The sequence below is a fragment of the Electrophorus electricus genome, chromosome 2, assembly GCF_013358815.1.
Source record: "Electrophorus electricus isolate fEleEle1 chromosome 2, fEleEle1.pri, whole genome shotgun sequence".
Taxonomy (NCBI): Eukaryota; Metazoa; Chordata; class Actinopteri; order Gymnotiformes; family Gymnotidae; genus Electrophorus; species Electrophorus electricus.
The window spans coordinates 17,939,628-18,083,806 of record NC_049536.1 but is presented as its reverse complement, the minus strand read 5'-3'; the positions used below and the strand labels follow the sequence as shown (position 1 = coordinate 18,083,806).

The window sequence follows — 144,179 nt, the reverse complement described above, 5'->3', positions numbered from 1 at the left end:
TATTGCACACACAATGAAGCAGCTTTGTATCTTGTGGGAAACTGTAAATCTCACAAAGCTCGAGCAGTATGCTGTACATGCTGAGAAACTGCTGAAGGGCAAGGGAAAAGCAAAAGAATGAGAATCGGCAAAAAGATCTGTACATAGCCACCCTCATGATGTTCCAAGCTACACATTCACATGAGGGAGGAAGAAGAAGAGGCAATGGATGAGGAAGAGGAAGAGGGGGAATGGAGGATATGAGTCAGGCTGACAGAGATGGGCCTGTTTCACTTGTGGGAGCTTTGGACACTTTGCTAAAAACTGTCCCAAGGAGGAGGAAGAAGACAGCCCAGTCTCCATACAAGATCAAGCAGAGTGATGGGCAGAGGATGGCCCTCCACTGGGAGCAGGGAATGTAACACACAACACCAGCAAAATCAGTTAGCTCACATTAGTCAGGATACATAACATACCACAAAGCACACACATGCAGAGCAGAAAGACGAGCCCCAAATGCCCAAACAAGGAAAGGTTGATGACAATGAAGAAGTTAAACTGTCAGAAAATGCTTGTATACCCTATAACCAACTACTGTGTATTCCATGAACTATTGATGGGGAGTTGTTCAAATTTTTAGTAAACACTCTCTGTTCCTCGTGCCGTCTCCCTGCTCCTGCTGGAGAACATCACATATGTTGACACAGAGGTGGCTCAAGTACAACATGGTTTTTCTAGACATGCCAAACATCACAGTTAAGAGATGTACAGTGCTTAACCCTGCTACATTACATGACAGAGGACATTAGGGAACCTCATGAATGTATCTCATTAACTAACCACTAATGCTTTCCCTGGATCGATCTGAAGGATGAACACCTCCTGAACCCTGATTTGATTATGTATGTAGATTGGTCAGCATCCAGAGATCAGACACTATGAAAAACAATGTGGGCTATGTGGTGGTCACAGATCACGAGGTACTGAAAGCAGCACCTCTCCCATAACATCTCTCTGCACAAGCACTCAGCTCCATGCATTAATAGAAGCATGTAAAATAGCTAAGAATCACTCAGACACCATATACACTGGCAGCAGGTATGCCTTCGGTGGAACTCACAACTTTGACAGCATCTGGAAATTTCTCACAAGCTGAGGCACTCCAATAGCCCATCATCAACTCATATATGACCTCCTGGATGCCATCCAACTGTCCAAAGCAATTGCAGTATGTAAATGTTCAGCTCATACTAATGAATCTGATCCAGTCTCTCTAGGTAACACACGAACAGTTGCAGCAGCCAAGAACGCAGCACTAATGAAGAACGAACTAACTGTTTCTTGCCCACAGCTTGTGACCCCTCCCTTACACCTAACAGAACTCCAAGCCAGAGCCACAATGGACGGGAAAGCGCTCTAGAGGAAGTCTGGATGTATCCTCAAAGAAGGGGTGTGGGCATGTGCGCAAGGGGCGTCCGTGCTTACCCAAATGCATGTTTCCATTCTTCGCTAAGTTGACGGATGGTAAAGCACGTGTCAAATGGGGGAGAAGTCAACCAAAGAAAAAGTAAACAAAAAAATGGTTCAGTAAGGGTTTTTCTAATTGCTCTCAAACTTTTTAAACAATGTGTTATTTGCGCACAACACAACGCAGGACGAGGTTTTAAAGTGGAACAGGCAGCACACCCTATACCAGCCATTTGATCATTTACAAATGGACTTTATAGAACTGACACCTAGTGAGGGAAAGAAATATTGTCTGGTAATAGTCAATAGGTTCTCCAAATGGATCAAGTTTTTCCCAACAGCAAAGCAAGACTCTGATGCTGTTGTAAAACACTTCTGAGAGATATAATTCCAAGATGGGGTATATCTAGTAAGATATCTAGTAACAATGGTAGACCCTTTGTAAGCGAAGCATTGAAAATGGTGGGAAAATTCCTGGGAATAGATCTAAAACAGCATTGTGCTTACCATCCAGCTAGTGCAGGGGTAGTAGAGAGGGAAAATGGCACCTTGAAGAATAAATTGAGCAAGGCATGTGCAGAAACGGGGCTAGGATGGACTAAGGTCCTCCCTGTAGTACTCATGCAAATGAGACTACAGATTAGACCAAAACACAGGCTATGCCCATTTGAAATTTCATTCGGACGACCACCCAACACTGGAAACCTTGCATATCTGACCCACCCATGTGTGATGATGCTATACTGAACTATTGCGCAACCCTGTCCTGTGCTGTTGAATCTATTCACAAGCAGGTGAAAGCAGCCCTACCGGCTCCAGCAACAGGACCCCTGTAACGAATGCACACAAATAGAAGAAGATCCTGTTGCAGAGGTTTTATTTTAGCAACCAAATTAATACGCATAGTCAGACAGGTAAGCATGGTAGGGTCAGTCCAGGGTCGATGCATGGGGTAGCGTTCAGGAGGTGTCCGAGGGTCAGGCAGGACATGAGGTCTAGAAAGCAGGCAGCAGTTAATAACCGAGAAAACACACAGGATGAGGAAACGTTCGGTATGCCACATAGGAGCAATACTTCACGACTAGTATTCGGGGAGAAGAAGCTTATAAATGGGTAGGTAATGATGGAAATGGGAATCAGGTGTGTGCTAGAATTCCAGGGAATCAGATCGGAGGTGTGTGCGAGTGGGAGTGGCTGTGCGGGGCTGAGGGTTGTTCCTGGGGTTCGTAACAACCCCTACATGACCTGAAACCCAGGAACTGGTTGGCAATCTGAGATTTCCGAAGAATGAGGTAGAACAAGCCTAGGTGGACTGGACCATTTCAAGTAATACTTACTACACACACAGCAGTGAAGAAAGCAGGAAGAACCACGTGGGTCCATGCCAGTCACTACATGAGAGTCCCTGAAATAGCGGAACAACCCAAATCAGAAGAACCAAATCAGCCAGACCAATAGATAAGGTGTACCTGTTAATAACAACCCGTGGGTACCACTAAGCCCCGGTGAGGTGGAAAGAGTGCAGATTGGGAATACCCGCACTCTGAGCACCAACAAAGGTCAAGAAGGACAAGGTTCTACCCTAAATGGACTACACTTAAGATCTGACATTTTGTGAAATAGGACCTAGTGTCCAGACACATTTCCATTGATAAATATTACAAACAAATAACTATGACATCCCCACAACATCTGATAATTCTGCTTGCCTCCTTGCTGTACTTGATAAGCCAAAGGGGAGTGGTGAGCAGATTTTACACTCGTTAAAATATAGCAGGTGACCTGCGGGGTCCCGATAATAAAAAAATAGTTGTATTAAAGTGGGAGAAACAGGACTGTTCACATATGGGTATAGTGAGGTGCAGGTCAGTGAGAAAGAAGAAAATACCAACGAGGTAAATTGGACAAATCCGAGGATGACTGATTCAGGCATATATTGGTGCTGTGTTGAATGAACTGGCAGAGATTATTGCACAGAGGTGACATTGATAGTGACCCCAGAGTCATCCCCAGATCCTGAGGCATTGACTGATGAGGATGATCCTCAGAAACATGATGAAAATTAAGATGAAATAAGGGCCAAAGCATTATCAGTTATAGTCCCAGAACACACCCATAGCAGCCCAAGACATGCTGTATCACAATGTCATGGCAATATGGCCTGCGCTTTGGCAGTACTGCAGAAGGAGGCATCACCATTTACTGCAGAATGCCCCTCTGGCAACTAACCGTTCCGCACCTGAGTCATTGATGAATCTCATCGCCTACGGCCATCAGATAAGGCATAATTAGACTGTTAATGATCCAGTACATGTTACAACAAAAGACAATCACTACAGCCTTACTTCGATTATCGAGCATATGAAACAAAAATTCAAACACCAAGAGTCACTGAAGAAACAGACTTTGCCTGGCTTCGTAGCATCTTCAGTGGAATGGAGGTCCTTGCATATTTTTGCTGATTAGGCAGTGCATCACCAGGTCAATAAAAGGTATGGTAGGAGATGGTTACCAGCTAGTCAAGATTGGTCCAGAGGACATTCCAGACTGGCCACCCCATCCAAAGGAAGACTACAATCCACCCTTCACTGACATCCCTGATTAAAAACTCCCAATCACTCTGTAAAACAGAATCTATAAATTCCATTTATAGATGCATGAATGTAGTGCATTTCAGTCTTTCCAGCTTGCCATTACACAGAGGCCCTGTCCATCACATAAACAGCCTTAGCCTTTTTCAATGTACAGTTTATGACAGGATAAGTTGAATCAGACTAAAGTCTTATCACTGATGTGAATTTTTGTACTCTTTTTTTCCTGTTAGATGTTTATCTTAAAATGATAAAAGGGGGTAAATGTGGAAGAAATGTATATATATATATAATACGTCAAATATGCAGAGACTGATTTTAACATACTATCTTAATCTGTGAATTGTGTTTGAATGTGCCAGTAAGTGGAAACTGTTTGCAAAACTTGACCCCACACCCTGAAACTGTCTGCAGGTGTTTCTTGTCTTCTCTCCTAGATAACAGAACAAGAGTGTTACTGATAGTGAAGCTACATGTTACTAGATAAGTCTAAACCAGTTAGAACCAGGCTCTCTATCTTTCTAAGGGGTGCCTCACTCACACTGGGCAGAGTGCACTCTCATCATTCTCCTGATGCTTTCACCTCTTCTCTTCTGCTAATTAAATCTTCTTTGACCATGTAAGGACAACTCTGACTCTTTATTAGAGATTACCATGACACTCAGATTACAACATCATTGCAAAAAATACCTAAATCATTCATATTAGCAATAATCAGACCACATCAAAAAATCTAACCCATGTCAGCTGTCAAACTACAGGCCAATCTCAAACCTTCCATTTATTTCCAAGATCCTAGAAAAAGCTGTAGCTCAGCAGTTAAGATTGTACCAGAATTAGAACCAGAGTCATGAGGTCTCACTCAGGGCACAAGCCTCATCATAGTGTAGAGACAGCACTGATTAAAGTAGTTAATGGCCTGTTGTTGGCTTCTGACCAGGATTATGTATCTTTGCTTATATTGCTTGATCTGAGTGAAGCATTTGACACTATAGATCACAACATTTTACTAGATAGACTCGAAAATGTTGTTGGGATTACCCCTTTCCTGGTTTAAATATTATCTAGCTGGTCACTACCAGTTTAACATAAATGGGGACTATTCAGCATACATCAGCATAAGTCCTCGCTCTCTCAAAGGTCTCCCAATCACATCTTCTCTAACAATTATAGATTTTGGAGTCATTCTGGATCCCAGTCTCTTGTTCAAAGCTCATGTAAATAATATTTCTAAGACTACCTTTCTCCACCTCAGGGACATTGCAAAGATTAGGAACATACTCTCCTCACATGATGCAGAAAAGCTAGTCCATGCACTGATCACTTTAAGATTGTGTTAGAATCTGGTTCAAAGTGACTAGTCCTTCAGGTTTCATCTCCTCCAACTTACCCTATGACCCCTGTCCTCTGTAGCTGGCTCAATCCAGGTAAGTCAAGAGACACTGACACCAAGGTAGTGAATCAAGAGAGCTCCACTTTATTGAGGAAAGCACAGAGTATATATGTGTCCTATATCTACTATCTAAATCTACAGGATGATGGGGAAAAGTGAGGCATGTTCTAAGGGTCTACGTAGAAAGGAAAGAGACAAGGTTAGTAAAGATTAGATGTTCTCTGCATGAACGAGCCACGAGCTGTTCCTGTGCCTGCCATGAGCCACTCCTGTGCTTAGAGAGAGACGGAGAGAGAGAAAGAGAAAGGGAGGGGTAAAGGAGACAAGAAGAGGGAGCAGATGACCTCGGGCGACCAGGTCTCAGTCAAGCTGCCATGTCATGGCTGATAGGCAGAGACCTTGCATTGGGTGCCTGAAGACAGAAAGGCTCCAGTATCTAACATGCCCCCTTTGATTCCAAAGGAATCACATATCAGTATATAGACCTTTCTCATACGCAGGCACCAAGGCAACATTAGCATGATTAATCACAGAGGTAGAAATGTGAGTTATGAAAGAAGACAGCAGTGACAATAAGCAGGATCTACAAACAAGAATCAACACAATAATCAGGAGTATGGGAAAACATATGTTTATGAGCCAAGATCCCCAAGGGCCGTCAAGGTCAGTTAACCAACTGAACCAAGAATAATCGGCGGGTGGAGGCTCAGCAATAGCTGTCGTCATGTGTGAAATGATGTCAGTAATGTTGTTATAGTAACTAGGGATGTCAAAGCAACACATTTCATTAATGACCTTGCAGATGCCTCCCTCCTTTGCCAAGAGGAGCTCTAGGGTTAGGCGGTTCTGCAAGACAACGGTACAGATCTTATCTACCTCATCATTGAGCAATGCCAGGGCGTTTTCAGTCCTATTGGCTCAATTAAGTACCTGCTATGCCAAACCATTAATTTTATTAAGGATAATACCTTGGTATTATCTTCTTGGCTAAGATTTTAACCACAGTCTGGGCGTCTTCCTTAGAACAAAGAAACAACAGTCCACTTGAAAAACCTGTCTACAATCACGAGCAGGTACTTCAACTGACCACAAGGTGGCATGTGCATAAAGTCTATCTGTAGACATTGAAAGGGATATTCAGGAGCCGGCAAGGCATTATGTCTGGTTTGTGTTTTACCCTGGTTACTTCTAGAACAGGTTAATGCCATTAATCAGCTCCTCCTCAGTAAACCTGTGCTTTAAACAATGCATCAGAGTGGTCCTGAAATCAGGTCCTGTTAATTGAGCATATTTGGTGCATCCCTTTAAAGCATCCACAAATACATGAACATTAATTGGATCAGGTAAACTGTCACAAATATTTTTAATATCAGTCATGCTAGGAGGCATAATTCTACACAGTTTCTCACCCAACATCATGAATGGAGCAGAACCGTTCACAGGGGGCTGGAGCCATGCCCCGAAGTCTTGCTCTGCTGTAGAGAGGCGAGATTAGGATAGAGGGCTTACTTGTGGGCTTGTCGTCTGCTCCTCCTCCAGAAGCCCCCCTCTCAGCTTACTGATTAAGCTCAGACGTGTCTGTGGCATTTGGCACAGAAACATCTGCCCAAGCAGGAGCCTGTCTTATCAGTGCATGCTTCACAAGTGGAGGAGGGGATCCTTTCAGCTGTGTGGCAGCAAAAACAGCTATTTCAGGCCCAGGTGTCTTATTGGATTTTATCCCATGCGCCTTGTCCGACACCGGCTTGGCCTTACTCCAGGCCTGCCAAGAATTCTTCATATACTGAAAATCCCAGCTAGGGTCCCCATATCCCTCATAAACAAACATAGTACTGAGCACTATAAACTCCCTTTGAAACAAGCCTGTACGTGGATAGAGTTTAAACCCAGCACATTCAATCCAACTAGCCAGACAATCAATGTACAGATCACAATGTGAGCTCAAACCACACTGAAACATCCAATCCTTCGATGTTTCCCCCTTTTTGGGTTTTACTAATACCGGAACCCATGGGTCACCCAGCAAAATTACAACCAGTATACAGCTATACAAAGAGTGCACAAATAGATACAGATAGGTATTGCATTTCATTAAGTCTCAGGCAGGATAACAAATCTTTACAGAATGTACACAAAATTCAGCTCGTGCCAATAGATGAGACTTCTTCCACCTTTTCAACAGGCAGGATAACAAATACAAAATTCAGCTTGGGCCAATAGACAAGACTTCTTCCACCTTTTCAACAGGCAGGATTACAACCAGTATACAGCTATACAAAGACCGCACAAATAGATACAGATAGGTATTGCGTTTCATTAAGTCTCGGGCAGGATAACAAATCTTTACAGAGTGTACACAAAATTCAGCTCGTGCCAATAGATGAGACTTCCTCCACCTTTTCAACAGGCAGGATAACAAATACAAAATTCAACATTCAGCTCATTCTAACGGATGAGACTTCTTCCACTTTATTTGAGATAAAAATGCACCTAAACTAAATTTAAGCACAGAGATACTGAGCAGGAAGAAGACACATTAAATATTAGGGTGTCACTTACCTGCACAGTGTCCCACTTCTAACTCAGACTGTTAGAAACTGGTTCAAAGTGACCAGTCCTTCAGGTTCGATCTCCTCCAAATTACCCTATGCCCTCTATCCTCTGTAGCCGGATCAATCCGGGGAAGTCAAGTGACAATCAAAAGAGTTCCACTTTATTAAGAAAAGCACAGAGTATATATGTGTCCTATATCTACTATCTAAATCTACAGGATGATGAGGAAAAGTGAGGCATGTTCTAAGGGTCTACGTAGAAAGGAAAGAGACAAGGTTAGTAAAGATTAGATGTTCTCTGCATGAACGAGCCACGAGCTGTTCCTGTGCCTGCCATGAGCCACTCCTGTGCTTAGAGAGAGATGGAGAGAGAGAAAGAGAAAGGGAGGGGTAAAGGAGACAAGAAGAGGGAGCAGATCAAGCTGCCATGTCATGGCTGATAGGCAGAGATCTTGTGTTGGGTGCCTGAAGACAGAAAGGCTCCAGTAGCTAACAGATTGGACTACAATCTGGCTGTTCCATTGAGTGCCTAAAGAAGCTCAATTAGTTCAAAATGCAGCAGCCAGAGTTTTTACTATAACTAGAAAATTTGATCACATAACTCCTATCGTAGCTACTTTACATTGGCTCCCAGTAAAATTTCATAGTGATTATAAATTACTTCTAATAACCTACAAAGCACTGTATGGTCTTGTTCCACAGTACCCTAGAGAACTTCTAGTGCATTACAACCCACCACGTCTGCTTAAACCGAAAGGTGCAGGCTCTTTACTACTACCAAGAATAAGAAAATCTACCTCAGGGGGCAGATCCTTTTCCTATAAAGCTCACACACTGTGGAATAATCTTGCTCTAAATGTTCAAAATTCAGACACAGTCTCAATATTTAAGGCTAGGCTGAAAACCTATCTGTACACTCAGGCATTTCATTAACTACTTCTCATCTTCCCAGAGCTATGGTAAACTAGAATGTTATCACTTCACCTTTCTTTTGTCACTCAAGTATGTTGACTGAGAGCAACAGCTTGCTAAAGTCACAGTGGTAGCTCAGTGTTTAAGGTACTTGATTTGTAATTGGAAGGTTGCTGGTTCAAACCCTTCTGTTGGGCCCCTGAGCAAACCTCAATTGCTGAAGTTGTAATCAGTCATAATTGTAAGTTTCTTTGGATAAAAGTCGGCTAAATGTAAAATGTTCCAGGATGCCCTAATGTCTGTGGTTCCTTCTGGCTGTAATCTTTTAACTATGCTGCCAGAGCCCAATTTTGCACATTATAGTTCCCTAATTTACACACCCTCATACTTGGACATGCCTAGTAATGTCTTTCTGCTGACACCTACCCCCGATGTCATGATGTTACTGAGCCTCAACCTAACCTCAGCTGCCATGGCTACTACCAGCACCCCCTGATGTCCCCTGCTGTAGCCCACTATACCTCCACCCCAGCCAAATAGTTCTCTGTTGACCTTAATGGACGTTCTCAAGCGGGATGGGACATGCACACACCATCGGAACCAGACTAGGACTAGTCCAGAACTGGACTAGACATTAATTGCTCATTTTTCATTTTATTATTCTTTATTAATTTTCTCTTTCACTACTGAGTCTACTCCTTATTGCCTATATTGTTGTGTCTGTTTTCAGTCAGAGGAAGATGGGCCCTGCTTTGAGTCTTGGTTCCTCTCAAGGTTTCTTCCTCATGCTCTAGGGAGTTTTTCCTTGCCACTGTTGCCTTTGGCTTGCTCAGTGGGGGCTTGGACTTGGACATTTGTAAAGTTGCTTTGTGACAACATCTGTTGTAAAAAGCACTACATAAATAAATCTGACTTGACTGGTCTTGATTAAACCTGATTTGTACCACTAGATGTCAGCCTGAGGCTTACAGAAGTTTAGAATAAGGAGGTGCTTCACGGAGAGTTATGAAAGATGCTCTGGTGAGAAGAAAAGTAGTGAAGTAGCATTAGAATATTCTTCACATTCAAGGGCTTTTCTTTCTTCAATCCCTTTAAAATTGTAACTACTGGGGGAATGCTTCCAAACAGAAAACCAGAAGACCCAAGGTAGGGTTGGAGCTGCCAGTCTCAGGGTTGCCAAGCCAATGCATTACCAGCACACCACAGAGGGCGCTCAACAGGAAAATCTGAGCCTGTCAGGGGTGAGCAGATTAACATGCTCAAGATAGATCAGTAAAAGGAATGCTAAAACTGACCAGGAGTTGGTTTTCCCAGCTAAAAGAGGAAGCAGGCTAGGGAATAAAAGCAAGAAAAATGAAAGCCAGAGGAATCAGAAGGGCTGGGCAACTCTGATAAGGACTTGAGAGAACTCACAGAGGAAGAAGACATGACAGTTAGGAAATCTCTACCCAAAATACTAGCCTTGTTTTTTTTTTTCCAGAACACTGAACAAAGACAGGACAGCCGGTGAGTTGCTCTTACATAACCAGGAGGACAGGTGTGGCTAATTGCTCCTGATTACCTTGTAACCACTGGTGACCAAAGGAAGCCTGTCAGATGGCCCAGACCTGGGCTGGGCTGTTACAGCCTCATATGTTTGTGGGAAATGTCTAGAGAAGAAATACACTCAAAATACAATGTTTGCCATCTGTATTATGCTTGTGAAAGTATTTTTCATGGAAAAATGTAACCTTAACCCTAACCTCCATGGTCATTTATCAGTCCTATTCCACTCTTTTGAAACAGATTCCATTGTATTTGAAGACATGTGCAGCATTCCTGAGTCTAATGAATGAGCTTTTCCATGCATATTTTGTTTTAATAAACTGGTGACATAGGCCTTTTTTTTACCATTTAACATTGTTACAAGTCATTCCTAAGTTTGGTTAATGAATCTCCCAATGCCTTCTTACAGTTCAGAACTAAAAGAAAATAGTTGCAAATAGCTTCCAACAGCTTGTTTAACAAAAGATGAATTAAGTATATTTCTTGCAGGATATGTGACATTCACATCACATTCACTGCTAGTTTAATGTTTAGAAAACATTACATGGTTACATGGTTTCACAGTGTGCTTATAAAACATTGCTTGGCTTAAAAAAACAAAGGCATTTGAGTTATAAGGGTAGACTGTCATGTAAGATTTTATTTAAAATTTGACAGTAAACTCCAGAAAATTGAGCTAAATAATCATTATACATTTGCTAAATGGTCACAATGAGAGATTACTTGTTTAAAAAGTATGACACAACAAAGTACCACTTACATATGAATGAACTAGCTATCTGAGAAAAAAATATCCCTGAGACTGGAATATACTGTTTACTAATTACAATTATGTCTCTGTCTTTGTTTTGACTATCACGTTGATCTTACACCTGGACTAGTAACCATAATGACACATTTAAATTATGTAACAACACTTCTGTGAAACATTAACTATTTGGCCTTTTATAAACTCTGTAGCTGGATATCAGGTTAAGTAGCATGCCCTTTAACCGGACTGATCAGCCCCAAATGGTCAACATCAGCCAGTTCCTTCACAGGTGGCTGGGCCTACCAAAGAGCCTCAGTAGCAATGCCCCTTATGGGTGCTCCAATAAGCAGCAGATTCCTTTCACTGGCTGGACAGAGGACGGCAAAGGACAATTTACCTGAGCTAGAGAGATGTTACTTTATATAGACTTAACTGACACTAGAGTATCCTCTGAAGACATCACAGTTAGAACTGAGAGGAAGTGGTGGGTACAGCATGCAGTCAGATGGAAGCAAGGAGAAATGACATCCTTATAGTCTCCATAGCAGCTGTACAAGCTGGGCTTGGTAGCTTCAGAAACATTGTTAAAATAATCCTGGGGAAAAGAGAAACATTGGGTGATTCTGGAAGAGAACCATGCAGATTTGAAAAAAAAAACAAAAAAAAAAAACATGCTAGCAGGACAGTGAACATGTGTAGGCAGGGGACCTGGGACTGGGACCATACAACTTCCCATAAGGTTACCTGATCAGAGATTTGAAAGTCTCAAGCTCCTGATCCAGTCTGTATATGATGCCCTCCCAAGCCCATCTAACCTACATTGCTGGGATCTAGCCAACACTCCAGCATGCCCACTATGCCTGATAAGACCTGCTACCTGGAAGAATCAAGAAAGGGGAGATATTGGTAGTGCCATGATCCTGTGCTGAAGGCGTAAGCTGACACATCTACACAGAAATTCAATAATGCAAGAATCAACACCCAGTTTTGCCTTTGGCATGGCAGCAGAAAAAAAACTCAGCACAGCACATGGCTTCCACTGGAATGCTAAACACAGCTCATGAGTGGCAGCTGAAGTTTCTGGAACAATAGTAACAATGACTCTGAGGTCAAATATAATTCTGTTGGAAGTCTCAGTTCACTGGAAAGGATGGATAGAGAGAAGGCACACAAGCATCAGAAGAAAAAATACCCTATGAAATCAAATGTAACACACACTACAAATGAGAAATCTGTTGAACATATGTTGCTGTAAACTATAGGCATCAGAATAAGCAGCTGAACTGAACTCATGGCGTGCAGTAATGCACACCCCAATTTTGAGACATATTTTCAAGATTATAAAGATTTCAAAGTTATAAAAAGTAAGGTTTGTTATTAATTTTATATATTTATATTTATTTTGGCCACATGCAGGTGCAGTTGTTAGATAATCAATGTAGGATATCAAGCTAGCTAGCTGGTCTGGCTCATTGGTCACTTAATTGCAAGGTAAATATTATTAACTATAAGATGTCCAGTAAGATACCTTTGGCAAGACCTCTGAATATTCTGACATTGTGCTAATCACAAAGTGATCACTAATTCCAATGTGTTGCTTGTGGCTTATGTTACATGTACATTATTTAGCCAATATGAAAAACCTCAGCTTAAACGTAACACACAAACTAAGTAGGACAGACCCAGATCAAACAAAAACGGCTGTTTATTATGGGTTTTTTTTCATACTAAATTTAAAAATATTTTCAGGTTTTTTACCCATTATATTTTCATCTATATGTATGGCATTTAGCAGACATGTCTACTTAGATGTAAATATAAATGTAAACAAATAGTTTAGAACCAATCACATTCACATATCATTAAGTAGCCTATAAAAGGCCTATGGAAAATCTGTACCAAGGAAAGAGGAGCCCCTCTGTGTTGGCAGACTATTACTGGACACTGAAGAGGGATGTTTCTGGGTCCAAATATTCATGAAATACATACACCTGTACAATTTTATGTGTAATAGCAGGCTTATATATGAATAAGTAATATGTAAATTTCACTTAATAACCATACCTGAGAGAGACATCTAAAGAACTATGAGATCTGCATATATATATATATATATATATATATATATATATATATATATATATATATATATATATATATATATATATATATATATATATATATATATAGCAGGGGAATCAGATCTAACAAGATCAACAGGAGGATTAATGGAGCTGGAATGCGAAAGCATAGCAGCAGGTATGATGTGAGAAGAAGATGTGACAGTTTCATTGACATCCCATTTTAGCTTATTTTTATTTACATTTACATTTCTCGTGTTTCTCAAATATAGTCACCTCTTTTAGACTTTACAATTTTTACAGTATCAGTGATACATTACCTCACAAGGAGTCAAAGGTGAAACATTTATCTGGGTTTATATTCATTATGAGTTATTATTTCAATCAGCTTCAACTTTGTTATTGTCAAATCTTTTTTCTAACATTTATAATCAGAAAGAAAAGCAATTATTAAATTAAACTAACAATATAAAATTTATTCAATGAAACTAACAATATAACAATTGTTATGTAGCAAAAAAACTACATATATGTCAGGTTAAATAGCTAATAATGATAAGAAGATCATGAAGATCAAGAAGCTTTATTTATGTAACAGTCTATTATATATTGTATGCACAAGATTTACCAAGTATGTTACAGAGTAGAAATAAAATGAAATGAAATACATTAAGATAAAAATAAACAAATACTAAAGCAAAAAAAATGTAAAAATAAAATGAATACATTTAGATGCTAATATATGTCTTAATCCTCCTAGATCACCAGCAACCCTCAGGTCAGTAGTAGTGAATTTTGAAGCTGAGTGCCATACTAAGTAGTCAGGTAGTAAGTAAGACCTGTATGTTACTGTAGGCAGTTCTGAAAGCTTTTGGGAGAGTAAGTCTAATAATTTACTGACATTAATCGGGGCAAGACCATGTAGGCATTTAAAGGTCAATGATATTAATTAGTTCTTATGGATTTAAATATGTAATTAAAAACCTCTACTAGTTTGCACTCTTTGTATATATCTTTTTATAGTCGTGATACACAAGGCAAAAATGATAACTAAATGGCTCAGTGAACAAAACATTGAAATTTTGGGTCCATGGCCAGGAAACCCCCCAGATCTCAATTCCATTGAGAACCTGTGGTCAACCCTCAAAAAGAGGCTGGACAAACAAAAACACAGAAACTGTGATCAACTCCAAGCACTGATTAGGTAAGAAGCTGATATCCAGCATGCCAAGGCAAATTGCAGAAGTATTAAAACAGAAGACAACACTGTAAATATTAAGTCTTTGCTTAAACTGGATGTATTTGTCAATAAAAAGTTTAAAAAAAAAACAAAAAACGTATGAAATGCTTAGAATTTGGCCATGTCTGTACTCTCAGCACTGTGTATGTATGTCATACATGTATGCATGTATCTTTCACCTTGGGTCCAGGGGAGAAGTAATTTAATCTCACTGTGCACTACAACTTTTATATGGCAGCGATGACAATAAAGATTTAGTTGAGTTGACTTTACTTTCGATGTTGAACACAGTTCCAGAGTTTAAGAGCTATACCAAAGAACTTCATTTCACCAACTGAGTCTCTTGTGTTCCTGGGAATTAACAGCAGTTCAACCTTAGCTGCGCAAAATGGTTGTGAACCGGTTATAACATCTTACTACTCTTTCTGTGAATGTGAAGTGGCATAAGATCATAGCTAACCTGTATTCATAAACAGTGCAGACAACAGAGCTTCTTCACTATGGGTTCATTTGCCTGTTTTCACTATTCAAACCCACAGACATTAAGCCTCAGATGCTGTACTGCCAGTCAAATTGTGTTGTAGTGTCAGTCAGTTTGTGTTTTACTGCCAGTCAGGTTGTGTTGTACTGCCAGTCAGGTCATGTTTTGTACTGCCAGTATAGTCATGAAGCTTTACTGTATGTCATACATACTTGGACGTATTTAGCAATAAAAAGAAAGAAAAAAGAAAAAAAAGTTTCATATTAGTACATTGGGTTATATCTCTGTCACACTGGTTTATATCTCTGTCAACAAGCTACAGGTGTTTTAGCAACAGCAACTCTGCTGACTCTGGATGACGCCAGAGTGAGCTTATAAACATTCCCTTGCACTCCAGCAATCCATGAAAAATGCCATGGATTTCTAAAATAAAGGTTCTAAATTAAGAGTCCTAAAATCTAAATATACACATCAGGTCAGGGATAGACCCCACTGTTCCTGGGGATTTACTGCCCCACATCTATGGCTCCCACTCAAATCTAAAACATACACCCTGCTGCTGAACATGGTAATGCACTGTAGGAAGCAGGGCTGGCCACTGATGACTACTAAAGCATGCTGTTCAGTCATAATTCTGAATAATTCCATCATGTTTTTTGACTACCAACACATACACCTGGCAGCCATACCCTGGTTTATTTGTTCTTTTTTTTGCTTAATGGGTGTGAGTGAACATGACAAATATAATACTATGTAATAAGATTATAAATGGATGGAAGGTAGTGATGGAAATTAGCATGCCAACAGGTCTCTTTAAAGACCTATTCTTTATGACCAGTCTTAAAATATGTGTGTGTGTGTGTGTGTGTGTGTGTGTGTGTGTGTGTGTGTGTGTGTGTGTGTGTGCGCATGGGGGTTCCCTAAGATATAATTAGTCCACAATTGGCCAGTGCTGTGTCAATTCTATGATCAGGTTACAACTGCTCCTTAATGCTTTAATTGATGGCTGGCCATCTCTCTCTTTGTCTCCAGGACTCTCTATATCTTTGTGTTTCTGTCTCTAGGTTGGTACCTATACACCGAAATATAATTCTGTGTATTTTGTGTATTTACTTGTCTGTCTGTCTGTGTGCCTTGTTTTCTTTTTCTCTGTCTATCGGATGGTGTGGTTATTTTCCATTGTCTTGATTGGTTCGATCATGACCTCAGCAGCACGAGACTGTGCTGACTTGTAACAATGGAGCTTCAGTGAGACAGCTCCTTCAGTTTCTCTCCCACTTCATAGAGCATTTTCTCCATTGTACTCCGTGTTATACACGTGCATACATATGTGTGTTTGCGCACAAATATTGGACTTCTAGGTGTGTATATTAGTATGTCTATGCAGGCTTTGCTAAGAGTGTGAAAGTGTGTGTGTATACAAAGAAATAAGATAAACTTGCCTCCTTCAGCAATCATGTGATTTCCAGGCCACTGTTCTGGAGAGGTGAAGAACTGTGCAGTTTGTTGTGTCCTGCTGTAAACCCCTAATTCAAACTGTGAACCCTTGATTCAAACTGCATATTGTCTTATAATACAGGGGGAGGGAGCTAAATGAAATAATATTTAGCACTCTTATTGTTCTACTTGGAAAGTAACAAATAAAAGGTCAACAACAGTTAATTTATCTGAGTTAATTTAAATCTGAGTTAATCTGAATTAATTTAATTTTGCCCCAAAGGAGATTATTCATAAAAGCAGCAAATGTTTGCCCCTCCCCCCAAAATGTGATCTTTTGATGCTGTTTGTTTGTGTTTGTGTGTGTAGGTGTGTGTGGGTGTGTGTGTGTGTGTGTGTGTGTGTGTGTGTGTGTGTGTGAGAGAGAGAGAGAGAGAGAGAGAGAGAGAGAGAGTGTTCAGAAGGAGTTAAATATATAGATAAATAAAGTGACAAGGACATTAGAGGAAGGATAGTGAGGTAGATGCACACAAAGGATGGGCCAGTTGATATCTATATACAGTATTTTATCCATTACAGTCTAGATTTGCTAGTGCCTCCTGTCTCAGTTTAACAGGGACAGATTCATTCTTCATAAGCAGTAATAAATAATACTGCATATGCCGCATCTTTAGTTCTTGTTTTTCTTGAATAATAATTCAATAAGTTGAATAATCTATAATTAATCATAATTACTTATTTTTATGAAAGTAGCTCTTACATTTAAAGTATTAATACATACAACTGTTAATGTTAATGTTAGTGTTAGTGTTAGTGTTAGTGTTAATGGAGTGTTTTGGTTTTTCTCTCGGACTATCTTCTGTTTGGTTAAGGTAGGCTCTGAGTTTAATTAAATTTGCTTTAAATTCTGTTAAGTTCAAGGCTTCTTGTCTGGACCTAGTTGCTTGTTTGCTGTTAGGTGTGAATTGGGTGGCGGACATAACACTTACTAAACTGCTAAATTAGGAAGAGTCCTAAGCCCTCTGACACCTGTAAAAGGCTTTTGCTCTGCTTTTCATCTAGTTCCTCACCTACACTGAAACCAGAGCTCTCAAACTCATCTAAGTGTATCAGTCGTCATGTCACTCACTTGCAACAGTCAAACTTATAGGGCCTTTATTCAGTATATGCCAAACTCCAGTTGACTACACCACCCTCAAATAATTGAAGAGGGAAACCTATTGCATCTACTAGTACACCATATACAGGATGTCTACCCACAGAGGTTTACTGCTGGCAGTAGATTGGTGGACAGCAGAAACTGATGCACCAATAATTTATTAATTCACATAAGAAATATAGTTAATACATCATTTAATGACATCAAGTAAATTACATTCACATCAACAACTAAAGTTTTCATTAATCACTGGCAACATAGAAAATTCATCCGGGATAGTATAGTTAAGGGCTACATAACCTGGAACTACTAGTCATTGGTGTACAATACAACACACCGACCATTCTGACCCAGCTAACAGGAATCAGTGCATATAAAAAAAAATCACAACACACTCCTGATGTGAGCAACCCAAAATGAAACAAAATAAAAATTAAATCCCACACTATAAATAAGGCGCACATCAAAATCAAAACAAGAATACAGTTACTATTCCACCAGTTTTTCTCCCACAGTCGCAATGCGTAGCATTAACCCCCGTTCCCAACACCCCACCCCCCCCCCCACTGTCGAGCGCCGCTGACAAAACCTAAACAGCAATAGTGATGCCGATAAACACAAATTAAATACAGTTAAAATGTAACATAATTCCATCCGTACAGGAAGAAAAACAAACAAAAAATAAACAAAACAAAACTGGAGAGGGGAAAATACAGTGGCTTGCTCTGCTGCACGATAGGCTCAACCCTGTAAAACACCACAATTAACATTAAAACAGGATACAATTAACCCAAACCCATGACATTGCCTACCCCTTCACGTATGTTACCTACTCTGCTACAGTCTACTGGTCTTCAACTCTTCAACTGAAGCTAAACAAGCAGGCACATATATGAATAGAGTGCTTCAAAACCAATGCTGGATTTAATAACTCTGCCATTTGAATGTGCTTACCACCAACTGCGACTCAAATTTCAGGAGCGAAATATCCTAGATTCCCAACATAATGTCCGTTATAACTTTAAAGACATAATTACTCTCATGCTAACATGGAAGCATTAAAATGCAAATTGTTATAAACAACATCATATACTTACATTAAAACCCAGCACTGGACAAATCTCTAGTGCCGCAAAACGTCTACAGCCTCAGCCCGTTTGAAAAGTTAAAATCCAGGAATTAAAATGTGGGGCATCGCAAACTAACCAAAGGACATACACCTCTATTTTTCCAAATGACAACAAATGCAAGTTAAATAGTTCTTGTGAGATTCCTAATCATGTAGAGGTGGTAACCTTAAAGGGACCCAGCATACCAAAAGGAATTCAATGTATACAGGTCCTATTTGTCACATAAGTATATATTTTTTTCAGATACTTTCTCAGACTTTCATCACATACATTGACAAATCTAAACATCTTTCCGATCTGAAATGTGTCTCTCAATTCCTGTCTACATATCCCACAAATCTCTTAGACACTACCATCGTCTTGGATGCAACTTCAACAACCTCATTTACTCCCAAAATTCAGTACAATCTCAGACCATGGTGGCACGATGAATTGCCAGTTGGCTGTCCAGAAGGCTGACTTCATCTTAGCCCTAGAATCGCTACACTCACTAGACTTCCTGGATCTAACAGAGCCCCCTGAGAACTCTGCAAATCCGGCTGCCCTATCCTCTGCCTTTTCACCCATTTTTCCTCTCTGCTCTTTCGGTCTCTACTTTTGAATTCCATGCTATTGTGGTGTCTTTTCCCACCAAACTTCACATCATCCACCACCTTCCAGTTTCCCTAGATAACTTCATTGATGAGCTTGATATCCTCTTGAGTTAATTCCCTATTGAAGGAAACCCACTCAGTCTCCTTGGTAACTTCAACCTTACTTCTGTGTTCTTTCACTGTTGTCATCATTTGACCTCACCCTCAGCTCGTCTCCGCCGACTGATTTTCACCCTGACCACCACAGCATTGGACATTGCAGTTACCCTCCTCCACCTCTCACACCATCACTTTCTGTACTTCTCTCTCTCCCTCCCTACTCTTTCTATCCACACCTCTCCCACATCATCTTCTTCCTTCCATCACAATCTGTGCTCCCTCACTCCCTCTTCGCTTACTTCTACTATATCCTTCGTCACCCTGACTCTCTTTCTTCTCTCTCTCTGGCTACAGTTACTCATACTTTCCTTTTTACACTCTCCTAAACAGTTAATCTTCTGTGCCCTCTCTCTTCCAGACCTGCAAGATCTCCCCCGTCTGCCCCCTGGCTGACAAAAAGCTAGTCAGAGACTTCATCACATCTTCACTGCCAGCCTCCATGGCCCCACAGCAGTTTGCATACCACCACAACCGCTCCACTGATGATGCAATTGCACATCTGCTCCACACCACACTGACACACCTAGACGAAGGGAGGGGTAATTATGTTAAAATGCTGTTTGTCGACTACAGTTCAGCATTTAACACTATCATCTACTCCCTACTCACTACTAAGTTGGAGGATCTAGGACTGCATTCATCCCTGTGTGACTGGATCTCCAACTTCCTAACAGACAGACCACAATCAGTACGGGTGGGCAACTGTGCCTCATCCACCCTCACCCTCAGCACTGGAGCTCCTCAGGGTTGTGTCCTAAGCCCCCTGCTCTACTCACTGTACACCTATGACTGCACAGCCACTTCCAGCTCCACCATCACTGTCAAGTTTGCTGACGACACCACTGTCATGGGCCTGATCTCGGACAACAATGAGAGGGCCTACCTGGAGTAGATTAAACACCTGGAAAACTGGTGCCAGGAAAATAATCTCCTCCTAAACGTCAGTGAGACAAAGGAGCTGATCGTGGATTGCAGCAAGAAGCAGGAGCGGCACTACCAACCTGTGAGGATCAGTGGAACCACGGTGGAGAGAGTAGATAGTTTCAGGTACCTTGGTGTTCACATCCAGACAAGTACTCCAAAGGGTAGTGCGTTCAGCAGAGCGCATCACTCACACGGAACTTCCTGACCTGCAGACCATCTACTACAAGCGGTGCCAGACCAAGGCCAGGAGGATTGTGAAGGACCTCACCCATCCCAACAATAGGCTCATCTCTCTGTTGAGGTCAGGGAAGCACTTTCGCTCCCTGAAGACCAAGACAGAGAGACTGAAGAAGAGCTTCTTCCCACAGGCCATTCGGTCCCTGAATCAGGGAAACTGATAAACTGTGGGGACCACCACCACCATGTAACATAACTGTGTGTATATATATATATATATATATATATATATATATATATATATATATATATATATATATATATATATATATATATATATATATTCAATTACCACCATGTAACAAAAAACTGTAACTATGTCATTTTACAAAATGGATCTGTACCTTGTGTACATACATATATATGCAACTATATACATTGTACATTGTGTATATAAACATAATATACATATATTGTACATACATTGTTAATGTAATTTTGTACATATATAGAATAATATATTTCTCTATGCACCCCTGTTTTCTTTTTCCTCAGTTTGGACAGCGCACTCTCAACCATTTCACTGCAAGTTATATTGTGACAAATAAACCAAACTTGAAACTTGAACTTGAACTTGCTTCCTTTAATCTCTGTCATCAACAACTCCTTATTACTGGACATGTACCAACTGCGTTCAAGATGGCCAGGGTAGTACCAATGTTAAAGAAGGCCACACTTGACAGCTCAAAAACATAAGCAATTACAAACTGGTATCACGTCTATTTTTCGTCTCAAAAGTTTTTGAATAAGCAGTTTACAATCTATTATCTATTTTCTTCACCCAGAACCTGCTCCACAATCCCCAATCAGTCTGGTTACAAACCAGCACATTCAACAGAAATGGCAGTGACAGAGAAATGTCATGCTGTCAAAGATGCCAAACTGACTTGATTCTTCTAGATCATTCAGCAGCCTTTGTCACAGTAAACTATAACATCCTTCTTGCTGTTTTCTCCAGCCTCGGTGTGACTTTTTCTACATGGAAATGGTTTCAGTCCTGTCTGGAGAGTCAGTCCTATCAGGTAACATGGTGAGGATCCAATCTATGTACCCTCTCTTTCACTGTCCCCCAAGAATCAGTGTTAGGCCTGCTACTCTTCTCGTTGTATACTCGCTCTCTTGGTGATATAATAGCTTCTCATGGCTTGTCCTACCAGCACTATGCTACAACACTCAATTAATTCTTTCCCTCCCACCTTCTGACACTCAGATTTCCAGGTGTATCTCAGCATGCTTTACTGACATTGCCGCATGGATGACAGCCCATCACTTAAAGCGCCAGTAAAACCAAGCTTCTGTACATCCCAGGAACTCCCAATCCTTACCATGACAGTTTCCTTCAAGAACTCACTGGTATCACCATCTGAAGCTCCTCATAACATACAAAGGATTCATCCCTTTCTATCACAGGAAGCTACTCAGGTGCTTGTGCAGGCTCTTGTCATCTCAAAGCTAGACTACTGCAACTTGCTACTTTCTCGTCTTCCTCTATGGTCCATAAGACCTATACAACTGATCCAGAATGCAGGAGCATAACTTGCAATGAGTCTTCGAACTTCATACATGTTACTCCACTGCTGCATTGCCCTCATTGGGTTCCAGTAGCTGCCCGACTCAGATTTTTAAACTAGACCACCCCCTCCATACATGATGATAATGTTCGAAGCCCAATCCTCAAGTACTTCAGACCACAAGTATAGCTCGGCTTGATACACCATGCTTCAAGTCTCATGGAAGATAAGCATCAAGACTATTCACTGTCCTGGCTCCCAGATGGTGGAATAAATTACCACTGTCTGTCCAGACAGCAGTCCTTTGAAGTCTTCAAACACAGGCTGAAGACATATCTAATTGTGGAATATTTAAATTGACCATTGATCCTGCACCTGTAGGGTAAAAGAAACTCTAGCTTGATAGTTTGATATTGTTTGTTATTATACTTATCATTGTCTGGTTATAGAACTTATACTTATTTAACACTTTTCGGTATCTGCTTTAATCCCTGTATTACAACAGTATTCTAGTTAAATGGTAATCTTGAGTTTGAACTACTGTACTGGATAAAAGGGTCTGCTAAATGCCAAAAATGTAAATGAAAATGTAAACAAATGTATGGTTGTAGATCTAGTCTAATATAATGACATATTTGTCACAAAATAAATGTCTACTCCTCCTCTCCTCTCCTCTCCTCTCCTGTTCAGGGTGTGTCTTGGTGCTGTTTTCTCTCTCTCTCTCTCTGGAAAGATGGTACAATATTGTAATTTCTTAGCAGGTAAACATACACTGATGTGAGAATAGTGATTTTGAAACATTTAAGAACATAAATGTTCCTATTTTAGTTATTTATGATATTAACATGTTTTTATTTTTCTTCCCCTAACCCTTAAACTTTGCTTCATTCAAATCTGGCAAAGCAGGCAGAGCATGGTGCTGTCAACACCAAGATCATGGGTTATTTCCCATGGTGCACATGTACTGTAACCCTGATAAATATATGAGTCGCTGTGTATAAGAGTGAATGTCATTTGCTAACCGGATAAGCCTTCCATTTGTCAAAATCATAGCTACATTCTTTCAGTTTTGCAAATGTTGCTAGGTAATTGATATAATACATCTCGGAAAGCAGTCATCTTGCTTTACTGGCCAACTCCATACATAGCAAACTAAACAGATTTTTCTGCATAGGGTTTAATAGAGTAAATGAATGTGTGATTCATTGTGAGAGAGAGAGCCACTGCAGTGCACCAAGACCAGAAACATCTGTGCATTTCATTTCAGTACAATTACATTCAATTCAAAGACAAATAGCCCCATATATTTTAGGATATTTTGTGAATATGAGATTATCTGGTATGAGTTAAAGTAGAAATGATCATTTATTTTTTTGTGCATCAATAAAAAAACTTTTAATAAAATATAAAAATAAAATCACTCCTTGAAAGTATGCCTCTCAAACATACCACACACGCACACACACACACACACACACACACACACACACACATACACACACACACACACGTGCACGCACACGCGCACATGCGCGCACACACACGCACATACGCCATACTCAGAGTCTCATAGTCATGTAAAATGCCTGTGCACCACACCCTAAGCCACATGATGTTCAGTCCCTCTGCGTCTCCTTTATTTATTTTATTTCTCTTGTTTTCTCATCTATATTTTCTCTCTTTTTTCACCTTCTCTCTTATTTGTGTCTCATTCTTTTGCCAGGTTTATCAGAAATGTATATCTTCAATCTCAGTCACTGCACTGCAATATAAATTTCAACAGATTCACAACAGTAGGTATTTTGTCTGCTTGTCACTGTAGAAACAGCTTGACGCAGTGCACACTAGATGTTTGTATGGCAAACAATGAAGGTATTTAACCTCCCCATTAGTGCCTCCCTCTTCTCTCTCTCTCTCTCTCTCTCTCTCTCTCTCTCTCTCTCTCTCTCTCTCTTTCTCTCTCTCTCTCTCTCTCTCTCTCATTCTTTCATTGTCTCTCTGTTTCAACACCAAATACTGCTTGGTGTATGACTCAGGCATTTCATAATATTTCCCATTCTACGTACAAATAATGACAAACAAACACACAAATTAGTGACATGTTCTGCTTAGGTGGAAAGTGGCCAGGATTCTGACTCTACACCCAGTTTATTGCATTCAGTTTGTTTGTTAATAAAACCCTAGCAGTATTTTCTCAATGCATGTGCTGTTGCTACTGGAACACTGTGTCTGACAATGCATAGAGGATTTATTTGCACACACACACACACACACACACACACACACACACACACACACACACACACACACACTCTTTCACCTGCAAATGTACAATAAATATTGTATAAGTTTATAATTTTAGATATTTTATAAATTTATAAAACATTTTATGACACAGCATTCTTCATATTCCAATGAGAACACTTTATATGAGTGTTCTGACATACAGAGCAGTAAATACCATGAAAATTCCAAAAAAGGTAGCTAATTAAAAAGTAGCTAATATAACAATTCTCACATATCTGAAAACAGTGCAAACTATAGGCTCCTTCATAAGTTTTCCAATATTAGCTTCCGACAAGCTCCAACTCACTTTACGGGTAGCTATACAGTACCTTCACAAACAGTGTCACAGGTAGCGAGACAGTGCTCCCACTTGAAAGGAGTGACTGCCAAACTGTTCCACTCTATCTATGGGTTATGTGTGGAAGGGAGATATGACACACTCTTCAGTTTATTCTATAGCCTCCTAGGCATTAAATTAAGTGTGTCAATATTTCTGGAAATGAAGGTTACATTGACAGTTGAAGTAGCTAGCTAAAGGTGAAAACAGAGAGGGGAGTGCTTCAGGTGAAATCAGTGAAATGCTTTCACTGTGTTTTCGTTAGATATATGCCAGTCCATTCAAGTTTTTAATAAAAATATTTTTCAAGCATTTTACTGAAATTATTCAGTTCAATTTGAAAACATCACCATTTAATTTATGTTTCATAAATAATAACTTCTGCAATTCAGTAAAGTTCAGTATGGGCCAGCAATTCCAATACCACCACAAACCATTATTATATAGTTATTGTCTTCTGGGTATTTTGTAATCATAAGTCTCTGCATCAGGGTGTATGCCTACATTTATCTCAGGTTATCATGAGTTTGCTGAAAAATCTATCAGGAAGAAAGCTATTGAGTTTTCTGCTTCTTGTGTAATAAAATTATTGTTTTTTCATCTACAAATGTACAGTGAAAGAGAACTTTATTTATTAATATTCAAATGAAAACTAACTTCATATGTCATATGGAAGTTCTAGTCATCTATTACACACTGTGTACTTTATGTTTCCTGGATCGTGCATGTGCTGTTCCATGTGAACATGCAGTAGGTTGCTCCTCCCCTTTTGTCTGTGACTCATCTAATTGTCTTTATTCCAATTTAGAGAGGGCAGCCACTATGACTGTAAATTCTGGGTGTAAACTCGAAACTGGCATTTCCACAGAAACTCTCCTGAAATGTAAACATTCTTACGACATAATATAAACATTATTGTTGGAACTGCACTCAAATACCAAGACAGGATTGAGATAGGATGTACCATGGAGCTAGAGAACCTCATCACCTTCTCTTCATGTGGGTTTATGAGTGAGCTAGATCTCTTGTACAGAGCACAATGATCAATGTTTTGGTATTCTTATTGTAATTATGTATTATTATTATTATTATTATTATTATTATTATTATTAAGGTTAATGTAATATCTACAGTGTACTTTTAAAGATAATGGACCAGATTCATAAAATCAAATTCATAAAACAGTAACTGAACCACACAAAATGTAAAACTACTGTGACAATACACGAGTGTACATTGCAAGAATTAGTTTAACACAGATCATTTTGCTGTGCACCGATATGTGGGGACTGGCCAGAGGGTTGGCACCATCTGCCATATATGGACATTTCTGGACCACCTAAATACTCCATGCTTTGTTGGTGGTAAACACTATCCCCCTAATAGAGTCTATGGAAAAGAATCCTCCAGAGAATAATAAAGGAAGATTATTAGACAGAATTAGTGTATTGTTAACCTGTGAGTGATAATAAAAGTGTGAGGCACTGAAGTCTGGCTGAGTATTAGGCAGTTTGAGGATAGAGTAATTATAGTTTAAAATACAGTGTAGGTGGAGTATTAGGCAATGAGCAATGGTTATTGGGCAGTGACCTCGTCTACTCCTGGTTCCTTAATATTTCAGAGTTTTTCAGCTATGTCTATGACTTTGGCCAGGGAATCCGAACCCTCATTAGCCTTTGCTGCTATCTCCAGTACAGGAGGTATGGCTTTTTGGGTTGAGTTCCTCAAATTGTTCCTTTCAATGCCCAGCTATATTTTCAGTTGATTTCAGAGATTCACTAACATTACTGAGCACAACTTGGATGATGCCCCTCCTCCTAAGAATAAACAAGTCTTTTCTAGAGCCTCTTTGAGGCCACCCGATAGTCATTCTTCATGGCCTTTGCAAACTGTTCCCATGACTTGGTTTTTGCTTCTGCAATTGGCAAATTCACAATCTATTTTGCCCACCAGTTTACTTCAGCTGAATCAGGAGTTTCCAAAGTCAGAGAAGTCTGAAAAGCCTCCTTGTTCTACCTGATGGCATCCCTCACAACTGGTGTCCACAATTGAGTTCTTGCTGCCATAGAAACAGCAATAAGATATTGGCCACACCTATGCACAGCCACTTCCAAAAAGGAGGGCTTGAATAAGGTCCTCTCAAACTCTATGTCCCCCACCTGCTCATTTGGAAAACTCTCTCTGAGTTTGGAGTCAACATCAGTCCGGACAGAGCCCTCTGCCAGTCTTTGCCAGCAGATCCTCAGCATAGATTTGTGTCTACCAGGTCTGTCCAGCAGTTCTTTTCTGTCATGCATCAATGTAACACATCAGTGCATATCACAGTGATCAGTTGAGAGCTCAGCATCTCTTTTCACACTAATGCTCAAAACATGTAGATTCAGGTGCTATGAAACAACCACAAAGTTGTCCAACTGTTAACTAGAATTGACCCATGCTTCTCCACACTATATATCCTAAGCTAAGGGTGAGGATATATATATATATATATATATATATATATATATATATATATATATATATATATATATATATATATATGAGAGAGAGAGAGAGAGAGAGAGAGAGAGATTCAAAATTATACAGAGTTTCCAGAGAAACAGAATAGACAGAAGTCCTTCACCAGCTGTGCAAATATATATATATATATATATATATATATATATATATATATATATATATATATATATATATATATATATATATATATATATATATGTGTGTGTGAAGGGAGTCACTCTGCCATATGGTAACTAAGTTTTCTATCTCAATACCAAGAGACAATATTAAATCTAAAGTATGGTTACACTGGTGAGTAGGCCCCAACACTTTCTGTGTGAATCCCATAGCATTTATTAATGAGTTAAAAGCTATTTTAGTGGTTTAGTCTGTTTTTCAAAGTGGATAGTCTCCTACTATAAAAGCCTTATCAGAAGTAAGTACTACACTTGACAGAAATCTGAATTAGGACCAGGGTGGTGATATATTGTAATAAAAAAAAAACATATAATGTTTTGGAAGAGGAAGACAGGTGTGCCACTCTTAGTACTTCAAAGGAGCATGCTTCATGACCTATATTTTGAGTAAAGCCTACATTTGGATCATAAGTTGTAGCCACACCTCCACCATGGCCATTTTGGTTAAGTGTTTGACCAACTTGAGTAAGAAGCTTTGTGCAAGAACCACAAGGGTGAAGCATTCACACTGAATATGGCTAGGTCCTGAATAAAGTGACTTTTATTCTCTCATTTTTAACTTTATTTGTCCTTATTTGTTCTGTAAAGCAGAATTACTTTTAAATGAATTAAACATTTTAAAATGTTATCTAAATAACAGTTGTTGTTGTTATTATTATTATTATTAGTAGTAGTAGTAGTAGTAGTAGTAGTAGTAGTGGTACTAGTAGTAGTAGTAGTAGTAGTAGTAGTAGTAGTATTACTATTAAAAATATTTTGGCTTATGCAATTACTTACATTGGTAAGGCTAAATCATCCATTTGCATTCATATGCAACCGAACACTAGCTCCTCCATATGTGGTCATTTGTGAATGTTTCTACTGCATGCTAGGATGCGTTTCAGTTAGCAAGAATGACTTGACTGGGTACTCACTGAACCTTCATCTCTCCTTACTCAGGACTGTTTGTGTATTTTTATTCAGACACACTTGCTTCAGCTCATGAAATAATCTAGCCCTTTATGAGTTGAATCAGTGTGTCAATAGCATGAGACTGCACTGGGATGGAGAAGCACTGGGATAGTGCAAATTGTTTAAGTAAGTTTGCTCCTCAGGCAATGGGCTATTTGAATAGAACAGAAGGCAGTGCAGCCTTTCACGTGACATGGTCACACTAGGCAACAGGATATGTAACACATGCACATATACAAGTCAAGGAAAGGCTAGGCAAATGTATTTTTCTAGCTCGTATCATACACAGTGGCAATTCAAAGTGCTTTACACAGACATAGAAGAATAATAAAGCTTATTACAGCCTGAGATCTATCATGTTGGGAAGGTTGTAACCAAAATAAAAATGAAAATGTTTATTAAACATTAAAGCGAGCGAGAGAGAGAAAATGAGAGAGAGACTTAATTTGCCATTGTATGTGGGAACCTAGCGACATCTAATAATTTTAGTATAATGAAAAACTAGAATATTTTGCAGTTCATTTTAAAATGTTAAGGGGAGATTTTCCCCTGATCGCATTGTTTATTTTTTTTTAATTATTAAAGTTAAGTTTTAAATCTATCTTAAATAAATAGCTTAAATTAATAAATTAATTTATTAATCAATTGAGGACTCATTTTAGGAGTCCAAGCCCGTTCTCAAGCTGATGTGTAAGAATGCTATGGCCTACGGTATCAAAAGATGTATTGAGATCAAGTGTCAGTACTATAGGGAGGCTGGAATCCTGACTGAAATTTGTCCAGATAACTATTTAAGGATGTAAAGCCATTAAGTTGCTTGAAGGCAATTTTCTCAATGCTTTTCCTAATGATTTCCAGTGAATGTTAGATTTGAAATGAATTTATTTTTACTTAACAAAATTGCTTCCAGATTTTTCTTTTTTTAAGAGAGGTTTCACAGTTGCAGTATTTAGTACGTTAGGAAAAATGCCCGATAAGAGTGAGGTGTTTACTATCTGATGTATGTCAGCTCCTATGATACCAACATTCTTTCAAAGACGCCATCTGGTCAGTAAGGTGTCAAGGCTGCAAGTAGATGAGTTAAGGTAATTCACTGTATTGATTAAAATTTCATTGTTAACAGCACTAAACTGGGACATTTTAAGGATGATAACTTTACATGGTGATGGAGAGATCACAGGTTCACTGGAAGACGTAGATGTACTAATGGCTTGACTGATATTCTGAATTTTAGTACTAAAAAAAGGATGTAAACTCATTACATAGTTCATTTGATATTAATTTTGAGGCCATTTGTGTTTGCGGATTTGTTAGTCAGCCATGGAGAAGAATATTTTGCTTTGACTATTATTGTATATGCAGCCTTCCTGCATTCTTTCTATTGGAGACACACACAGAAACACACACACACACACACAGAGAGAGAGAGAGAGAGAGAGAGAGAGAGAGAGAGAGAGAGAGAGAATTGAAATGATAGGCACTCTTCCCACTTTTACTAGTAAAGACAATAAATAACTAATAGCAATACTGAATATGTTTGTTCAGGTAATTTGTGCACAATTAGGTTTTTCTTTTGGCTTAATATTATTATTTTGACATTTTGTTTCATTTTCTCTACTTTTTAGCTACTTCTCTAACACACCTATGCAATAGTTATTGCTATTATTGTTGTTGTTAATATTATTGTTGTTGTTATTATTATTATTATTATTATTATTATTATTATTATTATTATTATTAAGAAAAAGAAGCAGAAGAAACTTACATTCTGTCCGTATTGTAATATTGTATTACACAGCAGTTTATGTCACCAAAACAGACTCGTGAATATAGTGAACTTCCTCGTTCTTTAAAGTAACGGACAGTGACGCCCAAACGAGGGTGGGCCAATCTATAAAGCTAGCGGATCACTCCCTGTCAACTTACTTTGGACTTTAACTGGGTATCACCAGAGAAAAATAACCTAGGAAAAATCTGCCGCGACAAACATGAATAGGGTTCTTCTCGGTATCTTTACAGTAGCACTGTATTTCGCAGTGGGTGAGTGAATATGATTTGGTTTAATGTTTTGTTTATTGTCGTGTCATATTAATCATTATCAAAGATAATGTTTTTAATATACTGTTTAGTACATGCCATGCGTCTTGTGTGTGTATATAATAGCTAACAAGTTACAATATTGTTAGCGCCTGTGTATGTTCGGTTAAATTTGTTTTAAATTGTAGTGCGCAGTAACAGTATCTCATTATATCGCTTTTCAAAAACATTCGCAGCTGAAGACGTAGGAATTTACTGAGGACAAATCTAAATGCGCTTAAAGCAATCTCCATTCATGGTATAGCACTGAATTAAAAATAACAGGTACTGTTGAGACCCACCCACAGCCTTTAGATGAGCTTGTCTGGGCAGGCCCACGCACGAAAAGCAAATTCATGATGCAGGTACACAGGCTACCGCCTGTGTCTAGGGCCATAGGCTGGACATAATTATGATTAAAAATAAAATAATTATAATTTTATATTTATAATAACAATAAAAACAATCACTAACAATTGTGAATACAATTAATAATTACGACTTATAATATACATATTATTTAACAGCTGGGGATCCTTTTTTTCTGCTAATTTGGACATGAGCGTCATGCAAATGACTGCTTGTGGCAGGAAACCTCTTAGAAGCCTCAGACAAATTCATTTGTCTAGACAGATGCATCAGAATATTAAGATCGACATAAGTGGCTGTGGAAAAAAAAAATCTAATTTCAGGTTTACTGTTACTTCAACCCTTTATACTGTTACTTCTATCCACGCTTTCCTAAACGTGTTCTTCATGCGTGTCTTGAGTCAACACGCCCAGCAGTAGAATGAAGTTACGTTTCATGTCCACCAGGGGTCAGCAGTGCCTTAGGTGCAGGTGTCTGTACACATCAGTGTCTGTCGATCAGCATTCCACTTTAACCACTCAGAGGTGTTCTGATGCACTGTTAATACACTAATACTCCTGTGTTTTTAAGGAACACCAGTAATTTTGACATGTTTGTCTCAACAAGTACTGCAATACTGTCTGTGAACGGACATAATAAACAACCTGTTTCTCTTGACAGCAAATCCCATTCGTCAGGTTTTGAGTTCATTTGTATTACACAAGCTTGGTGTTTGTCAACATGTTTATTATATTGGAGAAACTGACTAACTGCTTTCTTACATTGGTGTAGAGAGAGAGAGACATGGGGATAAGAGGAATCCTGCTCCTGTAATCCTGTCCTAAAGCACAGTTTCAACCGCAGCAGCTATTGTCTAACACACATATCACTAAGTTATTTAATATTGGTAAGGCAAGGGAACTAAACTAAAAACTTAATTTGATTGGCAGAATGTTGTGCTCCAGATTAATTCAGATAACATGACTTATTGCTCGGCAGTTATAGATAAAAGCCAGTGCTGGATTTGACTAACTGAAGCAGAATAATATAAACTGATGTCTAAATTTCAATCATTAGTAATGTTGTTGTTGCATTGTTTTAATGCTTAGCATCTTAATTGGAACCCAGTAAACTGACGCAATGTAACATTACTGAGGTAAACATTTTTAATTGTACTGAGTTCAAATGAATTAGACTTTTTATTGTTTCTATGGCTGTTTGTTTGTTTGTTTTTCTTTGATTAACATCAGTTCAGAATAAGCATTCATGCATTCATGCGATTTTAGATTCATGGTCATTTTTTGACTTCAGGAAAGTTTGCTTGTATGATCTTGTGAGGACACTGGACTTCATAACACCACATAATGTGTGCATATTGACTGTCACTTCACGTCATTCTTCATTAACATATTTATGCCATCATGCCCTTTCTAAATGGCACGTGGGTTTTGACCACAAACAAGCATACTCTTTGCGCATTACATTTCTTTTAATTATCTTTTGCTTTAAAGAAATGTGTCAGCACATGGAGTTTCCAAGGTGCAGGCAAGCCACCTCCAGCAATATGTTGCTATGCCAGCAATGCTGACAAACTACTGCAAAGATGGTCACATGGAGTTTTGGTTTCTTTGAGAGCAACTAGGATTTAAAGTGTATGCATTATTTATGAACTCATGTGAACCATTGGATGCGTGTCATCTTCAAAAGCCTGGCTCAGTGGCCAAAGAATGTAACACGTTCCAGAATCTCCACTTTAGAGCAGAACCCTGCTATTGTTTACTGGATCAAGCTGAGTCACTCAAATTGCCCAAGGTGTATTCTACCACACCCCAACCATCACTGCCTTTACTACCATCACTAGCTGCCTGAGGGGTGCTAGCAAACAATACAATTTTAAAAAAAACGATAAAATTCTCAGTACACTTTAACTGGTAAACTTTAAAGTGTCAAAGGAAACTGAATAACCAAATCTTTCTGAAAGAAGGACAATCAGTACAATTTTAGCTGATCTGTATAACCATCTAAATAGATTTGTTTTAATGTTGTTCCAGTTGTAAACACTGGTCCACAGTAATGTTTCTTTTGCCTCCCACCTCACAACCCAGTTTAAATCTCAGTATAAGGACACAGTGACAGACATACCATGACCACATAGACATACTGTAATGCTTCTGGGAAACCAAGCTATGGTTAGCTGGTTGTTACAAGTGTAATGGTCTTATGACGACAGAATGGCCATTGGGCTCATTCAAGCCATGTTATATAAATGACTCACTCAATATAGCTGAAGATTATAACCCATAATTAATCTCTAATTCAAAGTAACCTTTGCTTATCAATTAAGAGAAATCTTTCAAGACATTTTCTTGAAATCTTTTAAGTACAAGGGCAGTGGTAGCTCAGTGGTTAAGGTGATCAGAAGTTTGCAAGTTCAAGGCCCTCCTCTGCCAAATTGCCACTGTTGGGTCCCTGGGCAAGGCCCTTAACACTTAATTGCTCAAAGTAGATTCATTCATAAATGTAAATCACTCTGGATAAAGATGCCAGGTAAATGTAAAGTTTAAATGAATTATCATCTGGGAAATGAATGAGTTGTCTATCCAAACTCTACCTAAAGTGCATCACTAAATGTTGGAATAGGTTTCACTGTTGGTATGTATTCTCTTTATTTATATATATTTTTTTAATTTGAAAGGAAAATGCATATAATTTATGAAAGCATTAGAAGTGCTAAAAATCTCCCCTGTGGTGAGATTCATGTCACAGAGGAATTCAGAGGAATTCATGGAATCTTCCTCTACAAGATGAGGAATTCATGGAATCTTGACACAAAATGTTGCAATGAAATGTACTTTAGTTCTGGGATATATATATATATATATATATATATATATATATATATATATATATATATATATATATATATATATATATAAATAGGCACACCTACTGACACCACACCACACCTGCCCCACTCCTAATCAAATGATTATTAACCATAAGCACCTGGGCTCACATGTGTGTGTGTGTGTGTGTGTGTGTGTGTGTGTGTGTGTGTGTGTGTGTGTGTGTGCTCGTATCTTGCATGGGCTCACATAATTTGAATTCTTATAATTTGATAATATTGGTTAACCTTGCCATAACCTCACTTTTCTCTTTCACTCGCTTTCTCCCTCTCTCTTTCTCACAGCTCAGAGTCTGCAATGCTATGAATGTGCCCTGGGGCTTTGGAATATTTGTATCACCTCCACCATAACATGCCAAACTGGTCAACAATGCTACAGTGGAGTGGGCAAAGCAGGTAAGAAAACCCGGGACTCTCATGGCCTTGGCTCCCATGATAATTAGTGAATCATATAATCAAGTAATTCATCAGTCATTAAATGAATGAATGAATGAGTCAATGAAGGAATGTTCTTTTTCCTTGGCCTCAGCTGGATTCTTTCAACTGTCAATGAAGGGCTGTTTACAAGCAATTGACTGCAACCAGACAAGTGATGTGACATTCCCTGCTGGCAGCAACAGTACCATCTACAAGATGACCAAGACATGCTGTTCTACTGACCTGTGTAACACTGCCCCCAGCCTGCCTCATCTGCACACACTCTCCCTGCTCCTGTTCTCTCTTATGTCAGTGTTTATCGCTAAGGTCATGGTGTGAGGATGACACACATACGCATAAACACACACACACACACTGGCAGGCTGTAACAGTGCATTAGGAATATTAGGAAGCCTTCTGCTTTCTCTGAAAGGTTACTTGTGTTCATATGTTTTATACACACAAACACTGCACCTCACAAATACACACACAGCCCTTTTTGCATATAGCCATGTAATGTCATATTTACTTTAATCCAATACTGTTCTTTCATAACTTTAGACATACTCCTTCACGGACATACTGACTTGATGGGGTTTGTTTTTGTTTTTTTTTTTGTTTTTTTGGCTGTAAGAAAACGAATGTACTTAATGTAAATGCAAATGTAAAATTGGCTCCAAACAATGCTTTGCCATTGTACAATCACACTATATTTTATTGGTCATTAGGTTGACTCTTCTTTAATTTAAAAGCAAGATAAATAAAACAATTTGGGGTTCCATTGCTCCCCCTTCCAAAGTACTGACATTTATACAATGTAAGCTCTCCTCTACCTTCTTTTCCTATTTGATCAATTTATGCTAATGAACAATCAGTATGAAGCATATTGCTGTCAGAAGGGTGCTCCTATACTACCTTCTTTGCATTGGTAAAATAGCTGAAGTTATTGATAATCTTTAGGAACCTTCTGTTCAAATAAGAACCAAGATGTTTTCCAAATGCTGTCATCAATGTGTCATCACTTGCAAAATAATGAAAAAAAAAAAAAAAACTATTAGTTCAGACACCTAGAAACCTACTTGCAACTATGTATTTCTAAACTGTTCCAACCAGATTGTCTTGTAAGTTGTCTATTTTTGAAAACCTGTGTTTTCAAACACAATTACCTGTGTTTCAGCCATTTGAATTATTCATTTAGAGGCCAAAGCTTTGTTGAAACAGAAATGTAGTGTCACTGATTTGTTTAATTTTTCAAATTGATTCTTTTGTGAACTGGAAACATTTCAGTACATTGTTTCATGCATAATATATAATAAATGTGTGGAGTTTTTAGTGGGAAAAAGAACAAGGAAATGCTTGAAATGATGTTGGCTGTGTACTTCCAACAGACAGATCAGCTGATCAGGGTTTATGATTTATTTTGAGTCACATGTTCTTCTGTAGTTAAGGTCACATAAACACAGGGACATATCACTGAAAACAGTATATTTGTGTTGTGGACAGAGAGTGAGGCCTGTCCCACTGGGTGCCAGAGCGCAGTACTTCAGCATTGCTCAAGTCAGCTCATCAGTTAATTACATGAGCTAAAGTTAATGTATTGGGACTGAAAAAAGCACTATGCTGTGCAGTGCTATGGCTCTACAGGGCCTGGGTCCATATTCACCTGGGTCCATATTTCTGCACCTCCCTCTAACCACATCATAATGTAACATGAAACAATTAAGAGAAATTCCAATTACCAAATCTGGTGAAAATTATAATGTAATGAATATACTGAAAGAACCAAATAAAGTGGACTTGCCACATGTGTTGCCACATGTGTTTTGTTTCCTGTTTCCTGAGTGCTCCTGCTGCAGTGATGGGTATACCCAGCATCACCACATCTACCGAATACAGCACTGACCTTATTTAAACAGGATTCTAATGTGTAACTGCAGTTTTGTGTATTTCAGAGTAAATAATTATAAAGAATTATAAAGAATAGCAGTAACACTACTTTGAGTAGTCCTTTGTAGATGATAATAATCTCTCAACAGACTGTCAGAATTTCAGCAACATATCAGTGAAGTAGCAGTAGTGAACCATCTAAAACATTTAAGTTAATATCTGTATACAGTCTGTAGATGGACAAAACGTATTTATGATTAACGTACATTTAGATATGTTACTTTAAATAAAAATATTATCGATACATTAAGCAGATATATCATTAATACATCATTTATATTAAGTAGATATATTGCAGATACATTAGATTAAGTATTGTTCATGTGTTACTAACATTAAATTGGTAGATTTTTAAGTTACCATCAAATTGATACATTTCTGAAGTGTTCTTAAATGTCTGTCTCATTTCTTAAGTAGATATGGGCTTATTGTAACGTTGAGATGTAAGAAGGCGGACGCATGTGTGGAGAAGATCGGGATTTATTAAAGGGAAATTCAGAGTAAGAGACGTAGTCACAGTCCAGGATCAGTTTACCAACATGTAGAGAGTCCAGGAATTCATGATAAAACAAACATAAAGCTAGAAATTCAGAGTAAGAGACGTAGTCACAGTCCAGGATCAGTTTATCAACATGTAGAGAGTCCAGGAATTCATGATAAAACAAATATAAAGCACACGAAGATAAACAAGGGATGCATACTATAACAAAGGGCTAGGAATCACGCAAACAGCGGCTAGACTAGACACACGGAGGCTAGAATTAACACAAGGCTAGTAAACATGAAGGCATGGATTAACAAACTGGCTTCCATTCACAATGATCAGCAGCAAGACTAACCTAACACAGGGCTTAAATACATGGTCTAATGAACACTAAACAAGACACAGGTGCAAATCATGAAGGGTGGAGAAAACGATACTAAGTAACGGAACCACAGCAAGGAAGTAAACAAAACAAAGACACAGGACAGGGAAACATGGACATAGAGACATGGATGCTAGGTGGGTGGCAAATTGTGACACCTATCGTTGATATATTACATAAGTAAATATTATTGATACTATACTTACATTAAGTAGATATTGCTCCATTTTGCAGGAGTTCTACTGAAGGATATTAGTATAATGTAATCGCTGTCAGGTATTTGTGATTTTGTGTTTCATTTTGTCCTTTTTGGCACATACACAAACACTTCTTCCACACACACTCAACTCTCTTTCCTATACTCACTCATTTTATGTTTTGTATCTTTCAGCTGGAGGTTCAATAGGTTTACAGACTTAAATATCTGGTACATGACTCTTTTCCATTCAGGTCATTACTTAACCAAATAAATGATAGGGCTTTGAATGCTTTTGGTTGTTTTTTAATTTACTTGGAGTGTCCAAGTCTAGTTAATGTAAGTAATGTATCAGCAATATATAAGTAAAGTATCAACAACATTAACTTAATATCAACAATATATCTACTTAATGTTAGCAACACATTAGTAATATCTACTTAATGTAACTAAAGTACTGATAATATTAAGTAATATATCAACAATAGGCCTATATCTATTTAAGAAATGAGACAGGCATTTAAGAAAGCATCAGCAATATATCAATTTGATGGTAAAACCATCTACTAACTTAATGTTAACAATATATCATCTTAATATAACACATGAACAATGTACCTACTTAATCTTATGTATTATCAATATATCCGCTTAATATGAGTAATGTATTAACAATATATCTACTTAATATAAGTAATGTATTGATAATTCTACTTAAAGAATATATCGAAATATATGTATTTCTTTTTTTGAGGTGCTATAGAGAATTCCACCTCCTAACCACACCCTTCTGTTCAGGAACTCCTACTAGCATAAATCCCCAGTGCCCTAAAACAACCATCCATTCTGCTTTAATCTTAGTTTCTGAAGCTGTTTAAATATCTCGCATTCTTCTTACCATCTGAGAGAACATTTTGTCCTCCCATTATTCTGTTTTGATTTTACACATCAATCTTCAGAATGAAGAGGGCTCTAACTGCTACAATTGCATTAATGGGATTTTTTGCTCTGGGTAAGTCTCAAATGTCAGGCCAGCACTGGGGCTAACTCCCCTGTTTATTTTTAATGCTTGTAATGTGTATGAAAGTTTTTAAACAGATTATTTAAATAAAGGAAGAAAGCTGATGTAATCAAAATTATGTTCTCATTTTACATTAAAATAATGTACACTGAAGCTGAGCAATAAGACCTAAAACTTGAATCACAACATTATTTAGATTAAATTGCATTGGATTAGATTTGATTCAATTAGATTAGATTACGTTAGATTAGTTTAGTAAGCATGGCTATAATATGTACAAATAAGGGCAGTGGAATAGCAGAAAAATATAGATCTTGCAAGTACAATAGAGGATTTAGGATATTAGGATTGAACTCAGGATTCACTTTAGGGAACTCGGGATTCACTTTTCACCTTAAAAACATTTATTTTAACACACCAAAAGCCTTAAAAAGTAATAGACACCACAACACCTTGACACCTAGACATAAGATTCACTGACACCGATCTGGGTGACATCCACTCTGATCCTAGCTCATCAGCTAAAAAGGCAGAGGGAAATGTATTCACGCAATTTGAGTAAATATGCAAAAAAGGTTTAAAAATCTAAAACATACATTGTTGACAAAAAGTGTTTCATAACTTATTTTGAAGATATTTTGTTGACGTCTAACAGTTTAGATTGTATTTACATATATTTACTGCCTTAGTTTCATATAGTGGAAAGGTGTTAAAGGTGAAGTTGGGGGGGTGTTATAATTTAGCAGTCTGTCTATTCTTATCATTAGGTCAGTTTATACACTTTTTTTTTCTATAAATTGTGAGAATATGTATGGTGTCGTGTAAGGTAATTGTATTGCAACATGAATAATTATCAGAGAGTATATCATAATTTTAACATTACATAAAACTCATCTTTTACTGGTTCCAATTGCATTATTTTGGAAGTAAGGACATGTGATTTCAAAAAGCTCCAAGGCTAAATTTAACCATGATTGTTTAAAAAAAAAAAGCATAATTATGGTAGATGTGTGGCAGTGACAGCAGCTATACTTTACCATTACTTGCTGTAGAAGTAAAGGACTACCAATAATCTGCCATTTGTATGTATTGGTAGGATAGATTAATTTATGTTTATGTGTTAAATTAACTCTGGCAGTTCCACTGTGCAAGTTGTTCATTGTTGCAGCCAATACCAGCGTGGGAGAGTTTCATAAAGGGCAAGAGAATACTATGTAATGATGGGTTTGAGGAGTGGGGATAAGGTCACTTGTCACTTGATCAGTCTTACTTGCAAGTGCTGAAAAGCAGGTTTTTCTAGTTGGACAGAGAGTGATGTTAGTGAGTGATGCTGGCAAAAAGATCCCTACCAGTAAGGGTAGTTCAAATAACAAGCTAACAGAGGCTGGTATATTTAGTTCATTATTACAAGTATGTTTTGGTACTTGCATAACAGTGTTTCTAAATTCTCCACACACATGAATTTAGCTAAGGCATGGAGTTGCTCTTGTAACATAAGCAAGTGTGGACCAAAGGATGCACTATGATGCCCTGTCATGGCAACATGATTAAAATATTGCAGATGTCAATTCTATCAATACTTTGGTATCTTCTTTTTCTTTGTCATAGAAACAAACTGTATACAAACTGTACTCTGACTGTATAACACACTCTCTCTCTCTCTCTCTCTCTCTCTCTCTCTCTCTCTCTCTCTCTCTCTCTCTCCAGCGCAGGCTCTGACCTGTAATAAGTGCCCCATGGGCCTGGTTGGAATATGTCTATACCCCAGCAGCACAGTCTGTACCAATGATACATCCAACTGCTACACAGCAACAGCCAGTAAGTCTCATATATAAAAATGTGTACACACAGACACACACACACACACACACACACACACACACACACACACACACACACACACACACACATACTTCAAAATCCTGTCTTGTCTCAGAAAATTATTTGTTCTATAATTTTGCCTAGGGTTGTAGGGTTTCAAAATAAATACACTTTATTTAATTGAAGTGTTCATAAGGCTTCATAACATCTACATAATCCTTGCACTGCAACTGAAATAAACCTACACATTTACATCTGAAATAAACCTACATAATAACCCATTTTTAAAGGCCAATTCCAACAGGTATTAGCCATTATAAAGGCTACTTTTGTAAAATTTTAGTCAGATTGATATAACACCACTATCAGGTGACATAGATTCCATTTACACCTGCTTGTTTCATGCATATTGAATATTAGGGTTATTTCTTGATAGAAATTATCCGCATAAAAATACCAGCATCCATATAAATGCAAAGCATATTTAAAACAGACTGGACAGGTGATATGGTGTAAATACATCCTTCTCTTCAAGCCACATTCAACAACCAAAACCCCACCTAATACAGCATGTCACAATGTGTGTCCTCCATGATTAACCTCCTTGCAGTCATGGAGGACACACATTGTTGGTCCCCAGACAAAACCTTACATTTACAGTATTTATCTGATCCTTTAAGCCTAAACAACTTGCTCAAGGTTCCAATAGTGGCAACTTGGCCTTGAAATGACAGCTTTCTAACTACTAGTTAAGTACCTTTTCCACTTACCTACCACTGCCCTTGTAAAACTAAATGCTTATTAGCCATTTGGACACTGCTGTGCAGAATAAGCTACAACTTGTATAAATGGACTCATATTCAAAGAAATATAAAAGAGCTGCAACATATGAAACGATCAGGAGGAAATTAAATCATAAATTCTGCTTATACCTGGTTTGTTTATGTACATTTATTCTTAGGATTAGGATAATTCTTAGGAGTGTAAATGAATCCATTCGTCCAAAAGTGGAAACATCAAGGTTAACAGCTTTGTCTGTAGGAAAATTTGAAATACCACACAAAATTATGGTTTTCAAAGTAGTTTCTATAACTCACACATAGCATAAGAAAGAACGAGCAAAACATAAAATTTACAGTTGAAAGCATATATGATAACAGACATGACACAGCATGTAAAATTCCAGAGTATTCTCTGGTCCTTAAGTAGTGAGTTTTATATTGCTGTTTACAAGTCTTTTAATAATAGCTACAATATAATGCCATGATATTCCAATAAAAGGTTTGTAAGGACGGATAAAATACCCATAGTTCTATCACTGAGAGTCAAAGTAATCACGTAAACTATTTATGTAAATTACTGAACAGTATTTTTTATTAACAATATTGTACAGTAGCTTTTCATGTCAATCTTACCAGAAGTACAGTTAATACTCTTTTTTTGTGAAGTGTATCTTTGTGAAGAGCTCACCTTCATTAACTTTTCCATGTAACTTTTCTCACTTGGTTAACTACACATTATTACATTATGATAATTATGTAACTGTAACTTACCATAAATATATTAAGCTAAAAAGTCAGTTGTTATACAATATCAACTGGGAAAGTGTCATAATCACCTAACATAGGTTCTGTGTCAAGCTGATATTATGTCAGTAATTATGATGAGCATATGTAAGTGTCATATATCCTTAGCCACACCACCATTAAGTAAACTGCTTTAAAAAAATGTTAAATGTCCTTTTTAGGGAAAGAGGGTTCTGTGGCTAAACCATCATACTATTGTTTGTCTCTCCACAGCTTTCCCCAGCATCACTGCTTTTGTGGGTTTTAAGTATCAGGGTTGTGCACCATCAAGTCTCTGTAACAGTACCACTAATGGCACCCTCCTTGGTGCTACCTACTTCATCAATCAAAACTGCTGCAACATAGACAAGTGCAACACCATGGCATTATCTAATAGTGCCCCTTACATGCAGCTGTCCTTCACTGCCGCTCTCAGTGCCGCCCTGGCGGCCTTCAGCTGGGCCAATTACATCTATTAATTACTCCTTACTTTGAGTGTATTGGTTTTATTACTTCAATGTTGTATGTTGTAATTTTTTCTTATTGCCACTGCCAGACTGCTGTCTCTTATGCTAAACTAGTTAAACTTTTACTGGAAGATGATGTTTCATTAGCTCTCATTAACACTGCACTATTTATCATTTATAATATAGTGTTATATTATTATTATGTTTGATGTTCTATACATGATAAATGAACTGAAAGAAGCCTTGTATGTCAGGGGTAAATATTTAGTAAAGAAATTCACTCAAAATGCAGTGTTTAATGGGTAAATGTTTCCTGTAAAATTCTTTGTTATGCAACATTTTAACCCTAACCCTAATAATTCCATGTTGTTTCACCATGCCTCAAGCTTTTGCTCTGTACCACATTCTCTACCATATTCAGGCTGGATTTATTCATCTTCTCTATGTACCTTTGGAATAATGATTTTGCAGCATTCCTCATTCTAATGAGCATGTGCATGTTTCATTTAAAAGAAGTGGTGACACGGGACTTTTGAGTGGTTGTCATATTATTGCATTTAGCATTATTTTTACAAGCCATTTGAATTCTTCAGCTAAAGATGCTGAAAAATTCCAGTGCCTTCTTCAGCCAAAAAAAAGTATCCTATGTGTTGTCTCTCACACACACACACACACACACACACACACACACACACACACACACACACACACACACACTGCATTTGTACTGCTCCTAGTCACCTGATGCACCTGGGCCTTGTTTCTTTTGTTTCTCCCTCTGTATAAAACGCACAGGAACGCTCTTCTGGTGCTGTGTATTGCTCAATGATACAGCATCCAAGAAGACGCCCTGAGTGTTACTGATGCTCTGTTGAATCTTAGGGCCCTGAGTTCTACTGCCAGCAGTATTTTGTTTCAGTTTGCTTTAGCCAGCTCATCTCTGTGCTCCTTTGTTGGAGAGCAAAAACACTCCATCCCCGACCTCACATCACGCTTCCTCCCTGCTGCTGTCAAATGTGAAAGAAATGGTGACATTCACATCTAATTCACTGCCAATGCAATGTTTATAAAATCTTACATGGTTTCATAGTATGCATATAAAACATTTTTGGCATTCTAAAGGAAGGGTTATCAAGGAAGGGTAGGCTATTATGTAAGATGAACATTTTAAAAATATTTTGCATTGGAGATGCTGTTCAATATTCACCTTTAATTAAATTTTCTTGTCATTATATCTTAACTCATGAGTAATGTCAAGGAAAAATAATAAGGAAAGGAATGAATTAAAAACATGCAACTATTTCATATTTGAAAGCATTTAAGACCTCACAATGCAGAATCTTTTGTCATCTCCAAATACAGTAGTTAAAATGGCATACCCCTCATACTCCTATTTCACCATTAATGAATGCAGGGATTTCAAAACAAACACTGTCAATAATAATATATTATTTTTATTGTAAAATTTCTTAAAAAGTAAAATACAGCTCAAAGTGCTGTACAGGAAATTCATACATGAAACACAAAAAGGCACTAGAGAAAAAAACTGATAATTATGGGCCAAACAAAGAAGGAAATAAAATTAAATTTGAGGAAAGATGTGAAATAAAAAGTCATAGGTTAATGTCAAAGTAGCTTTCAGTATGAGGCAATATCTACCAGCTAAATTTCTTAGTGTCACTTAGCCTTTTCACTGTCACAGTTTTCGCTACCATCATTATTACAGTGGCTGTTCCTGGGAAGTATGGCGACTCTCCAGATCCATGCAGAAACTTTCCAATGCAATGCTCAATATATTTTACCTATCATACAACTAATTTAAATTCTGTTAAACAGCATATTAATTTTGTATTATCTTTATTTACTAGTGAAGCAGGTGTTTAGAGAACAGCCTTGTCGGATATCCAGAATGCTGCAATACATTCAGAGGCCCTATTTTATAAATTTTTCAAATCGATGTTCAACCATCCTGCATCAGGCACAGACCCCAGTACCCTGTTATCTGATATATGCCAGGGAAGCTGTACTGCTGTTGCTTATGCATGGGAGTTTCGCATTGTTTCAGCAGGAAGAAGATGGAGTGAATCTGCCTTTAAGAATATATTTTAAATGGGGCTCACATCCATGAACTACATCTAGAAACTCACTTGCCGAGGTCCATATCCCTAATGAGCAGGCCAAGGGCAAAAGAGGTAAGGAAACATTCCCTAGACGGGCATTAGAAAGAAACATTGGGAAGATCAAGACACAAGAAGGAACCTCTTCCTCTGTTGGGCAGCCCAGCTAATATCAGTCCATACTTTATTATGATATATTTAGTCTGAGTAGCCATTTCAGTGTAAATGTGGAGCCCCAGTTAATCCAGTGGGTCTAGGGTGGGTGGGCTGTTTAAGAGATGGTAGTGTGGACGTGTCGGCCGGTGGCATGGGCACGTCAGCCGGCACCAAGGATGCATTCGCTGCCAGAGATGCCCTCATAGAGCCAAAGAGAGGATGTCACAACCTGCTGCCCACATAAAAATGTCTTCCCTTTTACAAATGAATAGCCATTAATTTATCCTACCTGTCACATTGTCTTCTGACAGGATCCATTGATTAAGCCAGATGGCTTGCACCCATATTGCAGAATTTGCACTCAGAGGAATAGGTTTTACTGGTTCATGTGGCGACCCATCACAAACACATGGTTTAAGAAATACTGGATTAGGTGTCTCTAAAACATATCACACACAGTGATAATGATGCAATGGTAGGCTCTGTGATAGTAAAGTGACAAGTGATTGTAATAGTGTAAGCGATTATTCTATTGTAAGTGATTATTCTAAACATTGTTTTCCAGCTATGAATAACTACAATGTCATCACCTGTACACTGTCCTGAGAATGGCCAAAAAAAAGCATAACTACAAGATGGGTTACATAAAGTGTCCGATAGCAGTGGGGATGAATGAGCTCCTGTACCTCTCCTTCCTATAGCATAACTGCATCAGACTGGAATTGAAGGTGCTCTGCTGTTTGATGAGGTAGCCATAGACAGCTGAAAGGAATTGACAATCATTTGCAGCCATTTTTGCCACATGGGACACTTTTTTCAATTTATTTGTACTTCCTCTTGGCCAATTCATACAAGACTATGGAATATTTTTCTATGGTCATGCAGATGATACTTGATTTATTTAACTCTCTCACTAAATATCTAAAGTCCATCACCTAACTATGCTTTGGACATATGATAAACTTGTAAGGAAAATATTCCTAACTTCCTTAGGCATGTCCCTCTGGTCCCACCATCTGCCTTGCCTATATCTGGTTGATCTTCCTTCAGGGCCCTGCGGTATGTTTCTCAGTATAAGTGACACCGAGAGCATAACGGTGAGCGGTAAGGAGGCGGACGCATGTGCAGAGAAGAGCGAGATTTATTAGGGGCAAATCCAGAGTCAACATCGCTGTAACAGTCCAGGGAGAGTTTGAGAATACATGATAAACTAAACAAAAGCACATAAAAACGAACAGTGGATGCAGGCTATAACAACGAAGCTAGGAATCGCAAGCAACTTATAATAACAAAAAAGAGCTTTGATACACAAACACTGGTTAGACCTACATACAGGCTTCAAGGGGAGTCATATAAACTTTCATTGAACCTACTTACAATGAACCACCCAGAGACAGGGAACAAGACAGGGTTTAAATACATGAACTAATAAGATTTAAACAAGACACAGGTGCAAATAATGAGGGGCAGAGAAAATGAAACTAAGGAATGAAACTGCAACAAGGAAGTACAGCAAACAAAGACACAAGACAGGGAAACTATAGAAACATGGAGGCTGGGAGGGACCAACTGTGACAGAGAGTCAGAAACACTGAGAAGCACACGCACTTTATTCAGATATACATGACAGTATATAGATGGCAAAGCAAAGCAGATGAGTAAGCAGAAATATGTAAATGACATTACAGGTAGAATATATTCAGACATGATGTTCAGACATGATATGATTTGCAGTGTCTCCAGACCATTTGATATAGGCGTGCACCTATCTAAAAGTAAACAGCACAAGACAGCATGGCAAAAGAGAGAGAGAGAGGGAGAGAGAGAGAGAGAAGGGCAGTTATAGGTTGAACCATTATGTGCTGAGCCTATATAATGTGCGCGAAATGTCTCCATAATCATTTAGAAATCACCTGGCTCATATGTTCCCAGGATGTTTTTTTTTCTAGTACGTGTCACCTCTAATGTGCTGGCATTTCTAGTCTCATCACCTGTGTTTATATGTATTATTGCACAGTCAAAAGTTTTTTTATTAGTGAAACTGATTGTACATCAAGAGCATCGGTCAAAGACACGATGTGGCATCTTCACCAAAATGAAAATCTCCCCATCTGCCCATTATCATTCTGAACACCAGAGAGCCGGATGGACGTGAGACTGCTCGGTCTGTCAAACTAAGCATCCCAGAAGGATACTTGAAACAAAAGTTATGCAACCCATCTGCCTCATAAAAACCAGCGTGGACACCAGCAGACACTCAGGCCAGGAACAAAAAATATAATATATACAATTATAATATAATATATATAATATAATAATATAATATATACAATTATATTATGTCAAGTACATTAACAAAATGTGATTTCTTATAAAAACAAGTCCTTGAGAAAATCATTCTTCCATTTATTTCTAGCAGAATCAATAACTGTAGTGGTTTCCTTAATTGTCTTCCTAAAAAGACAACAAACAAACTAGTCAAATTCTTTATCTCACAGTTCTTACTAAATCTAAAAGAAGGAAACATATAAAACTAGGTCTAGCTTTCAGTGAAGCTTAAGACATGGCTTTTATTTCCCAGGTACAGTATTGTACTGCCATCTTCCAACTCTGATTTAACACACTTTATACCATTAACTATTTTTTATTTTAAGCATCCATTTCAGTTTTAATCAACTGTCTTTTATATGTTTCTTTTATTTATACCCTTAATTGCCCCTAATGCTTGAAATGTGCTGCAAAAATAAACTTACCTTGCCTCTCCTACTGAACTACTGCAGCGTTAGATAGTAAAGGTTCCAAGCACGGCCTGAGTATCAGGGGATGATATGAGAAGATCATATTGGGGAACAGAGTAATGGCCTACTTGATTTCTGACTCTCATATGGGTAACAGGAAAGATATTTAAGTTTGTTTTAGCTTCTCTCTCCAGTGTAGTCACTCTCTTGTGTAGTCACTCCTAAATATTTTTCTACATCACTTTTTTGTGACTACAAAGTCACTTACACTAGACCAAAAAGCAGTAGCCCACCTAACAATTTTTTTCATAAAGTTAATGAAGTAATTAGTTCCCTGAGCAATCTTTGTAGTGAGGCAGCAAGCGGGCTAATGAGCAAAGTACAGGAACATCAGAGGACAAGCCCTTGGCACTTAGATGAGCTGACACCAAGCAGATGCCAAGCAGTCTCAGCATTGCTGGATTTGTGAAGGGAGCTGACACGGTTGCATGCTAAGTCTGCAGGCTGATCAGAAAGCAGTTGAGTGGCTATAGCTGGTGGTCAGGAATGTCGAAAATGTTAGCATGCCCAGCATTGACTGTGGTCAGGGGACAGTAGCCAAGCAAGTGACCTTGGACACCTGCAGTCTCATGTAGATTCCTGGAGTATGCTGCATCCATTGCACCATGAAGTCACCTGTTCACAAAGGAAGGATATGAGCATGAAGCGAACCATGATTTTAATAGCATCAACAGAGTAATCAAGAGCAAAACAGTAAGGGAAAAACAATAAAAATCAGGCAAAGGCAAAAATACAGGGCATAGAGAAACCAAGATTTGCACAGAAAATTGTTGTGAACATGGCTTCACAAAAAAGGGAAAAGGACAGACAGCAGGGAAACTTAAATAATCCAAGACTAAGCACATTGTAACAGGGAAAGACAAAGAACAGGTGAACATATTTAATAGATGGGTGATGCACAGCAAGAGTAGGTGGAATCTTTGGTTTCTATCATTATTTCATAAATGTGCCAGATTTAGCTAAATGGCTACATTTATTCTGCTCTCTCAGGACAGGTTGCTGTTAAAAAATACAAATAAAGATAAAGAGTCCTGCATCATTCATAAAATGATTCAGTTCTGTTGTTTTGTTTTTATGTAAAAGGAACAGGTTTGGTTGGTTTCCCCCACTGGCTTGCCTCACTGTACTCACTTATGGCCAGGACATTTTGAAACAGTCACACCCTGACCAAACCAAAACATATGCATATCTGCCGCCGGGGTTAGGGGGGTATAAGTAGGGTTGCTTATCTGTATTATTTTTTAGTCTGGTTTTAGACCTCTTGGATTTATCTTGAATTTCTAACTGTAACAAGTGAAGAACTTATACTCCAGGTCCTAAGGACAATTAAAGGAGCATCAGAATGAAGAGGATTTTGGTGGCCATCCTAGCTATCTTGGCTTACTTTTTTGTAGGTAAGATCTCTATTCTCATGCCCATGAGGTATAGTGGCACAACAATAAAAAATATATATATTAACAAAACATTGAAATAGTGAAAGGTTTATATCTAGCTCCCTCCAATCTTTCTTCCAACAAAGTTTATTATTTCATAGAGGTTCCTATTAATGTAGTTTAATTAGCTGTGATTTAAACATTTACACATGCTTAAACCTATGGTTTAATCAGGTGCTAGTGGTAGTTTTGTATTTAGTTAGAGGTTAAAGATGCAAAATTATACTGAATAGCATTAATTTCATATTAATGGTCATCTCTGAATTTTAATTTAGTACTGCGAAAGTCACCATTTCTCCCTATGAACTGTTATGCATGAGAGAAGAGTAATCTATATATATTGTGAGTCAGTGACGTAGCACATAATTCTGAGGCCCCACCACAAGAGGCACGGTGGAGGGCCTTTTTATTATTAATATTATTTTATCTTTATTTTTTTTCAATTTATGATTACCTCCTGGGAGGCCCACACAGCCCAGTGTGGATATTTCGTGTACAGCGATGTAACTGACACAACCTTGTCTATTAATAAATGTGCTATATTGTCTGTCGCTTTGCCTGTTAAAATTTTCATAAAGCATACGTAATGTACATTGTTTGCAAAGCTAAGGAGGTAATAATACATGCCTGAATCGCCCATAGCTAAATAGTTGGACTAAAACTAAAATGTTTGTGTTAGACATCCACATTGAAAAAAAAAATGCAACCTAAATTAAGCATGGAAACTATAAAACTAATTCAAATATCTTGAATGTTTGACAGGTAAAAGAAAATCTCCTAGTTCATCCATTAGATTATACGAATGAAGCTAACATCGTACAAATAATCTCTATCTTAAGTGTGATTGTGTAGTGATTAGGTATCTTATATCACAATAGGCCATGTCAGTATCGTCCAATTACAATATGCCAAAAAGCCAAATATTGGTCTGCCGATATTTTTTTTATCCAGTTTTTCAACGTTGTTACTAAAACAGTCATGCTAATAAATTGTTTCTATACTTGAGAGAGAGAAAGAAGTATCTTGCATCTTTATGGAAACAGGGAAACATTTGTGAAAGGTATAAAAAGCCCCCTTTACTGTTTCTGACTGTGATTTTATGGAGGCTTCAAATGCAGAACATATTACACACAAAGCATGGAACACAAACATTTTAATAGACTGCTATAAACCACAAATGTAGAAAACAAAACAGTGATACAGAAAAAAAACTCAAATCTAACTAGAAAACATTGAAAATGGCAAAAAGGTTGGCCTGTCGTGCAGCTAATGATGGATTTTAGCAAAGGGTCTGATATATCCTTAGCAGTCAAAGAAACCTCTGTAAGTCACTCTGGACAAGGGTGTCTCCCAAATGCTGTACACGTAAAGTCAGTGGGCAGTGTAACTGTACATAATATTATGCTTTAACTCATCTTGGCTTTCCTGGCACAGAGGTCTTTATATCTGGATCTCAGATCCAGTTTCTGGTCCTGAATTTTGTAACCAGTGGTTAATGGATCAGTAAAGAAATCTGATTGAACACGTCTACATAAATGAAGGGTGGAAAACCTTGAGGTCTGTATTTTGAATACATGTGTTCAATGACGTATTGATTACAAAGTTCAGGACAATACTTTGTTACATGGCCTGGAGTTGAACACTTGTTCCCAAGTGTGTCATGCTTGTGGACAGGACTGTGTATTTAGAGAGAGTGGCTGTATACAGGCACAGGTATGTGGATGCTTGTCTTTTCAGTTTTAATCACTGAGGGCTGTGCTCCTGGACTCTGGAACCTAACCAAACCACAGCCATAGTCCAGAACATCCAACAGACTCAATAACCATTTTATTTGATGGTAAATATTACATGAAATTCTGAATTATAAGTTAAATTGTCCAGTAATACAGTACTAAATATTTACTATCTACTAAATATTAAATATCTACTGTGGTGAGATCTAAACTTGAGATGACCCATTAGTCAACATATTTGGAAAATAGCAGAGTAATTGTATGACTTAAATAGCAAGGTTAGACCATTTGTCTTTTTTTTTTTTTTTTTTTTTTTGATGCCAGAGAAAAATCTCTATAGTTTCTTAGAAAGTTCAGTCATCCCACATCCCCACTGATAAAAATCACCTCTGCAAGCCCAGCATTCTAAGATCACAACTGCAGCACAGGTACACTAGCACTAGTTTAATTTGTTTAAGCTTTTCACACTGGCAAACCTTCTTTTTTTGCTCTTCAAGTGTATGAAATGGAATCATTGTTGACTCCAGTGAAAACAATACAAAATAAATAGCCCAATATGAACATTGGGTGGTCAGCTTCAGAAAGAGATTGACTGACAGTGGGTGAGCCAAAAGAGAGACATCATGCACTTATGTTGCAGAAACCAGATGAGACGGGACTTTTGTTTTCATACATATTTTATATCCTCTCAGCTTTCCAGTCTTCCCAAGCACTTGACATTCTGGTCTTGTTCAAACATGCCTGAACCCTGCTGTGACCAAAGCCTGCTGTGGGTGTGTGGAGATATCTGGGCTGGTAGTGGGAACAGTACAGGAATTTGGGCTGTCCATGAGGACTTCAGGACAAAGCCCATCAATGCTGAAAGCATTTCTTAAGTTGTCAGTTTCATGAAAAGCTGCGCTTCCATTTTAACCATATCACATTTTATCCATCAGTACACAACTCCTTCCAATCTGCTGTTTTTTATAAACCTTTTTCACTTGCATCCATGATTAGAGATCCATTAGAGATCCATTCATATCACACACTCTCACCTTCTGCATATGGCAAACTATATTTACAATCATAATTTACAACAATGTTATGATCATGCTGATCCAATAAGTTATACATTATTAGCAGTTTCAAAATAACTTCTCATGAATAAACACAGCTTGGTAAAAGTAAAGTGCTAAACTATAGAGCCAAAATGAAGTGAAATCTGCAGTGCAACACAATGTATTAAGTATAATTATTATTCCCTCTAACATTAGGCAATAGCTTTTTTAAGTATTTATGATCAAAATGCATAGGATGCCTAAAGCTGCTTGTGATAATGTCAATGATAAAAAAAAAAAATAAAAAAAAAGTGCTATACAAATATTTAACTGTTAATTTAAATGGAATGTCTCGTTTACTTTCACTTCTTAACCAGTCTACAGTATATCTCTGTATATTTATGTAATGCTTTTTACAACAGACATTGTCTCAAAGCAAGAAACCAAAGGCAACAATGGCAAGGGAAAACTCCCTAGTAGGGCATAAGAATGAGGCCTCAAGAGGAAGGCCACTGAAAGGGAACCCATCCTTCTTTTCAGTAATATTGTTTAAAAACAAATAATCATTAACCAGTGCCAGCAGTGTGAACTGAAGCTTAGACAACAGTAGTAAATTTAAGAAATATTTACAATATGGGACTATAAGATACATTAAACTCTCATCATGATTTAGTCTTCAGTATTCATTTCCTGTTCCGTGTGTTACTAGGTGGCACTGAAGTTATATATAACAGTCCCAAGCCTTTTCTACTCTCCTCCTCATACTTTTACCTTCTCTGCTTCTCTCTCACTCTGTTTTCCTTCCTTATACTCTCTCACACACACATTCACTATCTCTACTTCTCTCTCATGTTCCTTAGCCGAAGGACTGGTGTGTAATTCCTGTCCAGTGGGTATTCTTTCAAAGTGTTTATTTGGCTCCTCACAGACCTGCACTGATACTAACAACAACTGCTACACAGCAACAGCAGGTATGACAGCATGTACAAATACACACACCACACGCACACACCATTTTGCAAGAAGTCATTCCTTTAACTATGTCCATTTGCTTTTCATTTATAGCATTTAACAGATGCTCTTATCCAAAATGTTTTACAAGACTGCTTTAGTTGTCTACTCAGAAAAGTATCCTTAGCTATTTGAGATAATTACAAATACTTTTCTGAGCAAACAACTAAAGCACTCCTGTAACTTGCTATGAATAGGTGAATAAGCATTTAAGCAACCATCAATGATGTTATGATTCGTCAGAACAACATTAAAAATGTCTTTACATGCTGATTAATGCCAAAAAACAATCATCTAATATATATCATCTAATAAATCATCTTATACAACTTTCAATAATCATAAACTACACATGACAGTCGCTGGTAATCCTGAGCTTTTTACTGCTTTTTCTCAGTGTTCAACATCACCAGTTTCCTAAATCTGTACACGAGTGGCTGTATCGCCTCCACCGACTGCAACAATAGTGTGGGCAGTATCCTTGGTGCGGGCTACACCATCACCCGGAGGTGCTGCAGCACAAACCTGTGCAATGGAGCTGGCAGTGCCCAACTCTCCGTCACCGCAGCCTTCAGCACCACCCTGCTGGCCTCCGCCTGGAGCTACATGTAGAAGAACCTCCATTTTACTTTCCCTGTCTCAGCCTTGGAGACATAATGCTTCATTTAGTGTCATCTTAAGAAGGGTTAGAGTATTAGCAAATGGGTTGTACTGGGTGCATTAGATGAGGGAAAACAGAGAAAAAACAGTCATAAGGATATGAAAGCAAGAGACTAATCTCTCTAATGCTTGATATACTGGATATATACTTGATATAATCTTTTATTACACTGATATTAAATAGTAATAAATTCTGCATGTTAAGATTTATTCTGAAAAGATTTTAAAAAATGAAATGTTATTAAAGTCTTTCGTCAATAAAGAAAATAAATTTTGAATTCGATTAAAGATTTAGATTTTTCTTGTGCTGTTCATTATGATGGATGGATGGAGATCAACTGCTCTGCAAAAAAGTTTGATTCTACTAAAGAAAATAAATTTTGAATTAGATTAAAGTTTTAGATTTTTCTTGTGCTGTTCATGATGATGGATGGATGGAAATCAACTGCTCTGCAAAAAGGTTTGATTCTAATAACTGGCTCCACTATTCAAAGGTTTCTGAAGATCTTTATTATTGTAACAATGAGTGGTTACATTTACTCCTTTTTTAACTGATGCTTTTATCTAAAGCAACAAATAATTATGAGTAAGTACAACATGAGCAATTGAGGGTTAAGAGTCTTGCTCAAGCGGCCAACAGTGGTAACTTCATAGTGGTGAGGCTTGAGTGGGCAACCTTCCACCTGCTAGTCATGTACCTTAAACACTAAGCTACCACTGCTTGCTTTAGGAAGCACACGTATAGGCAGCGAAGAGCGAGATTTATTATAGGCAAATCCAGAATCATAACAGTCCAGGATCATAGAACCAATATGTAAAGCATAAACCAAACAAAACAAAACATGATGAAAAAGGGGAAGCGGGCTATAACAAAAACACAGGTAACAATAAGAACACTTAACTAACACTAGTGAATAACAAAACAGGCATAGACACCACGAGGCTTGGAAGATGACCAGCGGCTATTATTAACACAACGACCAGTAAAGCAAACAGTGCACAAGGCAGGGTTTAAATACACGTACTAACAAGAATTTAAGAAGACACAGGTGCTACAAATGAAGGGCAGATAAAATAAAACACGGAAGCAAAACAAATATACAAGACAGGGTAACCATGACAATAAGGATGATAGGAGGGGAAAAATGCAACAATCATCTAGTCAGGTGGTGACTAATATCAGTCTTAGATACTGCCCATGTACTGTCTGATATATATTCTAGGCTAAACAAGCCACAACTGGTCAAGTTCACTCTCTTTGACCTTCCACACTTTCACATGTACACATTTATATGTTATTATAATTTTGACTTAATACAAGCTTTTGTTAATTAAGTTAAATGTCAGGCCATATAAATCATTTCCATGCTCTGTACTCTTTGACAAAAACAAGCCTGTTTTAGCAATAATTTGCTGGATTGAAATGATTTTAAGTTCATGGCATCCCAACTGTACAGTTATTCAAGAGTTTTCTTTACAACAATAATGTAATGTAATAATGTATTTGAGATATGCTCATGTTTTCCATGTTTTTGCTGAAACACAATTTTGACAGTTACAGTGTCCTAATATCACACATACAAAAAAGAGAAAGAACAAAAGGATTTTGAAATGTTAGTCAAATAGTTCCTATCTATCCAAGTAAGTGATCCTTCACCACACTGATGAAACCTTTTAGAAAACAGTGACCTGTCTGACATACCAGACAAGGAAGAGGCTAAAATATACAGCACAACAGACCTCCAGGATGAGAATATAGCTCTGCAAACACTTTTATTATGTAGAAGTGAAGGAGACCCTGACCTACAGAGAACAATGTAAATATTCTGAGCAGAGATAAACTGACTGTCTGAACGCAATGGTGCTCCACTCATCAATAACAGTCCAGTGTCAATGTTGTAAGAGTGTCTTTGTTGTGAGTATGTTATTGGTGTCAATGACCATTCATGAATCAGCCTTCAGCTTGCTGTGAAAAGAAGTGGGTAAAAAGGTTCATTCATTACCTGCTGGCAGACAAACACTGGCTGATTCTTTTTAGAAACTACTGAAGACCATTCCTTGACCTATTCCTGCTTGCCTACTCATAGCCTGAGAACTGCAAAAAAGAAAAAAAAGAAAGAATCTAGGCTAACTTCATTCTCTCTCTCTCTCGTGTTCTGTTGATTTTTTTTTAAACAACACTGCATTGTTGGCTAATCTGTCACTGACTAAACTGCGTAATAGCAGTAAAAACATACAATTAAGCAATCCATGACCTACTTGTATGAAGATCAGGTGCATTGTTATATAAGGCACTTTTCAACTACTTAGAAGTTCTCTGAATAACTCTGACATGACTCATCACAATGTTCTAGAACATCATTTCGTAAACTCCAAATGTGATAAAACAGAAATATTTTTCTTGTACATTCCTGATAAAATTATAATTAATTGATCAGAACTGTTAGCTTTTGAGATTTGTCAAGCACTTTTGAATACCATATAGTCACTAAGTCATGGTCATATATCACCCACCATGGTCATATATCACCATATATCAACCTTTAAGCAACCTCACAGATGTGCTGAACATTCTTCTCAGTCTCATCCCTGTGCTCTCATTCTTCTTGGTGATTTCAACCACCCATCAAACAAGCTGCAATCATCTTTCCTTCTTCCATCCCTCTTCCAACCTCAAACTGTCAAAAGAGCTTCAGCACGCAAGATCTGCCGCAGGCCTGCCCCAGTTCTGGATATCCTAGTCATCTCCCTTCACCTCTCAGATCACATTTTTCTATGCTTCATTCTCCCATCTCTTTTCTCCCTGTCCACACCACACCTAGACATTCATCCTCTACTCATCACAGCTTTCAGTCCATTTCTACCTCGTCTCTTGCTTCAGCTTTTGTAACCCTTCCACACCAGGACTCCTTTTTGTCTCTCTCCTTGGAATCCGCTAGAGATACCTTCCTCTATATCCACTCTCCAGGTCAGATTATCCCTACCTTTCTTACCTATTGGTTCACTGATGTCCTGCCCAGCAACTCGAGGGAACTAAGAAAGGCATCCTACTTAACAGCAATGGTCAAAACCCGATCTGTATTTCAAGCCCTTTGACTTCAAATACAGTCTGGCTTGACTTAACATCCTTCAAGATTCATTCAATATAAGCATCAAGACTATTCTCCATCCTTGCACCCAGTTAGTGGAATAATCTCCAAACAATGGAATTCATTGCTGTCTTCAAACACTCACTGAAGTTCCACCTCTTTGAAAAACACTTTAATTAAACCTAAGGAGATACTGGTAAGATTTAAAAATTGCATTTGACCTGTCTTGTTTAGTAATTGTTCTCCAACCATGCTGTATTCTATAGAATTGTATTATCTCTTATTCTAGATTTCAGAACTGACAGTTGTGGCATTGACTGGGTTAAATATATTGTTACTCTAAGCTATTCGTAGTGACTAAGAATACTTTTGATTACACAATTAAACACTCTGGATGAGTGTTTGCTAAAGGTCATTCACATTATATAAGGATGTGTTGATGTGGGCAAGTTGTTTTGTTTTTTTTTAAGTATCTGCCTTTAAAACATCTTGTGTGTGAAGAAATGTTCTGCAAATATCGAAAAAAAAAGGAAAAAAACAACAGATCAGAAACAGCCAGATGTTTGCTGATATAAATTGATGCATATTTTATAATAAACAGACCAAAGTCATAACCAGTGCAGTAAGCGTTCCAAAGGAACATCAAATACAGAGTCAAAAAACAGTCCAGGTGAAAGCCAGAGGTGAATAACATCTACAAGCTACCAAAGCCAAAAAGGGGAATCCAAAACAAAGCTGAGAAAAATGCCTAAAAAGCCAAAACCCAGCTAGAGAACAGGAGCTGACAAAGCCACAACAGATACACACTGAAATACAAGAGCGACACAGACTCTTTATAGATAGCGCAACAAGGAACAGGTGAAAACAATTAGTAGTTCAGGAGAATTAATGTGAGACAGCTGTAGGGCTGGGTTATGGTTAAGTATGGAAGTCCACCTGTCCCCCCTTGGGATTCTGGGAAGTGTAGTGTGGTTCAGAGCATCTTACAGGGCTGGAGGGAGGCCCGATACTCATTTATTATATGAAACAGATAAAGCCAAGAAAACATTTGTATAGGTGAGTGGCAAAACTGACAAAGATTATCAGATAATATTTTTATTGTAATACTGTAAAATTTCTTTAACCCTTAACTATTGAATAGTTGAGTCCTTTTGGAACTAGTTGGTAGTGTACTTTATTAAAGATAATCTAAGCATGAGCATGCAAACTTGGGTAAAACCTATTAGCAACAAACCAAATTAACTCTGTGCAAACCTAATATGTCCACCATCATTGTCTCATTGGCCAGTTTCTTTGTGTCTGACACCTCTTGTGACACCTGTTGTGACACCTCTTGTGAGCTTGATTTTCCAGGACCACTAAAGGCGCAACATAAAGAAAAACACAGAGATCCACACTCTACTGGGTTTCAATGATGTAGTGTTATTGTAATTTTGTACTGCACCAAAAACTCTCATACAGAAAAAAATATATATAACCACAACATAAACCAAACACAAACAGTATTTCTTCAGAGTTGGGTTTATGCCAACAGAATAAACAAAAATTAACTAGTGCCAGCTCAATTATTAACTTCCCTAAAACAATTGAAAATAAAATACAACACTCCTATCCTAACTACCTATCAGAAAAATAGAAATATAACAAAGGCAAAAAACGACACACACCTCCACAACTCCAAACAAAGAAAAGAAAAATACTCGCTGTTCATGACAATCGTATCTATGAATATCATTACTCCTCTTTGAAGCTGTCTGTAACAACTCAAAGCTTCTTGTTAAGAAGCATTACGTATAACCGCTCGAGGCTCTGTGCATAAAGCCTCTAAAGGTCAAGTACACAATCTTAAAGCTCTACCTAAAAACATAGCTGGACAGCAATGTACTAACTCCTAAGGCCCTATTCAAAGAACCTGGGACAGAATAAAAAGGGTACATTCAAGCTCATAACACCCTATCTCAAAGAGAGCCTACACCTTACAGTGATGTACAAAGCCCTACAGAGTTGCATCTACCATGGCCATGTGCTGACTACTCACTAAGAGACCACGGGGCACCAACACATTAGCAACACAGGTATTTAAAGAGAAGTTCATGCCATACTGACTGTTGTAACGATGAGTCACATCTTTGCATCTCACTGGTTTCTTTTAGCATTCCCTTGTGTGGGTAGCCTGTAAAACAAAATCTTGATGCACAACAGCAAGAATAGCAAACTTGTAGTGTCCAAGGAAGTAACAATGACCCACAAAAACCATAAATGGCAATAAGTGGACTATAGATGCTTAGTGCAAACCTACAAGGGGTTTCTAATAAAGTGGTGTATGTTAAATTAACTGGTGATTGCTTTGTCACTTGGTTTGTCTATGTAAATGTTTCTATGACGTTTCTGTGTTTTGTTTGTTTGCTTCTTTGTTTTGGGGGTTTTGTTTTTTGTTTTTTGGTCTTGTAGCCTTGTCTCTAACATCAATGATCTTATCAAAAATATTCTCGGCTGGATATTCCTCTCAGATTTAGGTGGTCTGTCTTATCAAGATTTGAGGCTCACCTCATGGGTCTTTCTACAGTAGGATATGTCACACACTACTGGGCGACTCGTAGCTGAGCACACAGGATGGAGAAAGGGCGACATGTGACACAGTTTGCACACTGCATATTTGAGCTGCCACATGTAGCATGAACTATAATGTTTGTTTTTGACAGCAAATGGAAATCTGCTGTGATTACATTTGAACACGTAATTATGGACATAAAGAGTAAAGAGAAGAAAATAAAAGTAAACATAAAGAGTAAACAGAGGTAAAGGGTAAAGAGAGGCAAAGAGAGGTAAAACACATAAAGAGTAAAGAGAGGTACAAAGAGGTAAAGACACATAAAACATAAAGAAAGTTAAAGAGAGGTAAAGAGACATAAAGAGAGGTATAGAGAGGTAGCAAGAGAAGCTGTCCTGCAGGACCTGCTTAAAGGAAAACTTCACAGCTTACTTAGAGAGAGATATACATGAGAAATACAGAAGGGCAAGAGACAATTTAATTTGTTGTCACTCAGTGAGATCACAGTAACCACCCTAGCTGAGAGCCTGGAAAGCAAACAGCACAAACTTTATTTGCTCCATCTCATGATGCCCTCCCCACCCTTACACTGACCACACCCTGTGTCAGCTACGCCACAAACCTTCTTCTGCAGTTAGAGCAATTACTTAAACACACTGGCTTGGTCTTGATTTGTTTGTTTGTTTATTTGTTTGTTCTAAAACTGAATTTGGATGAGCCAGAAGAGAAATGGCTGGACAGTTGTGCCATCTAGTGTGTGTTGTAGGGTATTTTATGTAAATATTCTCAGTTACCATGAAAATTGGGTTTACTCAGCGCTGTTGATAAGCGGCTGCATTGTCAGCAGACTGACTTGGCATTGTCAGCTGGTTTTGCACCACTACACTTGAACTGACTCCACTGTTCAATTGTTTGTTCAGGAAAAAAATTAATCAATAACATTGGTGAATACAGTATCAATTAAATATTTGGATACATGTGTTTAAATGTATATTTTTCACAATATACATAAAATATAAATGTATATTTTTTAAATGCCCTCTTAACAAAGAGCTTTTCTTTAGAATGTTAGCAGTTGAGTAAAGAAATGATCAACATATGTGGGTACTTCCAGAATAAATGTTTGTACCTTGTGAGGCTAGTGAAGCAAATGTTGTTCTTCTTTTAATTTATTGTATGTTTGTCCGCATCATATTTTATTGTTTACATGTTTTTTAGTCATGTATTTTATGTATTATGTGGTTTTTACAGGTAATTAAACCCTTACTGCCCAGATCATTTTGGGGATGTCCAAAGAATTTTGCATACTATTAAATATTTAATTTTATATATTAAGGTTTTACTCATATTACTTGGTTTTACATATTTAATTATTTCCTTAATCCTGATTTGTCTGTTTGTCTCTCTGTTTGTATGTGTGAATGTGTGTATGTATGCCTATGCATCTGCAAAAAAAAACAAAAAAAAAACTTAAAACATGTGGGGCTGTAGGGATTTATTTTGTTAGATCTGTCTGCTAAATAATATGCTCTGTTTGTTTGTGACAATGGCAGAACACAATGGCAGTTAAGGTGTAATGTGTGTAATAATTAATCAATCAATGAATCATAATATATTATTATGATTTCATAATATATTATTAGATATATATATTATCTAAAGGTAATTAAATTGCCTTGTTGGTATGGGTATATTAATTCATGGGTCCCAGCATAAGATAAAATCAATGCTTACTGGATGTTTTTGTCCTGTGTGCAATGGACAGGCATCCCAGATCACTGGGATATGGAACTGTATAAAATTCCTGCCCACCAATGAGCTACTGATATGAGAAGTCTACCATTAAATTACAAAAATAAACAAAAGGTTTCAAAGAAGTGTCTCATACATCACTTTTATAACCTTTGAACAGTACTGTTAGAAGACCAAGTTAACCAATGAGAGATCAGATTACATGGATTTAGGATGGCTTTGCAAACAATAGGCTGGCAATAAAAATAATAATGACAATTAATTTAAAGCTGTAGCTAATAGCATAAACAATACACAGGGTCACCTATTATTTGTGCTGTACATGGAAATTATAGGGTGTAAATAGGATTAAATATAGGAATTAATTATGTATGAAATTGTCTAAATGCTCAGAAAAAAGAACAACCCAGTTCACTGTTGTTGAAGATGAGATGTAAATAAATACAACCTGTCATACTCCACAATGTGTATAGGTATCTGTGTTGACAGTATTTTGTTTATGTCCTTTTTAGAGATAAATGGAGATCTATGAAGATTTGTATAGTCACTGAAGGTTTAGAAATAGTACATTTGGATATTTTATTATATTAAATCATTTTATTATAATTATCAGGACATATGAACTAAACTAAAAATTATAAAGACTTGTCCACCAGAGGGCACTGTAAACAGCGTTTCCTCGAAAAGGTACAATATTTTACAATACAATATTTCACATTTAAATGTAACGGCTCAGTGGTAAATTCCACTTGCCAATCAGACACCCTGTACAGACATTAGTGACTTTACGTAACATGGAACATGATTGGCTGGTGTGTGAACTCGCCAACCTGGAGCAGTGTTTAAGTAAGATTTGTCCCATTTGATGAGTGCCATGCCAACAGTAAACTGTAACAATAGTGTTGTTATAGTTATAATTATTATTTAAGAGCCTATTATTTATATTAACGTTTTCTTTTTTATTTATTTTTTATTTTTTTGACCAGAGGAGACATTTGAGCAGTATTTCTGTTCTCATGTTGTCACTTTTAAAGTTAAAATAGCCCCTGGATTATGTTGAGAATTAACTAGCTAAATGGTGATACTAGAGTCACTAGATAAAACAACATTAGTCAATACTAGATAAAAAAAATAATAAAAATTAAAAAAGCATTTAGCTAATGCCCACTCTCACTTACCCATCGCATGCATGCACAAACTTAATGTTACAGTGGTGTGAAAAAGTGTTTGTCCCCTTCCTGATATCTTTTCTTTTTTTTTTTTTTTTTTTTGCATGTTTGTCACACTTAAATGTTTCAGATCATCAAATAAATTTAAATATTGGACAAAGAAAATACAAGTAAACACAAAATGCAATTTTTAAATGAAGCTTTTTAAAAAAGTGATTGCCCAGTGAACCACAGTGAGAGCCATTATCCACAAATGGTGAAAACGTGGAACAATGGCGAACCTTCCCAGAAGTGGCCGGCCAACCAAAATTATGACTCATCCAAGAGGTCTCAAAAGACCCCACAACAACATCCAAAGAACTGCAGGCCTCACTTGCCTCAGTTAAAGTCAGTGTTCATGACTCCACCATAAGAAAGAGACTGGGCAAAAATTGTCTGCAGAGTTCCAAGACAAAAACCACTGCTGAGCAAAAAGAACATAAAAGCTCATCTCAGTTTTTCCAGAAAACATCTTGATGATCCCCAAGACTTAAGGGGAAAATACTCTGTGGACTGACGAGACAAAAGTTGAACTTTTTGGAAGATGCATGTCCCATTACATCTGAGGTAAAGTAAAACAGCATTTCGGAAAAGGAATATCATACCAACAGTAAAATATGGTGGTGGTAGTGTGATGGTTTTGCTGCTTCAGGACCTGGAAGACTTGCTGTGTTAAATGGATCCATGAATTCTACCCCATATCACTGTGATGTCAGATGTGCAGAGCAAACAACAGCATCCATCATAGCTTGGTCAAAGCTGAAGTGTTTTGAAATTTAGTGGCATTTCTCAAGCCACTATTTATGGTTTCCTCTCAAAAACAATCACCAATATTACATATTTAATGTAGATTGTATAATTATGTACTCAGGCTTAACCTCAACCAGCTTTGTTCTGAAATCCACCCAGTGCACATCAACATGTTAGTATTTCTTAATAGACACACAGTTATAGACTAGTAGAGTGTTTGTAAATCCTGGTAACATTATGGCTATACAGCAAAGTTTACAGTTATAGCAGATCTTCAGTATGTGCTGTGGGAGCAATGTGTCCATGATCAACTATGCTGAGAAGCTACCAGAAAATAGTAAATTTACAATGCTAAAACATTCATTAAAAAGCACAAAAAGTTGCAAACTTGCTGTTTTCAAATACTCCACCACTCTTCTTAGGCATAACAGGCCATTTCCATGGAATCATGCAGTGTATTTTCAAGAGTCAATCAGAATATTTCCCATACAGCCATACATTCAACATGTCCAACATGCATTTAATTAATTTAAATCTAAAAACAGGTTAACATTCATATACCCTCATTGATGCATTTTACAAATCATCAACAATTTTTCCTGCATGATTTTGGGGCAGGGGAGTTGCATTATCAGTTTTGTGTATATGGTTAGTGTAGACTTTATGCTGTGTTTACCGTAATTGGTGTTTTTTTATGTTTAGGGTTAATATACTGCTGTGTTTAATTTGTAACAAACATAGAAATGGAAGAGAAAAAAAAAACATGTTCTAGACTTGTTAGCATAATTTGCCTAATAGCATGATGAAAAGCAAAGGGGGGGAGTTGTTATTCATGCAATAATATTTGAACAATTCTGTGAAAAATCGAATAGCAAATTTTACTGGCAGTGTAGGAGAAAAATAATAAAATAAAATACTACTGTTAAACAGGATCTCCATATTATTATGCATCAATAAATTTTATATACATATTCTAACTTAAAATGTCTTCAAAATAGTGAAATTGCCTTACTAGCTTATTCTTATATTTTATGGAGCTGTTTATGTACAAATGCACAGTGCTGACTAGTAGGAATACACTTCCCTTATTTGATAGCTATATTTGCCTGGTAGCTTTAGTGGAAAGCAGAATACATTGGACACCTGACAAGACCAAAAAAGGAAAGATGTGTAAATTTGATTTTTCTAGAACTATTCCATTATTTGTCTCTAGTTCTTTGTTTTGTCTTTCTCTTTTATCAAAAATTGAGTTACAACCCTAATACTTCTGAACGTTGTGATTATTTGGTCAGCTTGAAGCTAAACTGTGCAGGAGAAGACCTCCTGGACCAGAGCAATGTTCTGCAAAATAATGTATCTTTTATACATATACCACATACACATACACCCCTGGTCTATATAGACTAAACAGAGCTGGATGTAGTGTAACTGGTTGGCCAATTGGGATGGAGCTCTGCTCATCAGTAGCAGTTCAGTGTCATTGGTGTGAGAGGCTTATAGATGCATTCATTGCTCATTAAGAGACAAACCTTGGTTCATTTATTTGCTATGAAGTTCTGCAAATGATAACTTTATATCTGGTAACCAGGCCAACTGCTAACTGATTTATTGATACTGACCTGCTGAAACCTTATGAAAATGTATAAAGAACAACCAGTTTCATTTCACTCCCTTTCTCATTCTTTTGCATGTACTCATAATACCATGATGTTGGGTGATCCTTCACCTCCAAACTCCACAATTGTGCTTGTAATCACATTATACTTGGAACAATGAAGAGCAAGACGAGGAGATTAGTGAACCATTGCCCTGTAAAGCCCTTTTCATGTTAAACCAGCTATCTAAAAGCTCATGCACTCAGATCGCCTTACATATCCCGTGACTCATCACAAAATTCCATATCCAATGTTGTTTTTACAACTTTTGTCTGAACATGACACTTCAGGACAGCAAACATTTCCATGGTCCAGCACACCTGATTGAAGACATCAGTTAATTATTTGTTTTTACAGCACAAAAAAAAACATTCGCTTCTGTAGTTCACCAAGGTTTGTGTATGAGAACCGCTGTAATGAATGGGAAGAGGAAGACATTCATGAGGCATCTTTATCAGAAGACATCCAGGTGTCATCATCCATGTAGCAGGCAGCGGTCAAAACACTGGTAAACAAGAAATACCGGAAAAACCACAATCCTTTAACAAAAACAGACTGAAGACCAAAAAAACAGTCAACAGAGGGGTATACTATGAAGTGGGACATTTAGGTTAGTCTGTTAACAAAGAAATAACCTGGTGTTTAATTCAGGCTCACTGATGGCATAACATTGTTTCAACTGCAAGTGAGTTGTTTCACCATAGTAACGTATGCTCTGGATCTAACCTTCTCAGGGCAGGTTAAACTGATATGATCTTCAGATTGTAAATAAAGTCCCACCCTAAACTAATCCTAAAATGTAACACTTGACTCCATGGATACTGGTGCTCACATTGTAAGAGGTTCTGTGCATTTTGCAAGAGAACTTAGGGACAGATTGACTACATTGAACTACCGCTAATGGGCATTTTCTACTTCTGTTTATGCAAGTTCCTTGAGATTTATGTGAGCAATGCCACCCTCCACAGCTGGGCAATTACAGTCCCACCAGCTGTTTGTTTAGCGCTGCAATTTTTCACCACTACATCATACTTGTACTCAGTGGAAGATGCGGAGAACCTCAGTAAGAACACTGTATGTCGAGCTATACACAATGTTAATGACACTGAAATAGATGCAAGATGTGTTTGCATTGTTTCCTGACCACCTGCCTGTGCTAACTATATAAGAAGAATTTTTCAGGATTCCCCAGATAAACTGCTTGTGGGATTGTAAGTGCGTGGCCATGTACAGCTCATGTAAAGCTCAAGGAGCTCACATAAATAGATAATACCTTCATCTGAGAATCTATATCTTCCGAAACAATGAATCAATCATAGAGTAAGTATATTCTAAGTTATCTTTTACCACTCAGTAACCCTCTTGCAAATTTTGGGGGATAGATAGAGGTGGGTTTTTTCACTTTCATAAATTCAGATGCACTTAATCTGCTCTGAGGTTCACTGGTGCCCCTGACTGTACACATATTCCCACAATGGCAGCCACAATGGCAGAGAGCATGAGACTGACTATGTAAATCAAAAATCCTCATCCATATCAGTGAGCATGTATAAAAGAGCAACTGTCAATGCAGTTATTAATGAATATGGGGTCAAATTCTGTACTCTGTTACTTAATTTGCTGTCCAAACAATATTAATGCTGTCCAAATAGTATTAATATAAATTTAGTGCTCTGAACACATCATCAGCTATTTCAGATGACATGTGATCCATCAATGCCTGACAACAAATGCTGATGCTAAATGGTCCAGTACAGTACATGATTCACATATCTTCTGAGAATCTGCACTCTTGATGGCCTCACTGCCATCCCACTTCTGACACTATATGTGATAAAAGCTGAAAGCAGCCACCCTACGAAGGACTCAAACCCAGGTCTGACAGGAAGTTAATATGAGCACTGACCACCAGACCAAAGAGCCAGCGCCTTAGCCCAACCGCCAGAGCACCCATTTCACCTTCCTAAGTGACGGTCTCCATCACAGTCCTATTTTATGCTTAAAAATTGAGGAGATACTCACTGGTGTGAATGCACAATAAACATTGTGCTGATGACACTGATATGGTTCATTATCATTTGCCACACTTCCTCATAAGCCTTGGCAGCAGAGACAGTATTACCTGCTTAAATGGTGTGTGTGTGTGTGTGTGTCTAGCACTGTCTGCAGGTGTGCGGGTGGGTTTGTGTATGTGTCTGTACGTATTTGCTCACTGTTTGTTGCTCTAATACTGTTTTTTTTTTCCCCCCACTACTCCTCTTCCCCTTCTGTCCCTCCCTCAGCACTTTTTACTGCTATTTCTATGCACCCTCTTTCTTCCTTCCTGTTTTCCTCTCTCTCGCTCACCATTTCTCAATCTTTTCATCAAAATCACCTCCATGTTGGGACTCTTTCCTCCCCTTCAATATTATCCCCCCTTTTGCTTTCCCCTTAACACTTTCATGGCTCATTGCCTCTCTCTCTCTCTCTCTCTCTCTCTCTCTCTCTCTCTCTCTCTCTCTCTTTCACACAGTGCTCTTTGCCTCGCTCTCTCTGGCTGGGCTGTTCTTCGGTGGCAGAGAGCCTGTGTGCGCTCAGGTGTCTGCAGAGCCTCTCTGTGCTCGGCTGAGTTGGTCTGTCAGGAGTGGCAGCGTGTGATCTCAGAGGGCATGTTGTGGAAGAAGCTCATAGAGAGAATGGTGCGCACTGACCCACTGTGGAGAGGCCTGTCCGAGAGACACCAGTGATGAGCGCACAAAGACACACACACACACACGTACGTATAGGATGATCACACTGTGGAGAGGCCTGTCCGAGAGACACCACTGGTGAGAACACACACACACGTGCGTATAGGATGAACACAATGTGGAAAGACGCACACGCACACACACACACAGGTTAAACCATATGACACAAGAGTCGGTGTCCTGAGGTCTTACTCCTGGTTCCTGATGCAGACATGGTACAGTCTGATTAATTCCCGCCACTTTGCATAATCTGCCGTGATTTAAGTAATTGTGTGCAATCAAGACGCAGAGCAGCTCTCCCCCAGCACCCAGCGGTCTCTGAAAGTTAAACTAGATAACATTAAAGCAACACGATCATGCTGGTTGCTGAAGTAGTCAGTAAAGGTCATAGTAGTTATGAGGTTGTTTTTTTTTGTTTTGTTTTTTTTTTGCTTCTCAAGCATCAAACCATCTTTCAATGATCTTTCCTAACTGGCCTCTGATTGGTCCGCAGGTGACCCCACGAGATTGTGAGCGTGAGCAATAGTGCAGTCAACAGCCTTGACCTTTTTGCTATAATTTCAGCAAGCACCCCGATCACACTAGTTCTGCTTTTACGCCTCTCACCCACCGTGACTCTCAGTGAGGTGACGGGAAGACTGGAGCAGTCAGAACCTTCTGGATTAAGAGTAACAGAAGAGAGCAGCATTAAGGTTGCAGTGTCCTTCCAACGCATCACCTTAAACTACCTTGTCTGAAGCCTTCCATAACCATTTACATTTATGGCATTTAGCTGACACTTTAATGTATAAATTCACTCTATGCCGAAGTGTTTATACTTTTCTCCATTTTGTCAAACTCTGAAAACATTGCAGCTTATATATATATATATATATATATATATATATATATATATATATATATACACACACACACACACACACACACACACACACACACACACACACACACACACACACACACACACACACACACACACATGTGTGTGTGTGTGTGTGTGTGTGTGTGTGTGTGTGTGTGTGTGTGTGTGTACACACTCATACAGTACACTCACTGTGGATGTTATCCAAAAATAAGAGCCAGAGACATTCTTGGAAAATAATCTTGAGTTTTCTTTGTTCTGGTGTGTACTCAAACTCCAAAATTCTTAAAGTTGTGTGCTGTATGCAGTATCACTGTGGGGTGATGGACCATTTAACCAGTCTGGGATGTTATTTTAAATGGTTGGCTGTCTAGTTCATTAGTTATTATTTATATATTGTGTTATTTCCATACAATAAGTCTTATTCTATCTGATTTTGTGTATATTGTATAATTAGTGAATCTGTAGTGTCTTGCAATTTTAATAATGAAAACAGGCATATTATTTAGCTATATTTAGAATATTTCCTGTTATTTGTTATTTTAATAATTGATTTAAGTGTATAAACAGCAAATGGTGTATCTGTTAAAAGCTCTATTCATTATAACAGTTTGTGTTTTATTTACTCAAATAATAGTTTGCTAAATATTATTTTAAAACCAGTACCACTGTAGTGAAAATTTTATCTGTTGACTTTAGTACATTCTTCTGTTTCAAATTATGACTGGTCTTTTCGCGTTTTATTTAAAAGTGTTTAGCAAGGGTAATGCAGAAGTAATATAACACCATACCTGGAACATAACGTAAGTAATTACTTTTAATTAAACTAATATGTTTTGAAAATAAGTTCTCCAACATTGCAGTCAACTGTTCAGTTCAAGACCTTCAAAAATCGAATCCCATGTCTTTGAGCAGTGAAAACGCTGCTCACCTTTTGTCTCCGATGCATCACCAAAACCTGGCGCACACTTTGAGCGCATCCGTTTCTCTAGCGCTTTCAGCAGTCTGTTGCAGACAGCTACTTTAACGGATATTCTAGCTCGTCTACAGCGATCTTTGAGCGTATGAGGGAAGTCGAGTATGCGTAGCGTAGGCGTGTTAAACTCTAATACAGATCGCTAGTAGGGAATCGTAACTGCGATTCGTAGCCTCTGTTACGACCGAATTTCAAAGAAGTGTTATTGGATACTTTATTGTAGTGTGTAGCCAAAATTTCATTGGGACTGTGTGCTCGAACAGCTTTGTGGCGAATAGATCAGTTCTGGACCACGACCAGACAGCGGAAGTTAACTCAAATCGGAAACCAACTCATCCTAAAGTAAGGGGCACATCGGGCATTTAGACACTAAGTTGTCAATTGACATATTAACGTGTTTCGGAAGTTTTCTGTTTATTATTAAGGCTCGGTTTTTCCGCAATAACTAACTGGATTAACATGAGCGACGGAAGCCAACCTGAGATCGAGCTCTTTGTGAAGGTAAATTACCCGCGATTACAATAGAGGATACCGTTTAGCCTGCAAAGCCAACTGCCTACAATAGACTATAGTTAGACCAGACCTTATTAGAGAATAACATTCTTAAAAACATTGCTTACTTGATATCAGAATCACTTATCACCAACAAACTAATAAAACATTTCTTAGCAAAGTAAATGTGATCTGAATGATTTAATAAAGTAAGACATAACTTATGATAGACCAGAGCAAGGTGCAGCAATCCTTTATAGCGGGACAAGCCATGCATAGGCCTGCATCGTGTTGTTTTCAAAAACTACAACAGAAAGAAGCTTTCGTGGTGCCACAGGAAGCATGATCTAAAATATCAAAACTCGCCTAACAGTATTTTTTTATTCAATCGGTTAAATCCGAGTTATGATATTTTTTATTGTAGGACTAATATCTCAAGTCATATAAGGGGCGTTGTCGCTTAGAGGAACAGGGTATAGCTTGCTGTAAAACGTGGTAAAGTTCCTCTCCCCCTCACAGAAGTATGAAAGCAAGCATTGTTTAGCACGGTGCTCGCGCTGCCCAGTTGCGTTCATTTCCGGGCACAACCTGAAGATTCAGGGGGCCAGAGGAGTACAAACTACAGCATAGAGCAGGAACAGAAGCGTAGTCCGCAGACTTCATCCTAACGACAGTCTCCTGATTAACGTATGCGTATGTTTAGACGTTGACGCACACTTTAGAAAGATACAGTTAACGGTGAACAGACTATGATTTGTTTATTTTGGTAACAGGCGCAGCTGATTTTCAAGACCGAATTAAATTAAGACATAAACAACTGAAAAATATTTGTATTAAACTATTATTCAATTTAAAGTTTGATTTCTTTATGACGTGGATACTTAAGTGGTGTATGATGTTTTATATAAAAAAAAACCTGTTTTAATCAGGAAGGTAATGGCAGTCCACGATAAACCTCTTAATTGTGTGTGTTTGTGTGTGCGCGCGCGCGTGTAGGCGGGTAGTGATGGACAAAGTATTGGGAACTGCCCCTTCTCCCAGAGGCTCTTCATGGTCCTTTGGTTGAAAGGGGTGACATTTAACGTGACCACTGTGGATATGAAGAGGTATGTACATCTTCCTCACACACTTCATACATATGGCTGTTTTGTCCAAGTTCAAGTACATGTTCCTGTAAATTATTAAATGTTTAGTCATCCAATATTGACAAATACTTATATTCTTCTGTCTATAGATTTTGATGTTTTGTTTTTACTTGTACTTTATTGATCCGCACTTTATTGAATGTTAAAGACTAGGCCAAAGTTTTATATTGAATGATGTCTCTCTCTCTCTCCAGGAAGCCGGATGTCCTGAAGGACTTGGCCCCTGGAGCCCAGCCTCCATTTCTACTGTATGGGAGGGAAGTGAAGACAGACACCAACAAAATTGAGGAATTCTTGGAGGAGCACCTTTCTCCTCCTAAGTATTCAGTCATTTATTGTTTAGTCTTCAGTCTGATTCTCTCTTCAGGATCTACCTGAAGGTCTCTTCTGTGAATTGTGTATCCTTACATTTTTCATCCTTACCTTGATAGTGAAATATATGTTGTTGGGTTATTCAAACAGTGGATCTATTATTGATTGATTTATATTCTTTTCACATCTTATATTAAGACATGGCCATATTGTTTGAGTACATCGTTTTTCATAAACTTCATTGGCCATTGTTTGGTTGCTGGTCCTCACTGAACCCCTTCTCCCCCCTCCTCACTCCCACCCCACAGGTATCCTCGCCTAGCTGCTCGAAACCCAGAGTCCAATACTGCTGGCATGGATGTCTTCTCCAAGTTCTCTGCCTACATCAAGAACTCCAATCCTGGGTTGAATGACAGTAAGTAATATTACTATTCCACATATTCATGCTGTGCTAGCCTGACCACTGTTGATTTAGCTGAAAGCTTCCAACTGATAATCAGCTGTGTTGTGTGGCAGAACACTCTGGGTAAGCCCAGATGTTTGTAGTTAGATTTAAAAAAAAGAAAAAGGAAAAAAAAAATCCTGTTACTTCAGCACCCCTCAACAAATATGCACACAACATTTTCAAAATATTTGAATGAAAACCCAGTGATTGTCTTTATAAAACAGGTGGTTAAGGTTAAGGTTTAGGTTTAGGTTTAGGTTTAGGTTTAGGTTTAGGTTTAGGTGTTGGAACAGGCGTCTATATACCATCATTTGCCATTACATCAGCTAGACCAAGGTTGCAAAGTAACTGAATATGAAAAATAATTGTATGATCAGATAAGAATGGCCCTACTGTGAATATTTATTTGTCATCAAGGGGCCATGTGGTTTTTCACTCAACAATCAAATTCTCAGATGAAATTGTTTCTGAGTTTCAGATTGCAGAAATATTTGGAGCATAATATTGCATAAATCTAGTTGAATAGTTCAGATTTATTTATTTATTTACCTTTTTTTTAAATAAATAAAACCCACTGAATCACTAGTCATGTCTAAATGGCTTGTTGGCAAATGGTTTAACTTTACAGTATATCTCAGTCCTTCAGAAACCTTAATCAAGGTGTCATAAATACTGTAGCATACCAAATTGGACAGTTTCTTATTTAAAGTGCTCTATGGCTACACCCTCCAGGCCAAACCCATGTGATGGAGGAGTTCGTTAACACAATGTATTGGTGCTTATGTATGTGCAGGCCAAGCATAATTCAGACCCAGTGTTCCAGGATTATAGCAAACACTAACAATGCCCTTTAGCATACTAACATATAGATTTAAATCCTAATCTAAATATTAATTACACTCTCTGTGAGGATGCCCTATGGAAAATAATTTTGGTTTTACTTATGAATGTGAAGTTACACTTTTATAGCACCTTTCTCAGTACCCAAGAACATAACAATCAACACACTATGCAATGCTTTTACATCCAGTAAACACACTGGTGACTGGATAGTTAATTTTAAATGGTTCTTAGTCGTGGTGTAACCTCTGGCTGGGAAACTGGCATCTGTTCAGATCAAAATTATTTTTGGCACCTCTAAGATCAGCCTGGTTTATCACATTACTGTGATTGCTGTTTAAGGAAAATTTACTTGGTCATAAATAACTTTTATTCGGTGGTCAACATGTATAACATATTCTAACATTTGTCAATCTACGCTGTGTGTGTGTGTGTATGTGTGTGTGTGTGTGAGCACAGACCTGGAGAAAGGCCTGTTGAAGGCTTTGAAGAAAATGGATGATTACCTGAGTACCCCTCTACCAGATGAAATTGATGAGAACAGTGCTGATGATGTCACCACATCGGCCCGCCCCTTCCTTGATGGCCAGGAACTCACACTGGCTGACTGCAACCTACTGCCTAAATTACACATTGTCAAGGTAACCAAACATCCTGGTTATTCATTGTAGCTAAATAGGGTAAACATGAGCAAGAGAAGAGAGAAAGTAAGTCACAGACTACCTATCATTACTTCTTTATTGCACCCCCCCCTCTCTCTATCTGTTTATCTCTCTCTGTCTCTCTCTCACTCTCCTCTGCCATTCAGGTGGTCTGTCTGAAGTATCGGGGTTTCTCCATTCCTCACTCTCTTTCAGCACTATGGCGATACCTGGATGCAGCGTATGCTCGGGAGGAGTTCTCCTCAACCTGTCCGAGCGACAATGAGATTTATGAGGCCTACGCTTCTGTTGTAAAAGCACTCAAGTAGGAGAGAGAAGATGTGTACACACACACACACACACACACACACACACACACACACACACACACACACACACACACACACACACAGGTATATGCTTGCTAGATGCATAAAGAGATTGTCAACATCTGGATTAATGTAGTTAGGTGGTTAGGGCACGCACACCCAGCTGTATGTAATCACAGAAATTCCTTATTATATGCATATAAGAGATTTCCATTTTGAGAGCTGTTAAAGGGAAGGATTACAGTTTTCATAGTTTTGCATATTTCACTGTGTTGACTGACCAGTGGGCAAGTGTAAGAGCTGCCAACCATGGAAGAGTATGGTGCCAAATTGCAGTATGAATCTTTAACCTTTTCATTCACAGCCTGAGAATGAAAAGTTAGCTAAGGGGTACAAAATAACAGCCGATCACCGCTGTGCTTGGGATGGCAATGTTTTGTGAGATTTTGAAAACAGGGTGAACCCATCCTTTAACAAGCAGGTCACTGAAGTGTCTAGTGCTTTATCAGCACACAGGGTCAAGCCTCATATTACAATTTGCACCACAGTGACAAAGTCTGAATTATTCACCCATGTCCAATTTTCTTAAAAGTGGCTAAACTGTTAAACACACACCCTCTTTCTAGGTGCCTATCTTACTAGTTTACTCTTTCATCCCTTTTCTGATAGGCGCTTCCCAATTTTTTGCTTTCACTTTTGTTTTTACTTATCAATGGGTTTTTCTGTGAAATAATAATTGGCTGTAAGTCACTGAGGATTTGGTGATTGTGTTTCTTTGATGAGCCATCTCTTCTGTTACGATGCTTGGAGCCCAGGTACCTATGCTCTGTGTTTCTTAAAGAAACAGGTGCACATACACAAACACACACACACACACACACACACACACACACACACACACACACACACACACACACACACACACACACTCCAAGACGTCTGTCTTTCCAAATCACAGCAAGTGTCTATGCATGTGAAAGCATGCAGTATTTCAAACTGTTCATCTTCATTTCAAATAGGGTAGACTTTGTAGGTTTTACTTCCCCATCTTGCTACACCCTGGGTCATACAGATAGCATATATTAGAGAGGGTTGGAGGTTTGTTCTGAGGTCAGCTTCCTGTGAGTTCAGCATGTGGTTTCCAGCATATGTCTGACTTCAGGTCAGTGTGTGGATGGGCTTAGCGCTTGGGCGGTTGCTGACAGGATGCAGTTGCCTCAGGCCCATTGTTCTTTCCTCTTTCGGTTCTTTAACTGTAATGAAATTCAGTCTTTGATGAAGCAGTGCTCTCAGGGTACACTGCTTATCCTGGGTGAGGTTGCTACAGCCTTAAGCAAAACAATCTGACTCTCTTTACAAGCCTCCTGTCCACATTGTTTAGCCAAATTACTGTATGGAATGATGTATCACATGTGGACACCTCCGAGCATGCTTGTGTGGGCATGGTTGTGTGTGAACTCAGGGTTCAAGCATGCATTACATAGTGGAGGCCTCTGTAAGGAGGGGGGCTCACTCTTGCACATGCCTCCACAGCCCAAAGGGAAGCAACGTGGAGCCAAGTTCTGGGTGGCTCTCTCTTTGAACTTCTGCCCAGCAACACCTGCCAAGCACATGCACATCAGTAGACACACACAGACATAGCCCTCTCCACACCCATGAGAGGTGAGCTCAAGTAGCGCTGATGTGTACAAACAGGAGCAGTGGCACTAAAATCACCATGGTTTGAAAGGTTATACTAGGACTTAAGGATAATTATCCCAGACTGTCCCAGATCCACATTAGCTTGGCAAAAATGTATGTGGTCACATTAGCTTGGCAAAAATGTATGTGGCAGTGTGAGGAGAGGAGGGGTTGTGTATGTAGGGATGTCTCCTTGCGGGTTTAGCTATTGTGTTGTTGTCTTATGCGTATCAGTACAGAATTGCTATTTCCAAACCATGAAAGAATACCAGACATAATCTCATATCAAATTCCTTGGTATCTATGGTAATCTGAAATCTAAAGTGTGAGATCATCATTTCTAGAGTTGAGTTTGATTTTCATTTTGTATATGGCGATGCGGTTGTCTGAAATGATATTAACATGTCTGAATGGGCCCACAATAATCATAATGTTGATTTTAGTGTTTAGATATTATTACCACTTTATGTTTTGCACCTGTTCTGTTACTGGTTTGCTAAATCATAGGTTTTTGTTATTGAAGAAATATGTAATTGTCCCCAAGAAATTGAAATGTCAGAGACTTTCATTTAATTCTTGATTTTTATTTCAGTGTATCTGATATGCTCTTTATTTCACTGTAGTTATGGATGCTGTATTTCTGCCCAGTTCTGTAATCAAAGACTGAGTACCACCCATAAAGCAACAACGGTTGAAGATTCGCTATGAGTTGCACAATAGAAAGTGAAGTTGCTATGATCAAGAAAGGAATGCCCCTGCCCCTGCCTTCCCCATTTCCATGGCATTCAGTTGATGAGCTGTCACACTCCTTTTCTTCTTATACTGTTTCTATCTTTCCTCTTTTCATTTTTGTTGTTTTTAATTAAAGCTGCAAATTTCTTCATGACCTGAGGCTGCCCTTGCACCTAATGTAGTCTATAACACATAAATGTCAATGCAGTTGACCATAAAAAACTAATAAATAGGCTTTAATAAAAAGCATGTGAAATATCCAGTGCAATTGCCTTTATTTTTATATATATATATATATATATATAGATATATATATATATGTATGTGTGTGTGTGTGTGTGTGTGTGTGTGTGTGTGTGTGTGTGTGTGTGTGCACGTACAGTAGAGATATTAAAACTTAGTAAAGTACAATTTCTAGAGAAAAAGGCCTGAAAAGTGCTTTGCTTGCACAACTGATGAAGGACCTCTGTCTGAAATGTTTCTCTGGAGACTGTGTTCTTTACTAAAAATGTGTAATATCTCTACATAAAGTACTAGAGCTATACTACTGTTGACTAGAACCTGTTAGCCCAGTCAACAACAAGGTTGCTGGTGAGTCTTGGGGGCCATGGCCTAGGTCCTCATAAGGATTGCTGTAATATGTGCAAAATATTGTTTGTCTAATATCAGTACCTTGAAAATGTGCTATATTAATCAGATTTTCTATTTTAACCAATGTGGGAGCCCTGTCAGATGCCCTGTGATTACTGTGGTTGAGTAGGTGAAGGGATGGATGGGAGAGAATACGGTTAAAGAAACACAGAGAGAAGGAATGGTGATGGAGGTAGGTTTAATGTTGAAGGTTGCAGGGTTAGTCATCAATATGTTATTACCAGGGTGGTCTATAACACGATCTTAAAGATTAATCGTTCATTAAATTGCATGTAGACATACGTTTAGCTAGAAACAGAGAAATATTACATTAACGTTTAAGTTACGTAATTACTGAGATACAGTCACATTCTTAGGCTACAAAATTAGTTGCATAAATCACTCATAACCTAAAATGAAACAAGGACGTACTTTGTTTTAGACTAACGCCCGATACTACTTTACATCAGTATACGTTACCACGCGGAGGAAAAATATTTAAAGCTCAATCGGTTGGCCAGCTAACAACTAGTATACTTAGCACACATTATCGTTTGCTCAGCAAATAAGGAACAATAAATATGCATCTTATTCACTTTTAAGTTAAACATCTACACTAAATGAACTGCAACAGGTTTAACTGTCCAGTGAACGGTCAGTCGCGTTTCACCTGCAACCTGCAATGTATCACTGCTGAACGTAACACCAATGACGCCATAGTTTCAAGAGTGAAGAATCATTTAATCATTCTCACAATTAACCTCATAAGCTGTTTTGTCATTTTGTCATTATAAGCGACCAAATATCAAAATGATTAACTCAAAATGGGAGCAAAATTCGTTGGCTCATTCAGTCAATGACATGAGGATGTGAAAAGCTTATTTGTGTTCCTCATAGATAAATTGTTGTTTTTTTTAATCCGTATTTCTGTATTTCAGAGATGCTGACATCACGCTTATGAGGTGTGTTTTTTATATTTCAGATAACAAAAAAGTACATTAATAACCGTCTAAAAGAGGGTATATACTGTATGTAAGAAAAGTGGATTTAAGGAGAAGCAATAGAAAAAGGGTTTTACGGTGTTGGAGAATTTTTTCGTAACATGTTTAGAATTTAGAACATGCCAAGATCATTCTTAGATTTTGTGGAATCACCCGTCAGTATGACGAGCTTCCTACACCTGACTGCCATACAACACATTTAAATGGGAAGTATAAAAGGCTAAGACTGCAGCTGCACAATGTGCGATTAGACATAAGGGCCTTAGAGGAACATTTTTTTTTTGTGGCATGTGCACATTGTGTGTAAGTGTTGCTCTCCTTTGTGGATGTCAGTGGTGAGTGCTCAACGCTCAACTTTGTGTATGCATGCAGCATCATTTATAATTTAAAGGGAAGGTTCGTCATAAATAGGCTCAAAGATATATGTTTAGATGCCCAAACACTCAATGGTCAATTAAATTAATTGTTTGTATTTTTATATTATTTGTTTCTATAACCCTTTCATGAATAACCGATAAACTACGCTCTGGCTATAAACTGCAATGGCTCACACAGGATCAACAGGTCAGACTCCGTCGCTAACTAGTTATCTAGCTAGTTAACTTGAGAGACGAACCATAGAACGTTTGGGCATCAAAACGTACGTTTGAGGCTGTATCGGATAATACTTAAGTTCTCAAACAAAACTAATTAACAGTTTGACTAGACTGACTACATGAAAATCGTTTCCACTCCAGTGTGGAAGCTAACATTCATTAGAAGAAGTAAGTAAGTAGCTGGCTAAGCTAGCAACTTGTAGATTGAACATCTCCAACGTCCAGTTATCTTATGAGTTATGTCTTGTTCATGAACTATAAATTAAAAATGAGTTAGTTACTACTTAAATCTTAGTAGTAGTTACTAGTTATCTATAATGGGTAGCTATGTACATGCTTTCAATCTTGACAACAACAAAGTAAATTAAAGTTGTTAGCTCACTATGAATCTTTCACTGTAAAATCTGACAAAACGTTTTAAAATCATACAACATGGCTGGCTACATAATTAGCTAGAGGTTCCGCTTGGGCCTGTGAAGCCATAAAGCTGGAACTGCCCTTCTTTTCATTGTCAAACGCTGAGCAAATCCTCGGTATTGTTTAAAGTTTGAGAAAATGTCCGCAGTGATATGTGCAGAGCAAACTAACAACTTGTCCGGGATGCCACTTCAGCAAATTGGGAAGGGAATGAATAGCGCCGAAACCCCCATCACAGCCTAAAATGTTACATTTCTGTATATAGTTTGGATTGTGCAGGTCCATGTTAATATTGCCTATCCTAGAATGTGGGCTGGTGGGAGCAAAATGTGGGAACATAAATATTAATCAGTCAAGACTGTTAGCTATGTCTAAAGTTTTGGAATTGGTGGAATTTTAATTTTATGGCCCTGTTTTGCTTAAGCGCGATTTACATTTGAAGGTGACAACGGAGTTTTAGGTTCACTGTGCAAACGTAAATTCAGATGTCCATTCTTTGGTACATTTAAGAAAAGTGTATGATGTGTTTACACTCCCCTTAGCAATACTAAAGAAGCCAGATTTGGGCCACACACCTTCACCCGTGTACCTTTTGAAGTGAAAAAGTAGGGGGGTCTTTAGTAGACCTAATGGACTGTAATTTGATAAGTGCAGGCCTATACATGTTCATCCGTGTTCGTGGGTGTGCATTATTAAGTAAGCACCCCCAGATAAATCAAGACTCCTTCTGACTTAGGACAGCAGGATAAAGCTAACCATGCCAAAAGTAAGTACCAAGACTTTCCAACAGGTGGCGAAGGAGAGTTCGGCGGCGTTGCAGAGGTCTATGTTGCAACATTTGTTGGTGTAGCTGAAGTTAAAACCTGCAGCATGCTTCACACCGCTCAACCCACACTGAGACGGAACTGCACAGCTCTTCTCATGGAGAGCTACACTCAAAGAGCCTAGAGAGAACCAGGGAGGATAATGAACAGCAGAGAGAAGACAGAAAATACAATGTGAGAATGAGAGAGAGGAAATGGGGATATAAGTAAAGAGATACAAGAGACAAGAAATATTTAAGAAAGTTTCAAGTTTATTTGTCATGTGCACTTGGTCAGAGACAGTTGTGCAGGTCAGGTACTCTATAGCTGCATTATGAAAAAAATTAGAATTACAAAATAAACTAGGGGGAACCTCAGATGGTATGACAGGAAGAAAGGGAAGGACAACAGATACAAAGGACAAACGATAAAGGAGAGACAGGCAGAGAACTTGTAAGAATGAGGTATGTCAAAAAGAGAGTTAGGTGCCTAACTACTCAAAACCAAGAGCCTCATAGCTGTAAAACAGCTATAGACGTTTCCCTCTGTGACTCTCTGTGGCCAAGAGAATGGCACCAGGTGTAATGCGGGTGCACACTTCCACCTCTACTCACTTGGAAGATGGATGTTCATGTAATGTACTTCCTCCATTACATGCTCATCCTCCCCGGTCCAGGAGCAGGACTGTGTGTCTATTCCAAATTATTATTTGGTGCACAGATTAAGATATATTGGAGAGATATATAGTATAGACAATGTGACAAAATTATTTATTGGTTGTTTGATTGACAGCTGTCTATACCCAGAGAGATGTGCTCTGAGGGGAGGGATAGGGGTGTGTGTGCATGTATGTGTTTGGGCAGAGAGGCATTGGTAACAGTCAATCAAACAAGCAAAGGACTCACTAAGGGATTCAGGGCTGGGGAACACTGCTTGATGTTAGCTAAAGGGACAAACTATTCAGTTTGTATTTACATTTAGATTTGTATTTAGACTGACAAGATTGACATTCTTTGCTCTCATAGCCTCTCCCTGGTATTTTAACTCAGTTGGTTGGATGCATTTGCATTCCTCTTAATCATTATTGAAAGCATCAGATATGTCATCTGACTGTGATTGGTTAGCCCAGCTGAATTGTGCTGAAAAGTTGCAGTTGGTTATTACACAGGACAGTAATTGTCAGAACAACTCTATTTTAGTGATAGCTGTCAGGATTTAAAGACAGTTTAGCTGTCCTCAAAATAACAGCTTTAAGAATCATTAATGCTTGTTTCTCTCTCTTACACTCTCTCTCTTATACACACAAACAGATCCACACTCTCAGACATCATCAGAATATGCCGAATACCACATCTGACTGTCCACAATCACACATGTTCATTTACAGAATACCGTGTCCCCATTACTGCACTGCACTATTTGTGTGTGTTCTCACCTTTGGTTGCTGTGGCAGTGCTGTAGAGACACTGTTGTCCTGAAGAGCAGTCCTGAGGAACCATCACACAATCGAGTGGAGAGATGGCCGGGAACACACATGTATAACATGTCAGGGACATCACTGAGAGAGAAAGAGATAAGCCATACATTGACTTTTAATCAAAGCATTTCTTTGAAATTATTTACTATAAACACATCTTGCTTCCTTAACCATTATTTTAGAGTCTCAGTTCCAGCAGTCATGAGTTCTGTGGAATCTGGCTCAAATGAGTCTTGGTTCCATAATTCCATGTAACATCTAAATCAAGTAGAATGGAATTTAGTTCCAACAGTCACAGAATCCACATGACAGCTAAATCAAATGGAATTGAAGATAACTAGAGTCAAGGGAGAAGCGGGATTGCTGGCCCATGCTATTTATCAAAATTAATATTGTATAGTGTTAATGTAGTAGAAATGCTAATTTAGTGCATGATTCCTATACAGCCCAGCTCCCATACATTCCCTCATCAGTGGAAGTGGAAATGACCTCAACAGCCTGCTGGATACCTAATTTAAATTATATTGGCATTCCATTTTATTTTAGCAGATAAAATGTCTTATGTAAATATGAGCCAGACTTTAAGGAATCTGTAATGATACCAGGATACACGCATACAAACACCAGGAGGTGATAGGAAAGCAAATTGAACTAATCATTGACTTTCTTGTAAGACAGACATGTCTGGAATTTTCCAGACGTGATGATGTGATGTTTGTGTCCATGCACCCCTGCTCACAGGCGGAGGTGGCCCAACTCACAGCAACACAGCATCTACTTGCAGACAACAAATCTATTTGAGATATGAGTGGACAATTATTCTATTCATTTGTAGCACAACAAAGTGCCATTGTTAAGGCACATTCTCCTCACCAAAAGGGCCAGATTGCCCTGTGTCCATGTGATTTTGTAAATGGTAAACTCAAAAGACCAATAGGCAGATGCAGGATTTTATATGAAACTATTGTATATTTGCGATTTGGCTAAACTTGTAAATAAAAACTGTGTTAGGATGCATCTTTTAAAACCACACTAGGTTCTACTGAGTCACAATTTAGCTTTAACAATTTAGTTTTAGTTTGTTTGCATGCAGCCCTTTCTGTATCTCAAAAATATATGGCATTAATCTAGGATTATTTGACATAGTTCTCTGGACAAATTAAACTCCATTACATGTGCAATTCACAAGCATGTGCGCATTCAACACACCTTCACAGCCCTGGATATGCATGTGTCAGATGTGGGAATGCAGGCTGAAGTTTTGCCCAGTTCCCCCAGTGGTCCTACCTGCTATAGGAAGGGAGCAGAGCAGGAGGGTGTGCAGTCCTTTGGATCTGACCATGATGGCAGTTCAGCCCTGCCACGCTCACTTTCTCTTTCTCTCTCTGTCTCTCTTTTTGTTCTCCCTCTTTGTCTTACTTCTTCTTGTATTCTGGAGTTCTGATACTCTCATTTACAGCTCAAATTTAATTTCTGCTTCTACCTATTTTCCTGTGAATCTTTCACTCCTAACTCACTCTCTAAGCTCACTGTCTTAACATTCTTAAAACAACGCTGAACTCACCATGATTTTTCCACCAGCCTCCACTGCTCCTGCTCTCTAAGCTGTTTGGAGAAGTGTGGAAATAAATATGTGAATGTGCAGCTTGTTTTCCTGCTGCTTAGACTGGGATGTCTCCTCAATTCACCATTGTTAGTGAGCATCTAATGCATCTAATCTAATCTATTTAAACTGGGGAGTTTTCAGGAGTACCTGTATTTACAGTATATCAAGAAGGGAGATATGGATATAAGCTAACGTTTGTGACCGCATTTATATAAACATAATGAATATGGTAATTTTATCACTAGAATTGTTAATCAAATGTTTCAACACAGATTTTGTTAGAATAAGGAAAGGTTCAGCAATGAGTAGCCACACACTTAAGTTTGCATTTGCTTTAAATTTCAATAAATGAATACATAGTGATAGATGTAACCATCCATTCTAATCTGTTTATTTGAACATATAAATAGAACAGAATTAAACATTGTTGCAGTGGTATTATTCATTATTAACAATATAACAAAGTTATGAAGGCCAGAAAGGAAGACTTCACTTTATATCTTGCCATCCTGCATACATAAGAGATGACACAAGCTGTTTGCTTATTTGATAGGAGAGAAAGGCAGAGAACTGTGGATGTTCACGTCACCTTTTCGAACTCTGAAGCAAACTTCTTTATAAACACTATATTGCCAAAAGTATTCGCTCACACGTCCAAATCATTGAATTCAGGTGTTCCAATCACTTCCATGGCACAGGTGTATAAAACCAAGCACCTAGGCATGCAGATAGCTTCTACAAACATTTGTGAATAAATGGGTCCATCTTAGGAGCACAGTGAATTCCAGCATGGAACCGTGATAGGATGGCACCTGTGCAACAAGTCCAGTCATGAAATGTCCTCGCTACTAAATATACCATAGTCAATTGTCAGTGGTATTATAACAAAGTGGAAGTGATTGGGAAAGACAACAGCTCAGCCATGAAATGGTAGGCCATGTAAAATGAGTGGGTTCAGCGGATGCTGAGGCACATAATGCACAGAGGTCGCCAACTTTCTGCAGAGTCAATTGTTATCGACCTCCAAACTTCACGTGGCCTTCAAATTAGCTCAAGAACAGTGCACAGAGAGCTTCATGGAATGGGCGTCCATGGCCGAGCAACTGCATCCAAGCCTTACATCACCAAGGGCAATGCAAAGCGTCGGATGCAGTGATGTAAAGACTCTGCCTTATGTTTCTGACTTCAGCCGACCTGACCATGATTACCCTCCAAACTCCTCTTTCCTAACTGGGAAAGCTTCAAGCCCTATAACCTCTCCCTACAGTTCCTACTTGCCACATAATTTAAATAAAAACTCTAGCTGTTGTATCGTCTCCCTCGTGTGTTTGTGCCTTCATCACACCATGTATGACTATGCCTGCTTTCCTGGTGTTTGCCTTTTTGCCTGACTCTTATTTGGGTTGTTTGCTTGGATTGACTTCTGTTGTGTTGCTGACTTTTACTTATGTTTTTAACTTTGAACCTGGGCTCAAAGCCAAGCCCTTTGAATCTGAAATGTAATTAAAAATGCAATCATTTCCCACTTCCCACCACTGATGACATCTTTTCAGATTTATCCAAACCAAAGGTATTCACTCTTTATGAGGTCAAGCATGGATTTTGGTATGTGAAACTAGGGGATAATTCAAGCTCTCTTAAAATGTTCACTACACCTTTTGGAAGGTACAGGTGACAGGATGTTGATGGATATTAGTCTGGCAACAGGGATACTCCAAAGGAAGTTAATGCAGACACTTGAAGATTTACAATGGAATGAATGTTATTGCTAATGACATACCACAGTATACAGACATACTTAGTATTAACAGCAATTTACACACCCGCCAAAAAAAAAAAAAAATTAAAATTAAAAATTCACTCTGTATCAGCTCTCTCTAATCATGTTAGGTTTATTTTGTTGTACTCGTTAATGATACTGACCACTAGGTGGCAGTATCAGCCAATAGTCTCCTAGTATGTGAAATATGCACCATCTGGTCTGTTCATGTTTTCTGCGCCAAAGTAAGGACGCTGTTTAATCTGTGCACTTATCTGTTCTTAAGTTAACTATGAAATCGTTATCCATACACAGTGATAGCGGTAGAAATTATTTTTATGAAGGTGTTTTAAGGACAAACGTGTGAACTGACAGGCAAATAACGATAGATTAATCTTAAATTTCGCTTTCTCTTTTCAAACGCCCACCCAGAGAGAAAGAGAGAGTCAGTCAGTCTTTATCGAAAAACGGGACTAATGTACAAGAAGAAGTAATACGGCTAAGGACAACTGTATCCTGGCTCTTTCAAACCTCACTGAAACCTGCTTTTTGGGGTGGGGGGGGTGGCGGGGGAATTTCAGGCTTCTCTCTCTCTCTCTCTCTCTCTCTCTCTCTGGAAAAAATCACTTTCCAATCTCTCCAGTATTATATCAATGTGGTCTATGTAGCAGAACTGGATATGCTACTTCCCTCTCACAGGGAAAATCACTTAGATCGGATAATTTAAAAAAAGTTAAGTTAGCTTGTATCTTTATGTGTAAACTCCCGTCCAACAACGTAAAACATTAAAGTCCATTCCCGTCTCAGCCAACAGGGGGATGGAAAGGGGGATGGGGAAGGGAACTTCAGAAGAAGGAGAGAATAACGGGCTGTTTGGGTGTGGGAGGAGTGGACATGAAACAGACTCAGAAACACTCGGAATATTCTCAATCTAATTCTAAGACTACGTTTCGCAACCCCAGAAGGTAAGACATATCTTAGCTGTTTTCCTGTAGACTAGCTCGGCAATTCTCTTCATATTTGCATGGCCAACGGGTTAATACTGTGCCTATTGTGATTATTGCAAAACAAAAACAAAAAAAAAAGTGATAACTCCTAAGTAGGACTGTTTAGAATTTTCTTTACCAAAATTAAAGATTGCGCATTTGTGCGTAGCCGAGACAGATAATAAATGCAGCAAGTTTGACTGAGATAAAGGTTGTTGTAACGTTAACTGAATGTTTGAGTTTATAGTGAGACAAGGGACTCGGACGTTTGGAGGGGGTGGGGTGCTAAAGGCTTTGCGAGACTTCCCTCACCAATGTTTTAACCGGACAGAGGTTGTCACTTGTTTAGCACACTAAACCGAAAGGTAAAATAAGGCATCTTTTTTTTGTAATTTCTCAAACACGTCCGCACTGGTACAGGTCAGTGTTAGGGTCGACTGGTTTGCGGCGCGCGCACCGGATTAGCACCGGCGTAGATCAGGCTTAGTGTCTCTTTGTTTATTTAAGGTCTGCATTGAGAAACAGTGTCAATGTAAGGCTTCTGATGTTAGATCAGATTCCCTCGGTTTATCATGACCAAAAACAAAACAAACAAACAAACAAAACAAAAAAAAACATTATAGGCAAGTAGTCACTGTAGGCTACCAGTTCTTTTTGAATCATGGACTATACAAATCAATCTGGTCTCATGAGTTTTTTAAACTGTAAATATGGCCCTGTATTTACCCATCTGAACAGAAATAGTTTATTTATATATATTTTTACATTAGTGCAAAATTAATTGTTTGTTGCAATCAATATTTTTGTCATGCTCCACATAATCTTTCTTGGCTCCCTGTGACTCAAACGGCTTAGATGAGGAAGAGTACTTTATCTAGGCCACACTGTGTATGTGTACAATTGTTTGCTTGTATATCCTTCAAAAAATACTTCCATGCGAAGGCCTCATAAGTATTTTCCCAGAGCCATATCTCTTTAACGGAATCTTGATAGAATGGGAATGTAATTCAGTTCTGCTACTGCTGTGAGTTTACTGTTAGGTTTGAGCATGTGTAACAAGGCCCCTCATCTCCATCAGAGATGAAATTATTGATAACACTGTGCCACACACACACAGGGCACTACATTATCCCATAAGCCTAGACCACGTTCAAACCATTACTTCTTCTGTATTTTTTGCTCTCTTTTTGCTCTACCTACCTTTCTTTCTTTGGACATTATTTTATTTTATGTTTGTCTTCTTCGCTCCCTGTCAGACAATAAGAAACGCTAATGCAGTTCTCTCTCTCTCTCTCTTTCTCTCTGTCTCTCTCTCCCCCTCCCTGTGGGGCAGATGTAGGACATTCAGTTAGGCTTGGGGAAAAAGCTTTCTTCACTAATATAAGACGCCTGCTTCTAAGTCGACTTCCTCAAGCTGATCCATTAGAACTCAGGTGGCAGTGGAGATTCAGAGCACACACACTTTCATCCATACACACTGTCTTACACACACATACTTGCTGAAAGGAACATCCACTCTCCCTCTAATCAGTTGTGGGCAGAACACCAGGAACAAAAACACAGATTTTCCTACAAACACACTCACTCATACATACTTTTTTACAAAACATACACACACACACACACACACACACACACACACATCACACATCACACACTGACATGGCAAGTGTTTGTCCATATGGTCCCTTTACCCATGCCATTGTCAGAGGAATCCCAGAATCCTTTGGGAAGCTGGCAGAGGGTGGTGAGGCTGTAGAAACAGATGTGGCCAGGGCTCAGCGCCAGTTTGGGGTGCTGATGGGGGCGCTGCGGCAGAAGGTGGGGCTTCAGCTGATGGAGATACCAACAGACGCCGAGTTTCCTGAGAGCTGGAGGATAGAGGACATTGCAGTCATCCAGGGAGACACGGCCCTCATCACATGCCCCTACAAACAGCAGAGACGTGCAGAGGTGAACAGCACACACACAAGCACACGTTCATACATACACATAAACAAACGCACACACATACATTAATGTATGCACAGATACATACACTCACACAGTATTTATAAGTGCTTATACGGGTACACTTGCATATACTTTACACACAGATGAATGCCCTTACCTACCCTTCCTACACACATGCGTGTGTGTTTGTGTTTATGTGCATGTTTCATCATGTGTGTTTCAGGCAGAGGCAGTGAGGGAGGTCCTTTATGAGCTGAACATGAACGTGGTAGAGATGGGAGAGGAGGAGGGGGGCTCTGGAGGTGCGACCCTGGAGGGCAGTGACGTGCTCTTCACAGGGAAAGAATTCTTTGTGGGGATCTCCAAGCACACCAACCATCACGGAGCCGAAGTGCTCGCCAACACCTTCAGGGTAAGCACATGGGGCAGCTTCGAGACTGGCCATGCAGACCAGTGAGAATGATGGATTAGTCTGTTGTATTGGTTTAGGTAATGTATCTCTCAGTGATGAATATTGATTGGTGAATGATTTGAGTGTGTATTTGTCTACAAAACTCTGTTATGATGTTTGGTGCATTATCACTCTTTTTCACATTATGTCTTCAAAGCTCTTTGCCTGTCCAAAGTATACAACCAGCTTTAGATTTAAAAAAAAATCTTAGAATAGGTTTAAATGACACTGCCTACTGAAAGTGTGCAAACAATTTTAGATTGAGTTTAAGAATGCCTGATCTGTTTCTGCTTTTAGTGGAGTGTTTGAGCAGCAGCTGTTATGGCCCCTGTGGATAGGATTATTCAGATTGGGGTGTGGTCTGCACAGCAGTTCTTTTTCTCTCTTGGCCCTTCAACATGTCTGACAGTTTGGGGAAACTCCTCTCACTTCCTCTCTGGTGGCTAAGCCATGCCCCCTTGAGGTCTCAGAGTTTTCATCACCACTGTCTTTTCAAGATCTTTTTATGCTTAATAGAATCCATGAAGTCCACAGCTGGATTATTTATGCCCCCTGTGTGTATGTGTGTGCTTTAAAGTGGGCATTACTGTGGACAGGACTATAATGACTCTAAATATTTGTTTCTCTTTATGATTCGTTTATCTTACTTGTTAATCCTGATGATGTATTTAAATGTATGTTCAGGACTTTGCCGTTTCCACGGTACCTGTGTGCGGGGGTTCTCGTCTGAAGAACATTTGCTCCATGGGAGGTCCTGAAACCATCATCTTCAGTAACAGCGAGGGAGCCAAAAAGACCTTACGGGTAAGATAAAGGTCTAAAAAAAAAAAGACCCCGACACCCCTGCTTCATGTCAGACTCAACTGGTTACTTAAAACTGTCTGATGGTTGGGAGAGACCCAGTTGGTGAGAGAGACTCAGCAGGTGAGATACACCCAGTGGGTGAGAGAGATAAAGTGGGCTCGATGCTCTTACAAATAAAAACTGCAGTAAATGTTCTGTTTAGTTCAGCTGCATTACAATCAATAACAAGCTATTTCTAGTAAACTCTGATACATCAGTGGTGATGTAAAAATGCACCGTAGGAACCATACCATCTAAAACTGAATCCCAGCAAGACTGAGTTGCTAAACATTATTAGAAATTCGGTAATGAAGAGTCAGGAGACTGTGTTGATCCTCAGGTTCCAGATGTTGGCACGCATGGAGAAACTTCAGATCATTTTTTTCTTAGCCACAAAGAAGCGTACTAGTTTAACATCAGGCAGTCAGTTCAGAAGCAGGAGAGAGACAGCAGGAGAGAAGGGAGAAGGGTAGATGGGGAGGGGGTGGAAGAGGGAGGCCTAGGAGAACCCAGCCCAGAGCACATTATTACTACCTCACAGTCACCATGGCAAAGATGAGTTACAGAGCCATTGAGAACAGTTTTAGAAGTATGAATGCAATATAAAACAATAAGAATCAAGAACAATCACAAAATAAAACACACACAACAGGGACATGGAGCAGCTAGCCTTCACCGTGATCTTGCTATCCCTTTTGAGAACTCATTTATCACTCCATCGAAGAATGCAAGAAATCTTGGTGTAACTGTGGATGACCAGATAGTATTCCCAGATCATGTTACAAATTTGACCCAGTCATGCAGGTTTCTCCTCTTCAACATTCACGTTTTTATCTCTATGAAGGCCACCCAGGTGTTTGTTCAGTCTCTTGTCAACTTGTGGCTTGACTACTGCAACATACCCACAGAAAGATTTGCCTGGAGTATCTTCAATCCCTTGCAACTGATCTAGTAACATTTTCCTATGTTACTCCACTACTCCATTCACGTCACTGAATTGCTGAAGCTGTTTGTAACAGATTTAAATCTCCAATGCTTGCATAAAGGTCCAAAGATAAACCTGCTCCTTGATGACTGGTCAAAAGCTGATCTGCACCTTGAGCCCTTCAAGTTTCAGTTATGGGCTGGCTTGACCAGCCATCCTTCAAGATTCATGGAATCATCAAGACTCTTCTCCAACATAGTACCCAGTGGGTGGAATGAACAGCAGAATCCCTCACTGACTTCAAACACCGACTGAACATGGCAAAAATTATCGGGGGATGGGGGGTTCTGACCCATCCCTTCCAAGGAATATACAGTGTTGTTTCCCTCAATCATTGTAAACATAACTATATGATAATACGGTAAATAATAATATCAAAATAATACGGTAAAATCCATTGACAGAACATATACTAATTCTAGATGCAAAACAATTTGTTTGTAACTTTTGAAAGATTGCATTCCTCCCTTCATATGCTTCACAGTGGTTTAGTCCACTGCCTACCATCACCCAAACTCCTCAAACATTAGGCCTCATTATAAGTAACTGTGGAGCAAGAAAGTTTATAGATAGCAAATGCCCATAGAATAATGAAATGTCCATAGAAAGCCACAAATTCATACAAATTGTGGCAAGTTCTATAACCCACAAACACTTCAGAATGAGAAAGCAATCATGCCCAATAAAGGGCAGGTGGCAATGGCAATGCAATGTGCCATGATCATTCTGAAGAAGTTTAAGAAATATAAATTTGATCATAAATGGTTATGCTGTGACAGTACCAAAGGAGCAACTTCACAGGAATGACGGTAGAATGTGGTATATACCGCACCATGCTGATGAAGACAAAGATAAACCTGGATTAAAATAAAATATGGATAGAATGAACTCATACCAGAAGCCAAAGCCAGACCTCAGCAAAGGTGGATAATAGAACTTTACCAGTTGTCCGAGTTCCATATCAACAAATGTATGATACCTGAGCACTTTGTAAAAATTAAGACCCCTTGGCTTCATCATTTCAGTGATGGAACGTCAATCAGGCTATGGAACAGCAAGTTATTCGAGGATCCCAAGCCTCAGAACAGATCAAGGAACCAACTTGCTGAGAACTGGAGGAATCTCTTAAAGCATTAAACCATGTTAAAATCCAGAAGGTGCTGGTAAAAAATGGAGTGAAATAGGAATTCACCCCCTAAACAATGCTCATCATGGTGATTCATGGGAGAGACTGATCAGTAAGGTTTGCTCAAAATTTTACCTAAGAACACTGCCATGAATAAGAACTTCTCCCAATGATCCAGGAGCAATTTGGTGATGAACAAATGCTTTTTTCAGCATAACGGAGCTCCATGTCACAAGGCAAAAGTGATAACCAAATGGCTCGGTGAACAAAACATTGAAATTTTGGGTCCATGGCCAGGAAACTCCCCAGATCTCAATCTCATTGAAAACCTGTGGTCAATCCTCAAAAAGAGGGTTGACAAACAAAAACTGTGATCGACTCCAAGTCCTGATTAGGCAAGAATGAGTTGCCACCAGTCAAGATTTTGCCCAGAAGCTGATATCCAGCGTGGCAAGGTGAAATGCAGAAGTCTTAAAAAAGAAGGGTCAACACTGTATCGAGTGTTGGCTTAAATTGGATGTATTTGTCAATAAACAGTTAAAATACTTATGAAATTGTACTTCACTATACCATTTAAACATCTGACAAAAGGATCTAAATAAAACTGGGGCAGTAAACTTTGTGAAAACCAAAATTTGTGTCAGTCTCAATACTTGACAGGCAGTGGCCATGACTGTACATTCTTAAATATTGCATTTAATTGTATTACACTAGGTTAATTCTTAAAACTGATTGACTTTTACTGGCTGATTGTATATTTTGTGTGTGAGTGATGAAAGGGGTAATTTCAAAGACTGCATATAAATGAATTATTTAACCAAGTTGATTTTTGTAAATGCTGAAAAGGTTTGGACAGATGTAAGCAAACAAGGTGTAACAGGTGCAGTCTGCATAAACCACACTTAATCATATATCAACACCCAACAGAGCAGGTTCCAGTTATCCTCTTGCCACATCCTTATGGCTGAGGTTTGCAGTGTCTTGAGCACACTACTGACCCTGGTGCACACCATGGTAGTTCCCACTTACACATGGCTATTATTTAAGTAACAAAATCCTCCCTCTGCCTCAAGGTGCTGTGGTCTGGTTATAACCTCATTACTTTGAAGAGGGAACAACCTGGAATGCCGTCTCTTTTTGTTCTTAAACCAATGCTTCCTGGTCCTAGCCAGGAGACTCCATGTACCATTCATTTTGGGGATTTTCCTTTTCTTACATGCCCACCCTTAAAGGGCTTGCAAATTACCTCCCTGGACTGAATCAAATGCATTAGAGCAGGGAAAATCCTGCGAAAAGTGCTGTTAGACAACATTGAAACTTATGCATAACTTCAAAGTGTGCATCACAGAGCCATCCCCATCTGTGCAGGAAGATGACGTTTACCTATCAAAAAGCACTCCAAAGATTATAATAGTTATCATTGTGTTATTCCTCCAATACTTGCCTTGCCCTGCTATCTCTGCTGTAGATGATGGAACAGCTGACGGATTATAACTATGACATGCTGTCTGTGCCGGAGTCTGTGGCAGCTAACTGCGTGTATGTGCGCAGCCCAGCCAAAGTGGACTTCCTGCTGCATCCCACTGTAGATGAGTGTCCCAACAGCATAGCCGTGAGTTTCCTTCTCAAGTAGCACATTTTACACAATGTTTTTGCAGAATGTGTAAACAGCAGTCTGCTTTCAAGTGTGCCTGAACTATAGGGACTAAAATACTGTATTGTGATTATATCACTGCATCTTCTGAGTGTAGTTTGCCTTAAGAATACTAAAATGCATTATTTATTATTGTTTTAAAAAAACTTAAGTAATTTAATTAAAATTAAAAGTTATTTACATTTGTTGGATCAAGTGAATGTCATAACTCATCAGGTTGCTTACGGTAAGTAACAATAAATCCTACAGTTTGTTAGACAGGTTGTTTCATAGTACAGCCTTCTGAAATATGGGTACCTCAAAAGCCAGTACTATGCTATTAACAATCTATTGTGCAGAACTACAAAACCACCAACATCTTTTCTTGTGTTTTAATTTTTAAAAAAATATATTTACATTTACAGCATTTAGCCCATACTCTTGTCCAGAGTGACTTACAGATGTGCTGTTTTGTTTCCATGAAACTGCATGAATCCCTGTGCTAGTACAACTAGACCTGAGGTTAGCACATTGAGGCCCTGTCAGACACAGTGCAGAAATACATACACAAAACCAGTACAAGATTTTGTTACGTTTATCTAAAACTTTTATCCAAAGCGAAGTACAATTTGAGCAATTGAGGGTTAAGGGCCTTGCTCAGGGGCCCAACAGTGGCAATTTGGCAGCAGTGGGGCTTGAACAGGCAAATTTTTGATTTCTAGTTAACTACTGAGCCACCACTGCCCTCATGATTAATTATCTAGTGCCAAATAAGAGACTGTTTAGGACTGTATTTCAAGACAGCAGGGCATTTCACTGTACATACAGTCAAATTAAGATCATTCCATCACCTGTTTACACAATGTTGTAAAAATTACAGCAGGTTTTGTGACTATAGCTTTCTCCTGTGTACAGCATGCAGTGGTGTAGCTTTCCCAGGATCAGTAAGCGATACTTAGGCTTGTTTATTTATAGTTATATGCCACTATCACGTGCTACCACTATGCTGGAGCAGGAGATGGTTCCTTTGCATTTTTTTTTGTTTTCCCTCCTGCCCCACACACTCCTAAACCTCTTTCTGCATATCTGGGAGGGACCCGAGGTAATACTTGTGCAGGTCAGTAGACTTAATAACTCCTTACTGCTCCCCAGTGTTGCAACTGCCCATTGATTATTACTACGTAAGGTGTGCATGGGTTGTGGACCAGGGTGTATGTTTGGGATCAGGCCTAGTCTGTGTTGTGCCCAAGCTTGTAAATATGCCAAAAACATCAACTTTTTCTGTACAGTATTTTATTTTAATTTTTTTTGTATTTTACATTTTTATTTGTACATGGTTCATATGCTCTGAAAATGGTTTGTTCTGGGATCTTTTTTTTTGTTGTTGTAATTTTACATCCTTAAGCAGCCCACTATCATTTATGTTCTTTCTCAGCATTATACTTCACTATGCTCTTACTGCAGTCACATGGTCTGTATATATTCACATATAATCTGCTCAATAATTATAACTGTGATTCATTAAGGTTTATTAATGAAGTTATTTGTCAGTCCTAATTATAATTCCAATCTCTAAATTATTCATAGAATCGCAACAATTCTGTTTTGTAACTGTTTTTCAATTAGAGACACGGGCATTTTCAGAGTTCATTATAGCCCAGACAGACATGAAACCAAGACAAAGATTCAATGAATGATATGAGAGGACTGAATGAAAAGAAATATATGATATCAAATGAGATCCTGTAGAGAAACCATTAAATGAGAGAGCTCCTTTAGAGGATCCATTAAATGGGAGAGATCTGATAGAGCAGAGGTTCTCAAATCACAGTCCTCAAGGTTCAGGTCCTACAGGTTTTGCACCCTCCCTTTTTCTAGGGGTCAGGGGTGATGACAAAGTGGCCAACCAGTTACATGAATAATTAATTAACTACAAGAGATTACACAATCCAAGACTGTATTTGGATTTGAGGTCTAGATTTGAATTTCAGTGCTCCAGAGGAGCCAATTAATAGGAGAGATCCATTAGAGGGAACTGTTAACAGTGTTTTTGTAAGAGCTGTACTCTAGTGAGACCTTTCTTTTCAGGTTCCTTCTGTTTAGGGCCAGCTTGCCAAAGTGAACATATCTGATGTAAAAGGTCCTTGGTCTGATATTAAAGAGGCAATCTGGACAGGTTCCAGTGGGTGAACCTGGGTCTGTTACACAGCAAATAAATGCAAACAAGAACAATGCTGCATGCAGCAAAACCTACCAATATAGCTAAGACACAGTATCCCAGTATCCTAAGAATTAGCTATAATTTTAACTGTAATTTAACAGCATTGACATCAGTTTTCCTTCTCAGGATGCCTTATAATTTAACTTCCATGTGTAAGTAGGTGTAAATATAATAGAAGAATGTGTAAGGAGCCATATGAAAAATTAAAGTTAAAAGAGTAATAAAGGTTTGGCCTCAAGGTTTTTCCTTTTGCTTTCCATTTATAATTCAAATTAACCATATTGCAAATAAGGAACAGTCTGAATTCTCTTTACTTCATAAATTGTCAGGAAGATTTGTTTTTCTCTCAGCAATATATGTGCCCTGTTTCTCCATCTCCCTCCTTCAGGCCTTTCAGAAGTTGCCTGACTACACTCTCCTCCCCACCGCCTGCAGTGAGGCCTCCAAGCTAGGAGGGATGCTGTCTTCTTTCTGCCTGCTTATTAACCGGAAGTTCAACTACTAAACCTATAACTCATATCTGTATGAGTTAGTTGTATTGGTGTGGCTAATTTAGTGTTCCATCAGTCTCTTACAACTGTGTGATCAGTGACCTGTTCTATTACTTCAATGTATTTAAAACTAATCATTAGTTTATGATACATTCATGTAAACACCTAGGAAACATGCAGTGAAATATAGAAAATATTTTATACAGATTTAAGACATTTATGTAACTATGTGCATGAGTTCTCAGTTAACGAGCAGTTATTACATTTAATTAGTTGCTTGTACACTGGTAAGTTGTTTTGTACCCTGCGAGTATGCTGTTTGTTGATGTACCAGCATATCTTTGCATAAGAATATTTTATATAATAGGGTTGTGGTTAAAAAAATGGTGATGGTTCAGTGGTGGCATCATCACAACCTTGGAGGACACCTTCACTGATACCTGAAAGATTTGTGACCAAGCCCTTGTTGATGTCACAACCTCTGTAGAAAAAGAAAGACATTTCATAAATAAACAGACCACTGCATAACTTCTCAAACTGGTAATGTTAATATTGCAAGTTTTAATATGAATGTACATCACTCCATTCCGTAAAATTCTGTAGAATGGAGTTGAACGGACTGTATGAGAACACAAGAGAGCACACCAATAGATGTATAAGAGCCTAGCAAAGGTTTCATTCTCAGGTTCTTTTATAATCTCAAGATTAAGAAATGCAAAATCCAAAGAACAGGTGATCCAACAAGTTTCTTAGCCAACAGTTAAGAAAGAGTGGCTGCATCGTGTCAAATGTAGTTGAGAAATCCATATTAAATTCTAGCATTTGTTTTAATGTATCTCAAGGTATTTATGAGGTGAGGTGGGAGGTACACACCCTGGAAGAGATTGAAGTACTTTTTCTATTCCATTTCATTGCCAGGGTTGTACAAGTTAAAGGTGGAAAGTCATCAAAGGACTTTGGAAGGTTATTTCAGGCAGGAAGGCAGACAGTTTGTGTTTGTTGAGGGTTAGGGTGAGAAGGGCAAAGTCCCCTGAAAATCTGGCAGTACCACCTCTGTATAGAAGCAGACAGGAATAAGTAGAAATAGGACACCATAGGGGGTATGCTCTGCAATTTATATCTGTGGAGGGTTATGTTTAAATGAAATATAACAATAATCAAAAATCCAGTCTAGAATATTCTTACTGGTTTGCATACCCACAGAGCAGATGAGTGTGTAATCTAGGACAACATAGGTTTATAGATATAAAAAAAAAACAGTAAAATAGGTTTCTCACATGTAGCTAAAACCACCCCCCAAAACATCCATTTCCATTGTGTAGTGTGAATGTAGCCACTGAATTTGCAGAGCAGCTTCTAGATAACATAGGCAATCTGATCAACCCTTGTCCACAAAACATTCAACATTTTACATGAACTGCACAAGCTTGGAAGGATGTTTTATTTAAATAGTATTTCAAACAAGCCTAATGTGGAACTTGGCCAAAACTGTATAGGCTTACTGTTACCTTTAACCCCAGCTGGGCTCTAATGCTGTGGATTTTGCAGACACGGCATTAGCTGTATACAGTGTGCTGTTTGTAATCGGGGATAATGAACACTTAGCTGCGAAACACTTTACACACTAGTGTAAATTTTAAGGGTGTGTTCAGTGAACTGCAGTAACAGAGCAGTCTGGAGTGTGAATGCTTCCTTTCAACCTCTAGTGAGGTTCGTTTTAAGTATGAATTCAATATGAAAAGAACCAAACAGGACATGATGTCACAAAAGATGATACTAAACACGCAGAATGGTGCTTTGAAAGCAAAAAGTTTTGTACAGGCATCAGAAATGTGTCATCTCTTTGCAGTGCACCTTCTTTGATATGTGCAGCAGAGGAATTCGAGTCTGATTTAGAGTCCTTTATCCATTTTACCACCTCTTGCAGTGTTTCCAGATGGTAATACCACCAGATATAGACAGAGACATAAGTGCATTAAGACCATAGATTCTATCAAACACTTTTCATATGTCTATTTTTTTATTATTATTTGTTTCAATTGTGAATGCTAACAAACCAGGACTAAAATTTAACAAATGTATAATTTTGTTAAGTCCGCACCAAGGAATCCGAACTACAAATATGAACACACCCTAATCCACCACTGCCAACACCACTACTGTATTCTGAAATCACTTAACTGACTGTACCTGTGCCCATTGCATCAACTTGTACTGGCCTCTTTCACGAGCAACATTGGTCAGAACAATGTTACCTGGATGATTTTAATACAAAGGCTACTGGAAATATGGGCCAATATCATATACCAAAGTTACCATCAGTTAATTACCTCCCAAGTACAAAAAAAACTTAAGCACAGTTAGTAGGTGCTGGTTTGTATTTGTGGATAAGATTGCCTCCACACAATTCAGCCAGCTGCAAAAATTTGCACTTTTTAAGTTCCAGATATTTCCACTTAAATGCCAACTTCTGCATCTAACTGAACACAACATTTTCAACTGAATATCAGATCTGGCCCAAGACAAGTGACCCAAATGCGACCAACTGAAGTTTGTTTAAAATTTATTTCATCCTTTTGTAGAAAGCAACAGATATTTTAACGGTTGGATTTGGCCACTCTCTCCAGCTCATCCTTTTTCTTGATGGCATAGGAGTTTGATGAACCCTGAGAACAAAATAAGAAGACATTTTGAAAGATAAAACAACTCATTCTCCAGGTATTAAAATAAATCACAACAGAGTATGTTTCTGAGCTGGTGATTGGCTAAGCAATGGAATGCAGCAGCCAATGAATAAGCAGAGAACATTTGCTCTGCGAAGACTATAGCACACCAGGACAACGAAGGACATCGAGATGTGACTCTAGTCTCGCTCTCTGGACAAGCTCCAGTTAGACTGCTATGATTTCAACCTATTCTATCCAAACAATATAGTTTCTTCATAACATCTATAGACATTCATCTATGTTTTTATATACTGTTAATAAAGCAGGCACAAGTTCCAGTGTCTGACGGTTGGAACCAGGAGACTGCATTCTGCATCACATCATAATGCATTTTGCCTAAGTATTGTTAAGCTTTGTCAACTTCACTGTGCTGTGTTCTTTAATGAACTGTTCAGAATCTCTGGCGTCAGAAAAGTAGTCAGTATAAATGTTGTGTGGTCCATTACCTTTGCAGCGTTGATGAGCTCATCTGCCAAACATTCAGCAATGGTTTTAATGTTCCTGAAAGCAGCCTCTCTCGCCCCCGTACACAGCAGCCAGATGGCCTAACAGACACACACACACACAGTCCATTAACAACAAAATAGATACTGTTTTAAGTTTGCCATGTATTCCTAAACTACCTCCCGTAGTAAGTGACAGTGCTATTCAGTTAAATAGCAATGGTCTTGTTCCTGTGCCAAGATGAAACAGCTGTGCCGATCAAAGGAGAAATCATATAGAAGTGGGGATTGGTCACTGTACAATCAAGCAAGGAATTCCCTGAATAAAGAAATCAGAGGCCAAGAAAAACTACTCAAAAACTGTGTAGAATGATGCCCACCAACGAGCTATCAACTATCTGGAAAAGCTTGCAGGACATCACCAGCTACAAAAGGTCACCCTCCCAGACAATGGGTGATGACCAGCTGGCTAAAGACCTTAACACATTCTACTGCAGGTTGGAAAAGCCCAGCACCACACACCTATTCAACCACAACCCACCCCTCAACACTAAGCTACCCACTCAGCCTGCCTTGAAGATCTGCGAGGAAGATGAGATGCCTCTTCAAAATACGAAAAGTGAAGATTCTTGCCCTGATGAAGTTGCATCGTCTCGTCTGTGGGCCTGCGCAGACCAGTTTGCACCTCCCTTTACAAAGATTTTGAACAAATCACTGGAGTTGTGTGAAGTACTGTCCTGTTTCAAATGCTCCACAACTATACCTAAGCAAGCCACCATCACAAAATTGAATGACTATATACACCTGTTGCTCTGACTTCTGTGGTCATGAAATTCTTTGAGAGATTGGTACTGGCACATCTGAAGGACATAACACCCCTGCTGATCCCCCTGCAGTTTGCATACTGGGCCAACAGGTCAGTGGACGACAAAGTGAATATGGGGCTTCACCTAATCCTTCAGCACCTTGAACACCCAAGAACTTATGAAAGAATTCTGTTCTTGGACTTCAGCTCGGCATTTAATACTGGAGCATCCACAATAACCTGGAGCTGAACACATGGAAAACACTGGTGATGACAGTGGACTTCAGGAGAAGTCCCCTGACCCTCCCTACACTCCCCATCCTTGACAGAACAGTGGAGTCCTTCAGGTTCCTGGGTACCACAATCACCAAGGACCTGAAGTGGGTTGTGAAGTGGATAGTAACATCAGCTCCATGATCAAGAGAACCCAGAAGAGGATGTCATTTCTGTGTCACCTGAGGAAGTTCAACCTGCCCCAAGAGCTTATGGGGGCATCTACACTGCCATCATAGATTCTGTAAACACCACATCCATACTGTGTGGGGTAGCTGAGCCACCAAGCATGACCAACAGGCTGCAGTGCATTATCAGGTCTGCAGAGAAGACCATTAGTGTTATGCTGCCAGATCTGCTCACTTCCAGAATCAAGAGGCAGGTGGAGAAAATCAGAGTAGACCTATCTCACCCCGTCATCACCAGTTCCAGCAACTTCCCTCAGGTCAAATGAGGATCACAAGAACCAATCTACAGAGAAGCTTTTTTCCAATATACCATCAACTCAAACAGCGCATACCTCAATGCATAATAAACTCCGTATAACACGCACAATCACAAACCTAACTGAACCCAACATAGAAGCACCTAATTTCACCAGGTATGAACAGTTCTGCATTAAAGAGCTGTGGTCATTAGTGAGAGGTGGCACTCTGCAGCATGGCGTAAAAACCTTTAAACAATGGGTAGTAAAATGGCTTTTAATTGAGATTTGCAAACCTACTACTGAACATCCTTAGGACATCAAGACTAGTGATAAAGAAACTGTGTTGACATATGAAAAGAAGCAAGACACACCCCATAGCAGCTGTGGACAGTTACAGATAAGGTTTCTGTTTCAGAGTTTGTTACTGGCCAAGCACTGGAAAAAACCTCCAATGAACTGGCAGAGAATATATGCACTGAAATTCTACAGCACACCAGGGCAATGACTGGTGCCAGGATGTAACTGAATATTTGTGGACCTATCAGAATAAGGCTAAACAGTTTTGTTAGCACCTCAAAATTAGCCAGTAGAGGATACAGAGAGGCATCTGTGATTAGATATAGAAGCATAAATGCAGAGCCGTGTCCAGAAACACCCTACCCCAGAACTTCCATCACCTCAGTACTGATCAGATGAGCTACATACACAGAAGTGTCACTGTTCCCAATTTGATCAAGTGTCCCCAGTACAATAGGCTGGCTCAGTTCATCTGGGCTCTTCTCAAGCAGACATGTTTTCAGTGTAGAGACTACAGAGAAAGTGCCATGTGCCCTGTGACTGTCAAAAAGAAGATGCTGTATTATGGGTGTATTTGTATGCACGCATGGGTGGTTCTGAATTTGATAAAAGGTAGTAACATGCACCTGGTTGACCCTGCGAAGCGGGGACACATCCACAGCTTGTCGCCTTACTGTACCAGCACGGCCGATACGGGTAGAGTCCTCACGGGGGCCACTGTTGATGATGGCATTCACCAGCACCTGCAGTGGGTTCTGCAAGACAAACCAAAGAAAACCATGAAAGTAGATGAATTTGCAATATCACAAGGAATCTTAAAACACCAAAGGTTATTTTTGTAGAATCACATCCTACTATATATAAATGGTAGATCTTTTTAACAAGAAAAATGTAGCAGCCTAACTTGATATGTAGCTGAGGGAAGTCTGTTTCTGAGCTGGTGATTGGCCAAGCAATAGAAAGCAACAGCCAATGAATATGCAGAGAAAGTTTACTCTGCGAGGACAATAGCACATCATGACAATGAGGAATGTCAAGATGTGACTCTAGTCTCACTCTCTGAACTTTTAGATTTAAAGCAAATAAGTCAAAATTAATCTCAGAATCTCAGACTGAAAATGGATGAATGCACCATCTTCCAACCACAATAAATAAATAAATTAATAAATCAGCATTTATACTTTTATAAATCTTTGAAACAGTAACAGCCCCTATATGATGCTATTAAATTGACAGTGGATCATGTTTATGTAATGCTGCATCTTTCCAAAACATCTGTCCAGTGCAGAGTTTCTCTGAATTATACATGAAACCTTAATTTCTCTAGCCATAAATTTGTTTATATACCTAATTTATACCACTTTAAAAAATAAACAAAAGATGTACTGCATTTAGGTGCACCAGGCATGGTCAGTCTGAAATGTGCTCCATGAGGGTTCTGACCTCGCCAGTCAGCAGGTGGATGATCTCGAATGCGTGCTTAACGATGCGCACTGTCATCAGCTTCTTGCCATTGTTACGGCCATGCATCATCATGGAGTTGGTCAGACGCTCCACGATGGGGCACTGTGCTTTACGAAAGCGTTTAGCAGCATAGCGCCCCCCAGAGTGTGGGAGGTACTTGGCGTACTTCTCCTTCACGGCAATATAGTCCTGAGCAGTGAAGGAAAAAAATCCAGCTTTATGGGCAAGACAGTGGATTATTACATAGAGCTTCATGAACTGCCATCATATACTTTGAAAAAAGGACATTTTAATAAAGAAAAATTAAATAATCTTTTAGTGGAAGTGTTTATAATTAACCATCATCCACTCTACAGTGCATTTACCCTTTTATATTAACAGGGTAAAAAACATCACCTTAAGCTTTATCTGGACAGACAAGCCCAATCTATATAGGGTCACTATTGCTCAAATGGGTTTAGCTGCTTGAAAGAGTTCTTAGGAATGTTTCTGTGCTGATCTGGTTCAGCAACAGAAATCAGCAGCCAATGAATGAGATGGTTTGTTCTACGAGAACGATAGCACATCAGTACAATGAAGGGTGCGAGGATGCAACACTAAAAAAATACAAGAAGATTTCTCTGACCAACTGTTTCAGCATTCAGGGCACTCACCTGTAGAGAGATGTCATTGATCTGAACATCATCTGTGCTCCATTTCCCAAACAACTTGATCTCTGGTGTCTCAGCCACAGCTGGCGCGGTCTCCCAGTCCGCCATCCTGAGGACAGAGCACCGTTCAAATAAAAGTTCCACAGGTAGCCATGTAGATTTCATAATGTAGATTTACACTATAAAGAGTTGTTTCTGAGCTGGTGATTGACTGAGCAATTGGAAGCTGCAGTCAATGAATAAGCTGAGAAGAGCTGTTCTGCGAGAACTACAGCACACCAGGGCAATGGGGAATGTCAGGATGTGACTCTAGTCTCGCTTGTGTACAGCTGGTACAGGACCCCTCTTAAAACATACCCAGACAAGTCAGGACAGACTTTAAAAAGACTTGTTTTGCATTAAAGGACTGAGGAAACTAGCATTTAGGAATGTAAATTGATAGCACTTAAAAACGCCAAACTTTGAATAACCCTCACCATGCCTTGCTATAGTATTAAGAACAAATCCGCCCTCTTCTATTGATCATGCATGTATTACACGTCGTTGCTAAAAAACGTACCAATGAGGAACACGGGTAAAATGAGTTGCCATTGAAACGAAATCACGTTTTATGTTTGTTTCTTAAGTTAATTCTCTATTCCTAATGAGAAACAGAATTTGGAGCAAATTAACTAAACGACCAATTCCTACAAGTTTGCCAATTGTTATTACCTAGCCCGCCTTAATTCCACTTTATCGACCGGAAGTAGACTAGCTGCATGTTCTATTTCGTTGTTCGTCCGCTTATGAAATACCGACTTGACGTTTCATGTAAACTAGACGGAATCAACTTCAGTCGAGGGACTCGACCATAATTGCCAAAAACTGCAGGCCCTTTGTGATGAATTAACAAACAGCCTGCCGAACTAACCAAAGACCAGCGACCAGTTCGTTAGCTTACATGAGGCTATCGTCAACCACATCTTACCATCCACCAAAACTGACGGCAAGAACAGCAAAATGTACGCCCATACAACAGGCCGCAAAATAAGGCCAGCGAGCTAGCTTAGCTACCCGAAAGGAAGCCACTACGTTAGCGTTAACTAGCAAGGTAGGGATCACGGAACACGAAAATAGCACGTTCCTTAAATACTTAACGATTCAATGTATTACATTTGTAACACATTTGGAAAGCTTTCGACAAGCGTGTACACACTAATTGCAGCAACGCTCGACTTCTGAAAACATGCCCAATACCCATCTAGCTAGGTTAGCCACATAGCGGTTAGCTAGCTAGCGTCGATAGACGACACATGGGCACTTTAGAGGAGATACGAATTAAATGTTTTTTAGCATATAAACCTCCATCTGTCACATCTGCAGTTCCGGTTATCTTACCAGATATTTTAGAAACGTGTACCGTACAACAGTTTTTACTTCTAGGATATTTAAACGCCAAATTCAAATACAATTTTTCACTCACTTGTGTACAGTCCCACACTGCACTTGGTAGAGACCGAAAAGGGCCAGTCTTTGCTGTGTGGCGCCTACATCCTCGTTGGTGGAAACGTCATCTTTTACTTCCCGTGTACATCTGCTTTATGAAACTGTAGTTTCTCCATGGATATTCCATGGCAGGGCTTCTGAGCTCCAGTCTTAGAGATCCTGTGCTCCAACTTAAGCTAGTTATCAGACCCTTCATAAGTTGAATCAGATGTTCAATGCATAGAAAAGGAGTAGGGAATATCTAATTAACTTGTGATCAGCTATGCTTAGGCTCACATGAAATGGCTTGACAGTACCCGTCATACACAATACAATACAAAAAAAAAAAAAAACCACACACAAAAAAAAACCGAATTTATGAGTGTTGGCACATTAGTGTCAACAAATCATGAACCTTGATCTTTAATAAACCTGAAGATGTTTTTCCAACACTTTTAGATTTATTTAAATTACTAATACAAGTCCCATCTCCCTACATAAATCTCAGTAATAACTGAATAGGGCTGCCTTTCTCAAAAGTAAAGTCATAAAACAAAGATGTTTAATTGGTAGAACAACCATTACATTGAACACACACACTCACTCTCTTTAATTTAACAATCTTAACACTTCAGTGATTTGGGGTCCTGCTAATTTAACTCTACTTCCAGTTGTAGACCAGTCAGTCATACTAACAGAAACCTCTTTGATGACTGAAAGGTTTTTACCCTCTGGGGGGGGGGGGGGGGGGGGGGGTCACATGTAAATCTGAATGTGTTCTCATACTCTGTTCTAAAATGCAGATGACCACAGCAAAATCAAATACCATCACTTTAAAACTTTTTTTCATTACAGGTTAGACCTTACCACCACAGTGCTCATGAAAAACCCAGGTCACTGCAAGCAGCTTTCTACCAGTAAAGCATGATGCTGAAAATCAGTAAGACAGACAATCTTTTTGAAAACAGAATTTTATTTGATCAAAATTGTATTGACAATGTTCCATAAGATGTTTTAATATTCAAAATATATCCACAGACCTTCAGATGAAAAATTCAATTTCTTATGAAAAATTGTAAAGCACATTGGTTTGAAAGAGGAGGAAATTACAAATGTTGTTCATTTTGTGTGCCTGCCCAAAATAGCAGAGGACTCAACAACCAAGTCAGATTTAACTGAATGCTGCAACTGACCAGATTTAAAAATTAGGAGTTTGGTTAAAAGAGATCCCTTGAAATATTCCCCATTACACTGATTAACAATATTAATTCCTCCTGTTAAAACAGGTTAAATAGATGGAACAATAAAACAGCATATCTCCGCCCCCACACTGAGTTCTTTAAAATAAGGCATACATTCTGGTATTCGTCAAAACATTCCCTTTCAATTCAGGTTAAACACAGAATCTAACACACTTCAAAATACATACAATATTACAGATCACTTAAAAGGATGCCAATGTTTTCTATTATCTTGTAAAACTACCATTTGTGAACTAAACCTGCAACATAGTAGCAGTTGAAGTTGCAATACAAGTGAAGCTGGCTCTTTCCTGAAGTTACACTAACTGTTACAGCTATGGTATTATGGCAATCAGGTGAGCCAAACATGCTACAAAATGTAAAACATTTTCAAAACTGAGATCTCAAACTTTTTATTGACCAAATATAGTGCTAATGGCCATTATAATCATTGGCCAGTAGGGGTATATGTTGGTTGAGAAGCAACACTATGTGACTTATTTTATGCCAAGATAAAAGTAAAATTTAAGCCAAGCTAAACAGTTAAAGAAAAACATCATTTGCAACTTCTGAATGTAAAAATTGATACTCTCTCCTCCCCACTGAATCCCTTTAAGGGTTCCACACAATACTGCATGATGGATGTTTTCATACAAAACCCTAATTTAATTCAGTGGGGCAGAAATACCTTATGCATTACATCTAGTATAATGTTTTGTGCATTATTCTTCTCTTTCTCATCAGCTTATACTTTTGAAAATATGAGTGTTTATTTAAAAACTATTCTCATATTCTGTGAATTTGACCCACTGTGACATGAGCACTCAGCCCTGTTAAAATAAACTTCCGTAAAAAAATCCTCTTTCCCCTTTACAAATAAATCATAATACTGCTATCCATCATACACCTGAGGCTTAAATATGGTGTGGTAAAGACGTATGCCACACCTTTTACATTTAATGTGAATGCTGCCTTAACACTTTGCCATGGTCCTCAAGCATTCATTCCATTCATCTACTTTAATTTTCCTTCAAACCTTTCATCTTATTTTCTGCCTTTGTGTCATTCCTTACATTTATATATCTGCATGTAGTCTGTCATAGCATTCTCTGAGACAGTTACCAAGTGTAAACATAAAAGGTAAAAATAAAATTGTAGTGCATGATTTCAACTACACTAACAATAGAACTACAATTTTCATTTGCTGTGGGGACTTCAACCAGCAATATGTAGCATTTGAGATGGTGAAGGGGGCTGGATGACTGGTCAGCTTTATAACTGGAACAAACCACAGTCTGGCTGGACCTGCCTTACCACTAGAGGAAAGCCATACCAATCCAATAACCTGGACTACTGGGACCCATTTTGCTGACACATAATCCATAGCTATAACCATTCAATTCTATTAATCTTATTTCATGTTTTTTTTTTTCAGATTTAAGTGATAAAATTTTACTTATTGCTCTTAAAATCAGTCCTTAAACCATATCCAACAAAAAACATGGCTAAGTCATCTAAAGGTGATACAAACTTTGTATGAGCAAAACTGCACTTGTGTTGCTGATAATCAGCTTCACCGTAACAGGCTGCAGGTATAACTTTACTATCGCTTGATGATACCATATGAAATGATATAAAAGTATTAACAATATGTTTAAAAATAGTCATCTCTACATGTGCATGTGTGCGCTTGTGTGTGTGTTTTTATGTCAGCCATTTCTCGATACAGGTTTTATAAACCGTTTCGTTGGAGTGCCAGTACACATGTTGCACACCAGGCACTGAACACATCTCCAGATCCCCTCGAGCATACAAAGTCTTTAGTCCGAACAAATCTCTCAGGAATGCCTGCAACATAAACACACATGCACAAGCATGCAAAAAATGAAAACGACTGGCAAGGCTGCTACATGTGAGTCATAACCAGTGGATACAAGTTGTATGTTTTTTGTGCATTTTATATCTATTTTAGAAATGCTAAGCTATTAGTAGCCTCTGGGGGGAAACAAGGGTTACTGTCATGCAGCTTGCTTTGAACAAGTCTCTTTTGCAGCACTGTGGACTTGGATGCAAATAATTACCACCAGCATGTTCTAGAGATGGCACCAATCCAATATCATGCATCAGAATATGGCCAATATCAACAAAAAGGTTGAATCACACATCAATGAAGAAATTTAAGGAAACCAATTAGGTACAATCACAAACCAGCCTGAAAGTAGCACAGCAGGTGCAGTGCATGTGATCTGCTAAAATGGTCACATGATAACAGCTGGGCTAGTATGAACAGGTTATACACCCCTAGTTTAACTAGTGGCCTATGTTTCACTTCGACCTTGGATGGGATACTACTCACACCAACCAACGCAACATATCATTTGAGTAGCTCACAGGAATTATTGGGGGACCAGTTCCATCTAAATCTAACAGCTAGGAGAAAACACTTCACACTGTTTAAAAAGAAAATGACTGTAGTTGCTGTGAGCAGAAATTATTTCCCATTAATGATTAAAACTATTACATTCAAATGCAAATATCCATGAACTCACAAATGTGTGATTTCCATTACTATCATTCTGATAACTCACTGAGGATAACAGTCTACGTGCCTTCTAGTGAGAGCATTTTACATGACAAACTAAGATGGTGTTTTAGCACTATTCACTGCCATAACCGTGATAACGGTGTTTTGTTTGTTAATCCATTCCTTAAAAAAAACAAAACAAAAAACGATGACGTTTCCAGCTTGTCCATGAAGTAAAGGAAATTCAGGGTCTGGGAATGGAGAATGAGCAGCAGAAACCTGACAGAAACCAAGAAGGAGAAAATAAATAATAACCAAATAATAAAGTACTCGCCTTCTCTAAATTCACAAAGTTAATTACTCTAAGGCTTCAGTATATTCAAACCGCAGTACAGGTAGTCTCTCTGTCTGGTCACATAGTGCCTGGTGTGTGTGTGGTGTGTAGGGGGTAGAACAGCGATTTACCACTGAGAACCGAGCAGGTGATGACCAACACATTAAATATCATCTCAGTAAGAAGAGACATGGATTATAAGGTAATGGAAGGCAAAAGAGACATGCTTTAGTCTTGTAAACAGTTTGCTTTTTATATAATTGTATTTCTTTTTATCCGTAATATCCATGCATTACATCTATAAAATTGCATATACAATACATCTTAGGGCTGAAACAATTCCTCAAAAAACTCAAGTAACTTGATTATTAAAAATCATCAAAGCTTCTATTAATCCATATAACTATATCCACGATATTACTGCACCCCGTCCTTCCTTGCACAAAATATGTGCAAAACATCCATGAAGCCAAAAACATTCAATAACAAGCTACATACTATACTCGCTAAAAAAATGTGTGAGCATACCAAAACAATGTTAAAGATGATATTGTATGATGGGTGATATTGTATTACTTCTACCATAGAAAGGGGAGAGGATGATCTGAAGAAGCCAAAAGTTACTATTTTCTTAAATAATTAGTAGGGTGAATTTAAGTAATCTGGGACATTTTTAGCAAGTTTGAGTTCTGTGACTTATTACTCTGCAATCTCCAAGATGTTTTCTAACCACACGAGTAAAAAAAAAAAAAAAAAAAAGTGGATATCACAAAAGAAGAGACATACCACACCTATTAGTGTCCTTTGTGCCAAATAAATATATATATGTATATATATATATATATATATATATATATATATATATATATATATATATATATATATATTTTTTAATTAATTTATTTTTTTTTAAAGATAAAAAAAATAATCTGCGTGAATGACAATCTGGGACTCTTATATTAGTTTTATAAAAAGCCTAAATTACCTTACCCTTGTGGGCTACATGACAACCTAATATGGCTGGAGAGCTAAATGATTATGTACTGGTTATCTGGGTTACTACATTTGCCAAGTACCAAACAAGCTAACTAGATTGTCAGAGGATGATGGGCCCTCCTTTGAGATTTGGTTCCTCTCAAGGTTTCTTCCTCATGCTCTAGGGAGTTTATTCTTGCCACTGTCACCTTTGGCTTGCTCACTGGGGGCTTGGACTTGGACATTTGTAAAGCTGCTTTGTGACAACATCTGTTGTAAAAAGCACTATATAAATAAATTTGACTTGACTAGTTTGGTCACTAACCAGACAAATCAGTTTAATCAGACAGGAACAGACTGTATTTGTACCATGAACGTCTGTCCGACAACTGCAGGCCAAATGCTAAATCTCTTTACGGAATTACGGAATTGTACCGGAGCGATTTCTCGTCATGTTTACTGGCAGAGGCATTTTACATTTTTGGATCTATGCAGTAGGTATTATAGTAAATTGACTGACTTAAGTTACGTTACTTAAAATATTTCGGACGAATTAATTAATTGAATGAATAAACAAATGTACTGTAAGGAACCATCTTTTGTAAATTACGTAAGTAATAAACTGCTGATTTGAGAATTCTAGCTTTAGCTACTTTTACACAAACGTTGCGGCCCACTGAGTGTGCTATGAAGGTTAGGGAAAGCAGCTAGCAAATGGCAAATTACTTGGTTTACATGGTTTATTTTTCATGGGTTTAAGCCAAACTATTTTATGTTTGACATTCATATCAACAATCACTTTGTTCCACCAACCTCGTCAAAATTGTGTTTAACGACTCAGGGCGTTTTCACACTTGCCCCGAATACACCCAGTATTCTGTCTGAACTGTGGCTTGATTGCGCAATTACATACGTCACTTTTCTGTGCGTAGGCTCGCAAAGTGGTAGGAAGAGGCTTCATCCGTTTGCTGCCTTTTATTATTTTACTTGGATACAAACGCAAGCAATATCGCTTTCAGGATGCATGGAATTTCGCCGTGCAGGAGCACCTGCCAAGAAGGAGCCGTTCTCGTATGAGAATTTTTGTTGTATTGTATGTATACAGATTTTTTTTCTTGTATAATATACTCTATAATCCTGTACAAAAAAACTAAATTAGATTTTTAAAAGTTTGTCTGGATAGTAAGCGTCTATTTGCTCAGAAAATACACAAAACCTGAAAAGGGAAGTAACGCGATAAGTCGAAACAGTCACGTTACAAAATTAACCAATCACGCAGCACCACACATGGCACCGGGAGCGGATAGCTTCCACATCTGCTGCAGACCACAGTAGAGTTCGCTATCATCGATTTCAGAACGCCCAGAGATCTGTACTCTGCACCACTCTCGGGATCGAAAACTGCTTTCACACTTGACCAAGCGTATCGAATTCGCGGAGCGAGGGGAAAAAAGTTAGTGTGAAAACGCCCTCAGAGCTCAACAAAAATGCACAAGACTAAGCTTCAGAGCTACAGCTTCACCTGCTGCACACATTCCTTTTAGGCTGGGTTATGAGTAATTACCCCATAAATAAATAAGTTACTTACATCCTGATACTTCATTTCCACAACTGTCTCATTGTCATCATAGAAGCCAAAATGACTGCAAAAAAGCCACATGTACAGATATCAGGCTTTGTACTGTACTGTCAAGTGCTAGCCTACTCAACAAAATATTAAGTGAGCAGCTAACCTTGACTGCCATGGCATGATGACGCCGTCATCTGGTCCACCAATCAGGACAAGCTTTTTGATGCGCAGGAAATTCTCTTTCCACACTGGATGTGAACAGGACACCACACGTCACATTTTTGAGTGTTAAACACAAGGTTTAGCTCAATACTAAAACTCAAGTCTTTATCTAAATGTAAATATAAAAATGTTTCTCAAGATTAAAGATCCTTCAGTGACAAGGACTGAGACTGAGCTGTGTTAAACAACACAAAATATACATAAAATAGTTTTTCAATGGAAAAATGTGAAGAAAAAACAATGGGGCCTTCAATATTACCACATTTAGCAGCTTCAGAACTCTTTGATCAGTGATGCTATCAGACCAATGCTTCATCAAGAGAAGCCAACATCAAGAGGATATTTTTGGAACAGATAAACATCTTAGGGTATGATTACCAGTGGAGTTGGGATGGGGTCTCTCATTGTTCAACAGTGCCAGGTAATCGCTGCTGTTCACATACATTTCTCTGTGATGTGGGTCTATGAGAGAAGCAGCAGACAGAAACAAGCACAGCTGGAGAAAGGAAAACTCATAAAACATCTCCTTTAGACATCTAGTAAATGCACTCAAATTGTCTCCCATTTTAAAACATTATATAAAACTGTACTGCATCTCAGTCTAGGTTTCACTCACTTTTTTTCTGGCAGTATCTGAGGTTTAAGGGTATTTTTGGACTTAAAGCTATTTGTACTAACTAAAGATACTTTTCTGATTAGAACCATGTTAGCCCCCATATGAGCATCTTGTGATGCTTTGGGGAGCATTCTTGTCATGAACAAACTGATGTTAAGAGAAAGAAGCGCATTACGAGGATGTGGAAAGTCAGGAAATCAATCCCAGTCCTCACAAGACTGGTGTTTTCCAGCTGATTCATATAGGGCTTCACAGTTAGCATGTTAAAAGAATGCAAAACAATAAAACTTGTCATGTTATGTCCTGCATGCTTGAGCACTGTAACATCCCATCCTCTAGGTGTCATTGTGATCCCTGTCTCTCTCTGACGCCTAGATTCTAGAACTTAAGTGCCCTATAGGTTGATGTTTATCACCACAGCTGTCCACTCACCATTCCAATAGTTGCAGATGGAGATTCTCTGGCCCAGGGATGTGTAGCAGACACGATAAATATTCGACTTGACGAACTTAGGAAAGAGGTACTTCAGGTAGTCTGTGTCTATTGCACAAAGACAGTTAGCACACAAATGCATTGAAAACACATAAGGAGAAACACATAACTAAACTATAGTGTGCATACTGGTGTGTGTGATCAGTGAGCCCTCCTAACACCATGGCACTGCACAGTTCAGTGTTTTCCGTGTCGTAACAGCCCTAATTAGCCACATGAATGGTTTGACAGTTAGCTGAATTGCACACACTAGAACAGGTCTCCACTAGTGTGCACAAGAGCACAACAGGAGAAGAGAAACAACTGACCCCCATACTGTCCAGCCTGAGGTGAGGAGAGTGAGATGAAAGAGTGAACATTGTGATCAGGAAGGACAGAAAGAATCCCTCTACATATCAGCCCTCCTGCGTGGGAGACAGTAAGAGAATGAGATTTGCGTGTGCTAAGCTCATAAGGTTCAAAAACAGTGTAAGAACAACAGAGTGCACATAGACAAAATATCGTTTATTTTCATATAGTCAGAATAATACAAAACTTGGGCAATATGAATATTTACATTTAGTTGACGCTTTTTTATCCAAAGCATCTTACGATTATGACTTGAGAGTCAAGGGCCTTGCTAAGGGGCCCCAACAGTGGCAACTTAGCAGTGGTGGGGCTTGAACCAGCAACCTTCCAATTCCAAGTCAAGTACCTTAACCACTGAGCTACTACCACTAACATAACTCATAAGTGTATGAGGTGAATACTGAACACAGACCTTGGGAGTAGCAGATGAGGTTAACCCCATCAGCTGAATTTTGCATTATGGGATAGATGGCCTCCTTGAAGCCCTCTACCTGTTTCCATAACGGCAGTAGGCTGGCAGAGCGATCAAACAGGTCAATGACTGACACGTTTGTGCCAGGATGAGACTGGGGGGTAGAAATATGTAGAGGTTAGTGTCCATAATTATGCATCAGGTTTCTGAAGTGGGCTGTTCGGGTTTAGTAGACAACAGAGCACAAAAACAAAATGATCTCACACCCACCTTATTCATGAGCTACTAAGTAACAAGTATAGCAGCATCTCGATGACAAAGTACAATCAAACATTTAATTATGGGTGTATTTTGATAAAAGAGCATTTTAGACTTACATTAGTGCTACAGGACCATAATTATCTAATAATTGCTCAGGAATGTGTAATTCACGTATACTTATCTCCATTTCATCCTTGGGCTGCTTATCCATTTAAATGGGTCGTATTAGGACTCTGGCAACTCACGTGACCGGGTAATTCACACGGTAGCTAATTTCCATCGTATAACTCATTACCCAGTTATTCGACTTCACAGAAAGCTCTTTTATCGGTCTACTAATGTATTGTGGCCGAGGACTAAAGAGCCTGCCAAGGGCATTGTACAATAGTCAACAGTTCTCTCTCTCTCTTCTTTAGCGCTCTTATCACGCGCGGTCCATCTACATTCCAAAATATAACTGCTGGTACTTTTTATTATAAATCTAATCTAATCTAAATTAGGTGAAACAACATACAGTCATGCTAAAATGTTCGGAAGCGTTGCGACACAATTCAAGCAAATACTTTTCGTTATCGAGGTCTGCTTTTACAGACCAGCACTCGACGACGCTGTGCAAACTATGCAAATAGCTGGCTAGAAAAAGAAAATTATTAAGAAGAAAGACGCGGCTACAATAACCCAAATGCATCGTTAATCAAACAAAACGGATATCCCTACTCAGAGTCACAAAGTCAAGAAATTATCCAGGTACCTGATTGATGAACTGGTTTAAATCTGTGAAATCAGCAGAACTATCGAACAATCCATGGACAACAACCACCGGTTTATATCCAAACACTGTGGAAAGAAAACAAGAACCAAGTAACGTCCACAACAATCTGGTCTGCCCGCAGTTTCTTTGGGAAAGGCTTCTTGTGCAACAACACCTTCTCATATTTTTAAAACACGTAAAAGAAAAAAAATGACTTGAAAGCAAATTCAAAACGAATCATAAAATTAAAACTGAGACCGGCTCCAAATGCTTGCTTCTCAAATGTCTGACGGAGCGATCGGAAGTTGTCGTTTGCTGTCTTCTTTCAGTTTGTTTTATGTCGTAGGTAGACCCTCATCAGACTAACACGTTTTGCTGATAACTTCTGAATTCTAAAGACGTTTACTTAACACTAACAAACGTGATTAACTTGCTTTCCATGCATTTCACATCTGTAACTATATTTGTTCCGGTCACATTCTCTAGATGAAACATACAGGCAGCATACATCATTTCCGGTTTACAAGTGACAACATAGACCCCCGTAATTATCAAGAAGCTACCAGACATAGTTGTATTATACATGTTTTTAATGAACTATAGTTTCCATATTCTTGAATTAAAATAAAATAACCAGTAAAGTGTACTTCTCATACAGTATAACCTATAACAGCCTAAAATAAATGAAAATAAAAGCAGGTATGAGGTCTAATATGACACATTTGGCGGTGGTTAGAAGAAAGACAACAAACCTTAAATAAAAAAAAAAAGATAATCTTTTAATTTTACTGGTGCAAATAGCAAGCAAAGGCAACCTGAATAACTCAGAATATGCTATATAAAATGTTGCCAGCATACTGAATACCAAACAAATGTCATTCTACTTTTGTCCTTTGAACCACACACTTAGCATGATGCACATTTGTAAGTAAAATGTGATTAAATCCTCCACAGCTTTTAAGAAAATATCAGGGAGTGTTGGACACATATGAAAACCTGTCTAATGACCTGATATTGACCTAAACTTGTCAATTCAACTGCCACAACCAAAACACATACCCAGAATGTCTCTACTATTCTGACCATGAGCCAATTTGATCATAAATATCAGTACTTATGTAGGATGGTGTTAGGAAAAGAATAAGGCCATAGGATGGTGTTTGTTTTTCCTCTAGTTTGAACCTATTCTCTGGATTCGGATAATGTAAAACCAGGTGAATCGACACAGATTTGAACAAAAGCTCAGATTGGCATACTATTTATTAAACCTTTCCATATGTGATTAGAAAACAGGTGAACGATTAAATGTAGGTTATCCCCCCCCCCCCAAAAAAAAGCACACATTCAAACTGCACAAAAGCTACTGTTTTCCAAACAAGAACAATTCCAAGGCCACATTTTAGATATTTTTAGATGTAGGTAGACATCCCATAATGCACTGCAATAAAGGTTCCATGTGACTTTCCTCAGACGCATTCCAGTCAGGAAGAGTGCAGTCACAGCAGCTAAAGGAGTACAGTGAATTACATCATTTCACCGCTCACCGCTGTTTGAATTAGACATGCTGTGCTTGACTATAGGTGTAGCATTTCTCAAGCTCGACTGTACTACACTACTGTTCAGTCTATCTGATGCAGTCATTTACTCAGCCTTCGGGTGGGTTGTCTCCTCAGCGCCCTCTAGTGCTCATGTGTAGATGCTGAACCTACACGTCCCACAGCTGTTTCACACAACAGGTCACTTGCTAACAAGACACAAGCCATGCTGTCAGATAGGATGCGTTTTACCTTCCTTACAGGGAGATCAGCAATAGAGCTTCCAGCTATTTCATTCCCCCCTTTTATAAAACAAGTGTTATGAGGTGAAACCTGAGCCAATAACACTGGCTAGATAAATAAATGACCATGGTGAAATAGTGTCATGGCAAAAACATCAAATCAGATATGTACTGCTAACTTAAGAAAAATCAGGGGTAATCATGAATGGTACACATGGCAATTTCAACAGCATGAAATATTTATATCTGCAGGCAGGCAGACAGATATATATATATATATATATATATATATATATATATATATATATATATATATATATATATATATAAATACTACTACTAAAATATTGAGGCGTTGGCTTGCAGGTCATTACCGGATTACTGCTGGTCATACAGCAAATGAGGAAGCATCTCCAACCACTCCTGAAAAGAAAGGGCTCACTAACCCATGGGAGCCTGGGATTCACTACTTAAGGTGTGAATTTCTATCACTAACTACAAATACTCTTCAAGTTTTAATGGCAAAGTTTGTTGAGCGCCCCCCGTTAATGTGCCTTAAACAACACTAGATAATGCTGTGTTTATATACTCCTCCGGACTGGACTCTTGGGTAGTCCTCTTGAAAACTAGACAGAAAGGAGGATATTAGGGAGGTGTTAAAGCTCAGTCCTGCTCCAACTGAAAGCTGACCGCTGCTCTATGGAGAAGGCTGCAGTAACTCCTGGAGGTCACATAGGGCACTCTCGAGTGTAAGAGCCAGGTGCTCTGCGTTGGTCTCTTCGCAGCAGTTGAAGGCAGTGACGGAGAAGTGAACGTGGTCTGACTGTGGGTTGTAGCACACGGCATACCCGTCCGGAACCAGAGGTCCAAAGCACATGACGCTGTCCGTATTAGTGGGGACCTATGGGTGAAAATGGACAAAGAATTAGAACATGGTATCCACAAAGATCCAGTAAAAGAGATGGATCACCCAGTCATGCTAAACTGATTAGAAACTATTAAAAGTTTCCATAAGCTCAAATCCCAACCCCAAACTAATGCTTTCAAGACTGCAATAACTGCTAGCAAGAGTGTTGAAAGTGTTACTCCAACATTTTATATTAATAAAATTTCACATTTATAGCATTTGGCAGAGATTAAATCCATACATGCTGCGAGCTTGGTACTGCTAGCACATCTTGCTCTTCATGCCTGTTTTACCAGCTACAGGAACAGAACCTTTGCTCTATGATGCTTAGATTCAATAGCAGCTCAGTTAACCACAGGAGGTGCACACATGACTGAGTGAGTGATGGGGGGGGGGGCTTTGCCTGCTGCTGCTGTTAAAGCAAAACAGTCCTGGAGTATATCCAAAACTCACATTTAAACACATTGCTGGGATAGCAGAACCTTTGATGCATCTGCATTTCTAAGCATCTGACATGTTGGTGCGGTTTTAGACTCAGCATTGTGCTGGATCAAGTCATTCACTTTCAGATTTTCACATCATCTATGTCAACCAGTGTGCTCAATTACAGTAAAACTACACACTATAATGCTGATAGTGGAGTCGGCTCAGTTCCTTCATTCTTCTCTCTTTAGATTCTGTTTTAGGTGCGGACATACCAAATGTGCACCAGACCTTTTTTGCCAACACCATGCAAACTGATTTTACAATGTTAAACAGAAAGGGTTTGGACTTAACATATTATATTCTTATGACAATGAATATGAAAGTGCCTTATTTAGTCTGTAATAATTAGTAGTGTTCCTTGCAAGAAACTCAGTCATATCTTAAATTATACCTAACTGCATGTATTAAAAACTATTATAATTTAACATCACATTGCAGGTTTCTATTGCACTCTGCAGAACCATTCTGTAAAACATTGTGAAGGTCACTCAAGACCAGAGCTACCTTATCCGTTTAGAGAAATCTACCTGGGGGGGTGCGTTGTGTGTGCGTGTGTACTGGTACCTGTCCAGTCCGCAGCTTAAAGTGGGTAGCCAGTCCATAGGCTGTGTCCATGAACATCCTGGGCACACTCAGTCCCTCCTCAATGGCCTGCAATTTCAGGCCCAGTAGGTGGCGATCTATACCCTGGCCCTGAAGCGCCTGATCAAAAACACACCCACCCAGAAAATGAGCAATTAGTAATGACCATGTTCACACAGATAAATAGCTATTATGCTCTCTAGTCATGAGCACCTGGTCTGTGAGCTGACTGTACGTCTCCACTGCCTCTCTAAGCAGTTCAACCTTGGCCTCTCTCTGAAAGAAACATGTGTGAAGACTGTTTGTATGCTTTGAAAAGGTGCCATTTTGCATTTCCATTTTTTCTCTCTCATTGAACCAGTCTCATCACTCACAGAGACAGAGGGATCATCAAATGCTTGAATGAAGCTCAGCATCTGATTGGTCGGAGAACGGATGTAGTCTGTGCGTCCTCCCCGGAACATTCTAAGCGAGGCAATGTCACATGTGGCGCACACCTCACTGTGCACTCTGGTGACAAACCAAAAACACTTACAAGATACCAGAATACAGATCCAACAGTAACCACAAATTACCACACACCTGGACACATCCACCTTCAAGTTTAGTACTAAAACAGGTAAATGCAGTAGGGAGAGGGAATGGGTGATACCATTTTTAAATAGCAATGCCCCAGAAAACTCATCCAAAAAAAAAAAATAAAATTAAATGCTATAATCATCCAATCATCTACCAGTTACTATAGTTTACATGCATTGAACATGCCTAGTACCTCTTTACCTGCGACAACCAAAAGCAGAAGTACTCTGGGTGGCATGGTGTGAGTTCCTGCACAAGTACTACCCAAGTGAAGAAAGCTATATTTGCTTTGAGGAACATAGCATATCATTCCTCATGCTAACCATCTAGCTATGTATACAATATGTAATGGCACTGATATTTAGAATGCATTAGGTTACAATAATTATGTGAAAGATTACAATAATTATGTGAAAGATTACAATCAAAGGGCATCATAAAATGGTTTTGCTTTACCAGGATTCTAGGCTTCTTATAGGTTTGTACTGCAATCCATATTTTACATACACACATGCTTTTGAGATTCCAGGACAAGTACAACATCTGCGTGGCTAGTCACTCATGGCTGCAGGGTAGATGAGAACATCCATGGGTGGATCTTGCTCACCTGTAGTACGCCAGCTGGATGGCCAACTGTATGAAGGAATTGGGACTGAGGATAAACTGTTTGGGGAACTCCTTCCCAAAGCGCTGGAAGTTAAAGCAGGTGATGTCCAGGTCATTGATGAGGCTAAACGAACAACACCGCTTGGTCAGTTGTTTTAACGTTAGCCCAAAAGACACAAATATCATAGATGCTGTACAAGGGTGTCAAACTACTACCCAGAGGGTCAATGCACTTCATTTCCACTATGTACAAGCCTGGAATGAAGCAGTATTCCTCAGGTTAGACAATAATGCATTAATAGTTTTCAGTGTTTTGTTTATCCAAGTTTTCCCACTTTTTAAAAAATTAATTGATTAATTTTTTAGAAATCCTTGGTGGGAGAGGCTGGGCTATGTAAACTAAGTGGAGATAACTCACATGTCAAGGTTCTGCTTGGCCATTTCAATGTCCCATTTGATGGCTGGGTCAATGTAAAAGTAGAGCTTCTTGGGCATTGGCAGAGGGATGAGAGGAGCTCGCACTGTATCAGCTTTTTTACTATAGGAGAGAGAGGTGGAAAGAAAGAACAAAAGAGTGCCCTGTGCTCACAACAATCCACACAGCTGATTGCCAGGCATAGATTATTACTCTTTAAACTGCAAGGTCAGTATGGATTCTCCTCTGATGGCCTACAGTCCTGGATTAGTGTCAGATCAGGCACTTTCTGGGAAAACCAGCTCTGAATATAATATTTTATACAAAATGTCACTATACTATACTGTGTGCGCGTGTGTACCAGTACTGCAGAATGTGGTGCAGGAGTGTGGCTATTGGAGGGCCTTCAGCAGTCGCCTGTTCATACAAGAGTCCCCACGAACCATCTTCTCCTATCACAAACTACAGAGAAAGAGATATGGGGTGGATTTGTAAATGAGAAGGAGAGGGAATGACTTAGCCATATCCAGATGGCACAAAGTTCCACCTACCTGTAATGTTTTATCAAACCATCGGTTCCCACTGTTCGAATAAGTCCCTCCTCCATGCAAGATCTGAGCTGCCATTCGGCTTGCATACCTGAAATCATCCATTATCCAAAGAAAATTAAATAATTTCAAAAAAGACATTCCTTTCATTGTCTAAACACATTAACTCAAGAAATTTTTTTTTACATACTTCAAGTCACAGATTCAGCAATATTTATTCCTTTACCCATACAGTAAAATGCAAACAAAGCAGAGAGAGAGAGACTCGTACTTCTCATCAGAGATCCTCATGACAGGAGAGTCAAGGCAGAGAGTGAAGAGCCCTTTCTCAATCAGCCTCACTGACTCCTTATTAACCTTATCTACAGAGACCAGGGAGCAGAAGAAATCTAATCAAACAGGTCATGCAAGACATGAAAAAGAAAAAACAAAAAGACAGCAGTGTGGGTCTGGCATGGAGCTTCCAGCACAATGTCGGTGTTCCCTGCTCATCCCCATACTCATACTCATGGAACACAGAGTGGAGTGGGGAAATGTGAAGGGCACATGGTGGATATGAGACACACTGCTGGGAGATGGGTAGGCTAAAAAAACATTCCTCATGCAGAAGGACAATGTAGAACGACTATGGTTTGGTGTCTGGGAGGGGCAATGATGCATCAGTGGTGGTGGTAGTGGTAGTGTTTAGGTGCATTTTAGTGTGCAAGTGAGAAATTAGTTTTTAAGCACACTGGTGTTGTACGTGTGCTAAACACTGAAAGCAAACAGTGTTTGTACTGTTTTTAGGGGTTTAACATGGTTGTGATGTGTATATTAATGTTCTAATCTTTAACACAGCGGTATGTTTTACATTTTGTGTAACTTAGGAAGAAGGTACCTTGCAGCAGCCGGTTGTACGCCTGGCCCCAGGTGTGGCGGTGCTCGCTGGTCAGAATTCCCATGGGCTCCTTATCAGTCTTCCATGACTGGGAGCGAATTCGGCAGAGCTGAGCATGGATCTGACTCTGAGTGAGCGGAGTGCCGTCACTGTTGTACACATCTAGCTGGAAAAACTGCATGCATGTGCGTGCACATGCCAAATTAAGATATTTTGCTAGCACACACTATAACGAACCTTACACAACAATGAACCTCAATGTCCAGGTTATTCCAGCCTGCACTGCAATGGCATCCACCCCCCATCAGACTGGTATACACAGCATCACCTCAGAAGTGGCAGCCCCCAGCACCACACCGCTGAAAGGGAGTGGCTGTCTGATTTTTGTATCCATCAATGCGGTCTGCTAAGCCAAGGGCTGTTTCATCTGATATGGGTGATTAGCAGCACTACTAAAAACACAAGCTATAAACCTGCCTGGCTTGTTTTGGTTAGCAGCCATTTGTCTCAGCCATATTCATAAAAGTAACTGGCAGCCATGAGAACCCACAAGACTAGAACAGTGGTCAATGTTAACATTTTTCCACAACTTTCCTGGTCTGGCAAACCGAAGAATTCATAGACCCCACCCAAATTTCTACAGTGCCAAACAAATCTTTGTATTATAAAGCATTATTCACATAAATATATTGACATATGGGTACTTAAGTAAGGTTATTCTTAAAATGTACATTCTCACAATATACTTTGATTTAACTTGTTTTTCTGTGGTAAAAAACAGTATGCTTTTGTGACCAACTTGGTCAACATGGAATTGGCTTCATTGTTCATCTGTCGCTTGTACATGTCCAGTGAGTCACATGCGCTAGTGGGTTTTTCACTGCTATACGCAATGTGATTTCTAAAATTTGTCATTCAGACAAAGACTTTTAATCTGCCTTGATAGGATATTCCCTACAAACATTGCAGAACATCTCAGGGTCAGAGGGGTCAAATTGGTTCATGAGGAAAAGAAGCTACAGATTTGCTTTGCTTAGCATTTGCACTTCGCTATTTTCCTGCACACCTCGCTCTAACATTGTCAACAGAGAATATAATTGGCTTGTTTGTCAGTATGCATGAATGGAGACCATTTTTTGCACAATGAGGGGTTACATATTCAAGTACTGAGTTTGGTGTCAGTTACGTTGTTAACCCCACCCAAACATGAACTGGCCCAACCATGCTGCTGTACACACATCGCATTTTACTTGCCCCGGACAAACAATATTGTTGAACCCTGATGATGGTGGAAGGCTCAGGGATCTAGCACAGCCAGACTAAAAACCAACTACTGCACTTAAACACAAGTCAGCTGGGGAGGTCATTCTCAAGCCTTTCATAAGCTGGACTGGGAGAGATAAAAGAGAGCAGACCCGAGTCTCTGCGGGACAGCAAGGGGAGAACATGGCAGGCAGAAGGAGGGTGGGACTTACCTGGTAGTTGCGCACCACGGTGATGTGGGTCGGGCCACGACGGGGTCTGCCATAGTGAACCACGTGGTCGTGCTTCGGGCCCGGAACCCGACAGGACGAGAAGAGCTGAGGGAAGAGCTCCAGACACAACGGCCTGCCCCGCATATACTCCACTGACAAACGGCCACTGGGGGGCAGTGGTCAAGGGGTGAGAGAGGAAATGAGATGGGAATATGGGGCAGGTTGAGTGATGGAAGAAATGATCAGTAGCAGGCTCTACTAGTTGACCAGACCACTGATAAATTTAGAAGCGACATGAGGTCAGGCCCAGTATTTGGTGCTGGCAAACTCAAACAAGCAGTTGCCTGTAATGAAATGGTTAACAGTGAAAAGTAGTCGCTCATCATGGATAGTTAAGACAGAATAAATCAGCCCTTGATCACCACATTCACACCATTACAATGAAAGCAGATGAACAAATGAATCAGGACAAACCTGTCAACTCTGGCCTTGAAGTCCAGCACAGCAGAAATGAGCTTGGATGCAAACCTGAAGGAAGCAGATGCAATCATGTCTTATAGTGCATCCCCAACTGAAAGCCTCAAGCTCAATACAACTATGTGCTTTAACACAAACATCTAGACAGCTCCTTGCACGCCATGAAAAAGTGCAGGGGAGACCCCGTTTATTCATCCATACAAATATTTCTACAGAACATGTCAAATCAGGCCTGCACAATATATCCTGCATTAATTCACTAGCACAATACTGGCCTTTGAAATAGTGACATCACAGATGGTCCCAGTATTCAAAAACGGACACTAATGAATCACAAGTTATTAAGTGCTGTGAATATTGTGACCATTCTCAGATGCTCCTGGTTTGCTCTGTATGGGTGATATGATAAGAGACTATAAATAATTACAGTAAAATTAACAAAGGCCAACTTATAAAAAACAAGAAAGAGTAATTTCATACTGTACATCATAAAGAAAGCAAAAAACACAATTCATCGGGCAGTCAGTGACCTGTCCTGGTATCCAGAGATTGGTCTATGAATGTAAAGGTGCGTTTTCTTATTGAATGCAACAGTGATGTGAAAATATAACTGCCTCACATGTACATCATGTTGCCATTACTGTGTCAGTAAAGATATTGTTTCATATAATGAACCAGCCAGAACAGTCAGTAGAGCATTGTTAAGGAAGCAGACCACAACAGGCCGTTTATGTGTGTGCGTGTGTGTGTGTGTGTGTGTGTATTTGAGACAGACTATTCCAACAATGACAGACTGTAATATGCAAATTCCATATCATCTTAACCGAGTGGCCCCAAAACATCAGCAATAGGTGTTACCGATTCCATGTCTCATGACTTCCATACCACCATGTATGGAGACTGTGTATGCATCTAGGCATTTTCCTTTGTGCGTTTTTATTTGGACTGAGGTCGTCACCCACACTAGCTGGCCCCTCCAGTCAGAGAAGTCCCGTCTGGGAAGGGAGATGGCAGGGTTGGAGTGAACTGCTAGAGGCTGCCGGCTCTCCAGGTAAGCCCACTGTATCCACCAGTCTGTAATCTACAGTGGCAGAGGGGGTGTTAATGTCAACAAACACCATCAAGTAGAATGCCAACATCCAGCCTTATAGAAGCAATCTTAACCTCAGAGAAACAGCTCAACTACAATAAAACATGCATTCAATGACATCATTTAAGGGTCATTTAAGCAGTTACTGGCTGTTTTCACATTAGCAGGTGTGCCCTGCCTACTGCACAAGTGGAGGGGACCCATGATTAAGGAAAATACTTATATAAAACAATGACAAAAGAACTACACATCACTGGTCCCAGCTGGGCCAGTAGCCCTTTGCAAGAGTAAAAACCGACAAAAGGCTGCTTGCTAGCTTAAAAGTAAATACATCGACTCGCATACCAATAAGCACAAACACGCATAGATGGATTTAAGTATTTACCCAGTTGTGGGTGTGTCTGGCTCGCTTGTCCAGGCCTTTCTGTAATCTTTCGCCCAGACCTCCGGGGCTACCGAAACGCTGTACCATCTTCTGAGTGTGCTCCAGTTCATCGGACGGTAACAGTGGCTCCAGAGCCCGCAGGTAACGCTGCAGAGTCTGGGCCAGCGGCGGCACAGGCTGAGGTGGCACGGCGGAGTGCGCCTGCCTTACAAAGGCCTTCTGCCGGGAAGGAAAACGTTTTTTTGTTTTTTGAAATAGTCGTTTACAAAAGCATACGATTGCAGTAAGCTTAAAACCTGATTTCGGTCAGCGTACATCTTTAAACAAACTCTCGAAAAGTATGGCATTTAAAGTCAATTTGATTCAGCAGCTAACGTTGCTAGCTATTGACATTTAGATAGATAACCTACATGTGTTAGATCAACTTTATGTAGGTCAGTTATCAACAGTTAAAAGTGATAGCTGGCTAATAAGTGAACTGACGGTATTTGCAACTGTGCATAAGTTAGCTAGCGTTAGCAAGCTACCTTAATGTTGCCCAGACAGTAGCATTAGGTGACGTACGTACTTAAAAATCGGTTTTTCAGAAAGTTAGCTACCTAGATTAGGCTCTATGGTTTTGGTAATTTAGCTACTTACCCTCGAGCGAAGAACGAAGTTTGCTCTTGATAGCTTCTCTAAAATCATAACTGTAAGCTATTTGTAGCTCACCCCGCGATGTTGAAATCGAATTCATAAATGTGTAAACAAACGCTTTTAAGACACAGTGAGTCTGGAACGTCATCCAATCCTGTTTAACAACAAAGTAATTAGCTAGCTAGGTAATGAATACATAGCATAGTCTAAAGCAACAGCTAGTTAACTCCCCTAGTTTGCCCACAACGATGGTCTGACTAAAACCTCTGCTCGCTTTTCGAGCGATCGTCAAATGTTAGAATTCGTGATCCGTAGCACGACAGCACAGAGTAGGAACTGTGGACACGTGCAGTGTTCTCCGTCGTTTGGGATGATCACGCGACGCCAAACCCAAACCCTACCGTATTCCTTCGTGCACGGACGCACGTACTATTGCGCTATCTTACATATAGTATTATCAAGATTGGTCGGCACTTTAGCATAGTTTCATAAATAGACATGCAACTTTTCAATAACATTTTATTGAGCGCTTTCAGTTCTGAAACGGAGGTGATTTGAAGCGGTATGATGAATACATATGTTGGGATATGTCATATCCCAACTGCTTAACTACCAAGTGAGAAATGAAGATCCACACCATAAGCACTCTGTGCCATCTCCTATATTTCTTAATACTAACAGAAAACGTCTGCTTTTATCATGTCATATGCGATCATATATTACTAGGTCTACTTATTTCCAATGTTTGTATTTTTATTATTTAATGTATATTCAATATAGATTCAGCATTTTTATAATATGCTGGTGTTGACTGCTTTTCACTTTCAGCACTCCATACATCAGTTTACTGTATAAGGAAACTGCAAGCCAGGCTTTAAAAAGCAGTCAAGCCTTTCGCAATTACCCAAATGAGCCTTTCCTAATTAGCATAATCATTCCTATGTAGCTCCCAGTTAAACAAGCAGTTCATATTCCTGTCTTACAGATTCGACAATATTTGTTTTCAAACTTTATAATATTTTAGAGTGTATTTACAATGTATTCACCACATGCTTTATTAGAAACACCTGCCTTGTTCCCACAATCATCACCAATTTCATTAGTAACATCTTGTAGGTTATTTAATAGATGTACAAATTCAGACTGCCATTCAAAATTTGAGAGAGGTGCGATTTTGTCTTACATTGCATCATACATCTATAAACCACTGCAGTCAAAAATAAATCTGCACGTAATATTCTCGATATCAGTAACTGAACTGGAGTCTGACTAACATCCAAGGTGGTATTTTAACTCGCAAGCGTTTTCATCCTGGAATAACATAAAAGCTTTTTAAAAGCTTTTTAAAAGCCTAGGAATTTAGACCTGTACCGCCATCTAGTGTTCAGTGCTAAGGTGCTGTATTTGAGTTCTGGTGACTGGAGACCATTCGATTATATTGAACTCATTGTCGTGCTCAAGAAAGCAGTTTGAGATGATCTGAGCTGTCTCATGGTGCATCAACCTGCTGGAAGTAGACATCAGAAGACGGGTACACTTTGGTCATTATTGGATGGGCATGGTCAGCAACAATACTCATGTAGGCTGTGGCATTTAAATGATGAATTGGTATTAAAGAGACCAAAGTGTACCAAGAAAGTATCACACGTGTGACCACCAACCTGAACTGTTGAAACAAGGCAGGATGGATTCAAGATTTCACGTTTATGCCAAATTCTGACCCTAACATCCAAATGTCGCAGGATAATTTGATGTGCTTCATACCAGGCAACATTTTTCCATATTGTCCAATTTTGGTGATCCCATGCAAATTGTAGCCTTAGTTGCCTGTTTTTAGACACAAGTGACACCCAGTGTGGTCTTCTGCTGCTGTAGCCTATCTGCTTCAAGGTTCAATGTGTTGGGTATTCAGAGATGTTCTTCTGAATACCTCGGTTATACAAGTGACCCATCTATTTGGGGAATATTTAAAGGACAACTGACCCTGCTTCCATATTGACTGACTAAATTAGTACTTATTGTAGGGTATTGTTTATTGTGTTGTTTAACAAACTCTAGCACTTATTGTTTATTGCACTTATCATTGTTTAAGATAGACCTTATGTATTTTGTACTTCTAGGTATCAGTGGTGATCCCTGTATTCTACAGTATTCTAGTGCATTATTAGGTTGGACTTTAACCTACTGTACTAGGATATATCCTATGAGTAAATGACAAAGCACTTTTGTAAGTCACTAGGGATAAGAGTGTCTGCCAAATGCCGTAAATGTAAATGGTTACTTAAGTTACTGTTGCCTTCCTATCAGCTTGAACCAGTCTGGTCATTCTCATCTTACCCCTGGCATCAACAAAGCATTTTCATCCAGAGAACTGCCACTCAAGGGACATTTTCTCTTTTTCTGACCATTCTCTGTAAACTCTAAAGATGGGTTTGTGTGAAAATACCCCAGAGGTTTCTGAAATACACAGACCAGCCTGTCCAGCCCCAACAACCATGTCACATTCAAAGTCAATTAAGCCACTTTTCTACCTCATTCTGATGCTCGGTTTTAGGTTTAACAGGTTAACTTGACCATGCCTAAATGGGTTGCTGCCATTGGCTGATTAGATATTTGTGTTAAAGAGCAGTTGATCAGGTGTACCTAATAAAGTGGCTGGTGAGTGTATGTAAATAGAGAGAATGAGACTCAGGTTGTCAAAATTCACATTAAGTACATGTTTCCAGAGAAACACAATATCAGAAATGTCCCATTTTTAATATTGTTGTTGTTAACTGATGTGGAATAGAGATCTGATGTATTTTCCTGACACAATCAACCCTCTCTCCTTCTCATTTTACGTGGTATGTGTGTGGTTAAGATAGTGTTGTTTGGCTACAGCATCAAGCCCAGCAGGCAGACATAGCAAAGGAAAAAAATCTGCCACTTTATCTTAGATTAGATAGTTCAGATATGCTGTGATTAGCTCATTTCCATTGATCAAACTGAGCTGCAAATAATTTAAAAATATCTAAACTAAATTATTTGTTAAATTTTGTATGACTAAATATAGATTTTGATCAAATAATAATTCTTCTTCTTCTTCTTCTTGTGTGAGTAATGTTATTTAGCTGCATTTTATGGTTATTAAACTCCATGACTTTCATAAATCAATGTGTAACAAAGGCTAAAGGCAGCCAACCTACCCAGGGCTGATAGGAGCTAAACATGAGCTCTGACCACCAGAGAGCCAGCTCCCTGGCACAGCACCCAGAGTACCCATTTAACCTTTCTAAGTGATGGTCTCCATCACAGTATGTCAATGTCAACTAAAAAGTCATCACTTTATTCTAATAAAGACATGAAAGTTTGCCCCAATCCCCTCACTGTATGCACTGCTTGGGCTGGTTAAAAACCTATAACAGGAAATGTCTGACATATAAAACCAAGTGTCTTGCTCAACTTAACCCTGTTCTTTATTTAATATTAACTGATTCATCAGGTGTGACAAAGTCTGTCTGTCACAGTTTCCCTCTTTGGCTTTGCATGGCCCTAAGCACCATGTGGTTTTGTTTGCCCTTGGCTTGACTTTTGTATATCCCAGCTCTTCATTTCTTGCACTTATGTCTCATTTATCTCTATCTACTTGTATTTATACCCCTTGTCTTCCCTTATTTGGTTGTCAGACATTGTGTTGTACTCCTGCATTCCTTTGGGGTTCTGTGACATTTATGATTTCATTATATATTCTGGCTGCTTGACCCTGGATCAGCATTATGAATATGATTTTGTATTTGCCCATAATAACCATTGTTCGTCTCAGTGCATGCATCCTGTCCCAACTTGCTTGTTGTAACTGTCTTTCTAACTGAAGGGATTTACTACTGGAAAGCTATGACTCTTCATAATATGTTTATGCTACATTTATTATAAGTTATACTTTTTGTACCTTTGGCCTTGTAACCAAACTCTGCATGACCCATAATCCATAGAGGAAAAAAATACTGAATACTGAAGTAACCTCAATCAGTTCTAAGTTTAGACACAGTTCTTCTGCACAGTTCAGTAATTGTGCAGAATTGTTATATATACAATTCATTAGTCATTAAATAAATCTCAGCTTGCAAGAGTTCCCCTTCATATAAATAAAGTGAATAACTGCTATGTGTTCGTAAGAGACAAAAAGACCGTAAGAAACCTCACTTTATGCAGCTTTATTAGGTAAAACCTTTCACACAAAGGGATGATAATGTAATGGACACTCACACTCAGATTATACTTCTCTATTCCCTTAATACTTCCTCATTCTTGCTCTTCCGCATTTATACTATCGCTACGATTACTGCCTGTTTTATGTGGGCTTTGCTTACTTCTTGTTTTGCTTGCTTTTTTTGCTTTAACCTAAGAGGAATAAGTGAACGCTACTACCGATTAATCGGAAAGTATGCTAGATGGCGGTATTGTACTTTAACGATAGTTGCGAGTCACCAATACAAGTCAGAAGAAGATTTTAGTGCAAAAAATGGGAAAACGAAGGCTGTTTAACGACGCTAAGTTAAATATTACTGAAGGCGCACTAACTAGCGAAATTTGCCTGGATTTCCAGCAGTAACGAAATTCATAAGACAGGCGAATATTTGACAAGTTCAGATTCCACTACTAGACGCTTTATCCTTTTGGTCTTAGCGGGTAAGATGTAACCGAGTCCTTTTCACCCCAGGTATTAGCCAGTTAGCTTGCTGTTAGTGTTAGCTAGCAAATGGTTCAATATCTGACGTCGTTAGACGATTAGCGTTAGCTAGCTAGATATCTGGATTTTTTAAAATTTAGAATCGGACAGCCAGCTAGCTAAATGCGTTAGCTTTTTAGCTTAACTAGGTTATATCTGTAGCAGTCTATAAACTATAGCTAGCTAGCTATCATGGCGTAAGTAAGATGAGCTGGCTATTTAGCTAACATAACATGGTAGCTAGCAAGCTAACTGCATACATAACGCACCTTGTCACCAGGGCTTACCTAGCTACGTAGGTATGCTAGCTAACCCTAGCTAAGTTAACAAGCCAGGCTACAGTTACAGAATACACAGCCAGCTTGTATCTAGCTAGCTGTTAAACGTAGTTGTGCTTTAATGCTAGTTTGAGGCAATACAATTATTACATCGTTTCCTGTATAAAATATTTAATTAATGTAGATACCAGATATGTTGGCTTGTTGCCTGTGGAAATAAAGTTATTGCACAACTAGGTAGCTTTAACCACTAGTAGTATGACCACATTCATAAGATCTTGCCATTTGGCTAACTAGCTAACGTTTCAGTTTCACGTTTAATCTCCAGGCACAATGGATAAGGCGTTGAGCAGCGGTAGCGCGCCCCTCGGCCCGGTTGTCCAAGTGTGTTTTCCCAACGTGCGAGCATCAGTGTTGGACAACCTGAATAGGCAGCGAGAGGAAGGCCGGCTATGCGATTTGTCCATCCAGGTTCAGGGCCAGGTGTTCAGGGCTCACCGCTGCGTGCTGGCTGCCTCCTCGCCTTATTTTCACGATCAGGTACATGTCTAATTTCTAGATTTAGGTTGACCTGATTTTTAGATCAAGAGGATTTCCTTAAAAATACAGTCAAATGTGTTGAATTGCAATCTTTTATCTATCTATCTATCTATCTATCTATCTATCTATCTATCTATCTATCTATCTATCTATCTATCTATCTACACACACACACACATTTGTATACATTATTTATATATATATATATATATATATATATATATACACACACACACACATTTGTATACATTATTTATATATATATATATATATATATATATATATACACAAACACATTTTTATATAATATATAAATTGTGTGTATATATAAATAAATAATTATATATATATATATATATATATATATATATATATATATATATATATATATATATATATATTTATTTATTTATTTTATAATTTTTTACAACATTATTTATTACTTTTGTGTGTGTTTGCACGTGCCACATTAGTCAGGGCTTTAGCCTGAAAACAGGAGGGATTTCAGAGGAGTCAAATATTTTGTTCTAACTATGCTGTTTGAAAATATAGATTTCCTCTTCAGCACTGGTTACTTTGTAATGTAATGAGGAGGCACTCACTCACTGCTTGTGAAAGAATGAAAGAATTCTGCAGATTCAGGGATTTCTGCTTTTCTGAGTGGTGCTGTTACTTCCCTTCCTCAGTACTTTTAAAGGTGAAAGCTATCATCTATGATCTTTGGTTATTTAAAGTCTTCTAGACGAGATGTGTGAGCCACCCCCAGTGTTCTTGTTCAGCAAAGACCAGAACAGCATAAAATGTGCAACACTGCAAATTACACAAAACTGACTCTCATAAAGTAAGGAAATCAGTTAGATCATCTGCTGTGTCACTCCTTTGGGAAAAGGTCAGTGTATTATTGTTATGAAGTGTGTGTAAGACACAGTTTGATTGCCTTCACCTGTGTTTTGTGAAGACGGACAAAACCAAAAAAAATCAAACCCAAATCCTCCCATTTGTGAAACAGGCACGAGTATGATCTTGATCTTTACTATACCCCAGATGACCTGTTGTTTTTAACATTATCTTTTGTGTCCCAGGTTCTGCTGAAGAATGTAACCACGGTGTCTCTGCCTTCAGTCATGGACCCTCTGGCGTTCGAGAGTGTCCTAAACTCTGCCTACACAGGTCAGCTGAGCATCGTACGTGATGACATCGTCAACTATGTCACAGTGGCCAGCTTCCTGCAGATGTGGCACATCGTGGACAAGTGCACAGACATCCTGAAGAGGTCACGACCTTTGGCCCAGGTCAGCCCCGGTGAGGCCAGCTCCTCCAGGCACCAGTCTCCCAGCAGTTCGGACTGTTGCCTGACTGACCCGGAGGAACGGGGCCAAGGCGAGCGCAGCCTTCCCCCAGACAGGAAGCCTGTTGTGGATCACAGCACCCTGCCGCCTCTGGCCACCTGGAGGAGACCCCAGCAACTGCAGCAGCAGGGGAGGTGGGGCAGATCCAGGCTTGCCCCCCCCCCTCAGCACAGAGCTGATTCTCCCCTGGCTCACCGCAGCCCCTCTGGGGAGGGAGAACAGCCCTCCAGCCCTGAGGGGCTCTGGATGACCAATGAGAGAGCAAATGAGAGACACAGAGTCCGTGCTCGCCTCAGAGGGGCGCAGGAGAGCAGGGAGCGAGGGATGAGGGGGGAGGAGGAGCAGGAGGAGGAGGAGAGGCGGCGAGGGGAGAGGTGGATGGAGGCAGATGAAGGAGTGGGGGAGGAGTTGGAGGAAGAGAGAGTGAAGGTGGAGTTAGACGAGCGTGGGGCTGGTGAGTGGAGCGTCTGCATCACTGCTGTATAACTCCCAACCACCGGGGGGGGGAGGTTAAGAGTTCTCTCCCAAAGCAGCAACTCTGCCCTCCTGATAAAGTGAATATCCCAGATTGACATGTTCTACGCCCTGTGTGTGTGTGTGTGTGTGTGTGTCTTTGCTTGTGTTTGACTGTCTCTTCTCTGCTCTTCTCTCTCACTTAGGAGACTGTGGCTCAGGTGCAACTCTCAAAGAGGAGGGAGAGAGAGAGAGAGGGGGAGAGAGTGCAGAGAGAGAGAGGGAGCAGGAGGAAGGGTTTCTCTCAGCTCAGTCTCGCACGGATGATGCGTCGGAAGTGCAGGCCACTGCACCTTGTCCTCTCCCAGGGCCCTCCGCACGCGCTCACTGGCAGCCCACAACCGATTGGTCGGCGGGTCCGTACGCTCAGCCAGGTGGCAGGTTGCTGGAGGACCATTCGAGAATGAAGGACGGCGAGGATGACGCGGAGGACGAAATGGACTTCAGCCGCTTTGCGGAGGCAGGCTTCGAGGGAGAGACGTATGACGAGATTGAGGAGGGCACGGGACAAGTTTCCCAGAGGCCTTTGCTGCCCATGTCGCCTAGTGGCGGCACTGGCGGAGGGGAATTTGTTCTGGGGCCCTCGGAACTCACCTGGACGTCGGGGGGGCTCTCCCCCCCGTCACACGCCTCCTCTCTCCCTCCTTCCTCCTCTCCCATCCCTTCCTCGTCCTCGCCACCTGCAATGGCAGGAGCGCCCTACTCGGGCAAAGTTCACTTCTGCCACTGTGGGAAGGCCTTCACACTGAAGAGCATGCGCGACCGTCATGTCAAAATGCAGCACCTGAACCTGCGGCCCTTCGCCTGCCCTGTCTGCGCCAAGAGCTTCAAGATGAAGCACCATCTGACCAAGCACGTGAAGACGCATGGCGGCCTCCGGCCATATGAGTGCGCACTCTGCGGCAAGAAGATCGTGTGGAGGGACAGCTACCTCAAACACCAGGCACGGTGCCAACGACTTGCTTCCAGGGCAGCCGCCGCCGGACCCCATGCAGATGGCCTCACCAATGGCAAGGATGCGGATGCGGGGCAGGAGGAGGCAGGGTTTGAGTACACCGTTTACCTCAGTGAGGGACGAAGTCAGGTGAAAGTAGAGGAGGGGGAGGGGCAGGCAGGGGTAGGCTGTATGGAGGGGTTAATGGGGAGAGTTTCAGGGCGGGACAGAGCTCTAATGGAGCAGGTTCTGAAGGAGGAGGATGGGGGAAGGTACACGTGAGAAAGAAATTGGATGCCTGTTCTTATTAAAACTTCTGCTTTTGTGCTGATCCAAGATCAGTGTTCATCATTCATGTCCTAGTGTAGAGTAAACTCACTCACCAGAGTTCAGCTTTTCAAGTTATCTGATTCTCAGATTCTAGAGTGGATTTCGGGGCTTGATCCAATCGTGAAGTCACAGTCTAACTGGACAGATGAAAACAGAAAATGGCCGTAGGAATCTATTTTTCCTCCAAAAAACACAGCATTGTAAAACTGTTAGTAAAACTGTTGTAAAACTGTTAAAGGCAATGTTTAACTTTCTGTGGAGTGACTGCAAATATGACACGTGATCACATTTTCAGTCACAAGAGACAACACATCCCTTTAGGATGATATTCGATTTTGTAAAATTCAGGATGCTTTTGGTGTGGGGGATGTTATTTGAATAAAGCCATGTAAATGAGCTGTATACATATACAGGTAAATAGTTTTTGTCTGGCTTTGTGAGGCTAGTCAATTGAGAGAGAGCAAGCATTGGTTCTAGATTGGTACTTTCACTCATATACTTTACATATATATATTTGAGTGATGCGCTTGTGACTGCTGTCAGACAGTTGATTGATGCTGCTGCTCTCCATCAATAAGGTTGTTTACAGTGGAAATGGAACAGTTGTGCGTGTGCCATTTCTGCTCAGTGTTTTTAAAGGCAGTGTTAAATGTACCCCACAGTGCATTATTATGAAATGTTGCTTTTCTTTAAGAGGGTAGGATATTTTTGTTTGATTTTAATACAGAATTTGAAAAACTCGGATTTGCAACTTCAAATCCACATAAACCACAAAAACAAACATCTAACAAATTAATTAAATGTGTTAGCTTTGAGTAACTGCATGGGAAAGAGAATGTCATGCAGTGTCACACTTGGATGTACAGGGGTGTAAGAGAAAGTGCTTTAATTATATTTAATAGACAGTGTAAAAGGGCCTCAAAACATGGACCATGCTTAATGTAGCTAGCTATATATGCAGTTTCTATGCTTTCCCCTTCTTTGTGTATGTGCTTTCTGACACCATGCTAAATGTGCATTATTTGTATGATATCTGAATAAAGTGATATCTCTGAATAAAGGTGTGTGTGAAAGACTCAGAGAGACCCTAGCACTGACCCGATGAGCCACTGATGACTGAAGTGATTCTCTGTCCCAGTCCTGTACACCCTGTTTAGTGCTTTTGCCTAATCTAATACTTGTGATCTGGCCAATCAGCAATCCCCTATACAACTTGGCTTGTGGCTGTCCAGAACCAATGTTGAATACCCTGTATAGGAGCTTTGTGCCTCTAGCATTTAGAAGATTCAGTGTGAAAATTTTAAGTTTTACAATTTACAATTTTTGTTACACGATAGTCAAGTCAAATTTATTTATATATCCCTTTTTACAGCATTTGTCAAAAGGTGTCTTTACAGATGTTCGAGTCCAAGTCCCCAGTGAGTAAGCCAATGAAAAACTCCCTAGAGATGAACAAATACTCAAAGGGGGCAGGGGGCAATCCTCTGGCTAACAACAGACACTATAATAGTAACAATATAAACAATAAGACACAGAATAAGTAGTGAAAGAAAAATAAAAAAAGTTTAAAAAAAGCAATTTCTAGTCCGGTTTTCTAGAAGTGTGAGTCCAGTCCCAATGGTGTGTGTGTCTGAAACCCATGAGAACGAGCATCAAGGGCAACTGAGAAGTAGTTGGCTGGGGTGAAAGGTGGGTGGGCTACGGTAGGAGGCATTAGGAGGTTGTGGGAGGAGCCATGGCAGTTGAGACAAGTTGAGGCTCAGTAACATCATAATATCAGGGGTAGGTGTACCTCTGCAGAAGGAGAGTAGATTATTAGGCATGTCCAGGTGTGAGGGTGTATAAAGTGGGGAACTATAATGTGATGGACCAATGCCCATGGACCCCTAGTCCTACACCCTTACCTAAGATGGGAAGCTGTTAATAAAATGACAGACTGTACAGATTCAGCCTAGCCTTAAAAATTCAGACTGTGTCTGAGTCTCAGAACAATTAAAGGAAGGTTATTCTATAGTGTGGGAGTTTTATAAGAAATGACTCTGCCCCCTGTGGTAGATTTTCCTATTCTTGATACTAGCAAATAGACTGCACATTTTGATCTAAGCAGATGTGGTGGGTTGTAATGCCTTAGAAGTTTGTTAAGGTACTGTGGGCCAAGACCATTCAGTGCTTTGTAGGTCATTAGAAGTATTTTAAAGTCAATGCAAATGTAGCTTATCAAATTCTAGTTCTAGTAAGAACTCAGGCTGCTGCCTGTTGAACTAGCTGGAGCTTGTTTAGGCACTTATTGGTACAGTCAGATAGTAAGGCATTACAGTAGTCCAATCCTGAAGTGATAAAGGCACGAACAAGCTTTTCTGCATCATGTGAGGAGAGTATGTTCCTAATCTTTGCAATGTTCCTGAGGTGGAGAAAAGCAGTCTTAAAAATATTTACACGAGATTCAAATGAGAGACTGGGATCCATAATCACTCCAAGAACTTTAACTGTTAAAGAAGATGTGACTGGGAAACTATTGAGGTCAGCGACGACTGCTGTGTTCAGCGGCAGGTCTGGGAGGTCAATGAATTTGGCTGCTGCATTCAGCGTTGGGTCCGGGAGGACCGGAGGCACAGAGGAGATCAGTGGCGGCGTGGCCACAGGAACACACCTATTAAGAGGTAGAGTGGCGTTTGTTATGCCAAGGACAGGCTGGACAGCATCCTTCACTCCAGGAAAAAGAACTGGAATGGGCTGGGCAAGCTGGCTATAACAAGCTAAGGAAAGAACAAACAACTAACATAAGCGATAACATGAACAACATGCCGAGCAAACATGAGGCATATAAAAACAAACAGCAGCTAGGATTAACACAATAGCCAGCAAACAAACAGGGAGCAAGACAGGGTTTAAATACATGTACTAATGGGTTTAACAAGACACAGGTGCTGCAAATGATGGGCAAAGAAAACAAAACACGGAAGTAAAACACCCTTAACACCTTCTTGATTTAAGCCCCCATGTTCTTCCAGTCTTTGCTTTGCATTGACAGACCTTCCTCTAAATACATGTCTAGCAAGCCCTAAGAACTCAAGGACATATTTCTCTAAGTTTTGCCTTCTTGTTTCTGTTCCATTTTGCCCTCAGGTCACTTCTGTTTTGTATTCTGGTTAAGTTCTTCTTTAAAACCAGTTCTTTGTTACATCTCACTGGTTGCTTTTTAATTCATTTTTAATTTTTCATTATTTAATTTGTTTTCTATTTAAATGGACTATATTTCATTTTAATACTTTTTTTCTGGCAAAAACCTCCCAGAAAGATATTGGAATTTAATAAGCCAGTCTGCAATCTCTTACTATGACGCTGGAAGCAAGTCCCACTCTGAAGATATAATAAATATTTAATTTATTCTTTAATTAACTCTCTGGTGTGGCAGTGGTAGCTCTGTGGTTAAGGTACTCTACTTGTAATTGCAAGGCTGCCAGTTCAGCCTCTTCACTGTGCAAGGCCTTGACCCTCAATTGCTCAAGCTGTACTCAGCCATGATTTTAAGTTGCTTTGAATAAAAGCATCAGCTAAATGCTGAGAATGTAAATATCGAATGACATAGAATTTGAGTTTAGCATTTAATTTTTTCACCCCAAAATACATGAAATATGAAATGAAACAAACTGTAAAAATACATTTTGGCATCTGAATTGCATTATTTAGATTGACATTGTATTTGTTTTTGGTGAATAAAATAATGAATACTATATAATATTTGACAGGTAATTCCAAACATTTGAATGGTATAGTGTAGGTTCAATCTGTGAGAAGTTTGGGACCAGTGTTAGAAGTCGATTAAATGAGTGGGACTGCTTTAACAGAACTCTAGAGATAACGTTGCAGGTAAGAACTTATGAGTGCATAGTATGAGCACATAGTAGTTTTAGATTCAGGTTAGGAGAACATATTATGGCTGGCACCTTATAAGGCCAATTTGAGGATTAGGAATTCAAAAGAAGTGTAATGGTCGACCATTGATTAAAACTGGAGCATCTGAGTCAACTGAGCAATTCTAACAGTAACAGTACTAAGTAAGTAAAGTGTTATTCAGATAAAATAGGGTTTTGGCTATATATCAGCGAAAACCTATTTTAGAAATGAGAAAAGGTAGTTACTAACATAAATAAAACAACCAAGGTAAACTTACATATTTGCTTCAACTGGAAACAAGAAGTCCATACAATAAAGAAAGGACTTCAATGGGACTTTTGATGTGTGATTATTTTTCACATCACTAATATTTTTCATATCACTGCAAGGAGAGACTATTCATCAGGACCACAGTTAAACAGCAACAGTACTTGTTTACACCACATGGTGGTGATGCAATCATAGGTATTTTTACCTTATGATGACCAAGTAGTGAGATTAACTGCTTGAGTTCTTTAAAATATTGTTTAAAATGACCGTCCACTTCATACTTGCATTGCATTAATAACCTCAGAAGCCTTCAGTGATAGGGTTTGTTTTCTCATGTACCTGTTTCCTCTCCAGCACTGACTCCAAGTGGACAGAAACAATCCACAGTATTTTATAGTCTACCTTTATGGCATAAAATTGAACAAAATAAAGAACAAAGATTGCTCGCCTGTTGAGTACACAAACCATTAGTCATTTCTTTAACAAACTGAAGAGCATTTTATTTAATAAAGTTTATAATAAACCTTATTTATATAGCACTTTCTTAAAGTTTACAAAGTGCTTCACAAAGAGGTTCCTGTGTGTGTTTTACTGTTACTATTGTTAGCAAGCAGCAAGTGAGTCCAGCTGGAACATCACATAAGACTATCTAGTGCTTTGTAATTAAGGTATTTGAATGAACCTTCCATTCAAATCTCAGACCCTCTTCAAAGCAGCTCAGAGTAGGAAAATATTCTGGATTGAAAAAATATTCTGGATCTACTCAAGGGTGAGCTGTCAGTAACCGATAAATTCAGGTCCCCCGAGGATATGCCAGAAAATATCAGTGGGTGGAAATTTGGACTGTAGGGCTTACCTAAGCATTACAACCAACCAGGTTCATCCCCACATGATGTAGAATGGACTGTTCAGAGCATGTCAGTACCACCATCTAATTTGCAGAAGCTATACTGTTTGCGTGGGTCCAGATTCCTGCAGAATGATTTCAACACCTAGTGGAATCTATGCCATGGAGAATTGCTTTAGTTCAGAAGGCCAAATGAAGGCCACTGTGCTTCTAGGTGTCTCTAATAAAGTGGCCATTCAGTGTATATCTTCTTAGAGCACTATTTATGTTTGGTTTTAAGTTTAAGGATCAAGGTCAGGCAACTTTTACATCACCATCTAATTTTCAGTCCTTGAATGAGAATGGTATGTTCTAGAACAAGTAACACACTGTATGTCAGTAAAGCCCTCCTAGAGTGTGATTAAATTTTTGATAATGTAATCATCAGTCCATGTCAGCTATTTAAAAATGCAAATAACTCTGCCATTAGTTTCTATGACAGCATCCCTTATTACCTTTCATTGCTTTGCTTCTGTATCGTTTTGCTTCCCAGAATTACCAACCCAGTCACAAATGGGCAAAGGTTAAATCTTCCTCACTGCATGTAAGAACAGACCCTGTGAATCTAGATGACCAACCGCTGTCTGTAAATTTTTGCAGTTCCCTCTGAGATACACATGCCTTCCTCACTGAAAGAAACAAGACTACATTGTAGCTAAAATAGAGGCTGTCTTTTAAATGTAATAAGCAATTGTTATTTACAGGTACTGTCCCTAGCGACTGCTAGATGACTTATATGTGATTACTTCAGGGCATCCCCTGCTGGATGTATTGGCCTTGATCAGAGGTATAACAGTGGCTCCAGGAACTCATTACCTGCAATCAAACCCTGTGACCTTTTTTGCTTCATAACTGAACTACATTTACTGGAAGCTCTTTGAGCAAGTTGCCTTTACAAGCAGCATGCGGTGAATCAATAAAAAATGTCTAGACCTGGCTATGCACTGATAAAGCTTGCCATATTTAGCAAGACACCAAAGTTAGCTCCCCCTTTAAAGTTTTTCATAAACTCCTTCACATCAACATACTTTGAAAAATAGGACCAGCTCCTGACAGCAACCTTTTAGTCAGTTTTACTGGTATACAATACTAATACACAGTTCATTGTGAAATAAGCATCTTAAATAACGAAGTGAAATATCATACAGGAAAAAAAACACTAACACTCAGATATGAAAAAAAATTATCTGCGTCAAATGACGTTCCACTGAGGTTTTATGAATATTATCTTTATTAAAATACAAGCCTATTCTGAGCCAGTAAATAAACAAACACACTAATCTCTCTCTCTCTCTCTCTCACACACACACACACACACACACACACACACAGTGAAACCAGTGAAAACATAAACAATCTAAATATGCTCAGACAGGCAAATGAGAATTCCCAAAGACTGAATAAACACAGAGAATATAAATACATAGACACATAAAGGCAACAAGATACAGGTGTGACTAATAATCTGGTGACTGGGAATGAACAGGAGGTTTGTGGGTAACATAGACCTGGGAAGGCGGAGCTCTTGTGGCAGACATGAAAGGAGTATAACAGGCCAATTGTTACCACTCACCCTCCTGTGTCCTATCTTTAATGTCAATATTTAATCTTGAATTGATCAAAAAAAAATTGCCCCTCTGTTTAATTACTGATAATTAGGGTCAGTATAAGAACAGATGTAATACAGCACTGTTACATATGATCACAAATATACATCGAACACACCTAAAATCAAGGTCATTTCCTACATATTTTATATAAGTAGTGTAGTAGTTCAGCATAATAACTGGTGTAGGGGAGCGTACCACATGGCCTGCACTCAGGGGGGTCCAGAAAGGGACTGTATGTTTAAAAAATGATAAAATAAATAAGTGGCAAGGCTCCAGAATTTTGCACTATGCCACTGATCATAGTAGCAGCGTTCACATGAGATGTGAAATTTCAGAACCCTCCAGTCATAATCATAAACTAATTATAGTAACATTTTAAAATACACAGTTTGGATTTGACTAGCATGTGTAAACTAGAAGTGTGACATTACAGAACTAATAATTCACTTGCTGATGTAAAATTGCAATTTATTTACAGTTGGATAATCCTGAATCGTAGTATTAACAAGAGCAGCGGTAATACAAGACCCAGCAGATTAACAAACTCAGGGGACATCCAAGAAACACTGCAAAACATTCCAGGTCAAAATCAGATAGACAATGAGATCAGGTAGACAAAACCAAACAAAACAGGTAAAGACAGACTTGATATTGAATCAAATTTTAAGGGTGAGTAGTCTGTGAGCAAACTCTTAATCAACATGGAAAAAATCCAAGCCTGACATGGTTTCTTAAAATAATTCAAAACATTTTGAGATATTATCTATGTTCTTTTCATATCCCGTAAAAGCTCCTATGACCTCACTTCATATGTCAATATACGTGTAAGAGAATGTTATTCTAAAATACAAACACTTTACATTTATTATACATAGGCCACATTTTTATTTGACACTCAATATGCACACCAGTCCAGTTCTCATCTGGGACAGAACCACTGTGGTCCTGGAGGTTCACAGTGTTGCACACTTCTGACAACTCTGTCACACCACATACTTGAGTAACAATTTGCACTTGACCAGGACGGGATTGGTCGCTGTTGTTTTCACATATCATTTCCTGTATTGTTATTATTCCATTCATGCAAATGTTTATCAGGTATAAGATGTTACAATTCTATGACAGCTCCATCCCACTGCAAGTTTGCTGACGTCTTGCTAAATCATCAACCTGTGTGAGTAGGAAACCACTGAGCAGATGATGACTCAAATAAGCCACAGATGCCCCAGCCTGGCTGCTATGTAAAAACAGAACACCACTAGGCACTTTTGACGGCAGGGAATTTACATAGCAAATGTGTATGACTTGTTACAGTATGTTTTTTTAAAGAAAACATTTGATTATACATATCTCTTCCGGCACAATGTTTGCACACTGAACAGAAAAAAATACTTGCAAACTGAAATGCTCTGCCAGAAAACTAATCTGCACAATGATGGGTATGACTGAACTCTTGTTCCTGTAAAAATGATTCAGCAATTCAGACTACACCCCACTCAGGTGAAAAAGTTCTGAATGGTTTAGTTTAGGACCAGTGTCAGGGTTTGTTTACCCTTTTCTTATGACTTAATTTGTCCAGAATTCACTGACATCTTTTGTTAGGCGTAATACATTCAAACTTTCACGTGGGTATATTTTCCTGTGTGGTCTCATGAACTGAGTCTGCTGGTGTCTCTAAAGTACTATAGCATTTACATCCACTTCACCACTGATTACTAATAAACAATGGCTTGAATAGATTTAGCCTTCTGAAAAACACTTCACAGACTCATATCAAGTTACCTTGTACCAGCATCTATAGCTGCTGTGCTACTCCATTGCTTGTGTAGCATGTCAACAATAGAGGCCCCTTTTTTCTAGACTGTTAATGCACAGACAGATTCTAAATCATGTGGCTTAAGAAAAATTGAATTACCCTTGAAAATCATCCTTAGAATTACACTTGAAAATGTAATTCCATTTAAAATTAGAATTAGTAATTCGATGTGAGTGACAGTACAAAAGCTGGATATAAATTATATCACTTTTTTCACAGTTGTACTACAGTATATGATCAGTGTTGTAAGAGAGCCTTGTATCACCACAATCTGAACTTTATAGGACAAACAACATTCTTTATAACTTATCTTCCAGTGTGTGTATGAGATTTTATTTCAGGTAATTTTGGCTAATTTCTCTTGGTCCACTAGTCATTGCATGTTTACACAACATAAAGGGCAGCTGATGTAAAAAGCAAAAATGCACGAAAAAAGAGCTACTGGATTTTATTAAAATACTAAAGAAGGTTTTCTTAGGCAATGAAAAATGTCCTGTATGTATACGCATCCAAATGTGCCTTGACTAGTGTCACATAATCAGCTAAGTTTCAACATACAAGATCAGTTATACAATTTGTATCATTGGTTATTTGTCCACACCATGCATCTGTACAGAAAGTCATGCACACATGGCTTCATTCACTGTGGAATGTTATCAGGATGTTGAGGGAGAATTATTCATGCAAATTACGTAATGTGACATTGATGAAATAAACATGTTATTCTGGATGCTATCAAATGATGCACAGTAAAATGAGCATGTTTACAACATTGTTTAGTTACGTTTAAATCCAATATGTAACTACTAAATTCTGTATACCCCAATAGAAGTGTATTTATCACTTGGGCTTGTACTATAGCTACCACTAAGTCTGCATGGCAAAACCTTTTACTTCCTTATTCCTGTACTGCTCACACATGTCTTTAATGTACATGCTGCGTGTCCTCCACTGTGCTCTTCAAGTAAACGTTGAGATATTAATACAAGGAGACAGTATAACATCAGCAAAAATGAAGCTCTGATATGGGCTTTCTCTGTAGTGTGATGGGAAGACACAGAAACAAATGAAAAAAAACCCCAAACAACTGCCTGTGTCAACAAAGAAGCAATCGAGGTGAAACTAGGGAAATTTTCCTTTAATCGTGGTGAATGAGTGGCTTGTAAATAGCAGAAACTCTACAGCCAGTCTGTGTGCTGTGTGTGTCAACACATATCATGGGTCCTCTGAATGACGACAGAATTACTTCTGTTACATCCACACTGCCACTTTTCAGTGTGAAATCGGTTTGCACGTATGGAATAGACGCACTGTGTAAAGTCGAACTCTGAGACATGAAGTCAAGAAATGACTAATCTGACAATGTGTGTTCACTGTGAAAAATGTGTTCATTTCGAAAAATGGGTATATTTTGGGGAAAGAACTGAACATTTAGAAAATTAATAAAATGAATGAAAATAATTGTGTTGCTTTTACACATACACTATGACAAGATGATTGACCTTGTAAACTGGGCTTTTGGAAATTTATAGGAAAACCACATATGATAATGTAACTGTAAACTAACCTTTACAAATAAGTTATGTTTTCATCATGTATGCCAAAAAGGATTTTTAAGGTCACAATTTGAATAGCTTTTCATCTTGTCACCACACCACCTTCTCTTTTGGGAATGGCCACATGTATGAGCAGAGGGGAGTGAATTCACTTCTGTGTTATGTTCCAAGAACATCTAAATCATCTAAATACTAAGGGCACTTGGTTGTCACCCAGATTAACAAGGTCTACATCAAATGTTGAGGGACAAGGACAACTGGAGAATAGGCCCAAGTGGGCCACTAGAACAAACCATAGATGGACAAAGTATGATAATATACAGATAATGGAATGTGACTACAATAGCAAGCCCAATGAAAAAAGCTATATGAAGCACATGAGGGGAATGAATATGAATATGGCCATCCACAGTCATGGACAAGTAACTAGTTACATAGCTCTCAAAGTTTATCAAATGATGCATACTACATTTACCTGACAATTTTATATCCAAAGCAACTTGAGGGTTAAGGGTCTTGGTCAAGGGCCCAACAGTAGCAACTTGGCAGTGGTGGCACTTGAACTGGCAACCTTCTGATTATTTGTCAAGTATATTGAGTAACTTAACCACTGAGCTACCACTACTATTACAATTGGAAATGAATTTAATAAAGAGGAAATGCCACTGCACTTGAGACAGGGGGCCAGAACCTGAACTGAATCTAGGAATATCTCTAAGGGCTGGTGCCAGGCCAAGGCCCCCTCCGGCCACCAGAGGGAGGCCTTGAGTCAGGCACAACACCCAACAGCTGGGCTAGACCTTATATAAGCTCAGTGACCCAGTCATTCAGTGCTGGGTCTTTGCCAAAGTTCTGAGCCAAGCTCCTAGCCAGTAACTTTATGTATTGACGTCTGTGAGCCCTTGTGTTTCACCTCACTTCTTGTCTGCAAGGGTGTTTGTGTTTTTACACGTCCCATCCCCTCTCCAGTTTTCCCTCTCGAGTCTGTCTCTCTCCCGAGGCTTCCCTTAGCCATTCAAGTTCCTCCCTGTTTTCTGGTTTTGTTTGGGAAGTTTCAGTTTGGTTTTTCCCAGTGCACCGAGGTTGCCATTTCTTCCCGTGGCGTACTTTGTTCTCCCTTTTTCCACGCTCAGTGTGGTGTTTAGTTTTTCCTTTTGTTTTAACTTATCCAAGCTCTAACTGTTCTGCACATGGGCCTACCATTGTTAGAGTGTGGTTACTCACCCAATAGGCTGTTGGTATCATCACCTAGCTGACCTGGGTTTGAGCTCAGCTTACAGAAAGACCCAGTCATAGACCCAGCTCAACAGTTAGATCTGGAACAGGTAATGGTGGCTCTGATTAATCAGGGGGTGACTGTTGGTCGACATAAGCAGGCCCTGCAACAGATCCTCTCTCAGTTGCAGGCCCTGACAGACCTCCTGACACGAACACCAATGCCTCAGGCTGCCCTTAGTCTGGAGGCAGTTGGAGCTGTGGCTGCAGTGGCACCAGCCCAAATCCTGCCCACCTCATGTTCAGAGCCATTGCTCCCTTCCCCTGAGTGCTACACTCCATGATGGCTGATTATGCAATTGAATTCCGCACTGTGGTGGCAGAGAGTGGATGGAACCCCACAGCTTGGATGTGGGAAGGGAGGTGTCTGTACTGCGGAAGCTTGCCCAGTTTGTCCTGAGCTCCAGGGAAAAGACAATGTCCGTTAGGGGAGGAAGGACCTCTGATGGACTCAACCAGTCCTCCCTGCGCTCATGGGTTGTTCCTCAGCACCACACTGGCTTGGAGTATGTCTGAAACACGTCTCCAGGCATTTGAGGACTCTGGGGTTGAACAAATTAGCCCTGCCACTGGTCCCACTGGACAAACCCCTACCCATTGCTGCCATTGGCTGGTCCCTTGAGCCAGGAGTTGTTAGTCATCAGACCTGTCCAGTCACGTTGCAAGTCAGAGCACACTGTTCATTATCCATGCTCCCGACTTGCAACTGATTTTGGGGTATGCCTCGCTTCAGAGACATAATCCTTAGGTAGACTGGCTGAGCCGGTCGGTGCTGTCATGGGGTTCGATGTGTCAGACCTCCTGCCTGCAGCCACCCAAACCCCGGTCTGGGGCTGGTCGCAATCCTGATGGTCTGGATCTTTCTCGAGTCCCCCAGGAATACTGGGACCTTAGGGAAGCATTTAGCAGACAGAAGGCCCAACTATTGC

The 144,179-nt window shown here is 39.1% G+C and overlaps 9 protein-coding genes and 3 non-coding genes across 15 annotated transcripts; 5 read left to right on the top strand and 7 right to left on the bottom strand.

The window, feature by feature from the left end:
• The first annotated feature begins 30,310 nt into the window (after window positions 1-30,310).
• spaca4l (sperm acrosome associated 4 like) lies at window positions 30,311-35,974 on the top strand. The gene is made up of 3 exons (XM_027028521.2): window positions 30,311-30,452; window positions 34,028-34,138; window positions 34,272-35,974. Exons 1-3 carry the CDS (start codon window positions 30,401-30,403, stop codon window positions 34,496-34,498), a joined length of 390 nt encoding a protein of 129 aa, XP_026884322.2. The 5' UTR covers window positions 30,311-30,400; the 3' UTR covers window positions 34,499-35,974.
• Window positions 35,975-48,455: 12,481 nt separating this feature from the next.
• lye (lymphocyte antigen-6, epidermis) lies at window positions 48,456-53,070 on the top strand. Its single transcript, XM_035534353.1, has 3 exons — window positions 48,456-48,507; window positions 52,177-52,287; window positions 52,725-53,070. Exons 1-3 carry the CDS (start codon window positions 48,456-48,458, stop codon window positions 52,937-52,939), a joined length of 378 nt encoding a protein of 125 aa, XP_035390246.1. The 3' UTR covers window positions 52,940-53,070.
• A 15,544-nt stretch (window positions 53,071-68,614) lies between these two features.
• On the top strand, window positions 68,615-75,437 carry clic1 (chloride intracellular channel 1). Of its 3 annotated transcripts, none has more exons than XM_027028528.2 (6): window positions 68,615-68,901; window positions 70,048-70,157; window positions 70,391-70,516; window positions 70,817-70,923; window positions 72,253-72,434; window positions 72,602-75,437. In XM_027028528.2, the coding sequence occupies exons 2-6, from the start codon at window positions 70,102-70,104 to the stop codon at window positions 72,761-72,763; spliced, it is 633 nt and encodes a 210-aa protein (XP_026884329.1). In that variant the 5' UTR covers window positions 68,615-68,901; window positions 70,048-70,101; the 3' UTR covers window positions 72,764-75,437. The 3 variants fall into 3 exon arrangements, with proteins under 3 accessions (XP_026884329.1, XP_026884327.1, XP_026884330.1); XM_027028526.2 differs by having other exon boundaries at window positions 68,615-69,060; XM_027028529.2 differs by lacking the exon at window positions 68,615-68,901 and adding an exon at window positions 69,269-69,738.
• A 550-nt stretch (window positions 75,438-75,987) lies between these two features.
• On the bottom strand, window positions 75,988-81,711 carry lypc (ly6 domain containing, pigment cell). Its single transcript, XM_035534215.1, has 3 exons — window positions 81,387-81,711; window positions 80,058-80,180; window positions 75,988-78,763 (listed from the first exon to the last, which is right to left on the bottom strand). Exons 1-3 carry the CDS (start codon window positions 81,439-81,441, stop codon window positions 78,552-78,554), a joined length of 390 nt encoding a protein of 129 aa, XP_035390108.1. The 5' UTR covers window positions 81,442-81,711; the 3' UTR covers window positions 75,988-78,551.
• A 2,362-nt stretch (window positions 81,712-84,073) lies between these two features.
• On the top strand, window positions 84,074-96,507 carry ddah2 (dimethylarginine dimethylaminohydrolase 2). Its single transcript, XM_027028524.2, has 6 exons — window positions 84,074-84,429; window positions 85,784-86,403; window positions 86,627-86,815; window positions 87,539-87,658; window positions 91,277-91,420; window positions 94,051-96,507. Exons 2-6 carry the CDS (start codon window positions 86,113-86,115, stop codon window positions 94,165-94,167), a joined length of 861 nt encoding a protein of 286 aa, XP_026884325.1. The 5' UTR covers window positions 84,074-84,429; window positions 85,784-86,112; the 3' UTR covers window positions 94,168-96,507.
• Window positions 96,508-96,699: 192 nt separating this feature from the next.
• Window positions 96,700-102,803, bottom strand: LOC113589072 (40S ribosomal protein S5). The gene is made up of 6 exons (XM_027028530.2): window positions 102,701-102,803; window positions 101,242-101,347; window positions 100,568-100,777; window positions 99,751-99,879; window positions 97,326-97,424; window positions 96,700-96,819 (listed from the first exon to the last, which is right to left on the bottom strand). The coding sequence occupies exons 2-6, from the start codon at window positions 101,344-101,346 to the stop codon at window positions 96,751-96,753; spliced, it is 612 nt and encodes a 203-aa protein (XP_026884331.1). The 5' UTR covers window position 101,347; window positions 102,701-102,803; the 3' UTR covers window positions 96,700-96,750.
• LOC113589078 lies at window positions 96,895-97,027 on the bottom strand. The gene has a single exon (XR_003411911.1). It is a non-coding gene; the product is annotated as a small nucleolar RNA SNORA3/SNORA45 family (small nucleolar RNA).
• On the bottom strand, window positions 100,049-100,181 carry LOC113589079. The gene has a single exon (XR_003411912.1). It is a non-coding gene; the product is annotated as a small nucleolar RNA SNORA3/SNORA45 family (small nucleolar RNA).
• LOC113589077 lies at window positions 101,426-101,558 on the bottom strand. The gene has a single exon (XR_003411910.1). It is a non-coding gene; the product is annotated as a small nucleolar RNA SNORA3/SNORA45 family (small nucleolar RNA).
• Window positions 102,804-103,663: 860 nt separating the features above from the next.
• Window positions 103,664-112,933, bottom strand: ppt2b (palmitoyl-protein thioesterase 2b). 2 transcript variants are annotated; one of them, XM_027028535.2, is made up of 8 exons: window positions 112,449-112,933; window positions 111,437-111,590; window positions 110,985-111,080; window positions 110,617-110,724; window positions 109,947-110,030; window positions 109,510-109,594; window positions 109,365-109,419; window positions 103,664-105,791 (listed from the first exon to the last, which is right to left on the bottom strand). In XM_027028535.2, the coding sequence occupies exons 1-8, from the start codon at window positions 112,629-112,631 to the stop codon at window positions 105,648-105,650; spliced, it is 909 nt and encodes a 302-aa protein (XP_026884336.2). In that variant the 5' UTR covers window positions 112,632-112,933; the 3' UTR covers window positions 103,664-105,647. The 2 variants fall into 2 exon arrangements, with proteins under 2 accessions (XP_026884336.2, XP_026884335.2); XM_027028534.2 differs by having other exon boundaries at window positions 105,698-106,746.
• Window positions 112,934-113,201: 268 nt separating this feature from the next.
• On the bottom strand, window positions 113,202-123,646 carry cratb (carnitine O-acetyltransferase b). The gene is made up of 15 exons (XM_027028532.2): window positions 123,292-123,646; window positions 122,653-122,871; window positions 122,140-122,258; window positions 121,175-121,228; window positions 120,701-120,866; window positions 119,226-119,400; window positions 118,620-118,710; window positions 118,352-118,439; window positions 118,162-118,262; window positions 117,804-117,923; window positions 117,387-117,509; window positions 116,575-116,710; window positions 116,414-116,476; window positions 116,183-116,320; window positions 113,202-115,126 (listed from the first exon to the last, which is right to left on the bottom strand). The coding sequence occupies exons 1-15, from the start codon at window positions 123,337-123,339 to the stop codon at window positions 114,923-114,925; spliced, it is 1,845 nt and encodes a 614-aa protein (XP_026884333.2). The 5' UTR covers window positions 123,340-123,646; the 3' UTR covers window positions 113,202-114,922.
• Window positions 123,647-127,617: 3,971 nt separating this feature from the next.
• On the top strand, window positions 127,618-133,013 carry zbtb22a (zinc finger and BTB domain containing 22a). The gene is made up of 4 exons (XM_027028531.2): window positions 127,618-127,956; window positions 128,603-128,814; window positions 129,897-130,617; window positions 130,823-133,013. Exons 2-4 carry the CDS (start codon window positions 128,608-128,610, stop codon window positions 131,890-131,892), a joined length of 1,998 nt encoding a protein of 665 aa, XP_026884332.1. The 5' UTR covers window positions 127,618-127,956; window positions 128,603-128,607; the 3' UTR covers window positions 131,893-133,013.
• Window positions 133,014-144,179: the final 11,166 nt, after the last annotated feature.

Excerpts from the sequence above, each read along its gene's own strand:
- LOC113589072 (XM_027028530.2), bottom strand. The coding sequence starts at position 101,346 with ATGGCGGACTGGGAGACCGCGCCAGCTGTGGCTGAGACACCAGAGATC. Across the intron at positions 100,778-101,241 it reads TCAATGACATCTCTCTACAG|GACTATATTGCCGTGAAGGA; the intron begins GTGAGTGCCCTG and ends TTCACTGCTCAG. Across the intron at positions 96,820-97,325 it reads AGCTCATCAACGCTGCAAAG|GGTTCATCAAACTCCTATGC; the intron begins GTAATGGACCAC and ends TTTTGTTCTCAG.
- spaca4l (XM_027028521.2), top strand. The coding sequence starts at position 30,401 with ATGAATAGGGTTCTTCTCGGTATCTTTACAGTAGCACTGTATTTCGCA. Across the intron at positions 30,453-34,027 it reads AGCACTGTATTTCGCAGTGG|CTCAGAGTCTGCAATGCTAT; the intron begins GTGAGTGAATAT and ends TCTTTCTCACAG. Across the intron at positions 34,139-34,271 it reads CAGTGGAGTGGGCAAAGCAG|CTGGATTCTTTCAACTGTCA; the intron begins GTAAGAAAACCC and ends CCTTGGCCTCAG.
- lye (XM_035534353.1), top strand. The coding sequence starts at position 48,456 with ATGAAGAGGATTTTGGTGGCCATCCTAGCTATCTTGGCTTACTTTTTT. Across the intron at positions 48,508-52,176 it reads CTTGGCTTACTTTTTTGTAG|CCGAAGGACTGGTGTGTAAT; the intron begins GTAAGATCTCTA and ends CATGTTCCTTAG. Across the intron at positions 52,288-52,724 it reads CTGCTACACAGCAACAGCAG|TGTTCAACATCACCAGTTTC; the intron begins GTATGACAGCAT and ends GCTTTTTCTCAG.
- cratb (XM_027028532.2), bottom strand. The coding sequence starts at position 123,339 with ATGATTTTAGAGAAGCTATCAAGAGCAAACTTCGTTCTTCGCTCGAGG. Across the intron at positions 122,259-122,652 it reads CCAGACACACCCACAACTGG|ATTACAGACTGGTGGATACA; the intron begins GTAAATACTTAA and ends CTGCCACTGTAG. Across the intron at positions 120,867-121,174 it reads TTCAAGGCCAGAGTTGACAG|TGGCCGTTTGTCAGTGGAGT; the intron begins GTTTGTCCTGAT and ends ACTGCCCCCCAG.
- lypc (XM_035534215.1), bottom strand. The coding sequence starts at position 81,441 with ATGGTCAGATCCAAAGGACTGCACACCCTCCTGCTCTGCTCCCTTCCT. Across the intron at positions 80,181-81,386 it reads CTGCTCCCTTCCTATAGCAG|TGATGTCCCTGACATGTTAT; the intron begins GTAGGACCACTG and ends TTTCTCTCTCAG. Across the intron at positions 78,764-80,057 it reads CACTGCCACAGCAACCAAAG|GCTCTTTGAGTGTAGCTCTC; the intron begins GTGAGAACACAC and ends GGTTCTCTCTAG.
- ppt2b (XM_027028534.2), bottom strand. The coding sequence starts at position 112,631 with ATGAGAAGGTGTTGTTGCACAAGAAGCCTTTCCCAAAGAAACTGCGGG. Across the intron at positions 111,081-111,436 it reads CCTCATCTGCTACTCCCAAG|GAGGGCTGATATGTAGAGGG; the intron begins GTCTGTGTTCAG and ends TCTCCCACGCAG. Across the intron at positions 110,031-110,616 it reads CATCTGCAACTATTGGAATG|ACCCACATCACAGAGAAATG; the intron begins GTGAGTGGACAG and ends CTTCTCTCATAG.
- zbtb22a (XM_027028531.2), top strand. The coding sequence starts at position 128,608 with ATGGATAAGGCGTTGAGCAGCGGTAGCGCGCCCCTCGGCCCGGTTGTC. Across the intron at positions 128,815-129,896 it reads CGCCTTATTTTCACGATCAG|GTTCTGCTGAAGAATGTAAC; the intron begins GTACATGTCTAA and ends TTTGTGTCCCAG. Across the intron at positions 130,618-130,822 it reads GTTAGACGAGCGTGGGGCTG|GAGACTGTGGCTCAGGTGCA; the intron begins GTGAGTGGAGCG and ends TCTCTCACTTAG.
- ddah2 (XM_027028524.2), top strand. The coding sequence starts at position 86,113 with ATGGCAAGTGTTTGTCCATATGGTCCCTTTACCCATGCCATTGTCAGA. Across the intron at positions 86,816-87,538 it reads TGCTCGCCAACACCTTCAGG|GACTTTGCCGTTTCCACGGT; the intron begins GTAAGCACATGG and ends ATGTATGTTCAG. Across the intron at positions 91,421-94,050 it reads AGTGTCCCAACAGCATAGCC|GCCTTTCAGAAGTTGCCTGA; the intron begins GTGAGTTTCCTT and ends TCCCTCCTTCAG.
- clic1 (XM_027028526.2), top strand. The coding sequence starts at position 69,019 with ATGAGCGACGGAAGCCAACCTGAGATCGAGCTCTTTGTGAAG. Across the intron at positions 69,061-70,047 it reads AGATCGAGCTCTTTGTGAAG|GCGGGTAGTGATGGACAAAG; the intron begins GTAAATTACCCG and ends GCGCGCGTGTAG. Across the intron at positions 72,435-72,601 it reads CTAAATTACACATTGTCAAG|GTGGTCTGTCTGAAGTATCG; the intron begins GTAACCAAACAT and ends TCTGCCATTCAG.